This window comes from Saccostrea cucullata, unplaced genomic scaffold (genome assembly GCF_032062105.1).
Source record: "Saccostrea cucullata isolate Sc308-1 unplaced genomic scaffold, CSIRO_AGI_Scuc_v1 ctg2470, whole genome shotgun sequence".
In the NCBI taxonomy this organism is placed as follows: Eukaryota; Metazoa; Mollusca; class Bivalvia; order Ostreida; family Ostreidae; genus Saccostrea; species Saccostrea cuccullata.
Window position 1 is genome coordinate 12,208 of NW_026919936.1, and position 144,179 is coordinate 156,386.

General features: G+C 33.2%; 7 protein-coding genes and 1 long non-coding RNA gene across 11 annotated transcripts; 7 read left to right on the forward strand and 1 right to left on the reverse strand.

Moving 5' to 3' along the window:
- The first annotated feature begins 5,176 nt into the window (after nucleotides 1-5,176).
- LOC134240474 (helicase with zinc finger domain 2-like) lies at nucleotides 5,177-22,856 on the forward strand. The gene is made up of 10 exons (XM_062722561.1): nucleotides 5,177-5,225; nucleotides 5,436-9,063; nucleotides 9,148-9,233; nucleotides 11,066-11,203; nucleotides 12,858-12,998; nucleotides 13,100-13,707; nucleotides 13,814-14,035; nucleotides 15,744-15,891; nucleotides 16,348-16,515; nucleotides 22,189-22,856. Exons 1-10 carry the CDS (start codon nucleotides 5,177-5,179, stop codon nucleotides 22,311-22,313), a joined length of 5,313 nt encoding a protein of 1,770 aa, XP_062578545.1. The 3' UTR covers nucleotides 22,314-22,856.
- Nucleotides 22,857-26,839: 3,983 nt separating this feature from the next.
- On the forward strand, nucleotides 26,840-47,522 carry LOC134240492 (helicase with zinc finger domain 2-like). Its single transcript, XM_062722584.1, has 24 exons — nucleotides 26,840-26,920; nucleotides 29,741-30,345; nucleotides 31,252-31,497; nucleotides 31,608-31,925; nucleotides 32,022-32,147; nucleotides 33,211-33,588; nucleotides 34,115-34,273; nucleotides 34,415-34,632; nucleotides 34,726-34,765; nucleotides 35,004-35,101; nucleotides 35,937-36,149; nucleotides 36,773-36,812; nucleotides 36,919-37,031; nucleotides 38,180-38,317; nucleotides 38,406-38,469; nucleotides 38,553-42,189; nucleotides 42,303-42,388; nucleotides 42,652-42,789; nucleotides 43,530-43,670; nucleotides 43,776-44,380; nucleotides 44,517-44,738; nucleotides 45,518-45,668; nucleotides 45,824-45,991; nucleotides 46,486-47,522. Exons 2-24 carry the CDS (start codon nucleotides 29,820-29,822, stop codon nucleotides 46,614-46,616), a joined length of 7,956 nt encoding a protein of 2,651 aa, XP_062578568.1. The 5' UTR covers nucleotides 26,840-26,920; nucleotides 29,741-29,819; the 3' UTR covers nucleotides 46,617-47,522.
- A 4,677-nt stretch (nucleotides 47,523-52,199) lies between these two features.
- LOC134240501 (helicase with zinc finger domain 2-like) lies at nucleotides 52,200-108,468 on the forward strand. Of its 3 annotated transcripts, none has more exons than XM_062722613.1 (15): nucleotides 52,200-53,676; nucleotides 54,600-54,782; nucleotides 54,868-55,188; nucleotides 55,932-56,081; nucleotides 57,201-57,578; nucleotides 58,826-58,984; nucleotides 59,322-62,874; nucleotides 63,069-63,154; nucleotides 63,856-63,993; nucleotides 64,868-65,005; nucleotides 65,820-66,433; nucleotides 67,295-67,516; nucleotides 68,893-69,049; nucleotides 107,377-107,544; nucleotides 107,732-108,468. In XM_062722613.1, exons 1-15 carry the CDS (start codon nucleotides 53,151-53,153, stop codon nucleotides 107,863-107,865), a joined length of 6,927 nt encoding a protein of 2,308 aa, XP_062578597.1. In that variant the 5' UTR covers nucleotides 52,200-53,150; the 3' UTR covers nucleotides 107,866-108,468. The 3 variants fall into 3 exon arrangements, with proteins under 3 accessions (XP_062578597.1, XP_062578588.1, XP_062578580.1); XM_062722604.1 differs by lacking the exon at nucleotides 68,893-69,049 and adding an exon at nucleotides 106,557-106,713 and having other exon boundaries at nucleotides 107,732-108,467; XM_062722596.1 differs by lacking the exons at nucleotides 107,377-107,544; nucleotides 107,732-108,468 and adding exons at nucleotides 70,346-70,513; nucleotides 70,659-72,656.
- On the forward strand, nucleotides 78,184-89,912 carry LOC134240519 (dehydrogenase/reductase SDR family member 1-like). Of its 2 annotated transcripts, XM_062722622.1 has the most exons (9): nucleotides 78,214-78,564; nucleotides 78,955-79,019; nucleotides 79,503-79,646; nucleotides 79,725-79,804; nucleotides 80,169-80,301; nucleotides 80,664-80,786; nucleotides 87,817-87,892; nucleotides 89,177-89,257; nucleotides 89,462-89,912. In XM_062722622.1, exons 1-9 carry the CDS (start codon nucleotides 78,459-78,461, stop codon nucleotides 89,596-89,598), a joined length of 945 nt encoding a protein of 314 aa, XP_062578606.1. In that variant the 5' UTR covers nucleotides 78,214-78,458; the 3' UTR covers nucleotides 89,599-89,912. The 2 variants fall into 2 exon arrangements, with proteins under 2 accessions (XP_062578611.1, XP_062578606.1); XM_062722627.1 differs by lacking the exon at nucleotides 80,664-80,786 and having other exon boundaries at nucleotides 78,184-78,564.
- A 4,956-nt stretch (nucleotides 108,469-113,424) lies between the features above and the next one.
- LOC134240536 (dehydrogenase/reductase SDR family member 1-like) lies at nucleotides 113,425-122,008 on the forward strand. The gene is made up of 9 exons (XM_062722634.1): nucleotides 113,425-113,629; nucleotides 114,048-114,112; nucleotides 118,897-119,040; nucleotides 119,119-119,198; nucleotides 119,291-119,423; nucleotides 120,814-120,936; nucleotides 121,303-121,378; nucleotides 121,456-121,536; nucleotides 121,727-122,008. The coding sequence occupies exons 1-9, from the start codon at nucleotides 113,524-113,526 to the stop codon at nucleotides 121,861-121,863; spliced, it is 945 nt and encodes a 314-aa protein (XP_062578618.1). The 5' UTR covers nucleotides 113,425-113,523; the 3' UTR covers nucleotides 121,864-122,008.
- A 2,001-nt stretch (nucleotides 122,009-124,009) lies between these two features.
- On the reverse strand, nucleotides 124,010-128,555 carry LOC134240451 (transmembrane protein 42-like). The gene is made up of 4 exons (XM_062722540.1): nucleotides 128,327-128,555; nucleotides 126,907-127,137; nucleotides 126,426-126,572; nucleotides 124,010-124,428 (listed from the first exon to the last, which is right to left on the reverse strand). Exons 2-4 carry the CDS (start codon nucleotides 127,057-127,059, stop codon nucleotides 124,291-124,293), a joined length of 438 nt encoding a protein of 145 aa, XP_062578524.1. The 5' UTR covers nucleotides 127,060-127,137; nucleotides 128,327-128,555; the 3' UTR covers nucleotides 124,010-124,290.
- A 349-nt stretch (nucleotides 128,556-128,904) lies between these two features.
- Nucleotides 128,905-133,728, forward strand: LOC134240548 (ER membrane protein complex subunit 8-like). Its single transcript, XM_062722643.1, has 5 exons — nucleotides 128,905-129,140; nucleotides 129,910-129,986; nucleotides 130,430-130,499; nucleotides 130,814-130,902; nucleotides 131,414-133,728. Exons 1-5 carry the CDS (start codon nucleotides 128,937-128,939, stop codon nucleotides 131,574-131,576), a joined length of 603 nt encoding a protein of 200 aa, XP_062578627.1. The 5' UTR covers nucleotides 128,905-128,936; the 3' UTR covers nucleotides 131,577-133,728.
- A 5,857-nt stretch (nucleotides 133,729-139,585) lies between these two features.
- Nucleotides 139,586-140,733, forward strand: LOC134240461 (uncharacterized). Its single transcript, XR_009986454.1, has 3 exons — nucleotides 139,586-139,817; nucleotides 140,194-140,472; nucleotides 140,519-140,733. It is a non-coding gene; the product is annotated as an uncharacterized LOC134240461 (long non-coding RNA).
- The last annotated feature ends 3,446 nt before the right edge of the window (nucleotides 140,734-144,179 follow it).

The window sequence follows — 144,179 nt, forward strand, 5'->3', positions numbered from 1 at the left end:
TATATTTAGGACCTTTTAAAATATGCTATTATTATTTTACTGTCACTCAAAGTACACATCATTTGCAGGCCCGTGAAAAGCAATTTCAGCTATGGGGTAGATCCATACATTTTCTGGCCATGTATTGTAGAATTTATTAGCGATGGGTAACCTGCGTCATCTTTCAGAGTCTGTTGTGGATGCTTTGTCGAAGATGCTTTGTCGGCGACTGTAAAAAGTTATGAGATTCCTATGCAAAGGAAAGCGGGACATCTCTGTATAGAAACTGTTGCCGCTGCGGAGCTTCATTCATTGTTCATTCGCCATAAAATAGAATCCGATATTTAAGACTTAATATTTTTGAATATACAGACGTTTTAAAGATAAGCTTCATTTTTGTTACTAGAAATATTTTTTATCTACAAAAATAATATATTTTTGTGTTTTTAAACTGAGTAAATCGATGACCTAGCATCGTTTTAGATAACTCAAGCCCCTCTAGGGCTTGAGTGAAAATGTCTATGTACACTCTTAATGCACTTTGAATTTTTTTTTTCGAAGTGCGTTGACTGTGTCCCAAATTTAACGCACTTTGAAATGATTTAGCTCTACTGGTCAAAGACCAGAAGAGCTTATGCGATAGTAATGCGTCCGACGTCCGTCCGTCTGTCTGTAAACAGTTTTTCAAAATGCTACTCCCCCTACAGTTTTATTCTGATTTCGATATAACTTGATACAGAAGTAGACTACATTTAGATACATAATTCTTTGTATCGGTTTTTGATTTCGATGAATGGTGTTGCCGTGGTTACTAAAAATAGAAATTTCTGAGAAAAATGCTACTACTCCTACAGTTTTGGTCTGATTTCAATATAACTTGGCACACAAGTAGACTACATTAAGATACATAATTCTGTCTACTGTAAAATCACATATTTCCGTGGGGTCAAATTTTCGTGGTTTGAAGAAAAAATGTTGGTTCGTGGGGATTTGATTTCGTGGATGAAGAACTTTTAAGTAGTTGTGCATATGAAAATTTACATTTCGTGGTAGACATAAATTCGTTTACGCACTTTGAAATGATTTAGCTCTACTGGTCAAAGACCAGAAGAGCTTATGCGATAGTAATGCGTCCGTCGTCCGTCCGTCTGTCTGTAAACAGTTTTTCAAAATGCTACTCCCCCTACAGTTTTATTCTGATTTCAATATAACTTGATACACAAGTAGACTACATTTAGATACATAATTCTTTGTATCGGTTTTTGATTTCGATGAATGGTGTTGCCGTGGTTACTAAAAATAGAAATTTCTGAGAAAAATGCTACTACTCCTACAGTTTTGGTCTGATTTCAATATAACTTGGCACACAAGTAGACTACATTAAGATACATAATTCTGTCTACTAGTATTGGTTTTTGATTTCGATGAACCTAAAATCCTACACTTCATACAGTTTTAGTCTGATTTCAATATAACGTGGCACACAAGTAGAGTACACAAAGATACATAATTCTGTATATTGGTTTTTGATTTCGATGAACGGTGTTACCGTGGATACTAAAAAAAGATATTTCAGTGAAATACTTTAAAAATGCTACTACTCATACAGTTTTTATCTAATTTCAATATAACTAAGTACACAAGTATGCTACACTAAGATACATAATTCTGTTTATCGGTTTTTCATTTCGATGAACGGTGTTGCATGTCGTGGTTACTAAAAATAGGAATTTCTGTGAAATTCTTTTAAAATGCTACTCCACCTACAGTTTTGATCTGATATCAATATAATTTCACACACAGGTAGACTACACTAAGGTACATAATTCTTTTTATCGGTTTTTAGCTCACCTCAACGAAGTTGGGGGGAGCTTATGTGATACCCTCGGCGTCGGTGTCGGTGTCGGCGTCCCAGGTTAAGGTTAAGTTTTTTGGGGCAGTTTTCGTTTTAAGTACTTCTATGTCCTATATTGATTAGACATGCATAGAAGATGCTTCTAGTGTCTTTCATTGTACCAGTCCAAGATTCAGATGCTGCAGCTTAAACAAAGAAATTACCAGATTAATGTTTTTTGCAATCTAATTAAAATTAGACCTTTCATCTCGCTCTTCGTTTTTGATATGTCGCTTCGTGAAAGGAAGCGACATATCAAAAACGAAGAGCGAGATGAAAGGTCTAATTTTAATTATTGAAATATTTTTTTCAAATTGCTTAATTTTTTCAAAGTGCGTTGCCACACAGCTCCCAAATGGTTTTTAGCTCACCTAAGCCGAAGACTTAAGTGAGCTTTTGTGATTAAATTTTGTCCGGCATCCATCTGTCTGTATGACCGTCTAGCTGTCTGTCTGTAAACTTTTCACATTTTCGACTTATTTCAAGAACCGCTAGGTTAATTTCAATTAAACTTGCCCCACAAAGCATCCTTGGGCGAAGGGGATTCAAGTTTCTTCAAATGAAGGCCCACGCTCACATTCAAGGGGAGATAATTGAGAATTAATGAAAATTTGGTGACATTTAAAAAAAAATTCTTCTTTTCAATAACCATTGTGCCAGGAAAGGTGAAACTTATGGGGAAACATCCTCAGTTAGTGTAGATCTACTTTTGTTCAAATCATGACCCACTGGGAATAGGGCGGGGCCACAATGGCCGACCAGGGTTTTACAAAGAAATATATGGGAAAATTCTTTAAAATCTTATTCTCAAGAATAACAAAGCCATAATTGATCATATTTATGTGGAAGCATCCTCAGGTAGTGTAGATTCAAGTTTTACAAATCATGACCCCCGGGGGTAGAGCGGGGCCACAATAGCTAAATAGTGTTCCTACAACGAGGGTGTGAAAGGTAGTTAATTGACTAATACTGGAAAGTGGAGAAATTCTCCCAAAAAGAGCGCAAAAAATATTTAAGCTCTGAATTCATATTTTGGATGTCTTCGGTCCTATAACACACCTGGCCGTGCCGACAAATTAAATACCGCGCGTTAGCGAAATCAAAAAATCATACCCAGAATTATGCATCTCATGTGTTATAGGACCGAAGACATTCCAAAATATGAATTCAATACTTATATTTACATTCTTTAATGTTTCCTCTTCATAATTGTTTATTTCGGTAATCTTTGAGGTGAATTTAGCGCCCTTCAAAACTGGTGTGCTCTATAGACGTAAGAGCCGTTTGTGACGTCGTAAAGTTAAATAACGCAAGCGAACATTGCGAGGAAAAAAAGTGACAAATTAATTTTAAATGCACATTTGTTGTATTTTTACATTAATTCAACAGGGTTAATTTTTTAAAATTAAATTGTGTCAAACAATGTACATTTTGGTGTTCATAAAGTATTGAAAATGCATATAGTTCCTACTGTGTATTCTAACGCGCGGTGACAAGGTTTAAATAGAGAAAGTAAAATTGTTTATTCTTGTATACCGTATAACGCGGTCTTTGCATTAGACCATGCCCAACACATGTATTTATTATCTCCGCACCTCGGTTATGTCATAGTTTGTCAATCAGGATTGGATGAAACATTAATCCCATATTTACAAAATTTTAATTTTATGATTATTGTGCGTATTTTGTCAAACATTTAAACATTTTCTATCATATGAATGTTCATATTTTTATTTAAACTGTTTTCTGCAGAAACGCACGACGACTTCAAACTTTCATATCAAATAACCGACCGCCTCCTGGCGGGGATAAATTTTAATTGTGAAAATTTGCGCAAAAAACAACCAATGATTGTATGACATTAATATCAGAAAAAGAAAAGACGGTTTAATTACTCTCATAACTGACCCAAATTTACATGTATTTACAATTTTGTAACAGTTGTTTAATTAAATAAATAATTTTTTTTCTAAATAGATGAATCACGTCAGATCTTAGTTTGAATCTGCAAAACTAAACAATTGCCATCTCCATTTAAAACAGTAAGAGGTAGACAATTAGGCCATTACAAGTTTTTTCTATGTTTAGCATCCACGTGCGCCTTGGTTTTTGACACCCCATATGAGAAAAAAAACACACAACAACAGCAGTACTGAAATTGATAAATTTAGTCGAAATTTTTGAATTTTGTAAATTTCTCCAAATAATTCTGTACAGTAAGTTACATTGGGTGTACTGTAAGCATTTAATCCGTTGTTTTTGCTAAAGAATGGATATTTCTTCTATTAAAGCAGTTTAGTTAGATCAAATCATTTGAAGGACGTTTAAGCTTGTGTTTTATGCTTTGGCTTGTGTGTTTTTTGCGAATAGGTAGGTAGGTTTTTGAAAAATGAGTGGACGCTAAACCGAGAAAAAAACTTGGAATGGCCTTATTAACAAACATGTTTGATTTTCTTTCCCAATCTGTCATTTTTTGAGGAGAACTTACTTTAGGAAAGTTTCAATTGAAGACTGTGTATATGTTTGACCGCATGATTCGGCATATGATAATCATGTTTGATGTTACACTGCAGAATTCAAAATTGCTTTTATGAAACACATTTTTAACGAATAACCGACAAAAGAAATTTTAGTCGATAGTCGGTATGATCGAACGATAGTCGAGTACTCGAATATTCCTTGACATCCCTAAATTTCCTACATAAATAAAAGACGACAGAAAAGTTGAAGTCATCAAGGGATGAGGGCGTGGGAAGCATTCGAAACACGAAAGTTAAAGAGCGATAAATTACACATGGGGAAAGATCGGTTAATATGTTGCATTGTTTTATACATTAAATATATCATTATTTTTGCTTAAAATGCACAAAATAATGTTTTGTGCTTTTTGTAGGACGCTACAGAAACAGAAAGTGCCTTTGATGAATTGATTGATCTGAGAGATACCTTATATTTGGAATTAGTTCCGAAAACCAAGAGTGACTTAGACGAAGAGTGGTTGACAGGAACTAATGTCAGTATTCCACAACAGGTATATATCTTTCCCTTTACTATCATTCAGAAAAAAAAGATGAAAACTACTGTTGGTTAATTTTAAGTGATGAACAATTTGGAACAGTTTTATTATGAAGAGTTTCATTTTATTTATGTAGCTGAAAGAAAAGGCTATAAGAGTTCGGGATAGTTTTCACAAGAAAAAAGAAGTAAAAGGTAAGTATCCCATGAAATTGGCAGCTGCTGAGTATAAGACGTTGTATTTACACCAGTGGGAGCATGTGAAAATTATTCTCCTATATATTGGCTATGAGGAGGACAATAGCAAGTGAATTGTTCCCCAAGACAGCAACTACATGTATTTTTTAGGCACAGCCTCAACTTACGTGATATCAATAATTTGGATAACATGAGTTAAGCATTGAAAATATAAACTCTCTAGTCTGGGGTAAAACTTCCTATGAGGCAATGCATTGCATATGAACTACATATATTTATATCTCTATCCAATGTTAATTTAATATATACCTCCATTTAGTTTATTTCCTAAATTTTCTTTTAAAACCAGATGCTGAGGACAGAGAAGAAATCCAAACATCCCCTATAGAGAAATTTGAAATTTATAAATTCGATGTGCAGTATGAAGAAACAACAAATTACAGAACATGGAAAGATGTTCCTTTATCCCCAGAATCTAAAGAAAGAAAGAAAAAACGCAGCCATCCAAGCAAGAAAAACCGAGAAACTGTAGTCGAATATAATGCAGAATATGGGGAACAAGAGAGTGAGACAGATTCTGGAAAGGATTCGTATGAGTCTAGTAGCGAGTTTGAAAAACCAGCGAAAAAACCGTTTGACTATGAGGCACCTGAATACCAAAATTCTCAGATTGACATAACAAGCGATAGTGGCTTTGAAACGTTTGATGTTGAATCTAATTTTGAGCATGCACTTTCTGTGACTGACAGGAGACTAAGCAATAGTGATTTAGTGATTTTTGGTATTACCCTTAAAGATAGATTTAAAACTAGTTCTCAGAAATACAAAAAAATTGCATCATTCCAATATCAGAAAGAAAGAACCAAGGAAGAGCTTCTTCTCTTATTAAATCGGGATAAGAATAAATACAAACGTTGCATTATTGAATTAGAATCAGCTCATAAAGCGACTTGCAAAAATTTAGATTTGACAGATGAAATAAAGGAAATACTTATTTCAGGAAGATCTAAATGTGGGCGAAGTTTCACCGACGACGAGGTCGTGGTTGAGATTCTCGGAGAATCCAAAGCACAGACTACTTATACTCCCAGGCTGAAAAGAGATCAGGCAAAAGAAAGGATAGACAATAACATTTATGGAAAAGTGATAGGAAGGCTACAAAGAAACAGATATGGAGATTTAGAACATCCAGTTTTGATTTGTACTAAAGATGAATTTGCAAATCACTTGATGGAACCATTATGTAAAACTGTCCCAAAAATTAATGTCTCGCACGAATTTTGCCAAAACAAATATCAAGTAGATTTGTTTTCGTATGATGCAAAAAGAAATGTTGTGGAATATCGAGAGACGCTTGACATTAATCATGCTTACAAAAAGTCATATTGCTATCTTGTAGCAATAATATCTTGGGATAATATGTATCCATTTGGAATAACATTGAAGGTAATCAACACAAGAGGCGATATCAAATCAGGTATTGAAATTCTTCGACTTCAATACCGTGTTCCTTCTACGTATTTTACTGTAAAGACAGAAGGTATTGCAAGGATTCTACAATCAAAAGGTAACAAACCCTTAGAAAATGAGAAAGTGATAACGGTTTTCACAATACACGACGGACAGGGTCCGATAGAGACTGCTTATAGTATTACAACGTTGAAATCTGGATTGTACCGCATTGGTATTCACATTGTTGATCCTTCTTTAACAATTGAAAAAGGAGATATTCTTGACACAGAAGCGCAAAGACGAGGAGCAGATTTTTATGTTAACAAAGATGTTGAACCCGTATACATGATACCAGCAAGTCTGAGTCGTGAACTTTTCAGTATTGAGCTTGGCAAGGAAAGGCAAACTTTGACAGTTTTCTTTACTGCCTCAGTTGTTGATGATCTTCCATCGTACCACAACTTCGAATTTCCAAGAAATGTGGAAAAGTCATGGGTGAAATCTGAGAAACAATACAGTATACAAGATGTTCAAACACTACTGAAGACAAAATGTTTGGATGATGACATCCGTAAGCTCTACCTTGTGTCAGAGCAGTTAAGAAAACAAAGGATCGGGAATGCCTCATTTTTCACTGATATTAACAAAATGTTTCCCTATGAGAAACACAATTTCATTGAGTGTATGGATGCTTTTTTATTAGTACAAGAGATGAAAATTTTTGCAAACCAAACGGTTGCAAGCTTTTTGTTTGAAAAGTATCCCGATTGCTTACCATGCAAATGTCATGATCCTCCCTCACAAAGCGTTATTATGAAGTGGAAAAAAGCTCATGGTGATCATATGGAGAAGATTTTATTCAGTCTTCAGGATTGTGAAATGTCAGTTAATGCCCGGTGCACAATTTTTGACAGAAGTTTGGATCGATTGAGGTATAGAAACGTTATACCGGTACAAAAGAATGTATGTGAAATACTGCAAGAATCATATACATCAAATCAATTTGACAAGTTTCAGCTTGTTCTTGGAGCGGACGAAATACATCCAATGCAAGCTCTAGCATTAGAGGAATGGCTTGAAATTCAAAAAAATGTTGAATACAGATGTCCAGTGAAGAAAAATGAAGCTAATCATTTTGGATTACGTGTCCCTATCTACACGTCGTTTACTGCGCCTCTTAGTCGTTATATTGATCTCGTAGTGCACAGATTGGTGCATGCAGCTTTGGCAAATGTCAGACAGCCACCGTACTCTAAACCTGAAATCCGGTCGATTTGTACAGAAATGAACAGCGTATATCGGAGAAGAAAACAATTTAGGAATGAATGTCTCAAATTATTATTTAGTAATTTACTCAATACTGTTCCCTGTACATTTAATGGCTTTGTTCATAATGTTTCTGACAAGGACATTGAATTGATAATTCCTACTTTGAGAAAATTACCGAGAACCAGTAAGTTGTTACCAATTAACTTGTTACATTCGAAGCAAAAACCAGAATTTACGAAAGATTTCCTAAGTGATCGTTATATGTTAACAGTTAAATGGCAAAATCGCATATATTCACGGAAAAGAAAAATAAGGAATTTACCACACAAAATGGAATACTTCAAAATCAATCCTCATCAAAACGTAAAATTTCATATTTTGAAAAACTGGGTAAATATAATAAGAGCGCTTTTGAATAAAGAAACTCATTCATTAATGATGACTGAAGAACAATTTATTTCAAACCAACAAATACCTGAATCGTGGAATACTGTCAATGACGTGAGCTCAGAGATATGTAGTGGAAACTTTGCACAACAGAATTGCAATTATAGTCTTTCTTTCAATTATGGACAAATATTAGTCATCCAGATGTACGCAGAGTCTAGAAAGGGAATTATGACACCTCTGCCTCAGCTAGTTGACATTACACCAAACGTTAAAATATGTTTACAACACCTGCGAAATCCCCTTGGTGTTTTGTCTTTGGTGGCCACAAAATCTGCAAAAGAAAAGTACTCTTCCTGCAAAGAGTATATAGACATCTGGATGTCAATTTTTTCCATGGAAGTTGCTAAACAAACTGTTGACGACGATTCATTTACAATAAATGATTTGCCACTTACATTTCGAAAAAGAAGTGGAGCCTTTTCTCTCCATTGTTCCTTCTTGGAAAAACGTGATATTGAGTTCGCGACTTATTCCGTCGACCTTTTGAATGTAGAGCAGGATGTAAACAACAGCAATGAAAATGAACGTTTCTACTTGTATGGATCTGATTATCTGTGCATTAGGTGTCCCTTGGAAACACCGACTGATGTTGTTACAAGTTTTGCTAATGGGGCTATTTCTCCACGGTACAGGTATTGGATCTCTCATGCTCAAGTACAAGATGTCCAGTTAAAAACAGAAAAAAACGAAAAAGTGGTTAGTGTGAAGTTTCTTTATCACAGCAAAAGTCCTCCGATACCACAAGAAGTGCTGAACAAAAAGAAAGAGTGTAGTGTAGAAATATTACCAAAATCTAATATCAACAGGTCGGGGTTTTTTCTCTCTGCTATTTATTTTCAGTTTTGTTGTTAATATCATTTAATTTAAAATGTATCATGATTGAATTTAAGGACAACCGAGTTGTATGTGAAATGGCTGGGAGATGCATCGGAGCTTGCTAAAGCTATTGCATTAAGAAGACGTCCCCCTGTTCTCGGTAACCATTGCCTGATCAATAAGTATAAAAAGAATCGTATGCAGCATTGTTTAGGCTTCTATGAAGAAATTAAGGGAATAAAGACCTGCAACAAACGGGAACTTTTTAAACTGAATTGATTTCTGAAAAGCTGGTTTATTATCATGTGACTTAAATACCTTAGTACACTTAACTAGGCATTGAATTCAAAAACAAGGTACAGATTCAATACAAATTAAGGACATACACAAGGTACCTTTCCTACTGATCATTTTTCAAGATATTCTAAATTAAAAATTATAGCACTATTACGTGTTCTTAGACAAAAAAATCAGCTTACGTTACCAAGGGTTTTGAACAGATATCAAATTATGAAAATTTCTCAAGAAAAATATGCAAAAATTACAAAACTTAAATTCAAGATTTCTTTCTCCATTAAAATGTGTTTTAAAAGAGGTGTATAAATCCATATATATAGTCATTAAAAGTATTGCACGCAGGTCCTTTATTTAGTGGAGCTCTTCAACTCCAGGGAAGAACTCCATAAAGTTCAAACTATGTTGCGTATGACCTTAAGCCCAGTATTGTTTTTAAAAAATGAAAGTGATATAAGGTATTAAAATTCAATTCTTCTTATTCATGGGTTCCCGTGGGGATCCGGGTTAGAATAGGTCTTCAGTACCCCCTTGCTTGTCGTAAAAGGCGACTAAATGGGGCGGTCCTTCGGATGAGACCGTATAAACCGAGGCCCCGTCTCACAGCAGGTGTGGCACGATAAAGATCCCTCCCTACTCAATGGCCCTGAGTGTCGAGCATAGGCCTAAATTTGCAGCCCTTCACCTGCAATGGTGACGTCTCCATATCAGTGAAATATTCTGGAGAGGGACGTTAAACAGTATACAATCAATCAATCAATCTTATTCATGGGAATTCCATGCACTAAGAATACACAAATTGTTTTTCTCATATGACCTCCTAAATGCTTATTGTGACGTCATTAACTTGTGCATTTTCCTGTTCTTTCTTACAAAGTTGCAGAAGACATCAATTTTCAGTGTAATTTTCTTTTAGAAAACATACTCTGCTAGCGTCGCCCAGACAGATTTTGAGATAAATGATGTTTCAAAGCATTTTACATACTTATAGTAATATATCCAAAAATTGAAGTGGACGATGGTGGCAGACACTATTTTCTACAGGAAAATAAGCACAGAAATAGTCATTCTGAGGCTTTTCTGCATTAAACTTAGAAATATACCAAATTAATGACGTGATATTTCCAGAAAGGTCCTCCTTCATGCCATAACATTTAATAATTTTTCATATTCATCTACTCGACTCTTGTTAAAGCCAATTTCATGATTTTTAAGTATATGCAATTTTTAGGGCACAAAAAACCTAAACTGTACCTTTTTCTTCGATCCCATCACTGGGCAGTCACATGATAAATGCTACGTATGAATACTGTATGGAATTCATAAATCGCACAATATCGCAAGAGCACACCCTAGATCAAATTCAAAATTAAAGTTAAAAAGTTAAATATGAATTGTTTCTGCATGTTTTGCAGACATTTACTAAGTATTTTCAAGCACGTCGATTTAGAGAAAGCAGCAGCACCTTAATGATTATTCCCTTTATTATATTTATCAAAACGTGAAAATCTAGCAAGTGTATGCTCTTGCAAAAAGGCGATTTAATTGGGTACCATCCCTGTAGCCTTAAATGTGGTTCGTATTAAACTAAAGTAATGATTTTCTTGCCAAGTTAACAACTATGTTTATGAACAAGTTTTGGTGTTTAATAATTTCAAAGATCATAATTAATCTACTTCTTCTGCTTACACGTTTTAGACAAAATACACAAAGATATGGGGGAGATAGCGCCAAGTCTACAAGTTCCAGAACTCCTAATTGTCTACAATAATAATCAAAGAAGAGCAATGAAAAGAGCACTTTCTTCCAGCTTTTCCTTAATTCAAGGCCCTCCAGGTAACCAATAATAAAAACTTGGGAAGCTCAATGCTTCTTTCTTTATCCTTTTTTAGGAACAAACTCATGTTTAAAGTACTGTAATAAAGATTAATTTTTAATTAGGGCCCCGCAAAGATTTGCGGGTGCCCTATAGTAATTACTCTGTCTGTCCGTCCGTCTGTCTGTCTGTCTGTCCGTCTGTCACTCTTCCGTCCACAAATTTTCTGTTTTTTTCTAATAACTTTTTTATGGTTGCCCAAACAAGTACAAATTTGGTATGGTAGTTTAATAGGCAGAAATACATATTTTGATGCTAAGTTTGGTTCTCTATGTCTTCTGGTTTGGAGCTGGGGTGGTGGGGTAGATTCCTTAACTATGCAAAAGAATGTATTGGTAGAGATAACTGCTGAAGATGTTCACATTGTAAACTGAATGCTGCTATGAGTCCGTTGGGATTAATTAGCTTTCCTCCTGAAGAAAATCCAAAGAATTATCTTTATCTGTCATATTGAGATGAATTACCACCTCTGTTTGCAAATGAAGTTTGTTTTGAAGTTACCTGTAAGTCAATTTGGAATGCCATGAACACTCTGAAATGTGGATTTAAATATAAATTTTTATAATTTATTTTTGTTTAATAGTTATGATTCATTGAATTCTAAAAACAAGAAATAGATTAAAGAAGATTTTTGATTTACTTTTTTCACTTGATGTTAATTCAAGAATATTATTAATATTTAAGATAGTTGTATAAAATACGGTAAATAATGCGAAACATTATTCGTAGACTCGAATAAGATTTGTTTTATTACAAAATATAGTATATTACAGTAAAGTATTATTAATTACAGTACCTGAAAATTCAAAATTGCAAAGTTCATATGAGATTAAAAAAAATCATTCTTAACTGTGAAATTCCAATGGTTATATGTATATTCCTTCTAATTTTTATAAAGGAAAGTAGAATAGTTCTTATTTGACTTACTAGTTCCATAATTAGATCTAGATCCATAATATTGCTTAATTAAAAAAAAACGATTCAAATTCAATCAAATGAAAAGTTTCAAAATATCATATTAAATTCTGTTTAAAATTTGATTTCAATTGAATGTATGTCCTATAGATAAACATTGTAAGCTATAGTGAATTTCAAAGAGAAATTACTAAATTTTGTTTCTGTGCTTTCATCAAAAATATAAGATAATATAATGTTTGTTCCCATCGAGAAAATCCGATTCATAATGAGCTGTAAAGATGTTTTATTGTCATCATATTCAGGGTGTTTCAGAAAAAATGTAAACATTTAACTTTCCTCAGGTATTTGATATGCAAATGGGAACTTATGATAGTTTGAAATAAAGGTACAGTAAAAAGCTTAAAATTTTATTAAAAAGTAAAATTTTGGGAGAAAGTAATCATTGTAAGTAATTATGACGTCATTTTTGTTATCATTGGAAAAAAATTGTTATCTATTTGCCAAATGAAATTTATTTTTATAAGAATAATTTTTGAAATATCAGTAAGATGTAGTAAATCAAATTGGTTTGCCTGATTTCTGAAATACCTTGTACTGCGACCTAGCTTTGATTCTAAACTTCTTAAATTTTTAATTTCAGTTGACTAACATATAACAACAAAAACACTGTTTAAATTGCCTCCTTTGTTTCACAAGGTGCAGGGAAAACATTCACAGGAGTTGCATTGGTTCGTCTTTTCTGTTCCATCAATCAAAAGTATTTTGAAATGAAAGGTGGAAACAAACATTTAGTGGTATTTTGTGGATCATCCAACAAATCTGTTGATTTAGTAACAGGTATCCAATTAGAAATTTAAAATGATTTACAATTTTTTTAACACCTCAATTTCGCGAAGTTAGCCACATATTCTATACCTATAAATTTTATGAATTTCTAGCTTCTTTAAAGGAAGTGTTTCAGCACCAGTTGAAAATTCTTCGAATGTATGACAGAGCAGTAGAATGTAAAGAATTTCCAATACCAGGCAAAACATTTTCAATGAAACAAACTGAATGTGCACCTGATGAATCTCTTCGTGACCTCACACTTCATCACATCATTCGGAAACCTGGAAATGAATACGCTGAAAAGATAAGGGATTTTGATAGGAAATTCAAACTTGGGAAAACAGTAGATTATCAAGACGTAAAGCAGTACAATATACACATCGCTAGAGCTATGAAGGAGGAAATACCAAAATATGACGTCATTTTATGCACAACAGCCGTTGCTAGAAGTTTGCGACTATTGACTGCTACAGGTAGATCCATTTATCAGCTTCTGATTGACGACGCTGGTATGTTTACAGAACCAGAATGTGTATCAACAATTGTTGCTACCCAAGCAAAACAGGTCGTTTTGCTAGGAGATCATAAACAGCTTCAACCAGTTGTCTTATGTGAGGAAGCTAGAGAGCTGGGACTTCAGAAATCCTTGTTTGAGCGCTATGCTGAATCTCAAAAGTCAGATAAAGTCCTTACTCTTCTAACTAATCAATACAGAATGGTAAATATATCTTGGTGATTGAGATATTTAAACAACCAGATATTCCTTAAAATTACTTTATGGTTTGATAAAACGTCAATATTTTAGTAAAAAATAACTTTTTCAGCATCCCAGCCTATGTCGCTTCCCATCCAAGGCATTTTACGACATGAAAGTGATAACCCAGAAGTCTCCAAAATGGGAAATGTTACAGCCACTTGGCATGTGGCACAATCCTAAAAATCCTTTAATCTTTTGTCACATAGAAGGGGAAGAGGAGTACCTCGCAAATGCAACCGAAGAAGGCAATGAGATGCCCAGATTTAACAAGGCTGAGATTGATCAAGTGGTAATTTTTTATTTCAGAAATGGTTAATATCCAGATACTTAGGGAATAATACATACCTCTTTCCATATCACATTCTGTATTAGCCCAAGACATTGATACAGGATGTGATGTGGAAAAGGGTATGTTTATTATGCTTATTACATACTTAGTAATAAATTATAATACACATTAAGTTGAGAAGGAAATAAGTAATTAACCAAGCACAGACTTCTTAATTACATGTATAAGGTCTATTTTTTTCTCAGGCGGTTTGGTTTTGTTTCTACTTCTAATACAAATGTGCCCGTCCATGATTTGAAAATTATCTTTCTTTTTGTCAATGAGATTATCCTTACATTCAAAAAGTTAAAATAAAGAGAATATGCAACCCCCCCCCCCAAGTACATGAATGTTTATGATCACAACTACTGATTTTAGCTCAAGTGAGCTTTTTCAGCTTTTCAGATCAGATCACATTTTGTCCGGCGTCTGTCTGTCTGTAAATTTTTCACGTGTTCGAAATCGTCTCTAAAACCACTGGGCCAATTTCAACCAAACTTAGCACAAAGTATCCTTGGGTGAAGGTAATTCAAGTTTGTTCAAAAAAGGGTCAAATCATTTTTCAATGTAGTGGAAATTCAATTTTGTTCAAATCATAATCTCCAGGGGAAGGGTAGGGACACAATGAAGATGAAAATTTTACATTGAAATATATAGAGAAAATATTCTCAAGAATAGCAAAGCCATGATTAGTCATATTTATGTGGAAGCATCCTCAGGTAGTGTACATTGAAGTTTGTTCAAAACATGATCCCTGGGGATAGGACAGGGCCACAACAGGGAATCCAAGTTTTACCTAGAAATATGTAGAGTTATTCTTTAAAATCTTCTAAAGAATAGCAAAGCCATGATTTGTCATATTTATATGGAAGCATCCTCAGGTAGTGTACATTGAAGTTTGTTCAAATCATGACTCCTGGGGGGTACGACAGGGCCACAACAGGGCATCCAAGTTTTACCTAGAATTAATGTAGAAATATTCTTTAAAATCTTCTTTTCAAGAATGACAAAGCCATGATTAGTCATATTCATATGGAAGCCTTCTCAGGAAGTGTAGATTCAAGTTTGTTCAAATCATGACCTCTGTGGGTAGGGCGGGGTCACAAAAGGGAATCTAAGTTTTGCATAGAAATATATTGAAAAATTCTGTAAAAGTCTTCTTCTCAGACATGATTAGTCATATGTATATGGAAGCATTCTCAGGTAGTTTAGCTTCAAGTTTGTTCAAGTCATAACCCCTTGGGTGTAGGGCGGGGCCACAATGTAAGTTCAAATGTAAAGGCAATAAAGCCCAAGGTTGTCAAAGAAATATGCAAGCATCCTTAGTTAGTGTAGATTCAAGTTTGTTCAAATCATACCCTCTCCCCTTTAAGGATTGGTTGAGACCACTTCTGGGTTTAAACTTTTCAATAGTAAACTGATTTCTGTTTTTTTCCTAGCCACTTTGCTCAGATGTGCGATGTGTCTATGGTCCTCTTGTTTGAGGTTTTATTTACTTGGGGTTTGATATTGATCCATATCAGCCCAGGAATTCCATATCAACCCTGCATGACTGATACGGCTTTTGTGACGTCGGGCATATCGCATATGCAAAAATCCTGTATTTATTATTAAGTACGTAATAAATAATCAAATTTTTATAATTATTTTTATTTATAAAATCTTTAAGGAAAAAGTGTTCCATCATTTGGTAAAAAAAGAAGGAATATGTTCTGCAGACATCAACATCATGTCCCAGTACAACGCCCAGTGCAGTAAAATCCGAGAGAGACTTAAAAAACATGTCCAGCATGTCAACACGGTTGTGGCAAGTCAAGGTGTGTTTCACTCAGGACACGTGTTATGCTCGTATAAGAAGTCAATTTTACGATTCTTGAAACCTCAAATAATTTTAGATGATTGAAGTGTACCTCCGTAAAACCAGGATGTCTGTTTGAAAAAATAAATCATTTAAGCGAAATTGTAAATGTACCAGTCTTAATATGATTTGCAGGTGAATATCATAACGATAATGCATGTTCAGTTTGTTCTGCATGAATAATGTGTATCGAAAGTTCCAAATTATGAAATAAAAAATGTATTTTGCTGAATTTATAGCTAAATGCTAGGAAGAATATACCAGTATTTAGTCGTTGTAAGAACATATATGTTTAGATCATTTCTATGTGATCTAAACTTATAATACAAATAAGTAAGCATGTGAACGCATGAATGTCATCCTGCTGATTTTCGGGTTTCTACCATCTGATACAAAACTCTTTTTTTTACCATAGGTGGAGAATGGGACTATGTTATATTTAGTCTGGTAAGGTCCTTACCAGAGTACAGAATCGAACCCCATCCAACAATGGGATGGTGTAAGGAAAACCTGGGCTTCATCACAGATTACCATCAGATAAATGTGGCACTTACTCGAGCAAGAAAAGGACTTGTCATTATTGGTAAGGATATACGGTATAGAGTGTCTGATAATCATCTTACATCAGAACCCCCAATCCTGGGGCCATAAAATTCACAATTCTGGAAGAGGCATTCTTGCTCATCATAACTATGTACTTAATTAGTTTATTTAATGCCCAGGAGCAGAGAAGAAGATTTCCAAAGAAATAATGCATTTTCAAAGGGACACCACACACTTATTGATTTCATTTATATAATTTGCATAGAAAGATGCAAATCAAGGTACTTATACCTAATTTGACTGACTGAAGTACTTGTTTATTAAAGTGTACAGAATTCTAGTCTTAGTCTATAAAATAATGTATTAATTATCATATTTTGGGTTTGTATTTGTAGGCTTTCATCTTCTGACATCAAACTAATTTCTTTACATAATTTTAGTATCTAATTTTATCCATCATAAAAGTGCATTAAAGAAATTTTTGCAAGAAAAATTCATCGACAAAGGATGTATTCTTAATTTTTAAATATACTCTTCAAAAAAAGAAACGCATAGTAGGAACAATGCCCTGAAAATTTGCGATAGTCTTGTCATACCTTTTATTTTTGTATGGATACGATGTATTCGAGTGAAATGAATGATTTTTTAATGCAATTGTTAACTTTACAGCTATTCTACAAGTCTCACTGACAAAAAGACCTGATTTTGCAAAATTTCCCCCAAAATTTTAATCTCCATTTTCATTTGTTGAATTCCGATGCAATGCCTTTAGGTACAAAGGGGTTTTCAAAAGCGGGGGTTCTCGATATTTTGAATCTGGATTTGTCTGAAAAATGACGTTTCCTAAAATTGCTGCATCTGAATGTTGCGTGGCACAAAAATGAAAATGGGCGACTGGAAGCAGGGGTACCGCAATCTACTATTGCAAGAGGTTTTAATGTTACACACAGATCATATCTAACCAATAAAATATAAACCATTAACATCGAACCCCCAATGTTCGCAAAAAATATGGTAGACTACGTGTGACATCAGCAGCACAGCATCACTTCTGAGAATTACGCAAATTGCATGAATGTATGCAAGAACGTCATCTAAAGCATTAGCTATCCCTGAACTGCACAGATCATCTAACAAGACCGTTTTCAGTTGACAACGAATTATTGCAAGAGGATTATTCATGCCATTGTTCCGACCCCACAACACCCCAAATATCGACTTCAAAGATCTCAGATGAATAGAGTATGACCACAGCATCACTGCTGAACATTTTGGTTAATCTACTAGTCTAGAATCTTTACCTGAATGCCTCCTATAAGTTTAAGAGTGCTAATGCTTTTTAATGAAGGTTAGATAGATAACTGACTCCAGGACGTTAAAAAAGTTGGTGGTAGTAGTGTAATGATATGGAAAATGGTATTATAAGAAATTAAGATTGATTTCGTTCGAATTCAATGGACTTTGATGGAATCGCATCCCCAGACTCTGCAACAGCTGACTAAAATTCTACATTTGGAGTGGTAGAGTATTCCTATACAGTTTTTATTACACACATTTGCTTCCATTAGATACCGTTTGTGGCTATTATTTGTGTATGCGGGGGGCATACCAAATATTGATCTTTAATGGTCTTAAACTGACTATAATTTTAAAATTGTTGAGTAATTATGACATTTAGATAGCATTCCTGTTGCTTACCACATTTCTGTTTTATCAATGCATCATTTTTCTAAATAATCTTTATGTTCAATGTGTCACTAAAATTCTACGATGCGTTTCTTTTTTTGAAGAGTATATTTACCATTTTAGAGAGAACAATTACTTGGAAAAGGTTATATCTAAGAAGCAATATCCTTTAATTATTTTCTACCGTATATTTGTCTAAATTTTGTATTTTAAACCTAATATTTTTTTATTGACAACTTTGAAATTAACATCCAAAAATGATCAAAACAGTATTTTGTTCGTTTAAGCACTAATTTTTGCTTTAATTTTGACGTATGTTTTTCAGGGCAGGATTGGCGCTAATTTAAATTACGAAAATTGGATATATTTTGATCTAAGGAATAATTTAAAACAAGATTTTTTAAGGGCACTGCTGCCTCTTGGAAAAACTACAAAAAAGAAAACAAACCTATTTCTATCATAATATACTGTTTTAACATTTATGGCTAATGTCTTTAAAGTCGGCATAGCTAAGAGAGTTAGACCAAAAACTCTCATCATGAATATTTTGTCTCCAAAGTTTCGAATTCACCTATTTTCACACTTTTTTTCCTCAAACTTTTCACATATTTCAACACGAATTTAATATTTTTATACAGGCTTTTGCGTTTTACTCATATTTTCTTCCTCAAATGCATGTTGATATGAAAGACAATTATGGAAATGCAGATAAGTTCTTTTTCACTAAACGCAATCAACCAGAACTATACCTCAGTGTAGGTACGCTTGTTCGAGAACACGAATCATTCACTTTGTGTTACTTGATCGATACTGCAGGTGTCACCAAAACAAGTATGCCTCAAAAATAGCTGCGTTTGTCTTTCAAAATCATCACTGGGTAATATTGGGTAGTAGTGTTGTGTCAGTGGGAGAGATAGTGCATGAAGCAGAGTAATTGTAATTCATTCCCCAGGGAAAAATGAATGCATTGGGTTACCTAGGCATACAGTATAGACCATCATATAAAAGATGTATCTGTAAATAACGCGGTATTATTGTATTATTAAGGTAGGATTCTTCTCACATTTCTTGTATTTAAAAGTTATTGAAATTTTCACAGAATCAAGAGGACAATATCATTAAGTGATGGTATCAGTGAAATCAAATTTGACCATTTAATATTAGAGGCAAGGTCAGGTCAAGGTCATTACCTTTTTCCTGGACATTAAGAATAAAAAATTACTTGTAATTCAAAATGAATGAATGTTTTTTTTCTTTTTGCATAAAAAGATACTACCATATAGGGCCTATAAAATGATATTACTAAATTGACATGGATAATTTAAATAAAATGGATATCTGCTAATCCGAATTTCCTCTACTTTTTAAAATTTTTTTAGGATTTGTTGGTTATTTTTCTATGCTTCCTATATTTAACTTTTTCTAATTTTCACATATAGTAAAGTTGTCACTTAGAGGTACAAGATGATACAAAAACTAAAAGTTTTGTTGGTTTACTAAGAGATAAATAACCTTTTTACAGATTCTTGGCTCAAATCTGTACTTAAATTTGAAGCATTCAAAAGCCAACATAGTTCTAGTATGTGTGAAAAATCTTATTTATTCTATATATTATGAAACTTTAGTACCTTACTATTGATTTAACTTACATTTTAAAATTTTGTCTAGTCTTTGATTGCGTAAAAATTATAACTAAATTCAATGTTCTATAATAATTTTGAGAGACAGAAAAGAAGATATCTTCATACGCCACCATACCGCCAAAAATATAGTCCCTGCTAGTTTTCAAATGCAGATTACCATTTCTATTTAGAGTTGTATAATTGTGACGAGGAAAGAAAAAAAAATGTCTTTAAATCTCTTACATCTAAATATATAAGACATATCAACAGATGTACTTTGAATATTTCATCTAGTCAGAAACCAGAGAAGAATCCTACCTTAAGGTCAAGATCTAGTAAATGAAAGGTGCCTACAGATTTATCAAATTTGAGAAATAAATTCTTTTATTGATGCTTTACAACTTTAGCCTGGTCAAATAAGGTGTTTCGGGGCATAATTTGTAGGTAAACAAGATGAAAAACTGTATTTTAAACTGTCATTTTCAATGAAAAATTAAGAAAACCAGTCATGAATATGGGAGTTTTTTTCGTATTCGGCAAAGAAAATGTATCCAAATTGCCTACAGTCTCTCAGAAAACGGTAATTAGTATGTTCATGGCCTGTTCTTTAAATCAATATCAAATTTAATATAGGTATCCGGCTTACTTTTCATATGATTCCAAATTGAATGACACGAAAATACCCCATTTTCTACATTATTCTGCTAAAGCCGTAAAGTACGGGAAAAAGAAAGTTGAAATTGATTATGACGTCATAATGGATCTAGCACCAAAAAATTAGTGTCAAGTTATTTACTAGATCTTGACCTTAACACACAGTTGATTAGAACCAAAGCGATACATGAGAAACAAGAAACTACAAGCATGTGGTCTAAAGTTAGTGATCGGAACGGATGTCGCTAAGCCCTATCTAAAGATAGAAACCAACATCGGTCCAATAGGTCAACGCATATATTTTTACCTAGAAAAGTTCCTTTTCCGTTGACAAGTTTTGTCAGTTTGAAACCTGAAGCTTTGTTGGGAATATTTTCATTAAGTGACCATTGCACATATTTTTCTTCAGAATCAAAAATTAAAGTTTTATTGTTTAAGTACGAGGGTTGTTCGAAAAGTTCGTGGACAACTGTCATATCTTTTTTATTTGACGTCATATGTTATCCAAATTTGGTAGAAATATTTTAACAATAAATCCAAATGATATTTATTAATTTTTACAAAATATAACGATTGATTAAAAACTTATCCAGATTTTAAAAATGCAAAAATCGAATCGCGGAGCAAGTTAAATTTAGTCAGTTACAGACAATATAATAAAGAATGTCTATAGTCATATTCTCTGTAAAATGGAGAGAAAACGAAAAACTACCTAGAAATTCTAATTAAGAATTGTTACTTCGATACGTGTACCAAATTATAGTTTTATATTTTGCTTTGTTGAAAAGAAATCAACTTGAGAAGATAAGTAGTCCTTATTGAAAACGACAAAAACGATGACGTTTTAGAACGTCACGGAGCAGCAGATACCGAAGCAATTTTGTGTTTTTCTCAGGAAAAATCCTGAATAAACTCTCAAAATATTGAAGGAATCAAGAAAATATGTCACAAGCAAGTTGTTCATGTGTGTACAAATAGTACAGGGTATATTTGAGTGACAAAGACTCTGTATCGTATGAGGATGACCTGTGAAGAAACAGTTTTACTGTAAACGTCTGAACAAAAATTAAAAATTTGAGACGTTAATAAAAGACAAAGGCGCTTCAGAGTTGCTTATCCTGTGAAAGCAGAGTTAAGTACTAAAAGAAATTAAAACCTTAACAAAGGAAATTATACAATGAGATATATTCTTAAAAAATAAATGTCAAGTATTAGAAAAAGAATTTAATAAATGGGCAATGGAATATTCTGTGTGAAATGTATAGGTATAGTATCTATTATAAATTCTCGATGCTATGTGTTGACGTTACATTGCCTTTTTGTGTGCTCCGCGGGTACAAAACATGTCGAGTTTAAAATGAAGTAAGTTTATTTGTGTTCAATCGAATGGAATGAAACTTCACACATCAACAAAACAAATATTTTTACATATTATAATGTGCTTGTTTTAAATTTCCAGTGAGTAATATAACGAAGATGGACATCGTCCACGAACTTTTCGAACAACCCTCGTATTTAAAGAACATTCATCAACAACTGTATATTATAACCCAGGTCAAATTATTTCTTCTTATGTTGATATAAACTAAACCAACGTACGTACTTCTGACGACAGTACCAAATTGTTAAGCAATAATAAATGGTAAAATATTAATAAGAATATTTCAATTCAAAAGCATAATCTTTTCATAAAATTTATTTTTTGAAAAGTTTCTAATCTGAAGGTTGTAAATCTTTCCCTTTCCAAACAGGTAACGAAAGGCTTGTACAATGTGATGGTATTTTCAAGATGCTGTTGAGTGAATATGCACGGCATGGGTGTATACTGGATGCTGAAAATTTTCCACCAAAGAAAAAGGTTCAAAAAAGGGCTTGAATTCCTCAAAATTGCGTTATGAAAACACGAAAGATCTATTCACTTAACATGCATATCATGCATGAATGTATAGACGATGCTGAAAATTTACCACCAAGAAAAGTGATCAAGGAAGGACTTGAACTTGTTGATATTTTTTTTACCAGAGAAAACACTGATATTTTTTTTTTCAAAATTAATCTACATTTACTGAACTTACAATAAACATTTATATCATGAATTATGAGACATAAACTATATAATTTTATCACATGCATCTACTTTCATCAAATGAATATTAATTACGACCTTACTTATACCTGCCTTTTTGTCAAATGTACCAAGTCAAAATATTCCTGTGCATTTTTGGAATATTTTGATAAAGGAAGGTCATAATTGTAGAGATCATAGAAAAATGTTTTTACTTGATGAATGAGAGAAATTTATTGTCCCTTGAATCTCTTCTAGGATGAAAATTCTCGCATTTTTATCCTTCTTGAAACATTACCATATTAATGTTCTTCATTGTGTACAACTTATTGTTATTTGATAAACTTTGTATTGCTTCAATAACAAGCTCAAAATTATTTGAATAATGAAATATGAAGATGTAAATTTAAAGGTTTTAATAATTGTTATTTTCGCATGTTTCCCACTAAGTACAATGATATTTTATGAATTGATAATTAAAACTAGAGTAAAGCTTTATTGGTTTCTAATTGATGTTTTAATGGATGTTTACATACCAATTTATTTATTTTGAGAATATTTATCATTAAATTTCATCAGACTTCTTTTATATTTTTTAAATGCTACAATGTGCTTAGAGAATATTTACATTGATTTTACAAATCTGTCAAAATGTATGTACATGTACACCTGAAGATGGAGTAAAATAAAGAGAACACTAGTTAGTGGAATGAAATTTGGAAACTGTCCAATTTCTTTTTCTAAAACGATGATGTTCTGTTGTCCAGTGAAAGCAAGCTTTCTTCATTCTTCCTTCATTAAGCAATTTGATATGAATGAAAGATCGCCAACTTATCCCTTAAATCGTTTACTTTAGACTTTAAACATATGGGATATGATAAAACAGCGGCACCCGTACTTTATCCACATTGAAACAAGTTGTGTTTGTAAAACACTGATGTCCCCGTATAGCAACATAGCGAAGGTTAAGCTTTATTTTAAATGCAGATCAAATATGCAGGTACCTCAAGTAAGGCCCTTCACAAGGAATACAAATGTGAAATATAGAATCCTAGCACCACCTGTTCAAAGGTTATGACCAAGGTAAACGTTTTAATGGTAGGACAAACTCCGGGCTCAATGTCAAGGGGTCAAGGTTGTTGATTTTTAAAGAAAGGCCTTGTCTCAAAGCTTACATGTGGGAAGTATTAAAGTGCTGGCCCTTACCGTTCAAACGTTATGGCAAAAGTTAACGTTTGTAAAAAGTAGGTCAAACTCCAAGGTCAAGGTCAAAGGGTCACGATTCTTGATATCAAATGAAAGGTCTTGTCACAAGGATTAAAGATGAGAAGTATGAAAGCCCTAGTCTTAAGCCTTCAAAAATTATTACCAAGGTTGTCTTTTAAGAGTAGGTCAAACTCCAAGGTCTAGGTCAAAGCGTAAAAATTTTTGGTATCCAACAAAAGGTCTTTTCACAAGGATTACATATGTGATGTATGAAAGCCATAGCCCTTACCGTCCAAAAGTTATGGCCAAGGTTAAAGTTTTTTCATGGGTACGGAGATCTCCAAGGTCAAAAGGTCAACGTCTTTGGGTACTCATTGAAAGGTCTTGGCACAAATAATATTTACATGAATTATAAAATTCCTGGCATTAACTGTTTCAAAGATATGGCCAAAGTAAAAGTTCAAAATTTTTGTGTTAAAGTGGGTCAAACTCCAAAGTCAAGGTCAAAAAGTCAAATTTGGTGGTACCCAAAGAAAGGTTTTGTCACAAGGAATATACATGTGAAATATAAATATCATATCTCCACTAAATCAAAAGTTATAGGCAATGTTAAAGTTTTTGCGGACAAACAGACAGACAGAGAGAGAGACAGACAGACAGACGGACGGACACGACAAAAATTGAATACCCCGGAACTTCGTTTACGGGGGCATAACAATATACGCCCTGGATCTATTGATCCGGGCGCATAAAAAACATCAAGCTTCTAAGGAGCATGTCACCTGACCGCCTAGATCACGTGATTCGCGCATAGGCAAAACAGTTGCAGATATGCTTTAAAATCAGAGAGGAGGACTACTTTATTCAATTAGTTTGCGAACTTTTTTATCACCCCTTGCATACTGAAACCGATATACACATGTACATCGTTCATCGAAATGTAAAACCGATAATAAATAGAATTATGTATCTTAGTGAAGTCTACATTTGTGCCAAGTTATCTTGAAATCAGACTAAAACTGTAGGAATAATAGGATTTTAAAATTATTTGACAAAAAAGTTCTGTTTCTAGTAACCAATGCAACACTGTTCCTCGAAATCAAAATCCAATATACAGAATTATGTATCTAAGTTTAGTCTACTGGACTGCCAGGTTATATTGAAATCAGACCAAAGCTGTAGGAGGAATAACATTTTGAAAAATTGTTTGCAGACAGACAGACACACGGACGAACGACGGACGCTTTACCATCACATAAGCTCTTCTGGTCTCTGACCAATGAGTAAAGCTAAAAATGATAAAAAAAGAATGAAAAATGAAAAAGGACTTTCCAAGAAAATAATCCTTTATTAATGAGATCAACAACTTACTTTTTTAATTTCCCAGTCTTCGGAAACATTAAACTGACTTTATTTGCACATCTTCCTTGGTCATACGAGGGCTGTTCAATAAATAATGTCCTCGGTGCTCGGAAAGAAGCAAAAGACGCTTTTCAATGATTTTGTCTTCATTATTTTACTTATTAATCTCTTTTAATTACAACACATGTCCCTAACCTTTTTTATCCAATTTCTGATAGATTTTAGAACTCATTTTTGGGTATGACCCTTGGTATACTGGAAAATGGCAGATCCAATGATTTCCTGGACTTGTTTCTTCCTTATCAAAGGTGTTTTCTCAAGTTTGGAAATAGAAATAAGTCAAAAGGTCAAAGATCTGGCGAATATTGTTAATGTGAAAAAATATTAACTATCTGTGTATCCCGAAAACCCCCTTACTCTTCAGGGCGTGCGGTTTAGGACGCTGTCATGAAGAAATTTAATGTGGTGGATTCCTGATTCTGAGTCCTTCCTCTGATAAACCTTTATATTTTTTTTGCAAAAAAAAAATTGTTTTCTAGCCTCATCCAGAAATTAAACTGTCTCCCAAAATACGAATTTGAACAACAATACCACTAATATTTAAGAACATTGCATATAAATCTGTCTTTGTGCTTTTGCAATTCTTTGCTCTTGTCAGATCTTTCCTGTTTTTGTCAAGTACATCTTATAGTAAATTTTGTTTTGAGGGTTTTAAGCAATAGATTCAATTTCCATTATCTGTTTGAATATAAAAAAAAAAAGTGGATAACTCCAATTACTGATTTTTAAAAAAATGGTAAGACATTTGTACACGATGTCGTTTTCACTCATTTTTCAAAATATAGGGTAACCTTTGAGTACGAAGGTTTTTTACCGGCAAACGTTTCTAAAAAACAGTGTAAACTACCCCCGATGTGATGTCTATCAAATTTGCTATTTGTCTTAAAGTCAATCCAACATCATCAAGTTTTTTTGTTGAAATTTGGCAAACAGTACATAAGTGTTATTATTTTTTGTTGGCAAGGACGGTACCCATTTTTGATGCCCATTATATAATTTGTTATCATTGAAATCCACCTGCTCATTTGTTTATAAAACAGGTATTGGTTGCTGTAAATGTGACATATTTCAGTGAATATTTCTTTGGGATTTTTAACAAGTTTTACAGCAGCTTTGTTTAAGCTTTTATTTTCACTCTAGTTTACCGATTCTTTACCATTCATTTATAATGCAGTGTCTCGAAAAGCCCTTGTTTCCCAGCTTCCCACAATGAAACTATATGATGAAAAGTGGTCACATGAACTGTTATAAATTCATTAAAGATTCAATTATGAGAGAAAGCCAATTTTAATGTCATATGATATCTGTATTGTATGTCATACAGTTCAGGACATTACTTATTGAACAACCCTCGTAATATAAGAAAATATTTGACATTGTCCAAGTTATGATAATTCTTCCTTTTTCCGGATTTATTTATCAATCTATGAAAACATTTATTAAATGATCACGCGTAAGAAAAGAAAATGTAACATCTAGTATAATGTTTTTCTAAGTATATACGTTGGTGCAAATGTTTGTCTTTTATTACTCTAGGAAAAAAACTGGAGTAGTTATAAAAAAAACAAAACGTGTGAGTCATGGCGATTCATAAGCAAGGTTTATAATAGTTAACACATGACTGTAATCATTCAGTATGCACCTTTAGATGCAGACATGCGCATTTAAATCCCATGTATGTTTCAAAACATGGCGGAGTTACTACAAATGGTCGACTTCCGAGAAGTATGTTTCTCTCCAGTAAACATTACATACGTTCATTCTTAGGATTTGGTATATAAACAAAAAATGTAAGTATATAATCAAGAATAATCCATCTTTTTTCAGTTACGTTTTTCATTTGAGTGTTTGTCACTTTCATTTTGAAAATTAATGTCTTTTTTATAGATTATGAAGAACTTAATGAAGGATTAATTCTTGAATATTTTACTGAACATGTCTATATGTTAAAGTCTGGATGAGGATAAAGTACATTTTAATTCATTTTCTTTTAGTTATAAGCTTGCATTGTAGATAAATAACACTATTCATTTAAATAGTGCGTGGGTAATACACAAAATGCGTCCTTTGATTCTTATCTACTTGTAGGGCTTTTTGTAAATTTTAGCACTGATCTGAAAATAAGGAGCGAGTGTTCATCGTTGTATGTTTGAAATGTACTTGATATATATTTATTTGTGACCTTTCGATTATTTTTGTCCGTCGTCATGGGTTATTAGATCACATATCTGTGACTGCTGAACCGATTTCGGCAAAGAGTATGTGTTACGTTATGTTTAATAATACTCTCGTGTCAAAGATTGACTTCAAATTGACCTCTTTCAATATTAAGTCTATGTGCTGATGCAAAAAGCAAGATTTTATTTTAGTGCAGTAAAATGAATTGTAATGAAATGAAAAAAAAACAGGAATACTTGTATTGTCATTCATACGTCAGGTTCATGTTAGTAAACACACAGTGCACATTTCAAAATATGAAGGATCTTTTGCTGCACTTGTGATATTCAAAAACACTTGTAGTCATTCATACGTCAGGTTCATGTTAGTAAACACACACCAGTGCACATTTCAAAATATGAAGGATCTTTTGCTGCACTTGTGATATTCAAAAACACTTGTAATCTTTTAAGTTCTAGCAAAGAAACAGAAAAGAAAAAAGGGGTTTCATAGTTAAGTGGAAAATAATTTTTTATGCATCTTTAAACTTACGATCGGATTATACTAATGTATTAAAATAAATATTATATTAAATACTATTTTAGACAACTTCGGTGAAAAATCTCAATTTCATTGATTTGATTTGAACATATTTTATTATGTAAGAAATACATGTACATAAACGGATTGGGCAGCAGGCATAGCCTATATAAGCCCTCTCCACAAATCAATTTAATCAATTTCATTCACGATAAGCACATGCAATTTCATAAGTATACTGAAAGGAAAAAGAAACGCAGGGTAGCATAATGTTCGAAAAAATTTGACCACATGACCGAAAATTACGAAAATTGGTCAGAAGATAAATTTAGTTACTGTGCACCAAAATCAGTATTCAGAATTACTCAACCGTAAAATTTATGACGTCACGTAGGGAAAATGCTAAAAAGCCCAAAACACGCGCAATTTGATAACGACGACTTTGTCAACAAATCTTATTGCATTATTTGATGCATATGAGGTATGTAAATCGTTTTGCAATATTAAGAGACATTATGAATTTCTTGCAATCTTGGCACAGTTTACGGAAGTTCAATGGGATCTTGTTTTCAAATTGCCTAATAAATGAAAAAGGCAACAACGGTTTACTAAGCAGTGTCTTGTATATTTCCCCCATAAAACTTCTTACCCGTTGTTAGAGAGGGTCTGGAATGGTTTTCAATCAACCGTGAAGATGACGTTAACGCGGAACAGAGCCATGTTAAGAGCGGGTTATCAAATCGAAACCTTACTACCACAAAAACAGTTATTTATACAGTGGACGATTATAATCATTACATTCAAACGGAATTTGAAAGAAAACAATTCCGCAATTTGGTTTTTTGAGCCAGTCAACTTACTGTTGTATTCCTCTCACTGACGCATGCGCGCGCCGTTTGACTTATTTTTTTGCGTGGTTACCTATGCCAAATATAGCCAGGGTTTGAAAGATTAACACTCTAATGAAATTCCATGCAAAAGAGAAATAAGGCTCATGACAGATGCACCGGAGAGACATTGAAGATAATGAGAGGTTTCGATTTTCACCTTTGGGGGTATGGTCATTTTAGCTTCAATAACTCATGAATTATTAGAAAAAACAGATGGGGATTTGGTTATATCTTTTTGAAAGATCATTTTAAAAGTTAGATAGGAAAACTAAAACATGTTTCAAGAAAAACAAGTTAATTCACCTCAAAAGTTTACCATGCGTTTCTTTTTCCTTTCAGTATATATTGTGTGGAAGTTTTCAAAAACAACAAATGCTTTTGAAAAATTATCTTTTTAGGTCACTTATGTGAACTATTCCTGTCTGTTTTTGTCCGTCTTCGTTTGTCGTGGACACCCATTTTGACATTTAAACATTTCAAGCTTATCCTCTGAAACCACTATCCCTATTTCAAAATATTTTGCATATACAGTATTAACAGAAATTTTACAGTATATCGTTATCTTTCTATGCACCCTGAAATCGCTAAAATTACTTCTTGCTAAAAAAAAAAAGTTTCATGCAACAATCTCACTTAAACAGTAGTTTCTATGGGATGAGGGGAACATAATCAGAGAAAATTATTACCCCTGCCTTTTCCTAGATCCTGGGGGACATTGCAGGTGCAAAAAAACATTCAAATCACTGCAACTTATGGACATGAAGAGGTCTAACTGTTGATGTGATGAACATACATGAAGCTTCAACCAAAATTCTGAATCTATGTCCCCATGTTCTAAAGCGAAGCCCTGCATGAATAAATCTTCATTTTTACCCTCACTATCGTGCAATAAATATATAGTGTAGCATATCTGGAATTAGTATATGCATGGTGTTTTCATCACAACACTATTTAATGTAATACTTTTTATTCGAGTATACTTTTCCAAAAATTACGTATTCTTATTATGTTTTTTTTACATAGGTCTATCAAACCTGCGCTTAATAACGGCGAAATTTGACAATGACCATGTAACTGGAATATTAATGCGGAAAGGAACATCATGAGTTCGGAATCTGACGATGACGAATCAAACTTTTATGAATTGGACAGTTTTTTTGGTGTCGATTGCACCAGACTTTTGAGAAAACTATTGGAGCATTGTTTTCCAGTTTATAAAATGCTTTTAGAAGAACTTACTCGTTGGATGTCGCTGAATCCGAATGGCATCATTTCCAAAGAAGACCAGTCATTAATACAAATGGAGAGTAGTGTTTCCAGAAAATTTAAATTTGCTTTACTTTGTAACATATTCCGCACCGGAGTATGCGACAGTCAATTTCCTCCACCTTCCAATGGCTGGTTTTCTGAAGAAACTCCACCGATAGAAAATTGCACCATTGGTGATAATATTTTAACATTGTGGCAAATTTTTACCCGTTATATATCAAGAAATAAAGACAAAGAAATATCAGACACAGAGTGTGAAACTATCTGGAATACCATACAAAGTGTAGGAGAAAGTATAGCTGAAAAATTCTCTACACTTGGAAAACATTTTCTAAAGAAATTACATAAGAAATTATCTGGTAAGTAGAATAATTTTTTTTCTAAGAAAATTCAAGCATTTTTCATAAAATTAATACATTTTACTTTTCAAGGCAGAAATTACTTGAAATATTAAAGATAATAGAATTTTTTTTTATATATGAAATACATATACGTAATTTCCTTATGACACAACAAATGAAACGTGTTTATACATATTATATATATTGAAAAGGCCAAAATTATAACATATAATCAGCAAGTATTTAATTTCTAGAAAATTAAAAGAATAACTAAGCAGTTTATAAAATGTACAAAATTGATCCTATTAGCTCAGAACTAGGAAAGATAGAAGTAAGAACACTTCTAACTCGCCCTTGTTCATGTTCATTCTCAAGGATCTGATAATTGGAATTTACGTTTCTAATTGATTCGCTACGAAAAAGCATGCTCTACTTGCAAACAATTTCTAAAATGAGGCAAGCTATGGACAAATAAGTTGACAATGCGAAATATCAACAATCCTCTTTAAAGTCAGCATTTCAAATTCAGTCATTTAATCCGATAATGAATGACGTTTTTCCTGAAAATTTTAAAAGCCATTTTTCACACTGAATTGTCTCCGGAATTTTTCCATTTGATCTTGACAAGGAGCGCTTGGCAATTGTGACAGGAGATAAGAGAACTTCTAAATGACACCCTAACCCACCTTTGATTCTGATGTTTTAGAGGTCCTTATTTGCTCTTCTTTAAATATGTATTATTCCAATCAACGTTGACATTGATTCCTGTTCTCCATTGATTTCTTCATTAAGTTTGAGCATTTTGAATGTAGATTTCGAGATAAAAATTGATAGATGGCAACATAGATAATGTTTTAAACATTTAACAAACAAGCAGTCTCATTAAAGCAAATACTAACACATTTCGTATTCATTGAATTTTAGGGCCTGAGCTACAGTCAACTAATAATTCTCAGTTTGGTGAAAACAACAGACTCGAGCATAATGCTCTGGAATATTCAACCGAAACTATCATTTGTAATCAATATGGAATTAAAAATAAAATATCGTCTCGAAGTGAAGGTGAAAGGAGTGTGAAAACAATTATATGTAATCAGTTTGGAGAAAGAAACAAAGTCGCAATATCATTGGCTGATCACACGAAAAGAAAAGTAGATATTGAAGGAAAAGGTATGAATATTGAAGTAAAGTGTTTTTTTTTTAAGTTTGTTGTATTTCCGACCGGTCCTTCTACATGTATAGCAGGAAATAAATATATGAAACATGTTTCTGCTTTCCAGACCTGCGGATAACAATGCACAGTGATGACAAAAAATGCTGGCCAGAACTTGTTAATGAAATGAGTAGTTTATCAATAACTGACTTAAATGAAGACCAATGTATGAAAGAAAATTCAACGAAAGTATTGGCTATCCAACGCAAGTGTCTTATTGTGGATGTGAGAATTGAAGGCTCAGAAATGGAGAACTCGATAGAAAAATTGCTGAAATGCCTCATGGAGAAAATCAACGCATGTCAAATTCTACAAGACAAAAATATGACTGAGCTTAGAGTCTTTGGATATTATTATTACCCATGCAGCTATATAGATCAAACGGGTACTGTAATATCACATTGAGTGAAGAATTATTGTTTTCATCGGTAAGTTTTATTTGAGCAAATATATGGAATATTAACAATGTCTGTTTTTTTAGATTTGGACATGGATTTCATTCTTTACAATCATGCGACATTTAAATTAATGGAGACAGTCAGTGATGTGGACATCTTTGTATCAAATTCCTTGAATATGCTGATTCAAAACAGTTTCAAAGCAGACGGTTAGTTTTCTTCAGGTTTCTTTTTGAAGTAATGAAATCATAAAGTAGCCTCTTAGTATTTCGTTTGTGAATGCCATGATTTTTGCCCCGTGGGGATCCGGGTTAGATTAGGTCCTCAGTACCCCCTTACTTGTTGTAAAAGGCGACTAAATGGGGCGGTCCTTCGGATGAGACCGTATAAACCGCGGCCTCGTGTCACAGCAGGTGTGGCACGATAAAGATCCCTCCCTGCTCAAAGGCCGTAAGTGCCGAGCATAGGCCTAAATTTGCAGCCCTTCACCGGCAATCGTGACGTCTCCATATCAGTGAAAAATTCTGGAGAGGGACGTTAAACAGTATACAATCAATCAATCAATCCTTTTCTTTTCTTTAAAACATCATGGAAAAGTAAAATACTATCGAATTAAAGAGACTTATAAAAAAGAGAGATTATTTCAGAAAAATTGAAATGATATGCATATGATTTATGAATCATCATGTAAAGAGTAAAGTTTGTTTTAAAAAACTCTCTAATTTTTAATTCATGCAACGTTTTCTGCATTTGAAAATGTAAGGTTACCATATATAGTAAACTAATTTTTCCCTTTAAAAACGTTTGTAAGGAAAACCTTTTTATCCTGCAACTACTCCTTGCATTGACCCAATAAAGGTAACCTAATAAACCAAAGCTTTATCCGGTCACTGCCCTAATAAAGCCTCGTGCATGTATTCCGACGTTCCAAAAGCATTATGACGTCACGTATACTGCAATGTTTACGCCATGGCGTCATAGTTTCAACTGCAGAGATGTGCCTAAATCTGTCGGATTTAGCTTGTTTTGGACGCTCAAATGTAAATTTTTTTGCAGGATAAACAAAATACATGATAACTGTCTTGAAATATAAGCGATATTTGGGCTCGGGTCGAAAACGTAAGAGGGCTCGGCAAGCCTCGCCCTCTATCACGTTTTCTTACCCTCGCCCAAATATCGCTTATATTTCAAGACAGTAACCATGTATTTTATATTTAAATGCTACTGACTCAAGTGACTGATATTACATTATTTGATTATTTTTGTCAATAGTTGATGAAAGCATACGAGTGCAGATAAAAGGAGATGTCGTAGAACCAAAGAATCTGAGGTTTTCAGAGATACAGAGGGCATTCATCGAACATGCAGAAAAGCAGTTGCCATCAATAAGCAATTCGTTAGCAGCAGAATGTCATTTACATATTATGAATATATTAAAACAAAACTCCACGACACATGTCATTCTGAAAACAGAGTCCTGTATTACATACGGATGCCTCGTAGATACTAATGGACCAGTTGTGACGTTGCTGAAGAAGATATTTCAAATAGAAGGCGTGCAAGAAAAGTTATCAGATGTCTCTTTAATAAAAATTGGTGTATTGGTTAATACTTCAATGGATGAAGAATTTCAAGAAGAGTCGGGAAAAGGTTTGTCGAAATCACCAGAATAATGAGATAACAAATAAAGTTTCTAACTCAAATGAATTGGAAGCTGAGAGAGCTTCTAAGAGAGCTTTTATGATTAAAGTTTGCCCGTCATCTATTACGCTTTTCAAATCCATCAGCTTTGTTTTTTTAAAACCACTTACTATGCACAATTCATCACCGGGTAAGTTAAAATGCTCAAATCAAGGGACAAGTTTTTTTCACATTAAAGTTACAGAAAATAAAAAGGTAAGTTTATTTAATGATACATGGAGACAATGACCAGTAATCAAGCAAACATCTCCATGGAAAGTAGATTTTTATATTTATTTTTTTTAAATATCTGGTTATGTGTCATTAAAATCGGAATATATCGTTAAAAATGAATTAGTGAAAATTCAATCATTCTTATGTAGTTTTTCTTTAGATAAAAATATATACTATATGTACAAATTCAGTGGTTAGCAAGAAAGATTCAGATGGTTGTGACCCTTGATACTCTTGTAAAAAATGTTATTCATTCTTTTAGGGATTGTTTTCTACCTCAGCCCAGAATCCAAGATTGTCGAATCCATAGAGAAAAACAAATTTCCAGAGGTACTTCAAGCTATGCTAGGTCAAAAGGCCAGTAAAATATTGAAAGGCACAGAAAATCTCAAAATTAGAGCTGTTCTTGACTATGGAAATGGTAAATTTCTTTTGACCAGAAACATTTATATATATATATTTAAACTGTCGTTCTGGTGAACGAGAAAAGATTTTTTTAAAGATATAATTCCTGTAAACAAAGCTGTTATTTTATATACATGATCAAATTGACATTCTATAGGTCAAAATGGTGATGACAGTGATCAGGCAATAGACATCACGGAAACGTATGAAGAAGAATCCACAGAAGAAACAATTAAACGTTCTTTACAACAAGCAGAGAGTGCCCTTCAGTCAGGGAATATACTACAAGCAAAAGAACTTGCACGAAATGTTTTCAAAAAACTGTCAGATAAAGATATCGATATTTTCGACGAGCTAAAAAAAATATTCCAAGAGGTAAGGCTTCTTTCAAATATATCCAATTTTCATTAAAAAAAAATTATTTATAACTTCTAAATTGTTATAATTGCTATGTTTTTATTATTCCAGTGTGCTGATAATTGTTACGCCCTTAAGTGTTTTTGCAAAGGTAGGACACGTTTCATATTGATAAACATCCCAGAATGCTAAGTATGGCAAAATCTGAGGAAACGAAAAAAATTCTATTCAGATGAAAAAAAAAATTATGAAAAGAATGCTCCAGAAATAAAAGAAGTGTAAAGTTTATTGACGAGCACGTTAAATCGTTTATATCTTTGATGATCCAATGCACAGATATAAAAAAAAAATGAAGGGAAATATAGATTTTTTTTATTTTTACATATTAGTCCGTTTGCTTGGGAATGAATTCTGGAATCCGGCAGTTTCATTGATGGAATCAAGAAATTATTGGATCAGTGTCATCAGAGGACCATACACGTTAGAGGTACACAATTTTCTTTTCTTCGGAATCAAACTTAAGCAGAATAGTTCGTCAAAGAACTGCGAACGATAGTATTGTTCTCCCGCCTACCTCCAAGTCAATTTTCAAAAGTTAACATAATCGATGAATTTTTAATACTTTTTATAGATAATTATATGGATTTTCTTAAAACATTACTTATTTTGGAAAACAAAGAGAGACAACTCTAAAATTTTGGTAAAACTTGTGTTTTTCACTATAGAAATCAACGGAAAACGGAAAATATTTTTAAAACATCTCCCCCCCCCCCCCCCCCCCCGTGTCACAAAAATTCCTTTTTACAGGTAATATGGAATGTTATTTAACAAATTCATACCAAAGCTTTTTGTGTGACACGGGGAGGAACATATGTTTAATGACAAAAAAAGATAAAAATGCTTATTTTCCATCAATTTCAAAGCGATATACAACTGAAACATTATATTTTATTAAAATATTTATGTTTTAATTATTTGTCTAAAACATAAGAACAGATATAAGGAACACTTAATCATATCCAAGACTGTTTCAAAATATGGTGATGCTTGAAACTCCGATTTCGATGGAAAATATCGTTTAACCCTCCCCCCCCCCCTCTTTTTCAAGAGCTGGAATTATGGATAATTTACTGTTTAGCGCTGGTATTAAGACGATTTATCAATTACCATTGAACTGTTCTTTGTATTAAACATAGATTTTATGGCCAAATTGGTATTTATTTTGAATTAAATGGTTCCAAAATGTAGGCGGGAATCGAGAGTTATAGCGTGCGTATTTCTTTTGCTAAATTTATAATTCTTTTTTCTTTCTTCATTGACAGGAGATCTTGATTCTGTTCAAGGAAATCGAAAAATTGACCTTTGAGTATCTTCTGCTTGATGCCTACAGTTTGATAGCTGTAGGAATATGTTGTGAGCTACAAATGTCCTACGGAGAACTCATTCACGCATTCCATTTGGATCGTGACAACTCCTTTATTAAAGAAAGAAGAAAAGCTGTTGCCTTTCATGTTTGTAAGATGTATCATAGACAAGTAAGACATTTTCTTAAAATAAATATTAATTGATAATTTCGAATGCGAATACTATAAAAAAAATTTAGATGCATTATTTTTTCAAGGATGAATGTCATTGCGTAGATAGCAAAATTTAATACAAATCATCCGTATACACCATTACATTTACATAGTAACGAAGGCTTCTAAATACATTTTGAGACTTAAAGATGCATTTTACCGCGTGTATGTGCTAGTTTAAATTCTTAAAACAGATATTAGACTTTTTAAATGAAAAGACAAATTGTAAATTTGAGGTATACTTCTTTAAATTTTCTATTGCATCTTGATGAGGCTTGAATTCCTAAATGCTTTTCTTTATCTAGTTACATCGTGTTGACAAAATGTTAATTTTTTTAAAATCTAGTCATGGTATATTTTATCTCATTAGTAAAGAAATAAGGTATCATTTTAAAACATCTATCGGGTTATGTTGACATATTTTTACTTGTGTTTATAAAATGGAAACAATTGAGAGAGAGAGAGAGAGAGAGAGAGAGAGAGAGAGAGAGAGAGAGAGAGAGAGAGAGAGAGAGAATTTTAACGATTCAACGTAGAATCCTTCAAAAAATAAATATTATTTTACTTTTTTATTTACAAAGGGACAACACAACTTAATTTGTGCAATCTACAAGCAGAAAGGTACTCACATGACGTAAAGAAATTTGATTTTTGAATTATCAATTATTTTAAGCATCTTAGAAAGAAGAAATTTATTTACAAAAAGGACCTTTAACTTTATTTAAAGATCGTGATTCGGATACACTTGATGCAGATGATCTATTTCTGTGGGCAAGCGCACTGAAAGATCTTGGAAAGTTGGATGTCGCATTAAAGAAAACAGAGGAAGCAATTCAAATAGTATGCATGCATGTGACGTATTGAAAATATATTGAGAAGCACTGAGTTTTACAGTCGACGCCCTACTTTTACACTTGGACAATATATAGAGGCTCTCTTGCAACAAATTATTTGTTTTCAACATTCAATTAAATAAAAATTACGGCCTGAAATAAAGCACATATAAGTTGCATAAAGAATTCACAACTACTACTTTCAAATATCACCCTTCACATGCTAGTCCCCTCCCCCAAAAAACCTTACCTATGACTAGTTTGACTACTCGACAGGTTTACTTATCTAATAACAATTCTGTACCTCCGTACATGACACATCTTTAAGAATCCAATAGTAACCGAGTTCCTGAAAGTGTTATGATTAAGGTTTCACCAAAGGTCAACATGTCCAAAAAATAATTTTTACAATACCTTCAAATCTATGTGGTTTATAAAGTTTAAACTTTTACAGTTTATAAATATATCATTGATGAACAGATAGAAAGTAGCACTTGATAACAAATACTGAATAAAATATTTATCGAGGAAAATTCTTTTTAAAAAATGCCTACGTTTTTTAAAAAAAATACGCCTATTTAATTCCGTACTTTAAGTGAAAGCCATTATTGGAGAAAAATATATGTTTATCAATGAAGGTCAGGTGGGACTTCGATAGCCTCTGGAAAGTTGTTTTCCCTGTTTATTCTGTCCAAATAATAAGATTTGAAACCGAAAGTACATTGCAAATGGTGGATTTATAGGGGTCTTATTTTTATACATGCCATGCTTACAATGAGTCTTTCAAAGACCATTCACGTCCAACTTGCCCTTCACTGATAAACATATAATATTTCTGCATTAATGGTTTTCACTAAAAGTAGAGAATTAAGCAGGTACATTTTTTTTAAAAATGCAAATTTCTAAATATATTTTTTTCGATAAATATATTTTTAAATATTTGTTTTCAAGTGATACTTTCTATCTGTTATACAATTATATATTTATAAACTGTAAAAGATTAAACTTTATAAACCACATAGTTTTGGAGCTACTGTAAAAAATGAATATTTGGACATGTTGACCTATGGTGAAACCTTAACGCGTTATTAATGTAATTCGTTGTTCAAAAAGATGGAAAGGAAATTCTAAAATATTTGTTTTTATTATTTGTAGAAAAGTACAGAACAGACTAGAAATGCTCTCAGAGACCTAAGAGAATCACTTATTCTGGAATTAAACCAAGTACCAAAAACGCAAAGTAACTTAGATGTTGAATGGTTGGCAGGGACTAATATAAGTCTACCGCAGCAGGTAGGTTTTTAAAATTAAAGGACAAATTTAATTTTAAAAAATTACCAAAGCAATTGGAAGACTATGTTAACTCTTATTGATAATTCAGATGAAGGAAAAGGCCTTGCAAGTTAAGAAAAAGCATGTCAAGAGGGCTGGATCGCACTACAGGCGTGAGTATATCTAAGATTTCATTTCTAGCCTCTGTGTAGAATTTGATGTCTAAATCCTAGAAAAAATTTGCTTTCCGCTACAGCTAAAAGACCAGAAAGAGAAAGACTTTCTTCATCGACTTTTGAAGAAACTGGTCCACAAGGAATGCCTTACGAAGACACATCAAAATATAAAACATGGAAAGACGTCCCTCCCTCTGTTCCAGAACCTTCTGCCACTTATAAAAAGAAAAATCACAAAGGCAAAAAGAAAACGGAAATAAATGAAGATTATAATGTTGAAGTGGTTGAAAAGAAATTGAGTGAATCAGATTCTGGACAGGAATCATTCAGTGAGAATGAAAACCCGAAACCAATATCTTATATTGCACCAGAATATACCAAAACTGAAACCGATACACAGAGTGACAGTGGCATAGACACCGTGGATGATGAATCTCAGATTGATTATGAACATTCCGCTGGTACTAACAAAATACTTAGAAGCAGTGATCTAGTTATTTTTGGTATAACGCTGAAAGATAGGTGTAAAACAAGTTTTCAGAAAAACAAAACGTCAAAATCATTTCAATACCAAGACGAATTGTCCTTACAAGAAATAAAATCTTGTCTTCAGCGAAATAAAGAGAAGTATAAACGGTGTGTCATAGAAATAGAATCAGCTCATAAAGCAATTTGCAGAAATTTAGATCTTGGGGATGATGTGAAAGAAATTCTTATTTCGGGAAGGTCAAAGTGTGGAAAGGCATTTACAGACGATGAGGTAGTTGTAGAGATCCTTGGAGAATCTAAGGCGCAGAGTAGCTATATACCTAGGTTGAAAATAGATTTGGCTAAAGAAAGAAAAGATAACAATATTTATGGAAAAGTTATTGGAAGATTGAAAAGAAATAGATATGGAGATTTAGATCACCCGGTATTAATCTGCTCAAAAGATGAATTTGCAGATCACATGATGAAACCATTATGTAGAACTGTACCAAAAATCAACGTTTCTCATGAACACTGTAAACACAAATATCAGGTGGACTTGTTTTCTTATGACTCAGAAAGAAATGTCGCTGATTATCATGAAACATTAGATATTAATCTTGCTCACCAGAAAGCATACTGTTTTCTAGTTGCAATTATAAATTGGGATGATATGTATCCATTTGGAATTGTATTGAAGGTCATAAATACCAAGGGCGACATAAACTCAGGCATTGGAATTCTTCGTCTCCAACATCGTGTACCTTCTGCTTATAGTCAAGAAACAAGGGAGATGACAGCATCAATTCTTCAGAGAAAAGAAAGAATGGGCGTTGGAGGTAGAAAAGTTGTCAAGGCTTTTGTAATAAATGATGGAAAACAATGTGCTATGGAAGCTGCATATAGCGTGAATCTATTGAATTCGGGATTGTATCGAGTTGGAATACACATCGTAGATCCAACCTACATCATTAAAAAGGGTGATGCAATTGATTTGGAGGCCAGAAGGCGCGGTACAGATTTTTATGTAAACAAAGATATACAACCAGTGTACATGATACCAGAAGATCTAAGTTATGAATTATTCAACTTGGGAACAGGCAAAGAAAGAGAAACATTGACGGTATACTTTGACGTTTCTATAGACGACAATTTTGATCCACTGAATGAAAATGTCGACATTGAAGGAAGAGTAGAAAGAGTGGTGATTAAGACCGTTGAAAGTCATAAAATATCAGATGTTCAAACACGTTTGAAAACAAAAACCCTTAAAAGTGATATTCACATTCTACATAAAATTTCACAAAGACTCCGTGAACAGCGACTGGGAAAAGCGTCATTATTTACTGACGTTAATGAAATGTTTCCGTACGAGAATAACAATTTTATAGAATGCATGGATGCAGATATATTACGAGAAGAACTTCATATATTTGCAAATCAGACTGTCGCAAAGTTACTTTTCGAAAAGTACCCTAAGTGTATACCCTTAAAGTGTCATGATCGCCCGTCTGAAAATGCCCTCTTAAGATGGAAAAAAGCTCACAATGAATATATGGATAAAATCTTATTTTGCTTGCAGGATTGTGAAATAGCTGATAGAGCAGTGTGTTCTATTTTTGATTGTAACCCAGAAAAGATAAGATACAGACATTTGATATCAGTTCAAAGCAATGTATGGCAGGTTTTACGAGAGGCGGCAGAAAGAAAACAATTTGACAAACTACAGCTTGTTCTTGGTGCAGATGAAATCCATCCATTACAAGCACTAGCTGTTGAAGAATGGGTAGAAATACAAGACAGTGCAGAATACAAATGCGCGATTCGTAAACAGGAAGCAATGCACTTTAATCTACGTGTCCCTCTTTACACATCATTCACGTCTCCGCTCAGTCGATTCACGGATCTCGTTGTTCATAGATTGGTTCATGCTGCATTAGACAATGTAAAGGAACCTCCATATAACGAAATTGAAATCCAGAGTATCTGTGAGGAGATGAATAATGTAAATCGTTCCAGAAAACAGTTTCAGAAGAGTTGTCTTATTTTATTATTTGCTCACTCTCTTAATAGCCAACCTCAAGTGTTCAATGGCTTCATTCAAAATGTCACAAACAATGACGTTGAACTGATCATTCCCACGTTGCGAAAACTGAGCAGATCGAGCAAGCTACTGCCCATAAACTTATTACACTCACGGCAAAAACCAGAATTCGAAAAAGAAGTGGGATCAGATCGGTATTTCATGACTATCAAATGGCAAAATCGTATTTATTCACTGAAAAGGATAACTAAGAATCCACCAAAAGAGAACGACTACCTTAGAATAGATCCACATCAAAAAGTCCAATTTCGTCATCTCAAAAAGTGGGTAAATACCATTCAGGCACTTCTAAGTAAAAAGACAAGGAATATTTATTCTCTCATGTTAGGTGAGGATCCAATTTCAAACCAACAAATTCCAGCCTCTTGGAATACTGTAAACGATGTGAGTTCAGAGGTACGTGGTGGTCACTTTGCACAGCAAGTATGCAACTATAGCTTGTCCTTCAATTATGGCCAAATGGTTTCCATTCAAATGTGCGCAGAGTCTGAGCGGGGGATTTTGACGCCTTTGCCTCAGTTGTTTGACATTACACCTAACGTAAAAATATGTTTGCAGCATGCCCGAGATCCTCTTGGGGTTCTGTCAAAAATGGCGACAAAACCAACCAAAGAAAAGTACTCTACTTGCAAAGATTACATAGATATTTGGATGCCAATTTTCTCCATGGAGGTTGCTATTCAAACGGCTGACGATGATTCATTTACAATTAATGATTTGCCTGTCACCTTTCGTAAACAAGGAGGAGCTTTTTCTCTTAAACATTCCTTTTTAGAGAAACGTGACATTGAATTCACTGCTCATTCAGTAGACCTTTTAAGTAATGAGGATCGAAAAACAGAAGAAACTCAAGAAGAGACTGAAAGATTTTATATGTCAGGATCTGATTTTCTTTGCATTAGATGTCCTTTAGAACCAAAGAGTAATGCAATTTCTAATTTTGGAAACGGCGCTATTTGTTCACAAGATAGGTATTGGGTTGGACATGCACAAGTGAGTGATGTCCGATTTAAATCAAAAAAGGGCGAAAAAGTTGATTGTGTGACATTTGTGTGTCACAATAGGAGCCCCCCAATTCCACAAGAAATGTTGAACAAGAAAAAAGAATGTAACGTGGAAATTTTGCCAAAATCAGACGTGAGCAGGTGGGTAAAGATTTCAATAAAAGTTCGTAGGTTGATGTTACTATTTTGAACAAATCATTATTTATCAAAATATACATAATAAGAGTTTTTGTTTTTCCTTCTTCCATTTTTAGAAGAACGGAATTATATGTTAAATGGTTGGAAAGTGCTTCTGACCTAGCGAAAGCAATTGCGTTGAGAAAACGGATTCCAGAGCTGGGTAATCTTAAATTAAACACATTTGTATATCTATGTCTCTATACCGAGTATTTGTCACTACTTAATAATACAGAAAAAAACAATTTTGATATATGCAATAAATCTACGACAAAAATGACAATGTAAAGAACTTTACCATTTTCTATTTGTACAAGTTTGTCTTGTTCTTATTAATTACTGCAACTTCATGTATGTTGGGGTCTGAATACCTAAACTGCAATGAACAGAATGTTTCTTTGATATGTTTTATTCTCTTTACACCAGATAAAATACACAAAGATTTGGGAGATCGTGTGAGAGACCTTGATGTCCCAGAGCTTGGAATTGCATACAACAGTAATCAAAGGAAAGCAGTGAAACAAGCGCTTACTTCGAGTTTTTCTTTGATCCAAGGACCTCCGGGTAATGAAAATGAGCAGACTATACATTTTGGGGTTATTTTAGACACCGAAGTATTTTATAAATGAATGGATTATTAATTTATCCTATACCTGAGGGACAAGAAGAGAGTGACCCGCTGCATGCTCAGAATTAAGATCTATGTATAATTTGATCGCTTAATCTTTGCCTTAACAAAAATATAAAGAAAATCCGAAAGCAGACGTCTGCTTGCAACAACAAACAATATTGTCGGAGACAATGATTTCGGTATAGTAAAATTTCATCTTATTCATAAATGAATTTAAAATTTGTGCGTAAGATTTAGACAAAGTGCACATTTTACAAAAACTCAAGCCTGTACTCTAAAAGACATCAAAATTTATGAAAATTGAACGATTTATTGAAATATTTTATTCCTCATTTAAGAGTGAACCTTCTTTGCCATGAATCAAATTGAACATATAATTAAAGTACACAATTAAACTGCATTTTTATTGTTCAAAACACAAATTAAGGAACCCATTCCTTCCTCTTTTAGCCACTTCAATTTTCCAAAGTAATTATTATATCTTATCAAGTCAAGAAAAGCCATTTCTAGTTATTGGAAGATGAAGTTACAATATTTTTATAATTATGTAATATTTGACATTTTAATCCAGCAATAATTGCCGATTAGAATCAGAGTTTGAACGATTATTCCACACTATTGCTTTATAAATGGAATGATAATAAGGTAAGAAAAATTTGATTTACATTTTTAGGTACTGGGAAAACGTTTACTGGAGTCGCACTTATAAATCTCTTCTGCTCCATCAATCAAAAATATTCAGAACTGAAAGGTGGAAACAAACATTTTGTTGTATTTTGTGGTCCGTCCAACAAATCCGTGGATTTAGTCACAGGTAACCAATTCTTCAAATTACAAATGTTTTAATTATTATTATTTATTACATGTAGTTTTTACTATTGTTTATATTTTAAAATTTTATTTGTTGTGCTTTTTCAAGATTACTTGAAGAAATGTTTTAAAAACCTGAAAATCCTTCGAATGTATGGTGGAGCTCTCGAATGTAAAGAATTCCCTATACCAGGCAAAGTTATTTCGATGAAGAAGTCTGAGAGCGCACCAGATGAAAATCTTCGAGAGGTAACTTTACATCACATCATCCGAAGACCTGGGAATGAGCATGCAGAAAAAATAAGGGATTTTGACAGAAAATTCAAAAATGAGAAGAGCATTGATTACCGAGACATCAAGCAGTATAAAAAATATATTGCAAGAGCTATTAAGGAAGAAATACCTAAATATGACGTTATTTTATGTACAACTGCCGTCGCCACAAGCTCTCGATTATTGAATTCAACAGGCAGATCAATTTATCAGCTTTTGATCGATGAGGCTGGCATGTGTACAGAACCAGAATGTGTAGCAACAATTGTAGCTACACATGCAAAGCAGGTTGTGTTGATTGGTGACCACAAACAGCTCAGACCAGTTATCTTGTGTGAGGAAGCAGCAGAACTGGGTCTACAAAAATCCTTGTTTGAGCGCTATGCAGAATCTGAGAAGTCAGATAAAGTACTCACATTTCTTACCAACCAATACAGAATGGTAAATGAATTAGAAAATTACTGATAAAAATTTGAAAAAATACTATATCTTTTAATTTTGTGCTATTTTTAAATATAATAAATATCTGTATAATTAAGAATGTCGTCATCTGTACTGTCCAACTTTTTTTTTATAGCATCCTAGTCTATGTCGCTTCCCTTCCAACACATTTTACTACAATAGATTGATAACTCAAAAGTCTCCGAAATGGGAGGTGTTACAACCACTTAACATGTGGCGTAATCCTAAAAACCCATTGGTATTCTGTCACATAGAGGGTGAAGAGGAGTATCTTGCAAATACGACTGAAGAGGGCAATGAGATGTCAAAATTCAATACGGCAGAGATCGATCACGTGGTAAAATAAGTTTACATTAAAGACATCTTCTGTGTTTATACCAAACGATAAAGAATATAAAATAATTTATAAGACATCTTAGTTATACCTGCATAAGCATATTGTTGAACCCTATATTATTTAGTCTCGGTGTTTATTCCTCCATTATCGAAAGTTCTGGAGTAAATACTTTTCGCTCTGTCCGCCCTTCTGTCTGTATTTTTGTTTGTTTGCAAACATTAAAAATTATCTTAATTTTAACTTTTAATCGCGTTGAGCTAACGCTTACATACTACACATGTGTATCCCATGTGACTGGACCTGCCTTTGGGCATTAACGTATTTCATCTATCGGTATTTAGTTTTGTTTGCAAATTAGCAAACATTTTATTCATTGTAATTGAGACATGGAACTGAAATCTAGCTAGTTGTAGTTAGTTTTCTTAGAGTCACTCTCTAGTTTGTTGAGTATGTTTTGACATGAACGATAGCTGGAAACCATAGCCTTTCAAATAAATAGTGGGTAAAGATCTTGAGATATATGTTTTGTAAAACGAGGACTCTTAAGTGATGCTTTGGAAACAGTAACTATTTTTTGAAGTCTCAGTACCGTTTTGATAAACCCTTGCGTTTCTCCTGGGCTTTGCACTGAATCTATTCCTAATAAATCTTCTAGAGTTAAAAATTCTTACTTTTTTTCATAGACCAACAACTTCAGCATAAACAGTTAATGTTTCAAACATTCAATGAGATATCCTAATTGGTTTCTTAAGGAAAAATATGCATGAATTTCTTTTAAGGAAAAGGTGTATCTACATTTGGTAAAAAGGGAAGGAGTAGCACCTGAAAACATCAACATCATGTCCCAATACAACGCCCAGTGCAGTAAAATCCGAGAGAGACTTAAAAAACACCATGTCCAGCATGTCAACACAGTTGTGGCAAGTCAAGGTGAATTTTTAAAGTTGGGATCATTTAATATTCTTTAATTGATATCGACATTATATTTCATGCGTCATTATCTATTAGATATTGTATAGCTGTTTTGACCCCTTTTATAAATTCAGATAATTATGTATTAAGTAGTATTATGTTGTCTACAATAGGTGGAGAATGGGACTACGTCATATTTAGTCTCGTACGGTCAATACCAGATTACAGAATCGAACCACACCCAACGATAGGTTGGTGTAAGGAAAATCTCGGGTTCATCACAGATAAAAATCAAATAAATGTAGCACTAACACGAGCAAGAAAAGGACTCGTCATTATTGGTAAGTGTTTTAAGCTTATATATTAAAATAAAATGTACATTATTATCATTTAAATTTGAAAACTACTGATGATCTATTTCTAATGTGATAAAACAACTTGTTAATATACTTTTTACCCGTTTTATTTACCATAACTAGTAATACAGAATCTCTTATTGAAGTTTATTCAGTTATTATGAATCCCTGTTCCATTTACATAATTTATTTTTTATAAAACTTCAAAGAGTTCACATCAAATATCTTGTGTCCATTTGTTATCTAGATTATTTCGACCATTTATTTGGTTTCAACAAAAAATATTTAAGATACCGAGTCCAAGCGAACAATATATGAAAAAAAAAATAAATGCTTATGTATATTTGTTCCTTCTTTCAACAGTGCAGTGAAACGTTTCGGCAGATTCAAGAGACAGACCATTTTCTGTTATTTGAACGAATGCATGTTGTTTTTTTCTCTAAATCTTCATTGTAATTTTATTTCGTTTATTTCAACAGGCAATAAAAGGCTAATGAATTGCAACGAAACTTTTAAATCACTGTTGAAAGAATATGCACGGCATGGATGCGTAGAGGATGCTGAAAATTTCCCTTTGGTACTGAAGGGAAAGGATCACAGGAAGGCATGATGTTGATGTAGGTAAACCAAAAGAGACTCAACTAAAAAGCATTTGTGTGAAAGATACTAATGAAAGACAACTTTTTGTCAGTCAGTATGCAATTACAAGTGTTTCAATTACAAAAGTTTATGAGGTTAAGACCTGATCAGAATCGTGAACAAGTCTTAGTTCAGCCTTTTTGAGGTTTGAAAACTGTTTGTCAAGTAATTTTATAGTTTTCTCATATTTTTGGATTAAGGTTGTAGTAGTAACATAAATAGGTTCTATTACATGGGGCATTTATAATGATTTCTTTGAACACGCGTAACTGCCCATAGATTAATTTATATGTAAGTGCCCAAGCAGTGAAGATGTGCCAAATTAGTTTGTCAACCCTGTGTTTGATTGTCTGCTTAATATAATGTCCCGTTAGCTATGTAGGAATGTCTTTGAAAATATATAATATCCAATACAGATTTATTGTTCTTATCAAAAATAAAGTATATACTTTTTTTTTGCTGCAGTTACACAAATAATTATCTTTGATTCACTTTTCTCTTGACCAGTTTTTCAGCTGAAAAGTAATGAAAGAATTTCTTAAAGTTAACTTAGATGACATATGTGTGTTTAAACATCCATACAGAGAGATAACATTTACTCTTCAGTTGAAATCTGGATATTTTTTAACCCGTTTTTGAGAAAGAAAACATTTGATTTTGTGTATTTTCGACTGTGATATTTACTTAATGAATTATTACTGTACATGCACCTCCTTGGTGTCACATGGTTTATACAGAAACATTGTTATTTTGTTTTAAAATATATTTAAATGATTTATTTTCATCATTTTTATTTATGTACATAATGATTTAAACATTTCAACCATAGTTTTGTCCAAGCCTACTTTGGGAATAAACATTTGCAAATCATTATATTTTATTTTGTTCTCTCTATTCATAAGTGAAAACCACCAACTTAGCAAGCAATTGTAATCTGGTTGTTTTTGTTCAATACTTACAGTTTCTGCATTTTTTAAATAAAAGGTTTCAAACTTTAGAAACGATATTATTAAAAAAAACCTATTCTGTTGGTTAGTATAACCAAAACCCTATGAAAGAAAGGGAAGTAAAGATTAAATTGGACATCACTTGTGCTTAAATGAGGGTCCCGCTACAGAGGGTCATCCCAGCATATATACGATGCTGTTTTTTTAACTGCACATTTTTTTCCCTTTGAAATGGTTGTTTAGGTTCAAGCCATTCATCCCGTCTTTATATCGGCATGCAGTTGACTAGAAATATAAAAGATCCTTTCAAAATGCACGTGCCAGGTCGGAGATCGAACCTTAGAACCCAACATCAAATAGCTGCATACATGTAGCTCCTAGATAGTTTTTATGCCCCCGTAATTGAAGTTCCGGGAGTATATAGTTTTTGTCGTGTCCGTCCGTCTATCTGTTTGTCTGTTACATGTAGCTCCTAGATAGTTTTTATGCCCCCGTAATTGAAGTTCCGGGAGTATATAGTTTTTGTCGTGTCCGTCCGTCTATCTGTTTGTCCGCAAAAACTTTATCCTTGCCCATGATAGGGTTCTCCATGAGATGTTATACTGTGTTGGTCCCGTCACAGTAAAATTTTCTCCGACACAGTAACAATTCAAATTCTATGGGTGCAACACAGTAAAAAATTTGTCGACACAATTAAATCTGTGATAATCAAAAAATCCAAACATATAATTTCTCTCTAACTGAAATTTTAATCACTTACATCTTTCAATTCTAAAATGTAGAGCACTTAATTGGGGCTTTACTTTGCATAATCAATTATCTCCTAGACACTCCCCGGACTTAACGCATGAAGGAGCAAAGACAAATAATTTGTTTTTCACACTTCTATGTAACGGTTCATTGGTAAACACATAGTAATATTTTTTTAGAAAAAAAAGAAAAATATATTTCAATATGTCTTTTCCACAGAGTTACGGCTCTAGAATTGGTTTGGCACTATAAGTCAAACATTACATCCTTAACCGAAATCATTTAATTGATGTAAAGTGAAAAGCAGAAAACACTTGCTGTGGCCTTCAACTCGACCTTCAGATATATCGACGACGTATTGTCAATTAACAATGGTAATTTCCATTCCTACGTCGATACGATATATCCAGGAGAGCTTGAGATAGAATAGGAGACAGATTACTCTGTGGAGAGAAAATGTCTTATTTATCAATTTTTATAAAGTCTAGACAAGTTTTAATTGTTGCATATTAAAGATAAACGTTTGCTTTTGCAGTTTTAACTGTCGGAATCCCTACACAAGTCGTAGATTGTGCAAATCATACATATTTTTACCACTCGACCAACATAAATATGAAATCTGTCGAAAGGTTTCGAAGTGTTTGAGAAAACTAGACGTATATGCGATTTACAGTCAACTCGTACACAAACCGAGTCGTATACAAAAAGTCAACTCGTACATAAAAATCAGAAGTCAACTCGTACACAAACTATTGTCATTCGTACATAGGTTTTCCTACGTGATATAAGGTAAAGTTTTCCTCAGTATATAAAATATTGAGGAGTCAACTCGTACACAAAGGTTTTTCTTGTGCATTTTAATCAACTTTATGCCTCTGATTTTTCCTTTTCCATATGCGCAGATTGTTTTTGTTTTGTTTTGTTTTTTAATAAGATTTTCCCGGCATAATTAAATCTGAGGCGTCAGCTCCTACACACTTTTGTTATTTAAATATATATTTATTTAATTAATACATTACATTTATTTAATACATAACTAGGGACCTATATATACATGTACTATATAAAGGTCTCTGATATAACTGAGAAGTCCGGTTTTGGTTTTTTTTTATTCTGTAGATTTAATTGTAAATATATTTTATATCTTAGACAACTGAATTTGATTTTTAATTGTTAAACATCATCGTAACAAGATAATCGTATGTTTAATTTTACATTGTTACATTTTTAAATTATACTTTTTTTTTTTTATAAATGCAAGTATTATTTTTGGAGATAAATATAGCGTGATATACTTTAGATAGGAAAGTTAGAATTTTTGTGGCAGCATAACGAATATCGTTATATACATAATTTTGTCTAGATTGTAAATGCGATCAATATACCGGTACATCGTAAGATTTTAACTGTTTATCGTATCATTGCAAACAATTTCCAAAAAAACTTATCAAATTTAATTTTTTTCTAATTAAAAAGACAGTTATACGGCAGGATAAACACGTCTCTCGTAATCTCGTGAGAAATGCAGAACTTAGGACCAAATTAGGAGTATTTCGTAATTAGCGTTTGCCGCAGATCCAACAGATTCAAGAAACCACCGCACTTGTGTTGGTTTAACAATAATTGCTTGAATTCCTAATAAGAGAAGCCAATGTTGAATCGGGTTGATTTTAAAAAATGTCAAGCCACTAACGTATTTCAGAAAAAAAATCTAAAAAAAAAATTAAATAAATAATAATAATAACACTTTTCTTTGTTCTTATTTTATTTTTTTCTGGATTATACATTATTCACATAGAAATACATGTAATTCCTAATGATTGTAAATAAAACCCAGAGAAGTTGAATTAATTTAGTATTTATGGAAAAACTTAAAGAAAAGTAATACTTCTCTTCGTTTTTATTTATTTTTTTTATTGCTTAAACACTATTCGTGTAAGATTAATTCATAACAATTGTATATATATGTTGTGTACGAGTTGACTTCTGGTTTGTGTACGAGTTGACCTTTTTTTGTGTACGAGTTGACTTTTTGTGTACGACTTGGTTTGTGTACGACTCGGTTTGTGTACGACTTGACTGGACACCGTATATGCTAGCCGGACAAATGACCAAGACAAAGCTTAACTATTGCTACCTTCCGTGGGCTATATGTTTTGTGTAAATACATCTTATAAATACCGAAAAAAGACGTGACCCACATCTCGTCTGACTCCGAAGCGGTGAAAATCTACTCCCCCATACGTTGAAAACGACTCCCCAATACTTTTTAGCGACTCCCCCGCGTTACCCGTTGTATACGATGAAACCCATTCCCTAGTAAAAGCCCGTTCTGAATGTTGTGTACATAGTTCAACAATTTGAACACACCCCTGAAACGTACACAATTTTTGTAAACAGGGTTGTAAATGTTAACATTTCACCGAATGTGATCAATTGTTTGAACAACTCTGCACACACCATTGATCACGGATTGACAAAACTGATGAGTTGGTTTTGTTTTTGCACATATCTACTATGAATTTTCTGGATTATAGTTTTAATATTTTCATTAATACACAGTAAAATTGCTACTGTTTTAAAGTATGAAAAATAAGGTTAAAATTTGTGAAAGTGCAAGGAAGTGTCAATCAAACGCATCTAGAAATTCGAAGTTTCAATAACTTCCACGAAAAATAAGATTTTTAAATTTTCGTTTGAAATGCTATAGCAACATATAAATAATGACATAATATAGAAAATTAAAAAAAAAATTACTAACATCAAACCTGTGTCTAAGCACCTTTAATATTTTACAAAAAAAATTTCTGTCGTAATTGCAATTGTTCATATATTAATTATTCACAAAATTTGCATAATTTATCATTGTATAAAAATATTCTGGCTCTAAATCTCAGAAAAACATCTTGAGAAAAGTTTACTTGTAATTAAATCAAAGATTCAAAGGACTAGTATTTGCTATGAAATCCAATTAGTAAATTAGTGTTAGGAGTTTCATCATAATGAATGAAACATTCTTCAAAAGACTTTAAATATTATCCATAAGTCTGAATACATAATTCTAAAAAAGATAGTAAAGCCAATATCAACATTAAAACTGAAAAACTAGGCGTTTTTTTCACGATAAACAAATAATTCAGAGAGGTACAAAATGCACGCCTTCGATTTTTTGTAAAATGCACATTGAGAACCCATTTACTTCCTCCTCTTAATTTGGCTGTGTTTAATAAAACAAAAAGAAGAAAAGGAAAGTCCATTTCAAAAATACTAGAATCATAAAGATCTGAAATATGTGAGTCTGTCCTGAATCGTTTGCCTACCAATATACCGAACTCAGAATGGCCTTCGCCTTACTTGCTCGATTTTTGCAGACATGTTAATTTATGCGGAAGTTATGACGTGATTCATCCGATTTCAATAGAGCTGCAGTATTGGCATTGCATAATCGGGATAATGGATACGGGAACCGTAAACTCCATTTTTCTCTTCCATTGGAGGTAAGTTGGAGTGTATTTTTTTCCCTTCAATTCAATGCAAGATTGAAATTTAAATGAAAAAATATATACCTTTGGAGGATAAAGTAAAAGAGTTGAGTATTGGACGTTCGTTCTCCTTTGTTTTTAGATGGAATTTATTGTAAAAAAAAATCCTTTGCAATATGACCACTTTGAATCAAATTGACGAGCTTATTTGAGGAAATAAACCTGGTTGTAAAATCACTGTTCGGTTCTTCAGACATTGACACTGCGTATTGTTTATTCTTTTTTTGAACCTTTGACTTAAACAAGATAACACTTTCATGTGCAACATAAAACTGCATTCAAGCATTTGACATTGGGGAAGTCCTTGCTATTAAACAGAAGGGGTAACTATTATGTTGGCAATATTCCAGATAATGTACCTTCCTTTAAAACGAAGGTATTCCAACATGTCCAGTGCTGAACATTTTTAATCACATGATCTACAAGATGTCCGATTGGTTAAAGAACCCTTTTTTTCAAAATATATGTTTGGGTATGTAAATTTAATTAGAATATATTAGGCCTACCGATATACAACGTCATTAATATTTTTATTTATAATGGTTTCAGAAATGCAAGTAGATAATTTAAAAACATTCACTGATTGTGTTCTTTGAAAACCATGACAGATACATGTACCAAAGCATACATTGCAATTCTATTTTTACACTTATGAATTTTTTAAATGTGAAATATGCTAAAAATCATAAGGAAGAAGAAAGCAGAGGCTAGTAGAGGGAAATATAGGAGAGAGACCAAGGTAGGAAAAGGGAGTCATACCTAAAATAGTACAAGTACGTAAACCTTTTTAAAAAGAATTAGATAATGTAAGGTTTTCTTCCTAAAGTTTATGATTGTCTGTATTTTCTGTTATGATACTTTATTGATTTACCATGAACAAATATACCAGAACTTTGGAATCTAATGGATGACAAGTCTGTGTTGAGTTCATCAAAGATCTCTCTCTCTCTGAGTGTAAGAGGGTGGGTATGTATATATGTTTCTGAGGGTGAGTGCATGTGTGTTGTGTTTGTATCACCGCTTTTTCTGGGGGTTTTTTCTCTCAAAGAATTGATGACTAATATTTGATTTAAAAACACCCGTTGGTTTGGTTTGCTTTATGTCATTTTTGTGCAGGTTTCTCTTTGTTGTTTTAGATCGACTAAATTGAGGGATCACTTATGGTTGTAGTATGGTTCTTGATATAATGGAAAGTTACGATTCATTTAAGATACGGAATACTTCTCCTCAAAAGGAGATCTGAAAAGGAATTACCATACAGAAAAAATGAGTTCTAGTACTGATGAGTCTGATGGAGAAGGGGATAACTATAATTCACTAAGAGAGTGCTTCGAAAAACCTTGCACAACACTTCTACGGAAAATTTTGAAGCTGAATTTCAGTCGATTTGAGGAACTAAAAGAGGTCATTCCTTTAGAAAATTTATCAATTGAATCAAAATCTGCTTTAGAAAAGCTGAACCGAATAAATCAATTACGTTTTCCGATTCTTTGTGAAATATTTCGTTTAGGTGTTTGTGAACGATTTTTTGATGCACCCGCAATAGGTTGGAATTCGACGGAGATAATTCCAGAGGAGTGTAATGGGGTATCAGACGATATTCAACGATTATGGAAGATATGGAAGGAGAATATAGATAACAATTTGAATTTAACAGTTTCAGATAACGACAGCAACAAAGCATTTACTATATTAAAGGACATAGGAAGAAGAATGAGATATTGTGAGGATTTCAAAGAATTTGGTAAAAGTTTCTACAGAGAAATTTGTTTGGCAAGAAAAGGCAGCTTAGGTAAATAAATTTTGTAATATTTTCAAGTCATCAACAATTATATTACTTGTAAACATTTCACACATATACGTTTAATTTGATGTACATTTTCATATTGTGCTATGGTGTCTAATAAGAAGTTATCTTATATTGAACATCTTTTAAATTTCATGCAGCATTTGCATATTCATTCATACTTGTACGTAGATATAGCATAATGTCGGATTCAACAGAAAGAAACGAAAAAGGCCCACAATGTTGCGATGCAACATTAGACGCAACCTTGCTTTGTGTTTCTCCTGATGATTTAAAATGTATTTAAGATATCAATGTCTATTTTGTTGACTTCGCTCGTTATGTATAAATTATCCCACGTTTCCAACTATCGTTTATGTCCCTGGAATACCAAAAAGACTAAACATTGATTCCTTAAACATTATATTTATGCTAAATACAATTGTAAATATAAAAAAAATTATTGAAATGTTGTCTTATAGATTTTTAAAAAAATTAAAAAGGCACGAGGCCCCCATGTTACCAATTTAGTTAATTCAATGGTACCTGTCCACTGACGTCAGACACAAAAGCAGCTGCACGAGGTTGACATGCATATTTGGCTTCTGACTTTTTACATCGCGAAATGAACGATGCAATTGCAGTTATCAAGAAATCAAGTCACCTACCTTTCAAAGAATTATTACAGAGAAACAATTAGAAGTGTTACACAGTGCATGTATATACATGTATAAATGGAATTTTAACATAAAAACAAAAATAGATAGGGTACTAGAATCGGGAGCTTGGTCCTAAGACCCAGATCATTTGATGACCTGACATCGAACTATTGGTCAGTTAAATCAATTCATAGGTCAGATCCTGTGTCTTTATTTTCACCAGATAGACCTTACAAAGGTTAATTTATTATGCATGTTTCTGCTTTACAGAGGGACTGCATGTCAATGCTATTCAAGCGGGTGATGGGAATAATTTTAAAGTGAATGTTGATTCATCGCAAGAAGGGAAGGTTAACGTTAACCTCGTCCAAGGCGGAAACAACAACTCATTAATACTTTACTTTTTGAAAGACAATCGACAAATCGGGTTAGAGTACACATCAACTGGTTATGGTAAATATAATGTAAGAATTTCAAAACATAGTATAGTTTAACAAAATAAGCCATGTTTTATCGTTTGTTTTCATTCACATTTCAGCCCAAGCTACAATAGTTCTTCAATCTGATGAACCAGCATTCCAAGAGTTAATAGAAAATGCAAGTGGCTTGAACATTGAGGAAATAAACGAACTTCCTGCTTTAAAAGACAACGACGTTTCTATCAATAACATAAAAAAAGGGAGTCTAGTGATATCATTTGTGTACAAAAACCAGGATACATTGAAGAAAACTCTTGAAATGATATTCAAGTGCATTTTCACAAAAGAAAAGATAGAAGAAGTATTTAGGAAGCATCAAATCCAGCATGCAACAGTAACGGGATATATTTATGATCATCAGGAATACTACCTCGATTATGGTTAGTAGAATAGCAGGATTTATCATTTAGTTATTGCGTTTACTTTTTTAATAACAGTAATTTCAAGAAAAATTAATCCTACAGTTAAAATTTCTATTTTTTTAGCATAATATGCTGCGAAATTCCCTTAACTAAAAACCAGATATGAAATGGGTGACAGCGTCTCATATAATTGTAATACATTCATAAACTTCTGGAATTTTTAGTCTCTTTAAAGTTGCAACAGGAAACAAGTTAGGGTATCTTATTGGTAAAATCTTTTGCATTATTAACATTGATTCTAGGACATTTAGCAACCAAACTATGGTAACGGTAAGCAATGGTTTTCCCCTGTAAAACCATCTGTTTCCTCCAGTTTTTGACTTCATATTTAGGCTAACTTTTTTGCATATGAAAAAGTCATCATAGTTTTTAAATAGTTGTCATCCCAAACTGTTTTCTTTGTCTTAATGAATAATTATTCATTAAGCATTAAATATTTTTATGTCCTTTAAATTGATTTTAATTATTCTGCCATTATTTATGTTTTTGGATAATTACTCTTTCGTTATTTTCATTTTTATTGAAAAAGTCAACTTTGAGAACAGGTTTAATGTATCTCATCTAGCAGGGAAAGAAGAATATCTTCATGAAAGAGAAAACTATTTTAATATCATATTTCAAGCAGTAGATACTATATGAAATTTAAAGCAATCGTGTAACCTGAAACCATCAAAGTTATTTTATTTTTCCTTTTCTCTAAGCTCCCATAGAACCTACCAAATTAGCTGCTGTAGCGAAGTTTCACTGGTATTCACATCTGACATGGCAACTTGGCGAGTGTACATGTGATGTTGACATTGTACTGGGTGATTTGCTGCATAATCTCTTACTCCACGATTTCACAACAGAAGGTATATACTAGTCCATGCAAAACAGATTGCAATTGTAAATTACTAAGTTTTGTAAGTAATTAAATCTTTTAATACGAAAAGTTAAAAAAGTAAATCACCATTTTTTCATAAGTCAGTAAGTCAGTTACAACCTTTGGACGTTTTATACAACCATTAATTCTTTATAAATTAAAACCCTAAAGACATTTTTTTTTATATCAAAGACAAATTCTTCAATAAGAATGGAAGTACAAAAGTTTAATAATTTTGTTAAGTCATCAAAATATTACTTTATTTAAAATCATTCTGATTATAGATATAAGTACTCTAAGGTTGATATCAAAGGATCCAAAAGTTCTTCATGGACAACATTCATGTGGGTTTTTTTTAGACCAAATCTGCCAACAAAATGTTGGAAAACCGATTGACACTAATTATGCTCCTTTATTATCCGACCAGTTTGCATATTTCTATGAAACAGAATTCATTCAAAACCAATGAGAAGAAGAAACAATTTATGTGGCCTTCAACCTGGCATTCAGATATATCAACAATGATTTGATCAAACAATCGTAATTTCGATTCATATATCAACTTAATAAATTCTAGTGAATTTGATATGAAATAATTCACAGAGTCTACCTCTTTTGTTTTCTATTTGGATGTTAAACTGACTATAGAAGATAAGGTTCAACTAACGATTTATTTTTTCCCATTTACATGTATGTAGAAATGTTCCTCTTTTGCTTATAGTCTCCTTATTTATTCGATACTAAAGAGCATAGTCTGAGTGAAATTAATTTTTAAACCAATGCATGTTTCTGACAAATAAGTTGATGTTACATATTTTTTAACAACCTCATTAAAAGTAAACATTTTGTAAATTCTATGGTCTACATAATGACCTTGTCAGCACATATAACCTATCTTGGATCTCATTTGAACTGACTTGTATCATATCAACGGTTAGACATTTAATTAGAAACTAAGAATTTTCCGCCTGATACCACCTCTGGAATTTACAGGATTCCATATTTTATGCTAATTCCACAAATTTATATTGTTTGATTTTTTAGACGAATCACTGTACGTTATCTTTACCTTTTTATTATACAAATTACGTTGGGGTATTTTTTGTAGCAAATGACAACATTTGGATCATGATAAAAGGTCATATTATCAGTCCAGATGACGTAGACTTTTCATTGATTGAGCGTTTGCTGGTTGTAAATGCGGATTCCAAAATCAAAATGCTCAACAGCGAATTAGGAAAACTAGGACAATACGAAATTAAATACATTACTCAAGTGAAGAAAAGAACACATGTGATTTTAAAAGTAAGAGATAATATCAGCTATTCCAGTCTATTAGCAGAGGAAGGAATTCTCCTCCCCATCCTAAGAGCAATACTATGGTCTGAGGAGACTCAAGATGTCATTTCAAATGTTGAGCTCATGAGGATCGGCTTGATTATGGATACAAAGTTGACACAGGGTCAATCAGATCATAAAAATCACTGTAAGTACAGGCACTAAGTAAGTTTTTATTATAGAAGCAAGTCATCCTTGATCATAGGGTATACATGACTAAGATTTGAATGAAGACATAGACATTCGTTTGGTTGAGGGGAAAAAGATTTTCAAAAAGGTGAACACTACTCTAAGTAATTGTGATTCCTATTAGTTAGTATCTTATACTCGTATGTATTGTAAAATACATCTAACAATTTTCGCTTGTATACAAATAAAATTATAAATTATTGCCGAAATAATACAGGTTCTGTTTTTAGAGAAAGTTTGTACAAAAAATATCAATGAGAATATATTAACAAAATGACAACTACAGACCAATTTAAAAATTGATAAATTTTAATTAAAATACAACATTTACCAAATCCTGCTCAGAGAGCTGTATTGTTATACTTAATTTTATACCGGAGGTCCAGCAACATTCTTTTAGAAGCCTTTTGTGATGAAGGGAAAAATAGGGTTAACTTTTGATATTAAAGGTTAGCTGTTTATTTTACAATATTGTTTCCTAACATTCATCTTTAATCTACAAGTGACCAAAATTTAATTTAGATTTTACTCATATTATTGACTTGTGATATATTGAACAGAGGAGAGGACGAATAGTTTTGTTTAGTTTATAATGCGTTGTTAAGCGCCACTGTCTCCCTCACTGTAAGTTAAAAACCTTTTAGTTTCTTCTTGAAAACAGGTACAAAAAATCACCAAAGCTCTAGTGCTGTCCTTACATATAGGCAATGCAATAGTCAGACCCATGTCACTTTCATCAGCTGTACCATGTATGCAAGAATTTTCAAATTGACTGTAAATAGCAAAAACATATGTACACCCCAGATTGATTTATACTGTTAACGTCCATCTCGAGAATTTTTCACTCGTATGGCAGCCACTAGACGGTGCATGGAGAGCTGCATATTTTGTCCTATAATCGGCACTTGCAGCCATTGAGCAGTGAGCAGGCTTTTTCATGGCAGCACCTGCTGCGACATAGATCCCTCTGACCAGTTTATCTACCATGCATGCAGTCAAAAAATTATGATGTCGCACATATGATTCTCTTTTCTTAGTATACGAATTGTGTTTAAGATTGATTCTCAATATTGTTTAAAAGTTTTTCATTAAGTTTTATTTGACTTTTTTCTTAATTCATTGAATAAAGGAAGTAAAAAAATATATGAAGTGAATTACTCTTGAAAACAAAATACGTATTTAAAGATTTCTTTTTTATCATATTAGCATTAATCATTGAGTTTTGTCCAGAATCGGACATAACAAAGGCCCTCAACAGCGGCGTTTTCCCCGACATTCTCACAGCTGTGTTAGAGAAAAGTAAACGCCCGGATGTTGAAATGCCAAAACGAATGAAAATAAATGTAGATATCAATGGAGTGAGAGGTAAAAAATAAAATAATTTTACTTGCTTGAACATTTCTTAAACCAAATTTCTGTTTAAGGTAGAATTTTTTCATATTTTATATTTTCAAAAATTTCATAACATCGAAAATCAAGTACAACAGTACAAAAATAAAAGGTTAATTCGTAAAACTAGAATAAAAAAAAATCCAATTTTTTTCCGTTTGTTTATTATGAATATACATGTACATATTTTTTTCTAAATATCCTGATATAGTTGTACGTGTGTTATCCAAATAAACACAACAAACATGGACCTTATCTCTAATATGTGATTTATTTTTTAAGATATCAAATTCGGAACCACTTTCGATTTCAGGGCCAAGTCATGATGATGAAACGTCTGAAAAAGACTTTCAGCAAAGAAAAAAAGGTGCAGAAGTGCAAAAACGAGGTAGAAAAATACAGTCCAAAAAAATTGTAAAGGACGATCTAGAGGAAGCTACTTCTTCCAAATATGATGATTCTAAAGATGATTCGGCTATTGAATCAGAAGAGGAATATACAGAAAGACCTCACAAATTGATTTCTTATCGAGATCCAGAATATGATGGGTTTCACTCGGAATCTACGGACAGTGGTCTTGACCTCATACAAGATCGATCTTTTTCAAAACACTATACAAGAACAGATAGCAGTGTGTTCTCCGATGTTAATACCGATCTTGTCATCAATGGACTTGAATTGACAGAAAAATGTGAAGAAAATTTTCAAAACAAAAGAAAGAATAGAAAACTTAAGTTTCATTATGAAAAAGCAGTACAGGAGAAAACTCTTCAACATTTATTGACTGATAATCCGAATAGGTACAAACTTTGCAGTCTATACATAGAATCTGCACATAAAGCGGTGTGTACAAATTTAAACTTTGCAGATGAAATCAAAGAAATTCATATATCTGGAAGATCAAAATGTAGTAAAGCTTATGCTGATGACGAGGTGGTTGTAGAAATTCTTGGAGAATCAAAGATTCGAAAATATGAGAGAAAACGGAGAAATATAGAGTCCCAGTCTAAAGATACGAACATTTACGGCAAAATATTAGGGACACTTAAACGAAATCGGTATAAAAATATGAAACATCCTGTTTTGGTATGTGCGTTTGATGATTTTGGAGACCACATGCTTAAACCGCTATGCAAAACAGTACCAAAAATCAAAGCCTCACACAAGCATGGCAAAGGTAAAACTCAATTTGACTTGTTTACGTATGATAAAGAAAACAAAACCATAAATTACAAAGATGTTTTAACAATAAACCACGCTAATAGAAAATCCTACTGTTTTCTTGTTGCCATTATGCAATGGGAGGACATGTATCCATTTGGAGTTGTCTTGAGCAGAACATACACTAGAAATGATCCGCAGTCGGGTATTGATATCCTGAGACTGCAGTATCAAATCCCAGATAAATTTACCAATATGGTAAATAGTATAGCATCCAATCTCCAAAAAAAGGAAGAAAACATACGGTCAAAATCAAGATCAAAAGAGGTGGTTCCAAGTTTTACAATTTCCGGCGAAGACAGCATAAATGAAATTGCATATAGTGTTGAGAAAATATCCGAACGTCTGCATAGAATAGGAATTCATATTGTTGACCCTGCAAGATTAATCAAAAAAGGTGATGGTTTGGATAAAGAAATAAGGAGACGTGGCGCGAAATTCGATATCGATAAGAATTATCAATCCATGATGATTCCAGAACAGTTATGCGATATCATCGAATTTAAATTAAATAAAGAAAGACACGCAATATCATTATCGTTCACTGCAAACGCAAAGTTTGTTGTGGACACTGAGAGTTTTAGTCTAAGGAAATCGATTGTTATGTGTCAGAAAATTTATGACATTGAAACTATCAATGATGTACTAGAAGGTGATCAAGATTTCAGGGTAAAAACTTTGTTAAATATTGCTAAAAATATACGAAAAGAACGACTTGGTGAGGGTACTCATTTTCTGGAATTAGAAACAAGACTTAAGGATGATGGAACATTTATGAGATACAGACATGTTAGGGATCTACTTCAGGAGTTAATGATATATACTAATATGAAAATCTCAGAACGTGTTCGCAGAAGATATCAGGAAATTATGCCTTATCGTTGTCATTCGGCCCCGTCAATTGAAATTGTAAACTTGTGGAATGAGAGCCATGCTGAAATGGGTGATATATTATGTCGTCTTCAAAATCTTGAGGCGGTGCCGGGCACTGGCTGTATATGTTCAATTTTTAATTTGGAAAGGGAATACAGTTACAGGCATGTTTTACCGTTTCAGAGATGTGTTTGGGAGACACTGAAAGAGCGTATAGACAAGAATCAGTGGAATGAAGTTGGATATATTTTGGGAATGGATGAAATCCATCCATGGCAATCGCTTGCCTTCGAAGACTGGATAAATGTGCAGTCATTAGCCGAATATAGATGTTTAAACCAAAAACATGATCCTCTTGTGCACTATGCATTACGTAGAGATCATTATATGACATTCACAAGTCCGATGAGACAATACATTGATTTGGTTGCTCATAGATTATTAGAAGATCTGTTGTCCGACAAAAAAGAATGTTCTTACAATATTCAAGAAATGGAACATATCTGTAATGAAATGAACGATATTTTGCTTCGCAAAAAGAAATTTTATAACGGATGTCAGGTTCTTCTTTGTGGACATGAACTTCACACTCGACCCCAGATTTTCAATGGATTTGTTCACGACGTCTCAAATATTGATATTTCCTTGTGTTATCCAAGCCTTCGAAAATTCCCGGAGATAAGTAAAAGAATACCACTCAATATCTTACAAACTAAAGAGAGACCGAGTTTTCAAGAAAATAGAATTCATAAGCGTGATATTTTGACAATGAAATGGCAAAGCAGAATATATGCTATAAATCGGAAACTGGAATATAAGAAAAATGATGATGGATACCTCCGTCTAAATCCTCATCCAAACATGGTATTTCAACAGAAACAACAGTGGATAGATTTGATGAAATCATTTTTCAAGGGAATGACAAAAAATTTAAAAAAAGAAATAAATCATGAAGATAAAATAAACCTCATACGTACAATAGAAGAAACTCATGAAACTGTGGAAGATGTTAGTTCCGAAGATAAAATTGGGGTGAATTCAAACCAAACTTGTAAGTTTAGCTTATCTTTTAACTATGGCCAGATTGTGGTTGTACAAATGACCGGTGAACCAGAGCATGGAATGATGATGCCGATGCCACAGCTCCTGGACATAACAAACAATGTAAAAATATGCCTGCAGCATATCAGAGATCCTGTAAATATGCTTGCGGAATTCGCAATGAAAACAACGAGAACAACTTATGCTTCTTGCAAAGAGTATGTGAATATATGGATTCCAATCTTATCAATGGAGATAGCAACATTGTCGGTAGAAGATGAAACTTTCAATATTACTGATTTGCTCATTACCTTTACTTCAAAAAGAAGGGGTTCTTTTTTCCTTAAAAACTCCTTCTGTGAACAAAGGGACATAAGTTTCACTGTACATTCAACAGATGTGTTGGGGTGTTCTGACTTTGAAAATGACGAAGTTGATTCAGATGTAAAGCCATTTTACATATCAGGGTCAGACTACCTTTGTATAAGATGTGAGACAAAAGTGGACATGGGATCAAGATCTAAATTTCTAAATGGGGCTGTATCTCCACAAAAGCGGTTTTGGGTTGCGCATGCAAAGATCGATGACGTTCAAGGAATAGAAATCAAAGGAGCCAAAGGAAAAAAAGTCAGTTTTATTTGTCATAAAAAATCTCCTGCCATCCCTCCAGATTTACGTGAACAAGAACAGATTTGCCATGTTGAAATAATACCTAAAATTGAAGTACATAGGTATACAATAACACCTTATTAAAAAGTGTTTTACTACACCAAGAATATAACTTTTAGACGTATTTATAAATTCTTTTTCATAGCTATGAGTGATGCTTTGATTCCTATGATTTTTAAAAAAAAATTTGAATGTTATATTTCGTCAGGATTGCTACAAATTTTACATTTATCAAGTCAACACGTTATATTTTTAGGCGAACAGACATGTACATAAAAAATCTAGAAAGAGCATCAAATCTTGCTCAGGCAATTGCAGTCAGAAAAGGCATTCCAAAGCTTGGTAACAATTTTGAGCATATTGCTATAAAATTCATACAATTTTTTGTGTTATTACATAAGAAGTCAAGTTTGTTAAATGATCAAGTTAAGTTTTTTAAATGTTTCAAACCCAATATAATTTTTGGGGAAAAGTCTCTCTTCATTTTTAAGGTATTTGATATATACCAATGAATACTTCTTTGTTAAGTTCCTCGCGAGAATATTCAATTTATTACGAGAACATAATGAACACTTTAGAATCATTTTAACTAATTAAATGTCTATTGCTAGATAACTATAAAAAGTGAAATGAAGGTATCATATAAGAAGACAGTCGTTTTGCTCTACATGCATTTTTGAAGAACTATGTTCTTAATAAAAAGAAATTGTCAAATTATCTGTGGTGATTTATTCATTTTATGACATATATTTATTACAGAGATAATTTATGAATATATTCAAAAATATATATGCCTTCAGTTCAAATTGCTTTTGCAATATCTGAACGACACATGTATAGGTCAGAAACATAAATGTGAATATTTGGATAATTATCAAATTTGTAAATTCCTTTGTTGAAGTTTTTTTTACTTAAAAATGCTTCTCTGATGAAAGAAATCGGACTTTCATTTATTAGGTACAAAATATTATCTTTATACATTGAATACTTTAAATATGTATACTGTGTAGTGTATGTGATTGTTTGTTATATGTATTTGATAGATGAGGGACATATCACTGCCGGGAAAACTCTCTGCAGAAATGCTGATCATCATCTCGGCCTCAGATTAAATGATAACCAAAGAGAGGCTGTTAAGAAAGCAGTCACTTCTTCGTTCAGCTTAATTCAAGGACCACCAGGTATTTTAAAATAATGCTTGTACAATTATCATGGCAAAGACCAAAAATAAATGCTAATTACAGGGACTTGGACATAGACTTAACAAAGTATTTTTCCAGAATGATACTGTCAAGGACAACCTCTTTGTAATAACTTGTCAGTGAACATGTGTAGTTATCACCCATTGTGCGAAAATTGACGCCATCCTAATATGTATTATGGAAAACATGCATCAGACAATTTTTATGTACTGTATACTAGCATGATATTATTAATAAGTTAGTCTATTTTGTTGTAGTAAAGATCTTAATTTAAAAAAATCTAATTTATTTTGAACCCTTGTGTGTGTGTTGTCAATTATAATTATGTGTGTCCGTGTGTCTCTGTGTCACAGTTTTCTAAAATCAATGAAAAATTGTATACAATCTTTTTCTAGGAACATTTTTGGAAAAACGTCAACTTCCTGTTTGTTTGGGGTTGCCATACATAAAAATGTTTTGTTCTATCAACCAACACAATCTTGCTGGCAAGCATATGAGGATACATTTTTGTTTAAATCCAATATCAACTTCCTGTTTGTCTGTGTGTCTGTCCATTTCATACATGACAAATTTTTGTAGCAGTTTTCTCATTAGCTATTCATAGCAGATGCTTGAAATTTTATACACTTTGTTATACATATCTGGGATTAATTTTAAAGATGTCAAAATCTGCATGTAATTGAACTTGTGTAAACAGTATATTAACATGAGAGTGCTTATTTACATCAGAGCGGGGGTATTACTAGTGAGCATTGGCTCACAGGTTTCTTGTTTATTTGGAATTGTCAATTATAATCATTGGATAGTTGAAGTCCTGAAATCAATGAAAAATTATATATTATCTTTTTTCTAGGAACAGGAAAAACGTACACTGGGGTTGCCCTAATAAAAATGTTTTGTTCTATCAACCAACAAATGCTGGCAAGCGGAGGAAAGAGGAAAATTGTTCTGTTTTGTGGCCCTTCAAATAAATCAGTGGATCTTGTCGCAAGTAAGGAAATACGTGTATAACTCTTCAGTTTTAAAGGGTTAAAAAGGTTGAATGTAGAACAGAGCAACATTTGGGGATTACTCATCCTATTTAGCAATGAACTATTTTTTCATAAAACAACTATTAGCGTGTCCGTCCATTTGACTGTTGACCTTCTTTTCAAAAAAAGTATAACGGTATGTCTTTTGAATTTTGAGACGCAGGTTTCGAAACATACACAGATAATAAAACTCCGTGAGACTTTACTTTAAAACTTCATTATATGACGTTACCATATAAACTGAGATTAAAAAATATATATATATAAAGATACGTCGGTATTCAGAAATGAACTCAACAGTTTATCACATCAAAAAGACACTCGACTAAAATCTTTAAAAAATGGTAAACATTTTCTTTTCTAATTTCAAAGACTTTTTACTCTGGTTGTCAAATAATTTTATCGCAGTCTTATCCTATCTTTGGATGGGTAGTAATATGCTAGTAGCAAACAAGATTCGAAGCAGACGACACATGTTTTCTTTAAAGTACATACTTGAAATTAAAGAATGTTTAAGACTTTAGTTTTAACCATCAAACTGTATGATGAAATTAATTTTAAAAATTATAATAGTTATCATTGAAAAAACTCTTAAACTAATATATATATATAAAAGCTGATTTTGTTTACTCATCCGAGAATTTAAAAAAAAGGAAGCTAATCATCATAGAAATAATACAACCTTACAATAATGTTCAATTCTGTACAGAATGGTAATAATTTAAACAGTTTGATGAAAAGAATATTTTAATTCAGTTGCTGTCAAATTTTCAGGATACTTGAAAGAAATTGATTTCTCGAGCCAGTTTAAGGTTCTTCGAATGTATGGAAAAGCATTAGAATGTGCCGAATTTCCGATTCCTGGCAAGGTGTTCTCAAAGAGACGAGTCAATAAAGAAAGTTATCCCGATGAAAATTTAAGAAACGAAACCTTGCATCATATCATCCGAAAAGAAGGCAAAACATATGCAGCGGAAATAAAACAATATGATGAAAAGTTCAAAACTAATGCCAAGAAGATAAATTTCCAAGAAATCAAGGAGTATAAAAGGTTAATCGCTCAAGCAGTAAAGGAAGAACTCCCGAAATATGATGTAATTCTTTGTACAACGTCTGTAGCAACAAGTGCCTCACTGCTAGCTCCTGCAAAAGGGTCTATCTTTCAAGTCCTTATAGACGAAGCTGGAATGTGCACAGAACCGGAATGTATGGCAGTAATAGTAGCAACCAAAGCCAAACAAGTGGTCTTAATCGGGGATCATAAACAGTTACAACCTGTTGTTATATGTGAGGAAGCAGCGGAACTAGGATTAAGGAAATCGTTGTTTGAAAGATATGCCGAGATGAAGAGTTCCCACCTTACATTCTTGAGTCTTCAATACAGAATGGTAAACCTTAAACCTAGAGTTAACTAAAGAATAATGTATAAATGGGTTTTCTCGCTTCCGGAGCAGACTGATTGAATTGTGTTTTTTTAAAATGTTTATACACAATCACGTTAATTGTGTTGAGTGTTACAAACACATTTTATTTTCAAAAATGGGCGTCCCCTTAAGAAAAAATCTTCATCAGAAATCCAATACACATTCATACATATTCTTACGTAGTTCTTTGAAATTTTCACAACCTGTATTTCTTTTTATCACAAAATAGAGGACATACGTAATACAAGGAACTGTATTTTAAATGTGTATATATATCTGTATATGAATTATATTGCATTCTTGATATATACTGCTTTGGAAGATGACAATACCGAAAAAAGCATTGAACAAGAATTAATCAACATTTCCTAAAATATGCTTTTTTAAAGAATTTTTTTTTCTCTGAATAATACTAAAACCAGGCATCCTCAGGAAATTAAGAAAGTGGGATTTTCCAAGTGCTCAATAATTTACTCTCAATCTCAATCAATCTAAATGACCAAAAATAAAGTAATTATGAAAACTTCTTTGGCTTCTAGAATATTGTTAATTTGAAGAAAAGTAGGTTGAGTATTTATATTTCATTAAAAAATGGAATGAGTTCACATTTGGAAAAACAGTTTTACAAGCTCAAATTTAAAAAAAAAACCCAAAGATATTAAAGTGTAAATCTAAAAAGATTAGCACCGTAATCTTTCTCATGGATATTGATGTAAATCAGTAAGAATAAAAACTAACTTCCTATCTATTTAAAATAATATTACAGTGTATTTCTCAATTTATCATTGTGACTTTGTTTGTATTATTTTAATGTATCAATTACAGAATCCAAGTCTATGCGAATTTCCATCTACAACCTTTTACGACGGCAAACTGGAGACAAAAGAATCGGAAAAGTGGATGACAAGGACGCCATTAGGATTGTGGAAAAATCCTAAATACCCGTATGTATTCTGTCACACAGAAGGCGAAGAAGAGTACTTGACGTACACCACAGAGGAGGGAAATGAAATGTCGAGATATAACTCGGAAGAAATAGGCCATGTGGTAAGCTATATCACAGAACTTAAAACTTAAAAAGATCTTTTAATTCAACTGAAAAAAAAGTTAGGAGAAGGAGGTGGTAAAATACATGTACATATTTATTCCTAGTTTTTAATCGCACAAAAGAAATGTAAAAGTCTGTAGGCTAAATTTTTACTAGTGTTATTGTTTTATAGTTAAGTGAACCAAGAATAAAAAAACGGCTGCTAATTTTAACGATATAAAAAATATACAGGTCTATTGAAAGAAGTTGTAGTGTTATTTTTAAGGTATTCTGATCCTCTGAATCTAAAAACCAGGCATTTACTATTTGAAATGCTCACAAAAATGTCTCTGAATTCTCAAAGTATTTTAATTTGTTTTTACCAACCATAATTCTTCAAAATTCAGTTCTTAAGTTAAGTATACATGTATCATATACTTAAAATTTCTAATAATAATTCAGGAAAAACGAAAAAAAACACCTACTATGCATTTTCCAATTAAAAGTTGATCAACAAAGACATTTTGGAAATAAAAATAATAGGTATCCAGGCTTTGGAAGAAATTGCACAAATTTAATACAAATGAGCACTATAATTTTTTCTAGTAACTTTAATCATATAGTCCAATCCACACTTTTCAAAAGTTATGTCTCTTGGCCGCCATCTTTGGGGATAAACCCATACAATCCTCACAGTAGCCTTTGTAGTTTTCAGGTTTGTAACTTCGTCATTTGACTTTTAAAAAGCTCTGCCTTTTGTGCACTGATCATACCCACACAAATTAAACACAATGTTATCACAGCAGCCCAAATATTTGGTAGCATAAAGAGGAGAAAACGTTTCTTTCCCTTTTGACCTTTTGGTTGACCCCGCAAATGGAAACAACTTTTGCAAAGTGTGGATTGGACTATACAATATATAGTTTATAAAGATTTTCCCATCATTGCAAAACACCATAAATCACACCTGATCCCACCTCTGAGGTCCATGTTTGCCCTGCTCCTAATTTGTATCGTTTTATGGACTTTGAATCTTTTAATATTGAATACTGTTCGTTATCTCCATATGTTTCATTTTAATATCATATCATATTAATAAACATAGTATCTATGGAATGATTAAAATGAACCTCTATTTCTTTAAATATGTAATATTAAAATACTTTTATGGGATAAAAATTTATACTCTTTATAAAACCTTTCTGAAAACTTCAAAGAACCTTGAAGCACATTAAGAGGTATAACATGAAAATTGTTGCACAAAATGTTTTAATTTCAAGCTTCATTTTGAGACTTTTTGAATTTAATTATAACTTTAGAGAGTTATCCCACCCAGCTGAGGATCGTAGTACCTTAAATATGTAGAATGATTTTTTTTTTGCTTTTTTCTCTACAGGTAGCTATATTTTCTTACCTGGTTAAAACGGAGAAAATTAACTGGGAGAGTATAAATATAATGTCACAGTACAATGCACAGTGTCAACAAATACGACTGGCATTAAGAAAGAGAAAGATTGATTTCTGCAATGTCAATACAGTTGTAGCAAGTCAAGGTAATGGCACTTTTCACAGAAAAGGGCAACTGTGAAATCACTTATTTTCGTGAGAGTTTAATTTTCGTTGTTTTCGAGGTATGGAGAGACCCTCGAAATCATGACCACCACGAAATGTAAAATTTGATATGCATTATTACTCAACACTTCTCCAACCTCGAAATGAAACCCCCGCATATAAAAAAAAATTTTTTTTTTGCAAACCTTGAAAGTCTGCACCCATGAAAATAGTGATTATACAGTATATTGGTTGGGAAATCAATAATAACATTCTAAGCCAGGGAGATATACATACTTCAAAACATTTAATTACATATTTTTCTTCAGCCATGACGTTTAATTTAGTTATTACGTCAAAAAGATGACAATTCCTCCCACCATATATTCAATGATTTCGATGGTGTATCCTATTTTTAGGTCACATGAGTAAACTCAGGTGACCTATTGCTATCTGTTTTCGTCCGTCGTCGTACGTCGTCCGTCGTACGTCGTTCGTAAACTTTTGAACATTTTTAGCTTCTCTGGAACCACTAAACCAATTTCAACCAAATTTGGTATACAGCATCTATGGGTGAAGAGGAACATAAATTGTGAATTTCATGGTCCCTGCCCCCCTGGGGCCTGAGGGGTGGGGCCAAAACCACGAAAATTAGTGCAATCTTTAAAAATCTTCTTCTTTACACCTGGACATCAAGCAGTCAAACTGTTGGTATGATTGTAATCATCATTGAGTCCTCTACCAAAATTGTGAAATTCATGGCCCCAGGGTCAGGGGTTCTGGTGTTGGGGCGGGGGGCTATATAGATTGTATAGTAAAAGTTCATTATTTCTTTGAAAATCTCCTCTGCTCCTGGGTATAAAACAAACTAACCAAGGACATAGTTATAATGACCAAGAGTGCCTCTTCGAAAATTGTGAATTTCATGGCCCCAGGGTCAGGGGTTCTGGTGTTAGGATGGGGCTCTATTGATTATATAGTGAAAATGCATTTATTCTTAAAAAATCTTCTTCTTTGCTTTTGGGTGTTAAATAAACCAACTAAATAAATAGTTATGATGAGCAAGAGTGCGTCTTCCAAAATTGTGAATTTTATGATTTTATATGTACAATTATATGAAATATGTCGATATTCTTCTAAGTCAAGCTTGTTTTTTTATGTTTTTTTTTATTGTTTTTATTATATAAAATTCTTTCAGATCTATCAAAATGATTAATAAACTATTTTTTAACCTTTTTATCCAAAAAAGTCACCACTTTGAATTTTGTCTTATAAATAATATAAAATCGCTTTTTAAGGCGGTGAGTGGGATTACGTCATATTCAGTTTGGTTAGGTCTATTCCGGAGTACAGAATTGAACCTCAACCAACGGATGGATGGTGTAAAGAAAATCTTGGATTCATCACTGATGCTCACCAGATTAATGTTGCTTTAACAAGAGCACGTAAAGGACTTATTTTAATAGGTAGGCTTCAAAATACTCTTTTTCATCAAAAATGTGTTTTAAATGAATTTTTTTCAATTCGAATATTCGTGGAATTTTTTTGAAAAAACCCTTTATTTTTATAGTTTATATATTTTTTCATTTTATATAATATGTCAAATTTCAGGAAATAAGAATCTAATGTCATGTGAACAAACTGTTTTGGAACCGATGCTGACTCACTTCAGAAAAAATAACTGTATTGTTGATGCAACGGATTTTGTTCCAAAACATGATGCTAAACCTAAGACGAGGGTGTAATGGGTATCAAAACGTAACCTAAGGGATAAAACAGCTCTTAATTCTACCTAGGTATTAAACATTTTATAACAGCGCTAATGCTACCTAGGTGTGCTGTGAGCAATACCTACTATTCGTGAGGGGTTGAAAGCATGTGATCGACGTTGTTATTTGAAATTGTGACATTTTGAAATTGAGCTTGTGAATCACAAATATTGTAAATGTTAAAGGTTTCACCTTTTAAACCTGATTTTTTAAAACTAACTAATTAGTTAAATGATATAAACACTATTCTTATTCTTTCAATTGCCTCTCGTGGCTATTGGCACTATAGGAATGTTGTTTTTATCTTATGTTAATTTTATGTAAATTTTCATATTATTAGAAGTTCAAATGTTTAGGTAAATTGTACTGATCGATCGGGTGCCCGGAGTCTGTTGTATATATATATCGTTTGTGATATTTTACATTTTCTTACTTCTTCTCAACCACAAATATGCCAGTTTCAATCAAACTTGCATCCTCGTGTGAAAGGAATTCAAATTTGTTTAAATGGAAGAACAAGACTTCTTTCATGGGGATAAAAAGAAATTTGAGGAAATTTAATGACACCCGTAAACATTTTCTTTTTTGGAAGCACTGTGCCAGATCAAATGAAACTTCCGTGAAAGCTTCGTTACATATTATATTGTTCAAATCGGTAACCCAAAGGAGTAGGTTGTACAACAAGGAATCAGAGTTTTAACTTATATATAAGATATATAAAAACTATCTTTTTTAAAAATTTGCTTTTCAAGAACAGCAAAGTCAAGAACAGTAATTCTATAAATATAGTAGCATCCTCAGATATTATTGATTCAAATTTGTTCAAAATTAGGTGGGAATTAAGTCGGTCAGGGCTGATAATTAAAGTCATACAGGAATATTTACAATTGAATTTCAAAGCAATGTAATTATATCGATTCATTTTTATATAAAAGCATTTTCGAATATTTCATATCATGACCTCCGGGGTAGGATGGGGCCACAACATGGATCAAAGAAAGTTGTACATACATATAAGAATATTTAGAGAATGACTTTCAAAATCTTCTTATCAATACTAAATAAACGAAACCTAAGATTAGTCATTTTAATACAGAAGCATTCTCAGCGAGGAAAATTCATGTTTTTTTTCCTCCAAATATGACCCCCGATGTAGGGTGGAGCCAAAACAGTAGATCAATAAATTTACTTTTCCAATTTTTTCAAAAGGAAAAGTAAGGAAATATCTTTGAAAATATTCTTGAAAACAGCAAGATTAGCTATATTAATACAAAAGTATATTCAGGTAGTGTAAATTTAGGTCTGTTCGACAAACTTGACACAAGGTAGGGACTTATACTACAGAGAGTAAATTTATATATAGAAATGTTTCAGGAATGTAAGTTTTGTGAGAGATATTGGTCTGTAAATCACACAAAATTGTCACGTACAAGCATATTTCATGAAGCGTTATGCTTCTCTAGCTACAGTCAAAATGCTCAGGTGAAGGGTGTGGCATATTGGCCTTTTGTATTACAAGTTGAAATATTCTCCCCAAAATGATAGTCGTGCCATTAATGAATTTGGCATCGACTTTAAGTATAGCACACTAGTATCATATACTACCATGTCTTTCCATGACTATTTTTAGTCACGAATAATTATAAATTATCCATTACATATGTATTTACGAATGTGTTCAGAATTAAAATGTGATACAATGTACATTATTTCTGATTTTTAAAAAACATCTTGATATATACATATCCTGCAATACCATGTCAAATATTATAAATGGAAAAAGTACCTCAAATACTTATGCCTACCATTTGGGTAGGTAGATGGGTGTTTGTGTGTGGTGTGTGGCAACGCACTTTGAAAAAATTACGCACTTTGAAAAAATTTTTCAAAGTGCGTTAAATTTTGGGACCAGGTTAACGCACTTTGAAAAAATAAAATTTTTTTTCAAAGTGCGTTAATATCGACCATATTAACGCACTTTGAAAAAAAAAATTCTGCATGGCTTAGTCAATATTCCTACAAATCTTTGGTATGATAAATTATCATTTGAACCTGATTTGATACTTTTTGTCCCCCGCTTGAAAAGTGGGAGATATTAATTTGGGTATCTGTCAGTCCGTCCGTCTAGCTGTCCGTCCATCCGTCTTTCTGTAACGCTTTCGTTTCCACACGATATCTCGCCAACCCTTTGAACATTTGCAATGAAATTTAACATAACAGAATCCCTGTGGCCTTAGGAAGACCCCTTTTGAATTTGGGGTCAAAAGGTCAACATTCAATGTCGTAAAGAACTACGAACGATAGTATTGTTCTTCCGCCTATCTCTTAGTCACTTCTCAAAAGTTAACATATTGAAATGATTCTAAAAATAATTATAGATATTTATATGAATTTTCATGAACCTTACTTATTTGGGATACCAAAGAGAAATAACTCTATAATTTTGGCAAAACTTGTGTTTTTAAATACCTGGAGTTTAACAGAGAGATTATCAGATATGGTATCAAATTAACATCGAAAAGCAGACAGGTACTGTAGATTCCTTAATATAATGCCCTGTTCACACGGAGAGTTTAATTCGCAGTAAATTAATGCGAAGTAAACTAATGCGAATCAAACTAATGCGAATTAAATTGCGTTCACACGACAACTAATGCGAAGTAAACTAATGCGAATTAAAATTTTACTTCGACTGTCAGGCGTGAGGAAGGCTATTATGACGTCATTTGCAAATCACGTCACCTTATGCAGAAGTAGATGCATTTGACATAATGTCACAGTGTCTGGAGACATATTTTAGTGATTAACACATTTTTTCTTAGTTTTTCACTCAAAAATAGCACAAATACTTAAAGCAGACCACCGACATGACGCATTTGACTTAATTTTGCCATTACGCATGCTCCAATATTTAATTCGAATTAGCTTCGCTTAGCGTTCACACGGAGCTAATGCGAAGTAATTTAATGCGCAGTAAACTAATGCGAAGTAAACTAATTCGCATTAAATTCTCCGTGTGAACGCTAAGCGAAGCTAATTCGCAGTAAACTTACGTTTAATTCGAATTAAACTCTCCGTGTGAACAGGGCATAAGCGAGGAATTAATTTCTGCGTAATTTCGCGAGAAGTATCACTCGCGAAAAAAATTACTCGATTTTATTTTTCTGGTGCTTAAATCTATGTAAAATCTGTTCATCAACCGTTCATTAGCGAATTATAATTCTAGCGATTTGACGTTTGAGAACCAGTTTGCGATAAAAACACTCGCGAAAAATAAGGAATTTACAGCTAGTAATTGATATTCTGATTTTCCTGAAAATGAACATAAATAGACTTTGAGATTTAAAAGAACAAAATTTCGGTTTACTACAGACTTCCTTGTACAGTGCTTATACTGTATTTAGAATGCTCTTTTTTTCAAATATTATTGACACTTAAGGTTACGAGTTATAGAAATAGATATATCTGGGTGGGAATGATAAAGAGTTGAGCTGATAGACCTTAATTCAGCCAGTCTTTTCTTCGTTTTCCGTTTCTTGGTTTTCTTCAATTCATCAGTTTTTAGAAAGAAATACATCAAAGTAAGGGCACCGCAAAGCGGAGCATTCCTTCCCAAAAAAGCATGTTCAGTAAATCATTTGACATCGATCCCGATAAAAATTACGTCAATTCCACACAGAAAAAACTAACATACACATAAAGTAATAACACACATAATCGCATCACAATATCCCATCATACGTTGCGAGGGGATAATACTGATGTCTATTTCTAAAATATAAGTCTAATTCCTTTTGTTTCATGAAATTTTTTTCAAAGTGCGTTAAATGTTTACATGGTGTAAAATTATGATGTACAGTTTTAACGCACTTTGAAAAATTTTTTCAAAGTGCGTTGATTTGGTCCCAAATTCAACGCACTTTGAAAAAAATTTTCAAAGTGCGTTAACCTGGTCCCAAAACTTAACGCACTTTGAAAATTTTTTTCAAAGTGCGTAATTTTTCAAAGTGCGTTGTAACAGCGGTGAAATAAAAAAAAAAACAGAAGTCTTGTCTTTTATTTGGCTTTCGTTAATATTTGAGTGGTACCGTAAGAACATAATACCGGTATAATGATTTCTAAACATACGAACGTATTTAATAATTTTTTTGCTTTGACAATGACCCTAGGTTTTTATTTTGGAGATAAGGAACAGTATTCGAGCTCAAAAGTCATTTAAACATTACAAAATAGGAGCGGATCAGACACGGACCTCCAAAACATCAGAGGTGGGATCAAGTGCAATTGAGTAATGGGCATCCCCAGTCGACCTGTCACACCCACCCTGTGCTCCTTGTCATGTTCGGGAAAATCCATCGACAACTAAGTGCGTAAATAATATATGGCCTAGCAATCAGTATGAAAAGTCAGTCAACATTTGACTTAATGATAGATTGTATTTGCTGACAAGGTCATTGTATCGACCATAGAACTTACAAAGTGATGACTTTAAACGAGACTGTTAATATCCTTGCTTCATTTACCGTTGATATATCTAAATGTCGAGATGAAGGTCACAGGAAGGGTTTTCTTCTTTTTACGTAAAAGATTTCGATCAAAATCTGCTTCATATGAATACAAAAATAGGTCTACTGATAATGGGCCGAAATTAGTACCCATGGTAATTCCAGTTGATTGTTAGAAGACCTACTCTCAAAACCACATTGATATTGTCAATCAGAAACTTGAGCATCTTTTAAATATAAACTTCAGAGTACTTATGTGTACAATCAGATTGCCTTTTAACAAAGTAATTTTGCAAACGACCAATGACAAGGTAAGAAAATTAACGAGTTCCAATATAAAGCTGAAAAGTAGTAAGATTTTAAGTTGTTGCTTTTGGTAAAATTTTGTGGGTGTTTTAGTATCTACATCTGATTTACACCACTTCCTGAATATATTATTGCACAGTACTCTTAAAATTTCTCCACTATTTTTAATTTTTTAATATCCCGGTGAAGAGTAATAAAAGAGGCTTTGTAGAACATTTTGTGAGACCTTTGTGTGTGTGAGGATTTTATAAAGTTTTGGAATCTAATATAGACATGGTACTACAAATGCATTCTGGTTGTTTGGAGTATCAAAAAAATAAAAATATTTAAAACTGACATGATTTTGAAGAATTTCCTCCTAGAAAGGGAGCTATGAGTACAAGTTAATAACCACTTGTAGAATTTAATCCAAGTTCCTTTAAAATACATATTCTATAACGAGTCTAAAAAAACTCATCCTGCTTAAGGAAAGATGATACAAACAAACTTTTATCAAAGATTTTCATAATAGAAAAAGTTAAACCGAATAAATTTTAATTTTTAAATTTTTACAACAATGGGATTTAAAATGACAAAAAGTTGCATATAATATTAAGAATGGCTGCAGAAAGGATGAATTTTGAACATTGCAGAAAGTTAATGCTTAAGAAAATTATTATTCGTATCATTTACAACCAAAAATTTACCAAATATGTGTAACGATTCAGGCGTCCAAATTTTTTGGTATCATCTATCCTTAAGCTTATTTTGTTAAAGTCGCCAAAGGTGGAGGGGGTCGAATTCATTTTCTTAATTCAAACGCGAACCACTTACTTTTTTTTTGGTTGCAATTCACATTCACAGAAATGCTATTGCAAAGAAAAACTAGAGGTACTGTAAGCAATGAGCTCACTAAATGATACCACCGCCTCCAATATGAATAAAATAGCAGTGTCCATGTTTTGCTCTGGAAAATCCAAAATAGATGTCAGATCCAAAAGTAAAATAGGAGGTGCACAATGGCAATATGTAATAAAGATTCTGTGAAAGTTTCATTAAATTTCCTTCAGTGGTATGAGAGGAGTTGCGGATAAAAGATGGGTACCCCAAAGCGTAACAGACGGACGGACGGACGAACGTACAGACGGACGGACGGACGGAATTACCGATTACTATATACCCTCCCGCTTTTCAAGCGGGGGGTATAATAAAAGTAATTTAAGTGCTTTTACATCGGAAATTTGAAAGGCTTAACCATCTTTAGTATGCTCAAACACGAATGCATTTTTGACATCAACTAGAGTTTGTGAGGTGAATGCTACAAACAGTGAGTAGATCGAAGTGTTTCAGTGTTTTAGATTGTTAAGCCATGCAGACAAACTTCTGATGTACAGCACCTTAGATTACTTATAACTTTGCAATATGACAATTGTGTAAATGTGAGATATATATGCAATAGAAAGCCGTGATCAGTACCTTTCGACTGAGTTAGAGGCGAAGGATTTCCGAGAAAGCGATTTTCCCATTCTCTATATATTTTCATATCCCAACAGAGTAAAGGTTAAAACGATGATACTGAGTGAAAAAGCAGAAGATCTGACTTGTCACTGTTTGTGCTCAGGACCAATTCATAGTTTATTCCTACAAACAATCCTTACATGTAAAATCCTTGCTTTCAATACTGCTGACATTATAACTTTATTGTTGAAACTGTAATAATAAAACTCACAATACAAAAACACAGACAATTCTCTTTGTCAATTTTTTATGGCGTCGGGCTTGCCCGATCGTCATCTAGCGATCAGTCAGGTTTACGCGACCGCACGTGTCAGTGGATGCATCCGCAATAGAAAATAACAACAGCTGCAAACTAATTTCTTTTAAAACGTTTACAATGAATAATAGCTTGAATATAAAATTAAATCAATTGTATCTTCAATTAATTCTACTACAAAACAACGATATTATGTTGAATTTTTACGCAAGAAAAACGTTATGGTTGTTGCGGATGAATTTCTACGGAGAGGGTGCGTCGAATGACATGAATCACATTTTGGGACCGATTACTGTATATACAAACAATCTTAAATACGGTAAAATAATTACAAAATAAACACGAATACAACAAGACTATAAAGATTGAATTATTTAATCTTAGCTTTACTTTTACGATCTTCAATCCAATTTTATCCGAACAACCGACGATATTGACCAGTCTGGTCAATTCGAACCCTGACTCATTCGGACCAGGACACAAGGCTATCAGGCCCTATACTTTATTTGTGTTGACTATTTTTTTAAAAATTTTATTATTATGTTACCGGAGTCACTTACTTGACCTATCTGCAGATCTTTTGAAATTGTTTTTCTTGTTCGACGCCATTGAAGCCTTTCAGGCTTTTGATTTGAGAATTAAATTGAATAACCAGTACATGTTGTAAATTAAACTATAAGAGAAATGCATTAACCTTGTTTCGGAAAACAGGTACAAGTGCAATAAGATTGGTTACAAATATTTTAGTATAACCATTTAACGTCATTAAAATCAATGTAGGAAATAATATTCATTTTTTAAAAGCAGCAAAACAACAATTATTCAAAGCTCACAATAATAACATAACCATTAACAACATAAAAATTCAAGGTAGGAACAAATATTTCTTTTTAAAAAGCATCAAAAACAACAATTTTTCATAGCTCACAATATTTTCAATTCTTGATTTAAATATCCATCCATAGATGACTAATCTTCACGCCTCCATATACGGGAAAGATAAACTCTCGACAAACGTCCGGGCACGCTGTTACATTGAAGGGAGGAAGTTTACACTTCCAGTAAAAACAACATAGATATGTCGCTTTCGGGAAAAATCTGCATCGTGACCGGTGCCTCCCGGGGGATAGGGAGAGGGATAGCCTTACAGCTGGGGGAGGCGGGGGCCACTGTGTATATTACAGGTAAGTTTTTAAAAATCTATCAGTTGTGAATCTTTAAAGTAAACAAATATCTGTACAAAACAGGACTTTATAAAAACGGTCACCAATATATGCATATTTGGTGTAAAAACAAATTTAAACCAAATGTATGATTAAAAATATGCCTTTGTAAAAAATTTTCCTTTGAAAATGATATTTCCTGTTGGATTGCAAACGACACGAACACTGAACTTTTCTCAATTATATGTACATGTATATCATTCTCTTAATCTTCTCAATAATGCACACGGCTTGTTTGCTAAAAATATCCGAAATCGTTGATTTCTCTTTCTGTAAAAGGAATTTTATTACATAGATACATTTTAGGGCGAATTCAGTCCATGAGTCCTTAGACAATATATGTTTTTTTAGGAAGAACTCTAGTAGCACGCCCGGGGGACCCTCTAGGCGGATCCCTGACAGAAACTGCAAGCGAGGTAAGGATCAGATGTTTCTCCATCAATCAGTGATACTGTCTTCTTGCTATCAATTTTAACGTATGGGTCTTGGTTAAAGATGAACAAATGGCCAGCTTATACCTTTACACGACTCATTAATTCATAACTTTTGGACTATCACGGGGGGATTTCTAACATAATAATAAAAACACTTTTCAAGCACCAAAGTGACATTTCAGATTTATCATAAACTTTCATATTCTAAATTCAAACCATGGCTTCTTACAAACTTCTTTTAAAGATGCTCTTTTAGAAATATTATTTGTTGGGTGTGTTTGTTTGCAGTATATGCATTTCTGATAATTATACTATGGTTAACTATTTTTAACTATAAAATCTGTTGGATTTCCATGGGTCCTAATTGTGCCCCGTTGAAAGCTGTCCTGTCGTTGTATCCATATGAAGCAGACTTCGGGATATTTCTTTCATAATTTCAAAGAAAGATTTCTGTCTTCTTTCTAGATTGAATCAAGAGGCGGAAAATGTATTCCTGTACAATGCGATCACTCAAAAGACGAGGAAATTGCCGCATTCTTTGAGAGAGTGAAATCTGAACAAAATGGCCGACTTGACGTTCTTGTTAACAATGCTTATGCCGCTGTAAATGTGAGTTTGCACAATATCAAGTTTTACGCCGCATTGATAAAACGTATAGTAAAAAAAGCGTTTTTATGTTTGTTGCAGGCAATTACTGAAATTAGGGAAAAACCTTTCTGGGAGCAACCTTTGTCAATATGGGATACGGTTAACAATGTGGGCCTAAGGTACATATATTTAAACTTGTGAAGAAAATCTGAACCATTATCTTTAAATACTCGTATATTCTGAATGTAAAAAAAGGGTTAAGAACTAGAATATACAACACAATTTTTTGAATATTGGGGAAAAAATAATTCCAAAATGATACACACATTATAGTCAAAATTTAATAGTGTATTGAGAACAGATAAAAATACTTACGTTTGAAATTGCTCATTTGCTAATTTGCAGAAATAGTTCAAGAAAAATTGGTTCATATACTATATCAGAACAAAAAAAAAATGTCTTTTCCTGTTTTGAAAACAGCAAAAACGCACAAGAATATATCTTATTGAAAAAATACAATATATTTATTTTTTATAAATATAGAAACCACTACATATGCACAGTATATGCTGCAAAAATGATGGTTCCAAGAAAACAAGGACTGATAGTCAACATATCTTCTGCTGGGGGTCTGGCATACATTTTTAATGTGGCATATGGCATAGGAAAGGAAGCAGTGAGTTTTTCTTTAATATTTGGCATACATTTGAGTATGCTTTTTGGTATATAGGTCAACATGGTCTACTTGATGGGTATACAAAAGTGGTGATTACCTTCTTTCGAAAACTTGACTTTGAAACTTGTTAAAGATGCCATTTATAGCTAAACTGAATAACAATATGAAAGGATGTAATAAAATTTATAACATACACGTACAAAACATAAAATATTACCAGGCAGTATATATAATTCGAGGGGGGGGGAGAGAATTATTTGCAATAAAAAAAAATGAAGAGAAGACATCAAAAATTGTGAAGTAATTTACATAAAATCTAAAATATTAAATAATAAGTTTGTATAAAAGCACATATCTTGTAGCTGGACAGAATGGCGGCGGATTGTGGAGTAGAACTGAGGAAACACAACGTGGCCGTGGTCAGTCTATGGCCTGGACCTGTCATGACAGAATACGTGGTCCAAATGCTTCAAACCAGCAAAAGTGTAAGAATCTTACGTGCATCGAATCACTGTTGACCGTGTGTTACAACGCACTTTGAAAAATTACGCACTTTGAAAAAAAAATTCAAAGTGCGTTAAATTTGGGACCAAATCAACGCACTTTGAAAAAATAAAATTTCTTTTCAAAGTGCGTTAATATCGACCATATTAACACACTTTGAAAAAATGTGTATGAATTGGTCAATATTCTTTCAAATCTTAGGTATGATAAATAATTGAATCTTTTTGATAACTCTTCTGTGATGAGGTCACTTTAGGATGTGAAAGTGAGCGATTTTGATTTTTCCATACTTTGCTTAAATGCTTTACTGTACTTAATTTTTTCCAGTTTGGATGCATTTTATGTAAACTTAAATTTATTGAAAGTTTTCAACGTCATACTAGTTATAGTACCGGGAAGGGTGAGGGGAAGGGTTACATGTAGACACACAAATGTTTTGCAAAGATATACATAATATGTATATGTATGCATTAAAAATTGGGGCTTACCTGGAGGGGGTGGGGTGTTCAACTTTCAATTTGCTACCGACGGCTATGTACAATGTTTTAAAAAAAAGATTTGGGATGAGAGATCTTCGACTCGTCTTCTCTTTGTTCTCAATGAGGTTAAATGAGTACAAGTAAACTAATAAAGTTTTTCGAAAAATATAATTATTACAAATTGATTCTCTCTATTACTAAAATTTAAGTCTAGAATTTTTTTGTTTCATACAATTTTTTTTTTCAAAGTGCGTTGAATGCCTCCATGGTAATTTTTTTTATTTACACTCTTAATGCACTTTGAAAATTTTTTTCAAAGTGCGTTGATTTTGTCCCAATTTTAAAGAGGCTGGGGGGTGGCAGCCATTTTCAGACTATTTCGATCTCTTTTGAAAGAAGAGCTCCATATAAAGATATACAAAAATGATCAAATTTTGAAACTAAAATGTATGAAATTTTTCTTTGCCAAATGATACTTGACAGCTTCAGATACCGTATCTAAAAAAATAAGTTAAATCTAGTGGTTAATTTGTGGTTAATTTGTGGTTAATTTGTTGACCCCTCAGCCTCCTTAACGCACTTTGAAAAAAAAATTTCAAAGTGCGTAATTTTTAAGCGGTTAGCGTCGCTAACCGCTTTATGGCATGTGTCCAACGATATTACGCAATTTTTATCGACACCGGAAACTTCCATAAGGCGCTATCTATCGACTACGGAAACTTCGACAAAGCCTCTACCTATGATTTGTTTCTAACACATGTAACATATGTTAAACAAGAAAATATTGATGTAACCATCAATTGTCGCCCGGGAAATATTTAAAGTAAACAATGAAAATGAGCCTTGATGAAAATGAGTCTTGATCAGCAAACTGCTTCGATATGTGTAAAAAGGCACATTGATGGAGACGATAGTCGCAAATATTTTTAAAAACTTGTATTCGAATAAAATTCAATCAAAAACGATACCATTTTAAACTTAATCAATTCCTCAAGTAAATGTTGGCTGCATAAAATATAAATTGAAGTTAGACACACGCATCATTTATATTTAAAATGTATTAATTTTCAATTTTAGAATATAAAACACGAACTGTGCAGAGTACGTTTTTATCCGAGAAGTAAAATTCGATGTTCTAAAAAAAGGGACCTGTCGTTGTTTCGATAGTAAATGATAAGTAACTTTATATATTAAATATGAAAAACAAATACATTTTTACAGATAAACTTTATGGAAGTAAATATATTATGTATCTCGTAATTTATAAACGGAAAGAACATTCTGATTAACAATCTTTTCAATGTTTAGAAAACCTTTAATTCTACTTAACTACTCCCACACCAATCCCCATACACCAACACTTAAACTTATATGTATAGAGCAGCCCGGTCCTCCGGGCTGCAATAAAATCAAGACTATCAAAACAACATAATCTTTCGGTTTTTATTTTTTTTCTGATTTTGTTTATCAATGAAATAAATTTATAATTGTTGTATTAAAAAAGTTTATGCATAGGAGCATTTGGTGTCGAGATTAAATTTCCGTGACGTCAGCTGATGGCGATCGGGCCCTGTGACGAAATTCGAAGTCAGCATGAAGTTTAGCTGATAACATTATCAACGCGTTGGATTTAAACTTTAGGAAGAAAGATATGGAGATAACGAACAGTATTCAATCTCAAAGTCCATTAAACAATATACAAAATTAGAGCAGAGCAAACGCGGACCTCCGAAACATCAGAGGTGGGATCAGGTGCCATGGAGGAGTGAGCATCCCCTGCCGACCGGTCACACCCGCCGTGTGCTCGTTGTCATGATCAGGAAATAACGGAAAAAATCCGTCGTCAATTCATTGTATAAATAATGGACTAAAACTTGGTATGAAAAACGTCAGTCAGCATTTGACTCAATGATAAATTGTATTTGCTGACAAGGTCATTGTATCGACCATAGAACTTACGAAATGATGACTTTAAACGAGACTGCTGATATTCTTGTTTCATCAACTTGCTTGTCAATAATTTACCTCGTTTAAGAAATTGTTCATACGTAGAGCATGCTCTTGCGTATCGAATCAACTGAGATATATATACTCCGTATGCAGGTGATGAAGGTATATTGCTGCATATTATTAAGTAAGGGAAGTTGACGATAGAAAAGTTAAAGTCATCACGTTTATCATATAGCTTGGTTGTTAGATTACCATTAGTGTTTTTTTCAAGTAAAATATCCAAATATGAAGCAGAAGTGTCGGACTCTGTGGTATCTTTTATCTCAAGCTCACCAGGATATATCGTATCCATTGGCGTCGGAAGCAAATTGAAAGGGGGGGCTAAGTGTAAAAAAAAAATTTGTACCTCCAAAAAAACCTGACAAGCAAAAAAAAAAAAAAAAAAAAAAAAAGGAAATGTCTATTTCCCAAACACGAAAATTCTATTTCGTGGGGGGTTCGAACTCCAGTACCAAAATTTTTCTTCCAAACACCACCACTTTTCCCATGTTCCCCATTTTTTAGCTATACTAAGACGTATCTGTGGAAAGTGGGGGGGGGGGCTAAACTTACGTAAATATGTTCAATGTCTATACTAAGTATATATTTGGAAAAAAGTGGGGGGCTAAGCCCCCCCCCCCCCCCCCCCGGTTCCTACGCCTATGGTATCGACGTAGGATTGGAAATTGTCATTATTAATTGACAATACGTCGTCGATATATCTAAATGTCGAGTTGAAGGCCACATCAAGTGTTTTCTTCTTTTCACGCATAAGATTTTGCATAAATTCTGCTTCATATGAATATAAAGATAAGTCTGCTAATAACGGAGCGCAATTTGTACCCATGGGAATTCCAATAGATTGTTGGAATTCCTGGTCTCCAAAAACCACATAGATATTGTCAATCAGAAACTCAAGCATCTTCTTGATGTCAACTTCAGAGTACTTATGTGTGCAATCAGAATCTGTTTGAACGAGGCTGGGGGGTGGCAGCCATTTTCAGACGATCTCCTTTAAAAGAAGAACTCCATATAAAGATATAAAAAATGATAAAATTTTAAAACTAAAATGTAGGATTTTTTTCTTTGCCAAATAATAGATGACAGCTTAATATACCATATCTAAAAAAATAAGTTAATTCTGGTAGTTAATTTTTGGTTTATTTGTTGACCCCCCAGCCTCCTTAACAAAATAATTTTGCAAATGACCAATGACGAGGTAAGTAAAGAGGGTGTTGCAGTTCTTTTGTTATTTTCCCTAAATGTGTAGCAGATGTAAAGAAGAATTTTTATGCTGCAGAAACTCATATCAATTTTTTTCAAATGCATCAATATATAAAGCACAACGAGAAACAATATTTGGAAGCTGCGTATTGACTTCTAATTTGCCATAAAATGATGTGAAAATTAGTCTCATGGCAAAATGAATCAGATTTTCCGTTTTTTGAATAGGGAATCCCCATTGTTCTGAAAAAGTGCCTCCTTGAAACAAAATAATTTTGATATATACACAAAGAGGCGGGAATTTTCTTCAAAACTGCCATTTCCGATTTTTGTTTCAAAGAGGCACATTTTTTAAAAAACATAAAAATTGAATAAAAATTATTCTACAAAAAACATAAAAATTGAATAGCAAAAAATGCAAAGTATGTACATTAAATAAGACTGAAAGCATCGTGTCCTAAATGGTCTAGTGGATATGATGGTTGGTTACCAATTCGTCCATTTACAAGAGAATGGGTTCGGGTCCTGTTTGGATCATTTTGGCATATACAGTGTATATTTTTTTCTATTTTTTTCCATATGTAATGGTATAGCAATGAAATTATATATTTTTTGAAAGAGTGAGAATGTCAAGAAGTAAATTGAGCAATAATGCAGGATAAAATTGTTTTCCTTGATATGCTGTGATTAAAACTGATACTTTATTTAGTTTTGTCTTGGAAAACAAAGTTACTGTATTGTTTAAATAATTTTTTTTACATACTGTAGTTATTGCAATTTTGAATAATGCTGGGACTCTTAGTAACCAAAATTTGATTTGAAACAAATGAAATGTCTTGGATGTAGCACCAACAGTATGATTATGGGACGCAGTTTTATTTCACGAAAATATTTTCGCACGATGTCTACAGTTCATTTTTCAAAATGCTGCTTTAGCTATTGTGCTTTTTGTTGTTCCAACCTTTTTCGTGCAAAATGGCGAAAGTGTTTTGCTGTATCAAGCAGGAAATACCCGCCGTAAACATAGTCCTCTACGTAGCTGTATCTATATTTAGACATAACGAGGGTATTTAAATGACCTTCTCGATATATAGGGAATAATCGCGAGTTTCTGCAACACCCTCTTTACGAGTTCCATTTTTATTGAAGAAGCAGCTGTCAATGATATCAAAAAGCCTGGATTTTAATTTGTCGTGGGGAATTGTTGTGTATAAAGTTGAAAGTTGAAAAGTCTTAAGTTTTTAAGCTGTTGATTTTTGTAAAGTCTGGTGATTTCAAATTGTCCAAAAATTCTTTAGAATTTTTAAGTATCCACATCTGATTCACAACACTTCTTGAATATATAGTTGCACAGTACTTTTGAAGTTTTTCCTTCACCACTGTTCTGGAAGAAATATATAGCGAGAAATATCATATTTGAACCCAATGCTACACGAAAATCAGTAGGTATATCCGATTTATGTGTTAAATTGAAGCCTGAATCGAACAGGGGGTCAAAATGGCGTTGCACACCTTGTGTATTTATATATAGAGGGGGTAGAATGTTTCGATATTTGGCTAATTTAGAGACTTACTGATAAAAATTCAGGTGCCTGTGATTAATTATAAGGCACCTCTCATGAACAATAAATATTTGACCGAATAATGCTACTGGGCACAGGGAGGACGGGTTAATTACTGGCTAAAGGGGTGATTTCCATAATGAAACGTTTGTTTTCTTCTCCTTTTTTTCTCAATTGAAATTATTTAAAAGATGATAAAAGCTTTGTTTCCAGGGATAAATTCTGTACTCAGTCTAATTATTACAGACGATTATAAACGATCACATTTTTATTTAAAAAAAAAATAATGGGACCCTGAAGAAAATAGTACATGTAAAATTAATTTTTAAAAAATTGGAAAAAAAATTTAATCGGCATTCGATCCTCTTCTAAAAATCAGCCGATATAAAATATGCACAGAAAAAAGAGGCATGAAAAATCTTGACAATTAGCACAAATTGAAAATTATATCTAATAAATGATTTTTTTTTTGAAAGTTTGCTAAATTAAATGCAACAAAGGTATAAGTTGTAAAAATACTTTTTAAATTTGAATTTGTCCAATTTGTTAATTATGATTTTGAGCCTTTGAGAAGAAATAAAAATTAAGATACAGATGCTTACAGGCATATTGATAGAAATTCGCATACTTGTTTTTAGTAAAAAAAAAACCCAATGTATTGCTTATGCGACATATTGAAGAAAGTGACAATGATACCAAGGTAATTCTTGCAATGGACAATTAAATTGTTTGTTATACACTGACTTTTAGTGAACCTTTGAATTTTTAAAATACTAGTATTGATGAATTAAACAACAACTTTCCTTTTCACACGTTTTTTTATATCAATATTGCATGAAAAATATTTGCCAAATACTCAGTATATGTTCGTTTATACATATCGTGCAAGACTCTTTTTTAAATAATTGTCATATACCATTTACTTATTTGAACATTTAATTGCATGAAAAGTCAATAATGTACATTTCATAAAACTTTATTATCTTGTTTATTTGTCTTTCTTCCTGTGAGAGAAATAGTTCATAATATTAATACAGAATGAACAGTGATCGGTCTCAAAAGAAAAACGGATCCTTGAAAGTTCCGGTGCCTAGGAGGAGTAAGCCTCCCCAATGACAGGTCACACCTGCTGACCCGCAGTGAGCCTACGAAACTGAAGCTCTCTGAAATTAATTAATTTACAAATGCTCTGCTCGTCCATCCGTTTTTCTCAGACTAGCCAGCAAAAGATCTATGTACAGTACTCCAAATCAATTAATCTAAAGAATTTGAATTATCATTTTATTTTATTTTTGAGTTGTACAGTGACCTAATTTCAGAATCAATAGAGCATGAAAGACAATTAAATTTGCAACATCAACATAATTTTTTTTTTCGTTCTGAGCACTTTTGGACGCCACCAATGGAGACAATTAGGGAGAAATTTTTGAAATTGAACTTCCTGTCTTTCAAACTGAAAATCTCAGGTTGATATTTTGAAACATACATTTGTGACATCAGTCTGGGATGTTATTGGTTTTACCATTTAGTTAAGTACTACAAAATTCAGTGTGTCTGCTTCTTCACTGATGACATTGGACAAAGATATGCATGCTTACTTTAATATCATCATTCAATGCATTTTTTGTTATTGTACACTGTGCATATTCGATGAAAGCATGCTAACTGCTTTTCAGTACTTTCAGTACTTTGATTTCAAAGTGCGTTGCCACAACCGTGTAACAACATTGCCAATATAATTTTCTTGTGTTTTTAAGGCACAACAAAAGAAGATGTTCGAACGCGCTGAAACTGTTGAATACGCCGGGAAGTGCATAGTAGCTCTTGCAAACGGTAATACATGTTGCATGAAATGTTCAGGGGCGTAGCAACAGGGGGGGGGGGGGGGGTGCTGGCCCCCTTTTTCCCCCAACCTTACTTATACTATAGGAAAAGTTAATTGAAAGCCTGGTTGCCCCCCTCCCCCCAACGAAATAGGATTTTCAACTTTGGGCAACTTTTTAGCTCACCTGAGCCAAAGGCTCAAGTGAGCTTTTCTGATCAAAATTTGTCCGTTGTCTGTTGTCGTCGTTGTCGTTGTTAACTTTTCACATTTTCATCTTCTTCTCAAGAACCACTGGGCCAATTTCAACCAAACTTGGCACAAAGTATCCTTGGGTGAAGGGGATTCAAGTTTGTTCAAATGAAGGGCCACGCCCTTTTCCAAGGGGAGATAATCATGATTTAGAGAATAATTATTGGCATTTTTAAAAAATCTTCTCCTCAAGAACCACTGGGCCAGGAAAGATAAAACTCATGTGGAATCATCCTCAGGTAGAGTAGATTCAAGTTTGTTCAAGTCATGACCCCCGGGGGTAGGGCGGGGCCAAAATGGCCGATCAAAGTTTTACATAGGAATATATAGGAAAAATCTTAAAAAATCTTCTTCTCAAGAACCATTGAAACAGGAAAAATGAAACTCATTTGAAATTATCCTCAGGAAGTGTAGATTCAAGTTTGTTCAAGTCATGACCCCCGGGAGTAGGGCGGGGCCAAAATGGCCGATCAAAGTTTTACATAGGAATATATAGGAAAAATCTTTAAAAATCTTCTTCTCAAGAACCATTGAAACAGGAAAGATGAAACTCATGTGAAATTATCCTCAGGTAGTGTAGATTCAAGTTTGATCAAGTCATGACCCCGGGGTAAGGGTGTGGCCAAAATGGCCGACCAAAGTTTTACATAGAAATATATAGGGAAACCTTTTTAAATCTTCTTTTCAAGTACTTCAAAGCCATGATTAGTTATATTTGTATGGAATCATCCTCAGGTAATATAGATTCTAGTTCGTTCAAATTGTGATCCCCTTGGGGGTTAAAAATCACCCCCCCCCCAACTTAAATTAAATTTCAGTTCTGATCTGATATGTGATTTTTCCTAGCTGATGTGCTCAGGTGAGCGCTGTGGCCCCTGGGCCTCTTGTTCTTTTCCCTTTTTTTATGCTTGTCAACTTTTTCAGGTAAGTAAAAAAAAATTTTTTCTCTGGCTGCCCCCCACCCCCACTTTCAAAAACGATGCTACGCCACTGATGTTCACAGTTTGATTGTCCCTGAATGATATGAAGAATTTTACTTCTAGACCCAAACGTGATGAGCAAATCTGGAAAGGTGCTGATGACTCCTGAGCTAGGACAAGAGTACAATTTACGGGACATTGATGGTAAGCAACCTCATAAATTGACTAAAGTAGACTAATTGTTCACAGAGCTTCTTATTACAAAATTTACTTTAAATTCATCAACCTCATTTATTTCCTCTATTATGAATATAGTATGAGGATTTCATCTGCAAATTTTCAACAAATAATCGAAGTTGTGGAGTTTTATTACCTTTATCCAGCACTTATTTTCTTTCCTATTAATAGGTCGTGTTATTGACAGTATGAGACGATTTAATTGGTTGGTGGCGCGCAATCCGAACACTGCCTGGATGCAAAGATGGCTTCCAAACTTCTTGAGAATGCCTTACTGGATGTTCGCTTTGAGAGGAAGCAAATTTTGATATGAAAGGGGTTCTGTGTCTTCTCACTTCTTGTGGTGCCAAAGAACAAAACGTGAACGATAACTTATTATAGCAGAAAAATACACAGGTTTTATACAAAATGCAGAAACGGGTATATAAATTCCCATGACATTAAGTTTTCTGTTGATTTTAATTTTCTGCATACATTGAGCAACGATCGATTTACACGCTTCTTTCCAGAGATACGTATTTGTGAATATATATATATATAGTTTGTATTACTTGTTTCAAAGTCAATTCAATGGTTCGCGTTATTTGTTGTGAAGTCGATTAAAAAGAAACACAACTTAAAATATTTTATTTTCCTTATACTGTAGAATACAAGTACATTGTATTAAAAAATCATCAGTGTTGAGATACTGAGCGCACTGAGCTTACATTAAAATACACATACATGTACCCCTCTCCCCTAGGAATATAATTGCAAAGTCCATTTTTTTTTCCTATTCGAAACTCCAAAAAACAATTTGCATACGACGAGGGGGGCTATAACTACTACGGGTAATAATTAAGGAGGCTGGTGGGTCAACAAATTAATCCTGAATTAACCACCAGATTTAACTTATTTTTTAGATACGGTATGTTACAACGCACTTTGAAAAATTACGCACTTTGAAAAAAATTTTCAAAGTGCGTAAAAATTTGGGACCAAGCTAACGCACTTTGAAAAAAATCATCGACCATATTAACGCACTTTGAAAAATATGTTAAGATTGATCAATATTCCTTCAAATAATCGGTATGATAAATAACAGATCCTGGTTTGATAACTTTTTTTATGATAAAGTCACTGTAGGACCTGAGATATTGACGTTTTAAATATTTAAGGTTTTGATAAAATAAAAGGGGAAATTAAAGGGTCTTGAGAAAAAGAGTGACGATTGTTTAAGTTCATTAATTCGTTCCCCCCCTTTTTTTTTAATTCTACTAGTCTTTGATAAGTAGATGTAAAGGTGTAATGGGGGCACTAACAGAGGACAGCTTCAAGCAACTTCGCATTTATCATAATAAAAAGGGGCCAATTTGATTGTTCAAAACTATGAGAATTCTTTCTCTCTCATACTTTTTACTAAACTTTAAAATTTCTAGTTTTCATCTGTTTTATTTAACTCATTTATTATAATTGAAAGTTTTCAACGTCATACCAGTTAGGTAAATACATAATTATATGAATGCTTTGAGTATAGCATAGACATCGAGACTGGGCGAAGGCCCAGGGGAGGGGATGGGGGGGCTAACCCCCCCCCCCCCCCCACCACTTATTTTGGAAAGATATATACATCGTATAAGCATTGAAAATGCAGCGTACCCTTTTTAGGTTTATTGCTCCCCTCCCCCGTTTGTTACCGACACCTATGTATTGGAAAGATAAAGATTTGGACTGAGGGATCTTATACCCGTCTTCTCCTCTTTTCGACGGGAGTAAATCAATTCATTTTTGAGGTTAAGGTTAGGCTTAGTTTTTTGAAAGATAAATAACAAATAAAATCTTTCCATGACTAAATTATAATATTTTTTTTCAAAGTGCGTTAAGTGTCTCCATGGTAAAATTTATTGATGTAGACTCTTAACACACTTTGAAAATTTTTTTCAAAGTGCGTTGAGTTGGTCCCAAATTTAACGCACTTTGAAAAAAATTTCAAAGTGCGTTGATTTTGTCCGAATTTTAACGCACTTTGAAACATTTTTTCAAAGTGCGTAATTTTTTCAAAGTGCGTTGCCACAACGGTATCTTTAGCTGTCAACTATCATTTGACAAAGAAAAAATTTATACATTTTAGTTTTAAAATTTGATCATTTTTGTATATCTTTATATGGAGCTCTCCTTTTAAAGGAGATTGAAATAGTCTAAAAATGGCTGCCACCCCCAGCCTCTTTAAGTGCATATAAGGGCGAGTACCGACTTGTGAGCATGTGGCAAATCTTGTATAAGCAGCTTCAACATTTCTACATCGTCAAACTATATCTACTATGAAAATTATTTCAGATTATGAATTGTATATGCCTCTCCTCCCTGGTTCTCACTTTCATGCAAAGCGAATGAGAAAATCAAAGGCCTGAAGGGCCACAATGGCGTTGCGCTTTAGATATGGCAGTGATACTGTGAAATTTTTGGATTTTCAAGTATGTTTAAAAGTATGCATATGTCTACAGAATCATATGAGTTTAGTTGTATATCAAGAATACCCTGTTTTAAGCATTTATGAAATAAAAGCATTAAAAATGGATACATCCGTTACATGACCCCAATAAGGAAGTGCAAGGAATCATTGGATAATACTATTTAAGCCCAAGTACCGGTAACTGGAAATTCCTGAAACCCCCAATTTTTGGAGAATACCCTTAGAGGAGGGGTGAAACCCCAATAAAGTGGTGGAAACCCCATAAAATTGAATGTAATGGGGTACAATAAGGCCAAATGAGAAAAGCGATCCTGGACTCCATGATATTGTTAATGCTGTACAGGTTCACAGTAAGACACACACAAAGTCATGCAAGAAGAACTCAACGACATGTCGATTTAATTTCCCTAGGCCTCCAATACGCAAAACGTTTCTTGTAAAAGTCACAGAGGAAGACAATGAAAACAAGGAGAGAGAAAAAAATCAAACCACTAACATGCCAACACTTCAGGAAATTGAACACCTATGTAAATCTGGTGCCGAGAGATCTCCAAAACAAATTGTTAAAGATGTATGGAGAATAATCAACTCAACAGAATCTAACTTAACATTTGATGACATTCTACTTGCTTGTAATATTACTTACGCCAAATTCAAGGAAAGTCTGTCTGCAAATACGAAGAAAAACACGATATATTACAAAAGAAACGTAGAAGATGGTTGGGTTAACAATTACAATCCAACTTTACTGCGTGCATGGAATGCAAACATGGACATTCAATATGTTATGGACCCTTACACATGTGTAGCTTATATACTATCATATATCAGCAAAGCAGAAGCCGAAGTCGGCGAACTTATAGGAAATGCACAAAAAGAACAAGGATGCGGCTACTGCAATGAAACACATTGCTCAGGTTTACGTCCAAAACAGAGAAGTGTCTGCACAGGAAGCTGTTTTCAGAGTTTGCAGCATGCATTTGAAAGAATGCTCAAGAGAAGTTGTATTCATTCCCACAGGAAGCAATGCAATTAAGATGAGTCTTCCTTTGAACATACTGAAATCACGAAAAGGAAACCATGAAAATATATGGATGTCCTCCATCATTGACAAATATTACGCTCGACCAATTGGACAACCATTTAATGAACAATGTTTGGCAGAGTTCTGCTCATATTACAGCCTCTAGACCTCCAACTTCTTCCAAAAAAGGTGCACAGCTATTGCACTATGAACTGAATAATGAACTAGGGTACATAAAAGAAAGAAAGAAAGAAAGGAAAACAAGCTGTCATCCGCTACCCCCGATTCAATCGCTTGACGCAGGAAAATGATTACTTCCTGACATTGCTTCAACTGTACCTACCACACAGAACTGTAATAATCAAACCTGAAGAAGTCTTCAATTTTGAACATTACATTTTCAATGGAAAAATCGGAAAAAGATCCGTATTGAACATCATTAATGAGAACAGAGCTCGCTTTGAGAGGGATGCAGATAATTTAAAGAAAGCATGGGATGATGTACAGGAGGGCGGCATCGGAGAAGACGCATGGGCAGCAGTAGCCCCTGAATGTGAAGCAGAAAGACTCACACTGCAGGAGAAAAATACAAGCAAAGTTAATAACGAGGACGAAGACATATCTCCAGATATCGAACTTCTGGCGATTTCTAAAAAATCGTCTACATCTACCCAAGCTGGAATCATACAATATCAGAAGCCTAAAATTTCTCCTACCAAAATACAAGATTCATTAAGAAAAATGAATTTGATTCAACAACAAGTATTCTACAAAGTAAGAGAATGGGTATTTGAAGTAGCATGGAAAAAGTCTCCTGATCCCTTTCATCTGTTTCTAACCGGAGGAACAGGAACAGGAAAATCGCATCTCATAAAATGCATATATCACGAAACAAACAGAATTCTATCCAAAACACTTGAAACACCTGATGCTTTATCGGTGCTTATAACAGCACCAACTGGAACAGCTGCATTCAACATAGGCGGTATGACTTTGCATTCAGCATTTGGGATTAGCAAAAATATTAAACTCCCATACACGCCTTTCGGGGAAAACATCCTAAACTCGCTAAGAGCAAAATATGAGCATTTAGAGCTCCTTATCATTGACGAAATTTCGATGGTAGACCACAAACTTCTAACATACATCCATGGCAGGCTGACCCAAATTAAACAATCTAAGAAGGTGTTTGGAAATGTTGCAATTTTAGCTGTTGGTGATTTCTACCAGCTTCCTCCAGTGAAGGCATCTCCTCTGTACAAGCTAAAGGATTCTATAATTTTAGATCTCTGGAATCCATTATTCCAAATTGCCAGCCTGTCTGAGATCATGCGTCAAAAGGAAGATGTAAAGTTTGCCGAAATGTTAAACCGTCTAAGAGTCCGATTGCGGGGAGAACCATTGCAACAAACAGACTTACAACTCCTTCAGTCTGTTTCTAAAGAGTCAATTCCGATAGAGTCAAAGAATGCTTTGCATATATTTTCAACCAACAACGAAGTGGATGCACACAATGAACAGATGGTAGAAACAGTCTGCAGTCCATGTCTGTACTCAACAGCCAAAGATTACACAAAAAGTACCTCAGGTACGCTGCTCTTGCGAAAGCTACCCTATTCCTCCTCATCGCCAGAAAACCTACCAGACATAATCAAACTTGGAATCAATGCACGGGTTATGCTAACAAGAAACATTGATACAGAAGATGGTCTTGTTAATGGCGCATTTGGTACAATATCTGCTATAGAGGTCAGGGGAAATGACATCGATGCGGTATATATACAATTTGATAACGAAAACATTGGCAGAAAAGCCATCTCCACCACAGTTTCAAATGTACAAGGATCAGAAAAAGCTGTCCGTATAACGCCATATGAAGATGTTCTTGTAGGACGAAATGCACTCAGAAAACAATTGCCACTTAAGCTGGGTTGGGCAGCAACCATTCACAAAGTGCAAGGGATGACAACAACACAAGGAGTAGTTTCACTTCAAAATATATTTCAACCAGGAATGGCATATGTAGCATTAAGTAGAACAACTACATTACAAGGACTCAACATCTTGCATTCTTTGACACAGATTGTATTTTTGCGTCAGCAGAAATTAAGGAATCACTTTCTAGCATGCCAAACTACCTCCTCTAAACTGGTGTTGATGACAAATGTTATTGTCTAAAACTATTGTTGCATAATACAGAAGGTCTCCTCTCACATAGGAAAGACATTGAAAACGCTGGTTTTGTGAATGACTCCCAAGTTATATGTTTCACAGAAACATGGCTTACCAAGAAAAACTACGTACCTCCGAGCTTAATTCCAAACTCAGATGTTCACGCAGTCTATCGATAGGATGCATACACATCCTCTGATCCCATATTTCGACAACTAAAATCACAGGCTAAGGGTGGGGTCGCAATATTTACAAAAGATGTCAAACATACAAGGTACACGACCAAAGTAAAGGACTTGAGTGTGTGTCAATACAAATATTAGAACCAACAGCGGTAGCGGTGTTCGTGATATACAGACCTCCAATATATCCAATGGATAAGTTTAAAGCCAAAATCAGCTCTCTATTATCCCAAATCAATCAAGAAATATCCTCCCCAGTGTTGATTCTGGGCGATTTCAATGACAACTACTTTGGAAAACCATCTCTAAAAACGTTGTTTACAAGCTATGGCTACCAACAACTTGTGAACAAGCCAACGACAGAGAGTGGCTCTTGTCTCGACTTGGTGCTCGCAAAAGACTTCCCAGAAGATCCAAATGTGACAATTGAACATTTGTATTATAGTTTCCATGATGCGATTTCTATTAAATTGTAAAATTTGTAAAGCAATGTAACAACTGTTCGATAGATGCACAATGAGAATGCAAAATGTACATACAGATTCTATATAACTCATGTCTATTGTAATATAACAATTGTGTTTATTGTACATTTATTGTCATACATGTTAATTGGATAAGAGAGAAAATGCACGATGTAACTTATTAATTTAAATGTTCTACAGATGCGCGATAATAATGATTAAAGCTATATACAGATTTTATTCAATTCATGTCCATTTTAATATAGAGCATATGTTTATTGTACATTTATTGTCATACATGTTAACTGATTATGAGAAAAAAACGTTTAAAAAAAACAACAACGAAAAACAAACAAACAAACAAAAACCACTGTCGTCGTCTGCTAGGCGGCCTGATGAGCCCTTACAGGGCGAAACGGTGTTCAATACATTTTGGACATAAAGCATTTGTTATGTGTTGTTTGTTATGTGGCATACTTAGACCTTACAGGTTTAATTAGTGGAGAAATAGTCAGACAGTCATTTTCATATACTAACCGCCTCTCACATGGTCCGCCGTATGAGGGGTATTTTTTTTTCTTATATACGCTAGAGGAATATTTTTCTTCTTGGCATGGAGAGCTCTGAAAGGAGGAATCAGTGTCGTGCATCATGACATTGCGACGTCTTGATGAACCCTTGCATTGCACGGCGAAAAAGTAAAATATACGGAATGACATTGTCGTCGTCTCCTAGGCTGTCTGATGACCCTTCGGAAGACTAAAAAGTGTAATGTTGAAAAAAAGAAAGACAAAGTTCTTTTCTTAAAAATGTTTCCGAAAAATTACAAAATCTTATATGTCTTGAATTGCAATCTGTGTCTTTATATGCCTTGCGAGGGATTCTCATGGGATGACAACATGTTTCTTGTATACACATTAAGACACTATTATAGTAATGCAGGCTGTCTGATGCAGGGCTTGTTTTTAATCAACTATAGGTTATTTTGTGTCAAAGTTAACAAATAGTAAAGGCCCTTTCACAATTGGCGCACGAGCAATTTACAACACTTTGCGATGGGAAAATTTTAGCTTTGCACGAGCTATCGCATACGTTGCACGATGTCTTGCATTCATTGCATGTGTTTTAGTGGTCGCATCAGGTCTCCTCAAAATAGTCAACATGCACACTATTCAGACGCGACCAAATGCGATCCAAATTATCGCAATTCAACGCACGAATATTAGTACGAACGTTTTACAACGTTTTATGTACTCATAAGACTGATGCACGACTTTTAAAGATCGTAAGATTAATCGCAGCTGTCTTTGCGTGTGTTTTGCAACCGTGAGACTGTTGCTCAAAATGTCTCATGTAATCTTGCAACGTTTTACTACCATTGCTTGATTTATCACCTTCAATTGCCATGCTTTGCAACAGGTATATATTATACCGTGTATAATTATAAGCATCTTAACTATGTCAACTGAAGAACGTCGGAACCGGGTGGTATATATACCCGACCCTCAGACTCGCACGAACATTCGTACTATGGAATGCATGAGCGTACGAGCAGTCGTAGTGTCGCACGTTCAATCGTCCGATGACCTGATCAGTAGTGCAGTCCATTGCATTATCTTACAACACTCGCTTTCATTCTACAACAGTCGCATATAGACGCAAGATTTAATGCACAACAGTCGCTTTAGATCGTGCAAATTTCGTACAAACACTTTTTTCCTATGCGATTATTTTGGCAACAGTTTACGATCATAAACAAAATATTCGGTCGCACGAATATTTTGTCGCTTCTGCTCGTGCGCCAATTGTGAAAGGGCCTTAAGGGGACAGTGATGTCTTAACATTGCCATTCACATGGTCCGCCATGTGAGTGGTGTTTTTTTTATTAAAAGGAAAACAATCTTTTCTGAATACATATATATAGTTTACTTGTGTCAAAGTTAGCAGTGATGTCTGAACATTGCCATTCACATGGTCCGCCGAGTGAGTGGGTTTTTTTATTTAAAAAAAATCTTTGTGAATTAATAATCTCCCATATACGAACCCTCTAAATACAACCATTCACATGATACGCCGGGTGTCTTTTGTTTACAGAGAAGAGGGTCTTTTCTAAATATTGCGACTCGCATGGTACTGAGTCTGCGTGTTTTTTTTTTTATTTCTTGTTGAAATAGGAAAACTGCCTTTTCTAAATATTTCTATTCACATGGAACGCCCTTGTTTGCCATTAAAATACTTCTTAAAATATTTAAATTGTTTTAAATATAAAAAAAGTGTTACACATCTTTAGTGAAGTTTGTAGAGAAAGGTATCAAAACGGAAGATAGGGAGCGTTTGGGGAACATCTGTAACGGTCCCCGTTACAATTAGCACTAGTTTTAGTTCACTTTTCGACCAGTACAGACTGAGATTTTTTCACAGTTAAAATTCAATCAAAAATTCTGTTATTTTTCTTTTTCTTTTCTTTTTTTTTTCTTTTATTTCATATTTGTTGTAATTTAAAGACAATTCAAAATGTAAAAAACTGATGTAAAATATTTAAAACATCTGATTTTTTTTCTAAGAAAAGAACATAAAAAGGTTACTTTGGAATAAAATATCTAAATATTTGAAAATTGATATATTATTTTGAATTACTATTTCTTTTCAGGTTTCAGTATTTTCATATTTTGACATTGATTTAATTATTTTTTGTTCTCTTTGTAACATATAAGTAATTATTATTTTTATTTTTAATTATTATTATTGCTTTGAACCTTTGAATTTCATATTTTTACATCTCTAAATTCAGAATTTGTCTAAAATCTCAAAAATAAATTCAGTATTTTCAATTTTTGAAATTTATTTATTTTTTGTTCTCTTTGTAACAAATGAGTAATTATTAATGAATTATCATTCCTATTTTTATTGTTATTGTTGCTTTGAAGCTTTCAAGTTTTGAAGTGCTAAGATACGAAATTTTGTTTTGCCTTCTACATAATTCCATACAAAATTTTGCACAATTCTTCAACCTTACGACAAATTCTTATACAATTCTCCCACTCTACTTGGTAAACATTATTCAGGTTACCAATTTAAATGTAAATCTATGAGAAATAATACTGATTTATGAAAAAAGTTTGTTTGTGTTATTTATCCTTAAGGGTAATCTTTAAAATGGCCTATAACACAATTTTTGGTGTACTTATATTTAAAAATTAAAATAAAAAACATTATTAAAACAATGTTGAAATCAAAAGAGAATGACAAATAAGAGGAAATTTTGATATAATAACAAGAGATACAAAACATATATTTGAGGAACGTGTCGTCTGACCTTAATATCATATATTTGACAAACAGCTCGCTTCGAATTTAGATCGGGCGTGGTGTACGGTAAACTAGTAATAGCGCCCGGTTTCCGTCGATTCTGAGGTGGTAAAATTGGCTATAAAAATTTACGGATATCAATATCATTCAATTAAACATCACCTTAGGCCTTATTGTACCCCATTACATTCAACTTTATGGGGTTTCCACCACTTTATTGGGGTTTCACCCCTCCTCTAAGGGTATTCTCCAAAAATTGGGGGTTTCAGGAATTTCCAGTCACCCACAAATACTACAAGTAAATCATAACAAGTATTGGCTTTCTTAAAAAGCTTGTCTGACGTGAGCAAACTTTACTATTATATGTAGAACTTTTTAAAAAAAGTTGAATTCAGTGTGATCAACATAATTCTGTGTCCAGAAATAAATTATTCTGCTAATAATAATAATAAAAACTAGAAACTCTTGTTGCTACAGCAACAAAGAAGGTCTTCCGTTCTCCTCTATTTATCACATGAATGAGCTTTTATCTATGTTCAAAAAGGCATATGATACTTTAAATGATTTCAGGAAAACAAACAGCCGGAGGTGTAACTTACCAGGATTCTTTACTTTAGACAATTATAGTCTTAATAACATGTACAAAAATCATTTTCAATTTTTGTATCACTTCTAGTGACGACCGGAAGTGACGGCGGACGCATTTTACCCTATATTTGTTGCCCAATCTTCATGTTTTTTTATTCATAGAAGTTTAGTGTCTTGATATGTAACAGTTTAAGAGATCTCGTAATATTATCTTCTCATTTTGAGGACAAGAAATCACGTGACCGGAAGTTAATTTTTGAAAAGATATTTGAGGTTACTCTAGACACATCAGTCTGAATAACATGTCCTAAAATCATTTCAAATGCTATTTTTATCAAAAATATTTATGGGATAGTATGATACTAAATTTGTGCAGTTTTTCTTTCATAACCGGAAGTTATCGATTTTGTTTCCTGTAAGACTGACGTATTTCAAAACTACAAAAAAGATGCTATAATGTATTACTAAGAAAGATTCCATAAGAAAAGTTTTTATTTATTTGTTCACTTCCAGTGACAACCGGAAGTGACGGTGGACAATCTTATCCTTACTGGTTTGCCTACTCATCAAGATCTACCACTTGTAAAAGTTTGGTGTCTTAATCTCTTACCCTTTACGAGATCTAGTAATGATTACTTCTCATTTTGAGGACAGGAAATAACGCAACTGGAAGTGAATTTAACGTAGATATTTGGCGTTATTGTAGGCAGTTGTAGTCTAAATAACATATCCAAAAATCATTACAAATACTTCATATATAAAAAATATTTACAGGAAAGAAAAATACTCAAATTATGTAGTTTTTCTCTTATAACCGGAAGTTGTTGTTCTTTGTTTCCGGCGTTACTGACATATTTCAAAACTACAAATAAGATGCCATTATGTGATGCAAAACAGGTTCCATAAAGAAAAGTTGAATTTTTGGATTTCTTTGATTACTTCCTGTGACAACCGGAAGTGACTGCAGACGATCTTATCCCCCATGGATTTGCCTACTCATCAAGATATACCACTTGTAAAAATTTGGTGTCTTAATCTCTTACCGTTTACGAGATCTAGCTATGATAACTTCTCATTTTGAGGACAGGAATTCACACGCAACCGGAAGTAAATTTTACATAGACAGTTGATGTTACTGTAGACATTTGCAGTCTGAATTACATATCCAAAAATCATTTCAAATACTTTATCTATAAAAAAATATTTATGGGAAAGAAAAATACTCAAATTATGTACTTTTTCTCTTATAACCGGAAGTTACCGTTTTTGTTTCCAGTGGGACTGACATATTTCAAGTCTACAAGTAAGATGCTATAATCTGATGCAAAATAAGTTTCAAAAAAGAAAAGTTGAAATTTTCGATATTTAGAAACACTTCCTGTGACGACCGGAAGTGACGACGGACAATCTTAACCCAAATGGATTTGCCTACTTATCAAGATCTATCATCCCTGTAAGTTTGGTGCCTTAATCTCTTAACGTTTCTGAGATCTCACTCGGATTAAATATTTTTTAAAAAGCAGAAATCGGACATATCTGACGACCGGAAGTGAATTTTGAAAAAATGAAAAAAACACCTCGGGGTATTATTATTCTCTATCATCCCTGAAAATTTCAGGAAAATCCGTCTAGCCATCTCTGAGAAATCCTGCCGACAAGATTTGGGGAAAAAAATAAGAAGAAGAAGAATAACTAGATACTCTTGTTGCTACAGCAACAAATAAGGTCTTCCGTTCTTCTCTATTTATCTGTAAGAAGGATATTTTTCTATTTAAAAAAAATAAATAAAGGACAAAATGCAAAAGAAAAGAAAAAAAAGAAGAATCCTCGATCTAGGCTCGATCCCAAAACCATTAGAATGAAAGTCGGACACGCTAACCACTGAACCATCGAGTTCGACAACAAAAAAGGTTTTTTGTAAACTTATCATTTTAAGGTTGAAGGAAGTAGTTTCGTAGTACTCATTCTTTAAAATATATTTATGGGATAGTATGATACTCAATTAATGAAGTGTTTCTCTCATAACTGGAAGTTGCTGTTTTTGTTTCTTTTGGGACGTACATATATCGGAACAACAATTAAGATGCAATTGTGTAATGCCAAGAAGTATTCCTAAAAGAAAAGTTAAAATTTATGATTTCTTTGATCACTTCCTGTAACGACCGGAAGTGACAGCGGACAATCTTATTTTTATTGTTTTTTCCAACTCATCAAGATTAACCACTTTATTAAGTTTGGTGTCTTAATCTCTCAACGTTTACGAGATCTAGCTATGATAACTTCTCATTTTGAGGACAGGAAATCACGCGACCGGAAGTGAGTTTTGCAAGAATTTCTTGACGTAATGTAGACAGTTGCAGTCTAAATAGCATATCCAAAAATCATTACAAATACTTCATAAATAAATGATATTTATTGGAAAGAAAAATACTGAAATTATGTAGTTTCCCTCTTTTAACCGGAAGTTGTCTCTTTTTGTTTCCAGTGGTACTGAAATAATTGAAAACAACAAATAAGATGCTCTAATGTGAGGCTAAAACAGATTCATAAAAGAAAAGTTGAAAATTTCGATTTTTTTGATCACTTCCTGAGACGACCGGAAGTGACGGCGGACGATCTTATCACAACTGATTTTGCCTACTAATCAAGATCTATCACTCTAGATAAGTTTGGTGTCTTTATCTTTTACTGTTTACGAGATCTAGCTATGATAACTTCTCATTTTGAGGACCGGAAATCACGTGACCGGAAGTGAATTTTACAAAGATATTTGACGTTACTGTAGATATTTGCAATCTGAATAACATGTCCAAAAACCATTTCAAATACATTACGCATAAAAAATATTTATGGGAGAGAAAAATACTGAAAATATGCAGTTTTTCTCTTGTAACCGGAAGTTGTCGTTTTTGTTTCCGGTGGGACTGATATATTTCGAAACTACAAATAAGATGCTATAATGTGATGCAAAAAAAGTTTCATTAAAGAAAAGTTGAAATTTTCGATTTTTTGGATCACTTCCTGTGACGACCGAAAGTGACGGCGGACGATCTTAACCCAATTGGTTTTGCCTACTTATCAAGATCTATTACCCATATAAGTTTGGTGTCTTAATCTTTTACCGTTTCTGAGATATGACTCGGACAAAGCTTTTTTTAAAAAAGCGGAAATCGGACATATTTGACGACCGGAAGTGAATTTTGAAAAATTGAAAACTGCATTTGAAAGATATTTTAATTCTCTATTATTCCTGAAAAATTCATGAGAATCTGTCCAGTCATCTCTGAGAATTCATAAATAAAAGAAATCTCAAAAGGGGAAAAAAAATAATAAAAAGAAACAGTAGAATCACTATAAGGTCTTCCGTCTGAAACGGAAGACCTTAATAAGAAACTAGAAACTCTTGTTGCTAAAGCAACAAAAACGGTCTTCCGTTCTCCTCTATTTATCTGTATGAATGAGCTTTTATCTATGTTAATAAGGTATATGATATTTAAAAGGATAACAGGAAAACAAACGGCGTGTAGCTTACCAAGATTCTCGACATTACTTTAGACAATTATAGTCTTAATAGCATTTACAAAAATCATTTTAATTTTTTTTTATCATTTCCTGTGACGACCGGAATTGACGGCCGACGTATTTAACCCTGTATTTATTGCCCAATCTTTATGATTTATTATTCATATAAGTTAACTGTCTTGAACTTTTACAGTTTAAGAGATCTTGTAATGATAACTTCTAATTTTGAGGACCAGAAATCCCGTTACCGGAAGTAATTTTTTAAAAAGATATTTAAGGTTACTCTACAGTCTGAATAACATGTCCTAAAATAATTTAAATACTCTTGTCATGAAAGATAATTATGGTATAGTATTATACTCAATTTATGTATAGTTTTTCTTTCATAACCGGAAGTTGTCGTTTTTGTTTGCAGTGGGACTGACATATTTCAAAACAGCAAATAAGATGCTATAGTGTATTACTAGGAAAGAATTCATAAAGAAAAGTTGAAATTTTCGATTTCTTTGATCACTTCCTGTAACGACGAAATGACGGCAGACAATCTTATCCCAAATTGGTTCGTTTACTTATCAAGATCTATCACTCCTATAAGTTTGGTTTCCTTATCTCTTACCGTTTACGAGATCTAGCAATGATAACTTCTCATTTTGAGGACAGAAAATCACGCGACCGGAAGTGCATTTTCAAAAGATATTTGACTTTACTGTAGAAATATGGAGTCTGAATAACATATCAAAAAATCAGTACAAACACTGTATCTATAAAAAGTATTTATGGGAAAGAAAAATACTCAAATTATGTAGTTTTCCTCTTATAACCGGAAGTTGCCGTTTTTGTTTCCGGTGCGACTGAAATATTTCACACTGCAAGTAAGATGCTATAAAGTGATGCAAAAAAAGTTTCAGAAAAGAAAAGTTGAAATTTTCGATATTTATGGTCACTTCCTGTGACGACCGGAAGTGACGGCGGACGATCTTAACCCAAATGGATTTGCCTACTTATCAAGATCTATCAACCCTGTAAGTTTGGTGCCTTAATCTCGTACCGTTTCTGAGATCTCACTCGGATTAGATATTTTTCAAAAATGCGAAAATCGGACAAATCTGACGACCGGAAGTGAATTTTGAAAAAATGAAAAAAAAAACGTCTCGGGGTATTTTTATTCTCTATCATCCCTGAAAATTTCAGGAAAATCCGTCCAGCCATCTCTGAGAAATCCTGCCGACAAGATTTGGGGAAAAAAATAAGAAGAAGAAGAAAAACAGTAGAATCACTATAAGGTCTTCCGTCTGAAACGGAAGACCTTAAAAACAGTAGAATCACTATAAGGTCTTCCGTCTGAAACGGAAGACCTTAAAAATTAAATCCAGTTGTACCAACATGAAATAAAGCTTGGAGATGAATTTATTCTACGTAGACTTATACTTTATTACTTGTTATTTTTCTTTTTTTTTATTTTTTCATTTTCATGACGAGAGAACCACCCATTTTTGCCGATATATAATTATACTTTATATGCTATAGAAAACATAGCTACTTTATGTCTGTGTCCCAGATGTCATGTTTTATATTGACTTATTTGCTTGATAAAAAAAATTCCTAGTTAGTGCCCCCCCCCCCCCCCTGAAATTTTTGGTTGTGCACCTCTACCCCGTGAAATTTCTTCTTATTTGCCTTTTCCCAGATACTAGATAAAACCAGTGCTTATTCAATTTTGAAAGAAAAGGTTACATCACACATTTTACAAATCTAAACATTATTTGGTGAACAGTTTTGAGAATTATGATACATGTATTTCTTTTTAAAATACATTGTAATATATATACTTGTTAAATGAGATAACATCTTTCTAATAAACACAGAAAAAGTTAATCAACTATCATCATTTTTCTCTTGAAATTTTTAAACTGTGACTAAATCAAACGTCTGCAAAGTTAGGAATACGTGTAATTCTAAAGGCAGAAAGACTGTATGCAGTGAAAATAAACATCTATTAGTACTAGTTAATCTGATAACGTTGACCTGAAAAGCTTTACTGGATGTAGATGAATGATATTGATGCTTGTCGCATATCTGCGGTGATTTTCTTTGATCTTTCTGTGGTGATATATCCCATATCACATATGCGATAATACTTTCCACGCCCCTTCATATATCACTGCAGGAGGCAGAATCAGGTCATGAGAAAAAAACTGATTTTATTTCACAAGTTCATAACCACAGAAAAATGAACATGTATAGCTATTTCTTAACCGTTAACTAAATTAAAATACATGTATTTAACTCGGTTGAAAGTTCCCAGTCGTTCAAAAGATTAATCCATTTTGAAAATTTGAAAGTTACGGTAAAATCTCCAAACTTTATATCGTTAAACTCCTTGCTATTTGTTTCTGTGATTTCATATATGTCGAGTGCCTGGCTCAAAAATAAATCGTCAAAATCTTCAAACTCAGTTAAAAACTCAAAGTCAAATTTACTAAGAACGTCCGACATGTTTGAGAGCTAGCTTGAAATGAATCTTTTTTTTTTTTATTATTATTGAATTTTGACACTCTCAATGAAATTTACGTCATCAGACATGCGACAAGTTGCTTACATCATAGACGCCTCGTACTATTGGTTATATCGTTTTCATGGGGCGTGGAAATCTCGGGCGCTCCGCGCCCTCGATTTCCACGCCCCATGAAAACGATATAATCAATACTACTCGGCTTCTATGATGTAACCTATACATAACAGAATGGTCAAATGTTATGTAACGTGTAATGTATAATGAGATAATAATTAGGTCCAATGCTTTGGTTTTTTGGGTGTTTAGCATGGTACTATCAATCCCCATGGTTGAGATAGAATAATATGAATTAAGTTTCCAAGATGAGTTATCACAATAGTTCTACTGAAAGACTTGACCCACAAGCCTTGGCTAAATCTAGAACTGTCTGACGCCAGACAAACAAGTTATGAAATAATGAAATAAATGACTAACATATTCAGAATGTGCTTTTAAATAGAATAAATGCAAAAAATTGGCTTATATTTTCCTACGCCAGAAACATGAAGGCCTTGGTTCAAGGACCATATTATCTGGCGCATTTAGAAAGTTTAACGATATAAAAATTATACAGATTTATTGAAAGAAGTTGTAGTGTTATTTTTAAGGTACTCTGATCCTCTGAATCTGAAAACCAGGCATTGACTATTTCAAAAATGCTCACAAAAATGTCTCTGAATTCTCAAAGTAATTTTTTCCCCACTAATAATTCTACAAGCTTCATCTCTAAAGTTAAGCATATTATGTAGGGAAAATTAGTAAATTCTAATGATAATTCAGGAAATACGAATAAAAACACCTACTATGCATTTTCCAATTCAAAGTTGATCAACAAACACATTTTAGAAATAAAAATAGTAGGTATCCAGGCTTTGCAAGAAATTGCACAACTTTTATACATACGAGGTACCATAATTTCTTCTAGTTACTTTGATCATATACAATGCATATTGTATTCAGATTTTCATATTTATAATCATTCTGCTTTCTTTTCTACAGGTATCCATATTCTCTTACCTGGTTAAAACGGAGAAAATTAACTGGGAGAGTATAAACATAATGTCACAGTACAATGCACAGTGTCAACAAATACGACTTGCATTAAGAAAGAGAAAAATTGATTTCTGCAATGTCAATACAGTTGTAGAAAGTCAAGGTAATGGCACATTTCACAGAAAAGGGTACTGTGAAATCACTTATTTTCGTGAGGGTTTAATTTTCGCTGTTTTCTAGGTAAGGAGAGACCCTCGAAATCATGACCACCACGAAATGTAAAATTTAATATGCATTATTACTCAACACTTCTCCAACCTCGAAATGAAATTCCCACATATCAATAATTTTTTTTGCAAACCTTGAAAGTCTTCACTCAAGAAAATAGTGATTTTACAGTATATTGGTTGGGAAATCAATAATAATGTTCTAAGCCAGGGAGGTATACATACTTCAAAACATTTATTTACATATTTTTCTTCAGCCATCACGCTTAAATTAGTTATTACGTCAAAAAGATGATAATTCCCCCCACCCAAAATTCAATGATCTCGATAGAGAAAAAGTGTACGCTATTTTGATTAAAAGTAATCGAGCGCAAATCTGCCAGTCTCGATCATTTGATATTATATGTACAATTATATGAAACATGTCGCTATTGTTCTAAGTCAAGCTTGTTTTTATGTTTTTTATTGTTTTTATTGTATAAAATTCTTTAAGATCTATCATTTTGATTTAGATCTATATACTATTTTTTAACTTTATTATCCAAAAAAGTTACCATTTTGAATTTTGTCTTATAAATAATACAAATTCGCTTTTTAAGGTGGTGAGTGGGATTACGTCATATTCAGTTTGGTTAGGTCCATTCCGGAGTACAGAATTGAACCTCAGCCAACGGATGGGTGGTGTAAAGAAAATCTGGGATTCATCACTGATGCTCACCAGATTAATGTTGCTTTAACAAGAGCACGTAAAGGACTTATTTTAATAGGTGGGCTTCAAAAAATCCCTTTCTCTTTAAAAATGTGTTTATTAAATGAATTGCTTCAATTTGAATATTTTTGTAATTTAAACTAATTTTTTTTCAAAAAAAATAAACTTCATATATAATACATATCAAATCATTTATATATATTTTACATATCATGTTATTTTATATATAATATGTCACATTTCAGGGAATAAGAATCTGATGTCATGTGAACAAACTGTTTTGGAGCCTATGTTGACTCACTTCAGAAAAAATAACTGTATTGATGATGCGACGGATTTTTTTCCAAAACACGATGCTAAACTGAAGACGAGGGTGTAATCGATATCAGAAACGTAATATAAAGGATTTAAAACAAAACAATCCTAATGCTACATGGGTACGCTGTGAGCAGTACCTACTATTCTAGAGAGGCTGAAAGCGAATATGTGATCGACTTGGTTTGAAATTGTAGCTTGTGAGTGACAAATATTGTAAATGTTAAAGGTTTCAACTTTTAAACCTGGTTTCTTTTCTAACTGATTAATTAGCTGATATAAACACTGTTCTTATTATGCCTCTCCACTATTGGCACTATAGGGATGTTATTTTAAATCTTATGTTACTTTTACTAAAAATTTCATTTTTTTAGTAGTTGAAAAGCTTAGTTGATTTTTTTCTGATCGATCGGGTGCCCGGAGTGTGTTGTATATTGAGTTTATTGTTTGTGAATATTTGATATTTTCTGACTTCTTCTCAACCACAAAAATGCCAATTTCAATCAAACTTGCATCCTTGTGTGAAAGGAATTCAAATTTGTTCAAATGCAAGGACAAGACTTCTTTGAAGGGGATAAAAAATATTTGTAAAAATTTAATGACACCTTTAATATTTAACATTTTCTTTTCAATACTACTGAGCAAGGTAAGGAGGAACTTGCGTGAAAGCTTCATAACAGTTTATATTAATGAAGCGCTATGCTTTTCTAGCTCCAGCCAAAATGCTCAGGTGAAGAATGTGACTTATATTGGCCAATATTTGTATCACATGTTGAAATGTTTTCCCCAAAATGATAGCCGTGTCAATAATGAATTTAGAGACTTTAAGTATAGCACACTAGTATCATATACTACCATGTCTTTCCATGACTATTTCTAGTCACGAATAATTATTAATTATCCTTTACATATGTATTTACGAATGTGTTCAGAATCAAAATGTAATACAATGTATATTAGTATTTCTGATTTTTTAAAAAAAAATTAGATATATACATATCCTGCAATTCCATGTCAAATATTTTAAATGGAAAAGCACCTCAAGTACTTCTGCCTACTATGTGGGTAGGGAATGGGTGTTTGTGTGTGGTGAAATAAAAATATACAAAAATCTTGTCTTTTGTTTGGCTTTCGTTAATATTTATTTGTAAAACATAATACCGGCATAATGATTTCTAGACATACGAATGTATTTAATAATTTTTTGCTTTGACAATGACCATAGGTTTTTACTTTCCTATGAAGGATCTTTAAAATGAAATATTTGGAGATAACGAACAGTATTCGAGCTCAAAAGTCATTTATGAATTACAAAATAGGAGCGGAGCAGACCACTCTCTATCATCGGCTCATACATTCACCTCTGCCGTTGGCTCGCGTATATCACAGTGATAAACACGAGAATGTAGTGTTTTAATTCATTATAATTCAATTTATATGTTTATGTCTGACTTTTCAAATAGATATTTACTAAACTAATCCAGAACTTTTAATTTAATTTGAAACAATCCTGCAAATATTACTTTGTATACGTTATGTCAAAAATCTTGACCTGAGCCCATTGCAGAGGTGTCTGAGAGAGGAACGAAAGACACTCTGCATAGGAGATTGTGAGCAGACACGGACCTCCAAAACATCAGAGGTGGGATCAGGTGAGTAATGGGAACTCCCAATAACCTGTCACATTACCATGTGCTCCTTGTCATGTTCGGGAAAATCCATCGACAACCCAGTGTGTAAATGATGGCCTAGCAATCAGTGTGAAAAGTCAGTCAACATTTGACTTAATCACCCCTACTAATGTGTTCGGAACCTTTTATTTTTTTTCTAAAAAAAGAGATATATAGCTCTGGCAGTGGCTCTGGCGAAGTTCCAGACTTCAGCGAGATATTTATTCACGGAAATGTGGCTAGGAAGTGACTAGCACGTGGAGACATGGTAAACAGAAAAGTTATGTTGCGTTTCACTTTTTACCACCCTAGAATCAGCTGATAATGTCTGTAGAAATGTACTTCAATCAATCGATCTGTCTTACATTCATTCAAACTTAAATAAGTATTCTCTATAATACAATTTTCTGCAGTCATGAATTAAAATTTCTTTTTGGAAAAATATTTTTGCATGGGAACTGGGACTATATTTTTTACATTAGCAAATAGGCACCAGCATGATTTTAACTGACCAATCAGCTGAATGAGTATTGCATTATGGGTTACTACGAATACTACAGGAATTTTACGCTTGAAAAAAAGGAAAATTTTATTGTAAATAAAAAAGCATTTTTAAAAATATTATGGTCATACTCATAATGACAAACAATTCATTTGTTCAATAAACGGTGGAAGTCTAGGTTTCTGAAAGTCATACTGCAAAAGCGATTTGCGTCTGTATTAATTCCTTTATTATACTATCGGTGAATACAATTGCCAGGTGAATTCCCTGGCCGAACACGTGATCACGAACGTAAACAAAGTTTTGTCCATTTAAATGCATAACAGATGCTGCTCGTTTTCCTTACCCTTGAAGCGCTGGTGTTCTGAACTAGACACAAACTACATATTATTAAACATTTTTTCCAGTAAACAATAAATTAAAAACGCCCGTAACATCTTTAATAGTTTCTTATCTTTGTATTTTGTTCTTAAGAACATTTTATTTTATTATTTTGTATTTCATTGACATGATCATAGATTGACCTGAACCACGTGTTCGAAGTAAAATGTAAACATGTATTTGGCGTAAACGTTGCTATTCATTCCAACGATTGGTCAGTTGCTCGTGGTAAGATCGTCTGTGCGCATTTATAACAATAGCCAGATAAGGCAAACAAAGGTTTATCAGTGTACATGTAGATGATAAAACACATTTTTTACCAGCGAATCGGTCACTAATGAGCTGTAATTTTTGCAGTTAAGTATAAGATATATTGTTATTTTAACACACCCTCCTTTAGCCACCCCCTTTCTGTTGAAAATCATGAAAGTCTTTCAGAAAGGTCTGGAAAGATTTATTAAAGGACATGTTTTCAAAAGAAACAGGCTATAGCAATATCCTGCTTACTGCCAATTTTATTTATAAAACCGGTTCTACCCTATAACCTTTGAATAGATCAACCTAAACCACGTGTCTTGAATTTAAATCACAATAACATTAGTAGGGGTGTTAATGACAGATTGTATTTGCTGACAAGGTCATTGTATCGACCATAGAACTTACAAAGTGATGACTTTAAACGAGACTGCTGATATCCTTGCTTCATTTGCCGTTGATATATCTAAATGTCGAGATGAAGGCCACAGCAAGTGTTTTCTTCTTTTTACGTAAAAGATTCAGATCAAATTCTGCTTCGTATGAATACAAAAATAGGTCTGCTGATAATGGGGGGAAATTGGTACCCATGGTAATTCCAGTTGATTGTTAGAAGACCTAGTCTCCCAAAACCACATAGATATTGTCAATCAGAAACTCGAGCATCTTTTTAATATAAACTTCAGAGTACTTATGTGTACAATCATGCAGATAGTCTTTTAACAAAGTAAATTTGCAAACGACCAATGACAAGGTAAGAAAAGAGTTCCAATTTTTTTTAAAAAGCAGCTGTCATTGATGTCAGAAAGACTGGACTTTAAATTATCTTGGGTATAAGTTGTATATATAAAGTTGAAAAGTCGTAAAATTTTAAGTTATTGATTTTGGTAAAAATTTGTGGGTGTTGATTTTTTAGTATCTACATCTGATTTGCACCACTTCCTGAATATATTGTTACAAAGTACTCTTAAGGTTTCTCCTTCACTATTTTTAATATCTCAGTGAAGAGTAATAAAAGAGGCTTTTGTAGAACACTTTATGGAATATTTGTGTGTAAGGATTTTATGAAGTTTCGGAATCTAACATAGACATGGTGCTACAAATGCATTTTGGTTGTTTGGCGTATCAAAAAATAAAAATATTAAAAACTGACATGATTTTGAAGAATTTCCTCCATAGAGAGGGAGCTATGAGTACAAGTTGAATAACCACTTGTAGAATTTAATCCAAGTTCCTTTAAAATACATATTATATAACGAGACTTACAAGCAAAATTAACTCATCCTGCTTACGGAAAGATGATACAAACTTTTATCAAATGTTTTCAAAATAGAAAAAGTTTAACCGAATAAATTTTAATTTTTCACTCAAATTTTAACAACAATGGGATTTAAAGTGACAAAAAGTTGCATATAATAATAAGAATGGCTACAGAAAGGTTGAATTTTGAACATTGCAGAAAGTTTTTTAATAATTAAGAAATTTATTATTCGCATCATTTACAACAAAAAATTGACCAAATATATGTACCAATTCAGGCGTTCAAATTTTTTGGTATCATCTGTCCTTAAGCTTATTTTGTTGAATTCGCCAAAGGTGGAGAGGGTCGAATTCATTAACTTAATTCAGACGTGAACCACTTACATTTTTTTTTTTGCAATTCACTTTCACACAAATGCTATTGCAAAGAAAAATAAAAGTAATCTAAGTGCTTTTACATCGGAAATTTGAAAGGCTTAACCATCTATAGTATGCTCAAACACGAATGCATTTTTGACATCAACTAGAGTTTGTGAGGTGAATGCTACAAATAGTGAGTAAATCGAAGTGTTTCAGTGTTTTAGATTGTTAAGCCATGCAGACAAACTTCTGATGTACAGCACCTTAGATTACTTATAACTTTGCAAAATGACAAAGGTGTAAATGTGACATACAAATGCAATAGAAAGCCATGATCAGTACCTTTCGACTAAGTTAGAGGCGAAGGATTTCCGAGAAAGCAATTCTCCCATTCTCTATATATTAATTTTCATATCCCGGCAAAGTAACGGTTAAAACGATGATACTGAGTGAAAAAGCAGAAGATCTGACTTGTCATTGTTTGTGCTCAGGACCTATTCATAGTTTATTCCCACAAACAATCCTTACATGTAAAATCCTTGCGTTCAATACTGCTGACATTATAACTTTATTGTTGAAACTGTAATAATAAAACTCACAATAAAAAAATACAGACAATTCTCTTTGTCAGTCCTTTTTGAGAAATTTCAGATTAAATTGAAAAATCAATACATGCTGTAAACTACATGTATAAGAGAAATAAGTTCACTTTGTTTTGGAAAACGGGTACAAGTGCAAGAAAATTGGTTACAAATATAGTAAAACTCGGTTATAACGAGGTCACTGGGACTTTTGATATAACTTCGTTATATCCGTAATTCGTTATATCCATGTGAGGAATTCGTTAAATTAATATAGCTGGGGATCCAAAATAAATTGGCTATATCCGTGAGTTCGCTATATCTGTGTTCGTAAGTATACTAAACGAGTTTTGCTGTAGTAGGATAACCATTTTACATCAGTTCAATTCAATTCAAGATAAGAAAGCAACAAAACAACAATTATTAATGGCTCACAATTATAAGATAACCATTAACAACATAAAAATTCAAGATAGGAACTAATATTTCTTTTTTAAAAGCAGCAAAACAAAAAACAAAAAACAAAAAAAACACACAAAAAAAACAAATATTCATAGCTCACAATATATTTCAATTTTTGATTTAAATATCCATCCATAAATGACTAATCTCCACGCCTCCATATACGGGAAAGATAAACTCTCGACAAACGTCCGGGCACGCTGTTATATTGAAGGGAGGAAGTTTACACTTCCAGTAAAAACAACATAGATATGTCGCTCTCGGGAAGAATCTGCATAGTGACCGGTGCCTCCCGGGGGATAGGGAAAGGGATAGCCCTACAGCTGGGGGAGGCGGGGGCCACTGTATATATTACAGGTAAGTTTTAAAAATCTATCAGTTGTGAATCTTTAAAGTAAACAAATATAAAAATAGGTCAGTTGAAAAGATATATCTTGTGGCAAAGGACTTTATAAACACGGTCACCAAAATATGCATGTTTGGTGTAAAAACAAATTTCAACCAAATGTATTTCTAAAATATGACTGTTAAAGGAGTTTCCTTGAAAAATGAAATTTCCTGTTGGATTGCAAACTTTACAAACACATAACTTTTCTCAGTTATTGCTACATCTATTTCATTCTCTTAATCTTCTCTATAATACATACGGCTTGTTTGCCAAAAATATCCAAAATGATTGCCTTCTCTTTCTGTAAAAGGAATTTTAATACATGGATACATTTTAGGGCGAATCATACATTCAGTCCGACAGTCCTTAGACAATATATTTTTTTAGGAAGAACTCTAGCAGCACGCCCGGGGGACCCTCTAGGCGGATCCCTGACAGAAACTGCAAGCGAGGTAAGAATCACATGTTTTACCGTCAATCAGTTATACTGTCTCCTTGCTATCTGATAATGTTAACGTATTCTTCTCGGTTAAGGGGGATGTACAAGCCATATTGGATCTAGTCTGGTGTAAAATAAGAAATACCAAGAATGCGCTTAATACTCTACTGAACTAGCCCAAAGTTACTCAAAGTGCTAATGCACTAATTACCTACTATTAGAGACCAAAATCAGTTAATCATTAAGTTTATTTTGTTTTAATTAGGAGGAAATTAATCATGTTAGAACTGCGCAGCTACAGCATTCACGAGATGAAAAATGCATTGAATATAATGTTAGTTTGATTCATTGATAATATGGCTACAACCATTTGTTTCGCGTTTTTCTTGTCATTATCCATAATTCTTGAAAATTTGATTTTTCATATGGGTGTCTTCCTGAGGCCATGTGTTTATTTCGTCCGCCATTCCTGTGTCACACAGAGTTCGAATAGCATTGGTTTTAGAATAAATGCGACCATAATAACATCAAGACAAGAAATTACTAAGTAATAATCATTAGGTTATATTACTTACTACTTTTATTTGTTGCATTGCATCGTCTGATTAATGAAAAAAAGCGATTTTAACCCCACTCCAGCAAATCGGGAAAAACTGTTCTGTTTACAGCTCGAGTTTCCTCGATAATATCATTCCACTGAGCACGTGGTTGGCATGTGCATATATCTGCTGTGGATAGATGAGTTTATTACCATGATTATATTTAATTTTTCATGGAACAAGTCTTGATGATTTGTTGGTTTCATTAAAACTCAAGAAAAAAGATAAAACATGTCCTAAACATATGTGATTACGGCGGGTCTTTTTTCTGTGGCGATAGAAGTTATTTTCAAATGGGGCACTGCAAGGAGGATCCTTAGCATTTAATTTGAAAATGTTAAACAATATGCGGTGCATGAAAAACAAATTGTAATTACATGTCTTACATTCGAAAAGTTGGTACATGTGTCTATTTTGTTTAGCACTTAGATAGAAAAAATAGGCAGTTATAGGATTTCCTTCAGGCACCTCACATAAATAGCTAGATTGTTTGCAATGAACCACACATTGTATGGAGTAATGTTTGGACATAAAAACGCATCATGTCTCATTATGTTGACAACATTGTAAGCTCTCGCTCATTGAACATACGAAGCTTGATAAAATATATTGAGTTGTTTCTTTGAAATTTAGAAGCAAGCACAATGTTTGCGAAGAAAAGTCCATTGCATATGCTATGTCTATCACGCAAAAAAAAAGAGAGGCTACCCCCCCCCCCCAAAAAAATCCTATGTTTGTTTTTCAAAATAGTGCCAAAGATTAAAAAATTTTGCATTACTAAGTATGTGATGGAACATGTACTAGCCTTATAAGACAATTTGTTATAAAAATGTTTGGTTGCCCTCTCTCCCGATCTACTGCCTAGAAATGGCCCGACTCATTTTTTTTTTACATCCCATTACATGTTTTTTTTTTCTTCCGTCAACGAATATGTTTAAAATTTTAGGATTTTTTTTCTCACCTATAAATACGGACCCAATAATTTTTCCCTGAGTTGGGAGGACCACCAAACGTCATTTTCAAGATGGTATAAAATATTTATTAATGTTGATTTTTTTCTTTACTCTGTAAAATTGTAATTTTGACAAAAAGGGCAAATAGAAAAAGTTTTTTTATTCATTAAATCTCCTAACCCACTCTGAATGATTTCATTCCTTTTCAAATGTTGCTCCGCTAAAATCAAAATTGTAAATGTTTATTTGACAGAGTATACGAGGGTAGATCAAAAAGTAAACGATATATCTTAGGTATTTGATAGTTATATTATTATTGAAATATTCAAGTATTTTTCAAAGTGTAAATTGGAGGTCTTTGATAGCATATTGCTTAATTAAAAACACATCCCTTTTCAAACTTGCTAATATATCACTGGGCAATATAACAAGTATCATATTTAACCATCTGCCTTCCTTCACTAAAACGATCTATCCAATCATTGATTGAATTTGTAGGAAGTCATTTGTCTTAATAAACTATGAACAAATTCTTATATGCTACTTCAAAGGCATTTTTAAGATATACCATAAATATTTTAGTCGTTTGTTAAGCGAGTTCCACTGAGGCAACCATTTTTCGTCACAAGTACCTCCATAATGACGTCATTATGAGCAAAACTTTATTCAGCATATGCTATTTTATAGAACTTGTGTTTGGCTATGTGTGCACCAAATTTGTTTCTAATCTGAATTGTGGTTTTGTAGATATAGAGATAGTTCGCGAACTTTTTGATCACCCCTCGTACAAGTAGGTACTAAATCAAGGTCATTCATATCGATTTTATGTGTTTAATTTCTTTGTGTTTCATTGGTGATAATTAAAATTTTGATATATATTATATGTTATCTGTGGCAAACTTACAAACTCTTAATTCTTATCTTTGATGGTGCTCATTTTCCTTACCTGGAATCAAAGAGTTTAAGATTTTTTTCTTTGATATCAATAAGTACATTATTTAACAACTGTTCGATAATAATACTAAATAAATTACTTCAAGCCATACTATAACATATTTCCTCTTTTAAAAGTGTTCATACTATTTGAAATATTTTGCAACTGTAATTCTCTTCTACATTTAAAGATTGTTATGTCCCTCCATATTAAGAAGAGGTCTGGAAAACAAAATTCTGTGCTAAAAATAGACCACGTGCTGCTATGCATGAACTACTTTCATGGTTCTTTAAACTCTTTTTGAAGACAAAGATACCTTGTTTTGAACTTGAAATTATCATTTAAAAGTGCAAAATTTAGAAATTTTCTCAACAAATGGTTGTAGAGAGAACATTGATGCACAGTTTGCATATTTTTTTTTGGATTTTTTAAGGCTCTGCTGAATTCTGTAGCTGCGCAGTTCTAAGGAGCATATCAAAAGCATTTTTCTGCAAAAGTATAGATTATATATGCACAACATGCATTCAGTTATGCATATTTATTGTATCTTTATCATAAGGACTTAAAATTTGATCAAAATATGATGTATTTTAGCCATTTGAAGAAATGTTTACATTTTGTTCTCACAGCACTAAAGGTGGCCGTACATCCCCCTTAAAAATGCCCAGCTTATATCTGTGCACAGCTCAGAAATGCACAAATCTTGTACTATAGCAGGGGATTTCCTAACATAACATTTAAATGCTAATTAAAAAAAAACACTTTTCAGGCACAGTCTAAGTGACATTTTATATTCATCATAAACTTCATGTTTAAATTTAAACCATGGCTTTTTACAATTTTCCTAGATGCACTTTCAGAAAAAAATTATTTGAATGTACCTGTTTTTGAAACTTTTCGCAGTGTATGCATTTCTGAAAGTTAAATTATGGTTAATTATTTTTTTAAACTATAAAATCTGTTGGAATCCCAATGGGTTCTAATTGTGCACTGTTTAAAGCAGTCCTGTTATTATATTCATTTAAAGCAGAATTTCTTTTAAATTCATACATACATTTGAAAAGTTCTTACTGTGGCCTTCGATTCAACATCAAGGTATAATGACGACGTTTTATCAATTAACAAAAGAGGGTGTTGCAGAAACTCACGATTATTCCCTATATATCGAGAAGGACATTTAAATACCCTCTTTATGTCTAAATATAGATACAGCTACGTAGAGGACTATATATGTTTACGGCGGGTATTTCCTGATTGATACAGCAAAACACTCATCATTTTGCACGAAAAAGGTTGGAACAACAAAAAGCACAATAGCTAAAGCAGCATTTTGAAAAATGAACTGTAGACATCGTGCGAAAATATTTTCGTGAAATAAAACTGCGTCCCATAATCATACTGTTGGTGCTACATCCAAGACATTTCATTTGTTTCAAATCAAATTTTGGTTACTAAGAGTCCCAGCATTATTCAAAATTGCAATAACTACAGTATGTAAAAAAAATTATTTAAACAATACAGTAACTTTGTTTTCCAAGACAAAACTAAATAAAGTATCAGTTTTAATCACAGCATATCAAGGAAAACAATTTTATCCTGCATTATTGCTCAATTTACTTCTTGACATTCTCACTCTTTCAAAAAATATATAATTTCATTGCTATACCATTACATATGGAAAAAAATAGAAAAAAATATATATATGCCAAAATGATCCAAACAGGACCCGAACCCATTCTCTTGTAAATGGACGAATTGGTAACCAACCATCATATCCACTAGACCATTTAGGACACGATGCTTTCAGTCTTATTTAATGTACATACTTTGCATTTTTTGCTATTCAATTTTTATGTTTTTTGTAGAATAATTTTTATTCAATTTTTATGTTTTTTAAAAAATGTGCCTCTTTGAAACAAAAATCGGAAATGGCAGTTTTGAAGAAAATTCCCGCCTCTTTGTGTATATATCAAAATTATTTTGTTTCAAGGAGGCACTTTTTCAGAACAATGGGGATTCCCTATTCAAAAAACGGAAAATCTGATTCATTTTGCCATAAGACTAATTTTCACATCATTTTATGGCAAATTAGAAGTCAATACGCAGCTTCCAAATATTGTTTCTCGTTGTGCTTTATATATTGATGCATTTGAAAAAAATTGATATGAGTTTCTGCAGCATAAAAATTCTTCTTTACATCTGCTACACATTTAGGGAAAATAACAAAAGAACTGCAACACCCTCTTTATTTTCATTCCTACATTGCTTTGATAATTCACTCAACATTTTTAAAAAATTGTCTTCTTTCTAGATTGAATCAAGGGGCGGGAAATGCATCCCAGTACAATGCGATCACTCAAAAGACGAGGACATTGCTGCATTCTTTGAGAGAGTGAAATCTGAACAAAATGGCCGACTTGACGTTCTCGTTAACAATGCTTATGCCGCTGTAAATGTGAGTTTGCACAAAATCAAGTTTTTCGCCGCATTTGATAAAACTTATAGTAAAAAAGCTTTTATATGTTTGTTGCAGGCAATTTCTGAAAATATGGGAAAACCTTTCTGGGAGCAACCTTTGTCAATATGGGATACGGTTAACAATGTGGGCTTAAGGTACATATATGATTTTTAAATATATTCATAAAAAGTGCACACGAATATCTTATTGAAAAAATTTGCATTGGATTTATATTTTACAAATGAAGAAACCACTACATATGCACAGTGCTTGCTGCAAAAATGATGGTTCCAAGAAAACAGGGACTTATAGTCAACATATCTTCTGCAGGGGGTCTGGCATACCTTTTTAACGTGGCATATGGCATAGGAAAAGAAGCAGTGAGTTCTTTTTATACCCCCGCTTGAAAAGTGGGAGGATATATAGTAATTGGGATGTCCGTCAGTCCGTCTGTTGCACTTTGGGGTACCCATCTCTTATCTGCAAACCCTGTTATACCACTGAGTGAAATTTAATGAAACTTTCACGAATCTTTATTAAATATTGCCAGCGTGCACCTCCTATTTCACTTTTTGATCCGACACATTTGGTTTCGCATTGCAAAAGGTGGACACTGCCGTTATATTCATATAGGAGGCGGAGTGTATTATTTAGTGAGCTCATTGCTCACAGTACCTCTAGTTTTATATATTAAATTTTGCATACATTTGATTGTGCTTTTTGGTATATAGGTCAACATGATGGGTATAAAAAAGTGGATAATTACCTTCTTGTAAAATTTTGACTTTGAAACTTGTTAAAGATGCTATTGATAGCTTAACTGAATCACAATATAAAAGGATACAATAAAGATCTTTAAAATACACTACGTAAAACACTACGAGGCAGTATCTAAACTCATAAATCTATAAAAAATTTTAAACGTCAACTTTTAATACATGTACATATATATTTGTTAAATTAAATAAATATATTATATTTTTGGATATAAATTCGAGATAAAAAAGAAAAGAAAATTATTTGCAATTAAAAAAAAATATGTAGAGAATACACCAAAAACTGTGATAGAAGTAAAGTACATGTAATCTAAAATATACAAATGTATTATGATATTATTTTTATCATTTATTCCAAGTTCTCTGATTGGCTCAAACTTGATCACATGATTAAGAATATCAGCATAAAGACTTGAGTTACTATTTACTAATAGTATAGGATCTGAAATGCATATCCACTTGATGTTTCTTAAAATGGAAATTATTCTCTGTAAAACAAAAATAGTAATGATTTCACAATTACAGCTAATACAGTGTATATATCTTGATTTAAAAAAAAAATACTTCAACTTGTATTAATATTTTTCTAATGTTCTGTAATTGATGAGACGTAACAAACTAATTAAATGCCATGAATTGGATCTACTTTATATTAAAAATTCTTGAATATGTTTGTCAAAAATAAATGTAGTATTTTGAATAAGTAAATCTTAAATTACATCAATATAAAGGAAACACAAATACATTAAAGAGCTTAATTAATTTAGTTTGATCTTTAGTCTCTACGTGTTAAAGAGAGAAAACTTGTGCCTTGTTCCCATTATTTTCAAATTTAGCTTTGTCAATCTATGTAAAAATAATAAAACAATCCCTTTAATTCGGTCATAATTCGGTATAATAAGTTTGTATAAAAACACGTTTCTTGTGATTTGATTTGAACATATTTTATTGACAATATGTCAAAGGGATCGGGCACGTTTCTTGTACTCTGTAGCTGGACAGAATGGCGGCGGATTGTGGAGTAGAACTTAGGAAACATAACGTGGCCGTGGTCAGTCTATGGCCGGGACCAGTCATGACAGAACACGTGGACCAAATGCTTCAAACCAGCACGAGTGTAAGAATCTTTAAAACATCATCTCATTGCATGTCGACGTTGTAGTAACATTGTCAATATTCTTTTTTATCCCGTGGGGATCCGGGTTAGAATAGGTCCTCAGTACCCCCTTGATTGTCGTAAAAGGCGACTAAATGGGGCGGTCCTTCGAATGAGACCGTATAAACCGAGGCCCCGTGTCACAGCAGGTGTGGCACGATAAAGATCCCTCCCTGCTCAATGGCCCTGAGTGCCGAGCATAGGCCCAAATTTGCAGCCCTTCACCGGCAATGGTGACGTCTCCATATCAGTGAAATATTCTGGAGAGGGACGTTAAACAGTATACAATCAATCAATCAATCAGTATTCTTTTCTTGCGTTTTTAAGGCACGACAAAAGAAGATGTTCGAAGGCGCTGAATCTGTTGAATACGCCGGGAAGTGCATAGTAGCTCTTGCAAACGGTAATGCATGTTGCATGAAATGTTCACAGTTTGATTGTCCTTGAACGATATTTATCAAGAAGAAATTTTACTTCTAGACCCAAACGTGATGAGCAAATCTGGAAAAGTGCTGATGACTCCTGAGCTAGGACAAGAGTACAATTTACGGGACATTGATGGTAAGTAACCTCATCAATTGATTACTAGAACTGATTATAAATTGAATTTCTTTAATTACAAAGTTTATTAACCTCATTTATTTGTTTGAAGATTTCATTTGCAAAATTTCGACAAATAATCGAAGTTGTGGAGTTTAATGACCTTTAACCAGCATTTATTTAAAAGGCTTGTTTTCTTTCCTATAAATAGGTCGTGTTATAGACAGTATGAGACAAATTAACTGGTTGATGGCACGCAATCCGAACACTGCCTGGATGCAAAGATGGCTTCCAAACTTCTTGAGAATGCCTTACTGGATGTTCGCTTTGAAAGGAAGCAAATTTTGATATGAAAGGGGTGCTGTGTCTTCTGACTACTTGTGGTGCCAAAGTACAAATTGTGAATAATAAAAATTTAGCCGAAAAATACACAGGATTTTTACAAAATACAGAAACGGGTATATAAGTTCACCGATCGATTTACACGCTTCTTTCCAGATATACGTATTTGTGAATATATACTTTGTATTAATTACTTTTTACAAAGTCAATTCAATGGTTCGTGTTATTTGTTGTGAAGTCGATTAAAAAGAAACGCAACTTGAAATGTGTTATTTTCCTTATACTGTAGAATACAAGTATTAAACATCATCAGTGTTGAGATACTGAGAGCACTGAGCCAACAAAAAAGATACACGTACCCCTCTCCCCTACAAATATAATTGCAAAGTCCATTTTTTTCCTATTCGAAACTCCAAAAAAATTTGCAGACCAGGAGGGGGCTATAACTATATATGAGTTATAAGTGCATATAAGAGTGAGTACCGACTTGTGAGCATGTGGCAAATCTTGTATAAGCAGCTTCAACACTTCTACATCGTCTAACTATATCTACTATGAAAATTATATCAGATTATGAATTGTATATGCCTCTCCTCTCTGGTCCTCACTTTCGTGCTAAGCGAATGAGAAAAAAAATGGACAAAGTAAACGAGAAGAAAAAAATTTCAAAGAGAATGGTGAGCAAAAATCCAAAACAATAAACAAAGCAAATAAGGAGAAAAGATTTAACAAAAAAGATGAGGAAAAAAATTGGTCAAACTGAATGAGGAGCAAGATTCAGAAACTGTGATAGAAAAAACTGGACAAGGAAAAATCTAGTCAAAAAAATCTGACGTTTTCCAGGCTCTTTTCGCGATTTTGATACGATATTATGCACGTAAAATATCGTAAAAAAGCCTGGACAACGTAAGATTTTTCGGACTAGCAAAAATTAAAATCTTAGAAAACTTAAAGAAAATTAGACAAAGTGCATGAGGAGCAAAATTCAAAAACTGTGAAAAAGAAGAAAGATACAGTAAAGGAGCAAAAGAAAGAAACTTTGGGAGGAGGATGCAGACATGATGAAGGAGGAAGAGAAAGCAGAAACGTTTATGGTGGGAGGAAAATCAGAAACGAGGGACAACAATTAAACGAACACTGTATAAACAGGATAAAAGACCTCGAATACACAAGTTTCTCTGTGGAGAAACCTGTCCACCTTCCTGTGACTAATCACTTCTACTGATGAAAAACTTTTTTTTAACAAGAAGTATGTATTTACATTGATTTTCTCTACAAGGCTTTAGATGTATTTAATTTCTTTTTATGAATGTATTTTTAGGAGAGAAAAAGGGGGAAAAAAAAGGCCAGGATTTTTTGAAAGAATACAGAAGTTTTTTTTAAGAAATAACTTTCATAGAAATACTAGCGACGAATTTCACCTGTTTAAAATTTTTTTCTCAATTTTTATTTTTGTACAAGTCTGTTAAGAGATTTATTTAATTTTACAAAATATTTCCTTCAACCTTCTTTGATTTATCATATGTAACCATTTTATCCAGGAGCTTCAAATTATACCAAACAGGTGTAAATAATGGCAGAATTGTGCATATTAGTAATATGTATGATTCATGTTTTTTTTTCATTGGCAAACATCTTCTTTAATTAAGACATACTGTTAATAAAATGAAAATGAAAAAAGATAATGCATATGGATTCTTATTTACTTTTATTTCATAAGAAATTATGCTTGTTTAATAAATCAATAAATAAATAGTATAAATATGAAAGATCTGGATTCCTATAATCCAATAAATACTGGTAGTATATGTACATCAGATAACATTTTAGTTCTCATGCATTCATTTTAATATTATGAATAATTCTAGTAAGTTTGCAAAAGCAATGCATTCATCCCTATAAAGTGAAATATTGGCACAGCAGAAATGCAGCACCTTATTTTCATCTTCAAATAAAATTAAAAACTTTTGCAGTTCATGTATGCACAAAATTTATAAAAGAAATACTTCTGACATTTTCTACATTTTTAGAGATATCATTTTGCATACAATTGTGTCATATTCAGTAAGTAGAAACTCAGATGTTAATTTTGTGCTTTCCCTTTGTCTTGTCTCTGGTGATTAGCATGGTGTAAGTGTATGTAACATGCAGTTTCAATTCTTTCACTCTTTCATCCACTCAACTTATAAATATAAAAAAGTTTTTTTTGAAAGAAATTGATAGTATTAAAAGTTCATTTCAATGTTGTTGTTGCCAGTTATATAAAAAAAAAAAACACCCCCCCCCCCCAAAAAAAAAAACAACATTACAATAACAATTTAAAACTATCATCTCTTTCTTGTAAACAAAAAATCTCACTATATCCTTGATGGTTGAAGTGTATTTACACAAATACAAAATATTTTGGGGGGGAAAAGTCATGACATCTGGAAATCAGTCTGTTTTATTTTTCTCTTCACTTTCTTTTCTATTTGCCCTGTGAATCAGCAGAAGTCCTGTAACAATCAAACTGGCTCCAATCCACCATCGCAGGGAGAGGGTCTCATTGAACAGAGCTACTCCCATCAAGGCCTAGAAAACAATACCAAAAATGAATCCAGAATATTATTTTTCAAGAATTAAGATTTTTTCTGTATTCCATTGTAAAACTATGATCCTCCACTGAAGCCCCACCCTACCCCTAAAAGTCAAGTTTTAAACAAACTTAATTTTTTTAACTACCTAAGTTAATAATGACTAATCATGACTTTACTTCTTGAGAAGATTTTTTTCCTTTTCCCATTTTTATTACCCATTTGAGCCCCACCCTACCACCCGGGGTCATGATTTGAACAAATATGAATCTACTCTACCTTGGGATGGATTCATGTAAGTTTCTCATATTCTTACTCAGTGGTTCTTGTGAAGATGATTTTTAAAAGATGAATGCACTTGAAACTTGAATTCACTTTACCCAAGGAGACTTTGTGGCAAGTTTGGATAAAATTGATGCTGTGGTTGTTGAGAAAAGTGAAAAGTTTAGAGACACACATTGACATACAGATGGATCTGCACAAAATGTAATCAGAAAAGCCTTCAGATCAGGTAAGATAAAAAAATAGATAAATAAAGTGCCACGCCACAGCATGATACGCCTGTCAAAAAATTACAGTTACACTGTATCTTAAACAGTTAAAAGTGCAGGAAAATCATGTCAACCTTGGTTTTAAGATTTCAATGATTTTTACACACCTTAAAATATTTGTTTATCCATCTCCTGTGGTGTAGGCATTAATTATAACAAATATTGCATCATTCATAGATTTCTATACTGGTTGTGTTAGACCATGCCAAATGCCTATCATATTAAACAATATCAAATTAGTCTTCACAAGTTAATCTATACCTAATTAATTTTGAAAATAAAAGGCTGGCCATCAAATATAAACTGACCAGCAGTTCTTCTGTCTAATTCCCGAAGAAGACAGATAAGACCATGCGCTGAAGAAATGAAAGAGACATGCAGCTAGCCTTCCTACATTGAACACATTAATTAATCTTTAACTGGATGCTTGTCTACTCATTACTCCCTAAAGATTATTGGATCTGCACTATCTACCATAAAACATATAAAACATTAATGATTTTTTTTTTTTAGATTTAATGTCAGTCAGTTTTAAAAATGCAATTCATATGGACATGCTGATTCCATCCCACCCCCATAAAATTAGTTTTTAAGTTCATAATATTATGTAATATCAAAATAGTTTAATAATATGCAATATCAGATTAGTTTTGATTACTTCTCATCAAATTCATTCTAAAACTTAGACTAGCCAACAAGAGCTATTTTTTTAATCCAACAGACTTACCCATTTGGCCCAATACTCAAGAGATATAGATAGCACCGATGCTCTTACAGCTACTCCTCACACTAAACTCATTAATTTCTCTCTCTAATTTGACATGCAATTTTCTGTTATCAAAATTCTTCTTGACCAGTGCTTGATAATTACACTCATGGGAGTGGTGGAATTTCTCTAACATATATTATATTTGTTATAGATTGCTGTCAAGTACATGTATATGCTAAAAAAATTAAGTATTTTCTTGATTTAACATTTTTCTAATAAGGATAGTGCAAAAGTTTTAGATTTTTTGAATGTGTAAATGAATAGAAAAAAAGACATTTTTTTTTTTTAATTTCACTTAAATTAAAGGTCACAGTGACCTTGATATATGTCGCGACTCACCTTCTACCTAAGATGCATAAACTGGCCAAGTTTGATGATTCTAAGTCTAATAGTTTTCTAGTTCTGGACCGGACAGGATTTTTCCATATTTGGCTATAACTTTTTAATTATAGGTCAGAGCGACCTACTTTTTGTGCGCGACACACCTTCTACCTAAGATGTATCAGCTGACAAAGTTTGATAACTCTAGGCCTTATAGTATTAAAGTTATGAGCCGGACACGAGAAAAGCTAACAGACGGACGGACAGACGGACACGAAGCCTATAACATTATACGTCTTAAGACGGCCTATAAAAAAATATTTAAGCAAGCAATTAAATAGAGTCAAAACTTACACTGATAAGGAAGTTGGAGGCTGTGTTTGTAACTGTTGCTTCAGCTGTTGACGAACAGAACTGGAGGGACTTGGTAAAGAGAGTCCACATCATGCCATTACAAACAAATATCAGAGCAAAAAACAAAATCCTCATCACAAGACTCAGCTGAAATGGAAAGAAAATTATGATTTTACAATGTGATTTATATCAGCAAGCTAGACAATACATGTATACAAAATAAAATAATCCAATCAACATGTGCAATATTTTTTAGTTTGAGGACCCTCTATTTTCATTCTCCTGACAGCTAGAGAATTTTTATTCAAAATAAGCAATTTGTCAATTCAGGGTCAACTTAATCAAAATACTTTAAAGAAATTGATTTCTTTTTTCCATTCTAGTTCCATGAACATAATTATATATAAATATATATGAAGAGAAAATAAAGAGGCAATTAAGTATTGGATTACAGTAAAACTATAATATTACAGTACTGTACCTGGTGGCAAATGCCACTCCTGATGATGATTTGACAGATGTCCATAATGATGTGGTCACTAGTGGCCAGTTTGGCTGAGACAGAACCGAGGGCTGCCATGACACCTGCACTGACCGCCAGCATCAGTCCTCGGCCATGATTCACTCCTGCCATTACTTCAGATTTAGACCTTTAGTTCGGAGTCCATGTTATAAGTAACTCCCAGATTTACCAATTGACTTGATATTCAGTCTAGAGGGGGGAAAAAGAAACTGTTACAAGTTTTTAAAATGTACCAATCAGGTAGTTTAACAGCTGAAGTATACTATTTAAAGCTTCAGATAATATATCATTACATGATTTCTGATTTCAGTATATTAATTCCAAGTGTACTTCATTCAGGATCAAAAAGAAAAAATGCCTAGATAAAGGTAAACTTTGGAATCTTGAACAACTAATAACTATGTCTCTAATACCACCAATAATGATGAACATTATACATATTTGGAAACCTAAACCACTGTATTTAAGTATGTGTATTGTGTATACAACATGTGTGGTCAATATGACCTAGTTAGTATAAATATTTATTGGTTTTTTTTTTCACAGTTTCTGAAATAGAATATCAGAATAAACATATATTTCTTGTAATTTTTATGCTCCCCGGTTGAAAAATCCCAAAATATATTGTTTTGTCCTGTCTGTCTGTTTGTCTGTTTATCTGTTTGTCTCTCTGTCTGTCTTTTGTCAACTTTAACCTAGTCCATAACTACTGAGTGAGTATAGGGCTGTGGCTTCCATATTTCAGTAGTGTATTCCTTGTGACAAGACCTTTCTTTGAATACAACCAAATTTGACCTCTTGACCTTGGAGTTTGACTTACTTTTACAAAAAAATAACACATATTTACCTTGGCCATAAATTTTGAACATTTGGAGCTAGGGCTTTCATACTTCAAAAGTGTATGCATTGTGACAAGACCTTTTGTTGGTATAAATATTTTTGACCTTTTGACCTTGACGTTAGAGTTTGATCCACTTTTTAAAACTTGAACCTTGGTCATGACATTTGAACAGACAGAACTAGGGCTTTCATATTTCAGGTATATTCCTTGTAACAAGACAGTGACTTTCCTTTGGGTACCAATACTTTTGACCTTGACCTTTGTCATGTATATGAGAGAATAACAATTCAACTCTCGCCATATATGCTGCCATACAGGGACGTCAGTGTTTCACTAACAACATCTTGTTTTAAATGTGAAAGAGACAAGGATAAAGAAAAATTGAGAGATTTACATGAACGGATACCTGTTTATCTAACGTAAACTAAGCTAGCTATCTTGAATGCAGTCCAGGCAAGTCTTCTTGTTTGCATACCTGACCAGATATAATAATAATATCAATATCTGATTATCATATAAATATTATGTTATCATTACCATAACGGTACATGTATTAATTTAGATGGCAATTTTATTGTCCTCAGTGGTCACCCTTTCAAGTCAAGTTCTCGGAGAGTATCAAGAGAGACAACGGTTAAAAAGACACCCATATGCCTTATTAGGAATTAAAATAACTATAAACCATAGTTACACTGGGTGACAATCAGCATGATATATAAAAAAGTTGTATTTCCAAGGAAGCAATCTTTGATTTCATGTAGGCTGACATGTTTGAGGTCCGCAGTAAATTAAAAAAAAATAGTGTATTAAAAAAGAAAATAATATAATCTGTTATCATGCTTTTTAAATAATCTGATAATAATGACTGAACATGTGTTTTGTTTTATTTGTGAGATAAACTTTATTTTTCATGTATAAATAAAGAAAGGGTGGACTAATCACCAGATACATTAAACTCCTATAATTAAATACTTGATAATATTGAGATAAACACACAGACAAGTTTTAATTATAATGAATGTAAATGAGATTAATTTTTTTTATTGTCGATACAATGATTTATCCTAAGTTTTAATGTGTATTAGCCTTAATTAATAAAACTACGAATATTTTTCGTCAATTAGCGCTCTCAAAATTAAAAGCAAGGATGGCGGAGATCATCGTCAGCATTCAGGCGTATTGTAAAATACTTCTCCATGCTGTCAAACATCCACATTGTTCTGTGAATGGTGTATTACTGGCAGAAGATAGTAAATCAAAGGACCGCAAAGTTTTGAAATTTGTCGACTGTATCCCTTTATTTCATTTAACCCTCAGTCTTGCTCCCATGCTTGAAGCTGCTTTGCTGCAGGTAAATGTGAGATTTTTCGGATAAGATTCTGCTCCAGATGTGTATTATTATCATTGTTCTAAATTCTTAAAGTAATATATAGTTATTTTGACTTCGATTCATGTGTAATTCTTCCTCTAATATTGTTAAACATCAAATGTGACAGAGGAAATTCGAGTTGAGTAATACCGGTGTGCTTTCATTGGCATTTAAATGTTAATTCCATTCAAGTCAGTTTTAATAAGAAAATGTCAAAATATACAAGTGGAATAATGCATTAGTATAATTTAACTTTTGTATGTTTATGAGTGTAAATATTTTTCTTAATCATTCTAAACTTCTGTACAATTTATGTTTTTGGCCATTTCCATCTTTGAAGTGAACCTAGGTTCACTGGATCTTACTATCAATTTCAGATATCAAAAAGCTTCAGTTAAAAAAAACAAATCAATCAAACAATCAAAGGTGAAGTTGGGTCTTATCAAGTCTGGTACAATCACTAGATTTAGCTAAGTAGCTTGATCTACCTACTTACTATATTTACCTACCTGAGGTAGCTTTATTTAGCTACCAAATCAATTTATTTCTACAAAAAAAAAGCATTTTTCTCAGGGGGTGCAGAAAATCTAATTTTGATGCAATGATCATTTTCAACTTTTTTGAAAACAATTTATGAAAAAATCACTCTTTTGATAAATTTAAAATTCCCGGATAAGGGTACAGAACCCTGGACCAAAAAGGGGTCACTTAAGCCTGTGAAGAATATACATAATGTTGTTTTATATTTCAGATTGATGCATATTGTAAAAGCAGGGGTTATGTCATCGCTGGTTACTATCAAGCCAATGAAAATCTTAGGGACAAAGAGTAAGTTTGATTTTTCCTGCACTCTCTAAGTAGAAACTCTTATGTTGGTTTTTGACCAAGTAACCAGAGAAACATGTATATTTTCTTCTTTGATAATTTCCTACTTCTATTGTAATATACTAAATATAAAGTTGCTTGATTACAAATTGTCTGTGTCATTGCAACAAAATGGTTAGTTAGATTTTGACCTTTGACCAAAATAACGTCAAGATCAAGATGTCTTCCTCCTCCGTTTTCAAGCTTTGTGGTATGAATGAATATGTGTTAGAAAAAAATACAATTATTGAAAAGATGATTAAAATAAGACACCTCGAGCATGTAGAGACCATGCATGGCCTTAAAGGTTGTTGTAAGAAAGAAATATTTATTGTTTCATTGGTATTATTAATAGAAATATTTAGGAAAGATATATTCTTATTTCTACCTATGTTGTTTTTGATCAGATTGAATAATGTGGCCAAAACTATAGGAAGAAGAATTCAAGAAAATTGTCCAGATTCACATATATTTATGGTAATAAAATGTTATTTGAAATATTGCATGTGTAAATATTTGTGTTCCTTATAACTCAGTTCTTTTAATTAAATCAACTTTCTAAAAGAAGAAATTCAAGACAATTACATAATTATTTATAAATATTAAAAAAAGATAACTTCAAAATTTCGAGAAATCTTTGAAAAAGCTTCATAAAGCAACACAGTTACATACTCCATTTATTTAACTTTAGAATGATTATGATGATAATGAAAAAATAAAAAGATCAGAATATAATGTTCTTTGTTATTTCATAAATTTAACCTTAAAGGAAGTCTGTTGTATACATGCAGGTTGATAATGAAAGACTACATCCAGAATCTGTCTCAGAGTTGTACAGAATTTATTCACCAAAGGAAAATTCATGGAAACAAGAAGAAAAGTAAGACACATACTGATTTTGATCCATACATGAAATACTTGTCCCATATTTTATGTTTAAGTTGACTCATTTACTTTAGCTGAATTGATTTTGGCTAAATCGACAACATTGCTTATATTTAAATCCTCCTTCTTTTAAACTAATTTAATAAAAATTAATCTTTGAACCAGATTGGTTTCAATTATAATTAAAGGCAAATTAAGAATTTTAAATTTTGATCAGCCAGTTTCCAGTTCATTTCCAAATTCAGAACTCTTGTCAATTTTACATAGAGTATTAGGGCTCAATAAGTATATGACATTAAGAATAATTATTGATGATTCATGTTTTGATAATGAACAGTTTTTATGTTGTTTTTTTCTGGAATATATTTTTGATTTAAAACAAAAAAAGAAAGAAAATCATCAAAATTTTTCTTTATTCAATTCCTTGCATTATGTGATCTAAGTATATCCCAATAGCATAAATATAGGGTGAAATGAAAACTAATTATAAGATTTTTTTTTCCTAGTAAAGAGACAGTGACGGAGGAAACATTACGGACGGCAGCCATGTTGTTGTCATCTCAATCGTTTAGGGAAGTTGATGTGGTGGACTTTGATAATCATTTCAACGACATCACTCAGGACTGGCGGAACCTCCAGATAAACCAAATGTTAGAGAAGTGTACTTGATGACTGTGGCAATTAGCCTTTCTGTTACAGAACACAAGAAATGATACCAAATGTGGACCTGCTCATAGCTATGATGGTGCAAGACTCCGTGCCAGGTTTCGGTGGAAAATGGAGAAACTTGGTGAATTTGATTACGGATTAAAATTAACGATTATATTATGTGTTTTTTAATTAATAAGTAAAAGTGTTGTGGTGTGATAACCATCAAAATTGACCTTTATGTAGAATTTTTTTTTACAACTATAAGTGGTTGTAAAAAGAAACCCCCTTCTCTGTATATCTGTATCCTTGTCAGATGATGAAATGAACAAATGCAGACCAAAGTTGCCATTCAATCATGTAAAGTACATCTTTAGTTTATTATATGCAGGGCATTTTAGAACTTCAGGTGCTGAAATCATGATTTTGTGTATATTCAAATGAAAGTGTAACTGTAAGCATTTTCCCTATGGTTAGTATTAAAGAAAAGTGAAAAAAAAAAAACTCATAATCTTGAAAAATCCATTTCAGCTTTCTAGCGGTGCTTTCACTGAATTAGATTCCTTCACCCACCTATGAGGAGTATTGTGTTATATTGTTGAATAGCGTTTAAATCAAATACACATTGATTGTGAAAAATCAATCCCCAATCCCCAAAACAGTGAAAATCTCTGATCCGCCTACAAGATTTATTTTCTTTGTATAATTAAATCATAACCACTTGCAACTTGACATAAGTAATAGATTTGTTGAATGTGAACAATTTCTCATATCCAAAGCATCACTTGTAAAAATGTTTCATGATGTATTGTAGGTAAATTTAGAACTAAGAATTGCCTGAGTGTGTTTGTAAGAGCAAATATTTTGCTCCATTTCATAAAAATGGTGTTATTTTTTCTTAATACATTTTCCATACCTCTGTACACAGGGCTTTTGTAATTTTAGTTCATGTACAAGTACTTATGTATTAGAATTTTGACCTGATTTAATATTTATTTTACCAATTTTCACGCCCCAACTACCTAAAGATTTGCCACTCAAAACACTGAATTTTATTCAGCCCTGCATATTTTATACATCTTAAAGATATAATATTTAGAATACCTATCTTTTCCACTTCTTTGGATCCACAAATTGTACATACATGTACAATATTGAAGTCTATCAAGTCTTCATCTGATTTATCACAAAACATTACCTAATCATGTTGCTGACTGTTTTCACAGTGTTTTGTCCATCATCTCTTGTTAATCCTCATCTCTCACATAATGTGTATATGCAGCTTGTGAGAATAAATTGAACAAGTTAATAGAAAAAGCATGAATCAAGTAATAAAATAGATAATTCAATGTCCAGTTAATAAATGTTGGCATTAAAAAAATCTGTTCAGAGTGAAAGGTTGATAATTATGGTAGCCTAAATTTTGATGGATGGTATTGTGTTTTTACCTCATTGCTTTTGTGAATCATGTCAATGCTTTATAGGGTCTGATTTATATTATATGTACCACTGCCCTGTTATAAAGAACCTAGTCAGTATCTCTTTGCTCTTATTTCCCAGTTAGAAGAAATAAATGTTTGTAACTCAGGAGGCATGTGTAAATCTGTCTTTTTTTCATATTTTAAAAATATTTTGATGTTTAAGTACTTATTAGTTTAAAAATGTTACGATAATTTTGAAATATATGTATACATTATATGTTCTCTGCATAGTGACCGTATTGTATGCCCCTTGTATGGCCAGAGTGAAAAAGGTGCATTGCAGTAGTCAATACACCCAAATGACCTAATGTATGAACATTTATTACTATTATGAACATGTGCGACTGCGAATAGAATATATGTAGCTACAAATTATTTATTTACAACACTAAGCATGTCCAACATTCCTAGTTATAAAAATAATGTAGTACGAAGCAATTACATGTATGTATTATATTCTTTGTCACTGTCTTTAAATACACTGTAGATTTTCATTTTTGTATGTGAACTAGTATGTCCTAAATTTAAGGTTTGCATAGGGAAAGGGGGGATATATGAGTAAGAAATATTCTTGAATATACATGTACATTTCAAGATCTATGAAAATGTATGTTTATTAAAATTTGAGAATGAAAAAAGTACTTTGAACACATTAACTATGATTATGCAGAGAAATTAAATAATTAAAATATATACACTATAAGCTTTCGGTTGTATCTTGCATTTCAAGGAGGAAATGAATTTTCAAATTCTAGTTTGCTGAGGATGTATGTATGTATGTATGTATATAGCATACAAGCTGCAATAATGTAGCCCTCTCCCTTTTTAGCTCACCTGAGCTGAAAGTACAAGTGAGCTTTTCTGATCACAAGTTCTGGACCAATTTAAACCAAACTTGGTACAAAGCATCTTTGGGTGAAGGGGGGAGGGGGTTGTATTGTTAAAAATGGGGCCAAGTAGTGTAGATTCTAAATTGTTCAAAACATAGGGGGCTACAATAGGGAATCCAATTTTTACATTGAAATATATGTAGATTCCAATTTGTTCAAGTCAGGACCCCATGAGGGTAGTGCGGGTCACTAAGTATTAAAAAGGGGGAAATCTGTCAAAGAACTATTCAGGTGAGCGATGTGGCCCATGAACCTCTTTTAATGGGGGTGGAGAAAACATCTGATTAAAAAAAATGAGAGAGAGAGAGAGAGAGCTACATTTTTGTAAATAGAATACCATCATAGGCACTCAACGATGGATTTTTACAAAATATACAAAAATATAACCCTGTACCTGTGAATCATTAGTATTATTTAACAAGAAAACGTAAAATGTCAGGTGCCTTTGTTCGATACAAATAATTAAGAAAATTTGGTCACTATTTTTCGCAATCAGATCTTTAATTATTAATAACCCGTAATTATACTACTGTATGTGCTAAATGTTAGTTGTATTTATAACATATAGCTGCAGAACTGTAGCTCTCCGAAAAAAAGATATTGACAGACCGGAGAGCTACAGTGCCACCAATTGAAAGAACTGTTCTTGTGCACAGAAAGTTGCGCTTGATTCTGGATTATAATTCTTTCTTTTTACCTCAATTGCAAAAAAGCTAGGTTTCAAAAATAATTCCCTACTCTTTTAATCAAATACTCTCGTAGTTAAAATCTCCACGAGGCACGGTGGACTAAATTATCTTGCAAACCAAAATGGCGGTAGAAATAGACGAAATTTTCGATGATCTCAATTTCAGGGCCAGGACTGGGGGGCTATTAACAACAATTATAAGGAATTTTTTTGTTGAGGAAACAGTGAAAGAATATGCTAGGAACAAACGGTTAGTAATACCGGTATTTTGAGATGACAGTTTTAAGTATATGGAGAAATGAACTGAGAAACAGCACACTTTTTTTTGCTCAATAAACTTCATACAAGTTTTTTTTAGTGGGTGATACTGTAGCTCTCCGGTATGTAAAATTATATTTTTTCGGAGAGCTGCAGTTCTTCGGCTATTTATAACTCAACTGAAAGCTCAAGTGAGATTTTTGTTCACCAGATGGCCAATGTCTGTTCATCTACTCTCCATCCATTCTCTAAAGATTTATATTTTCATTTTTTCCCCTCAAGAACCTCTAGACCATTTTAAACCAAATTCAGTACAAAGCGTCCTTAATCAATAAGAAACAAAATTAGGGTAGAGTCATTAGAAAAAAAAATATTAGAGCCACTGGGCCAGAAAATATGAAACTTAGGTTGATTTTAAGCTTCCTGAGGTAGTGTATAGCAAAACTCATTTAGTACGAATACAGATATCAGGAATTCACAGAGATTTTTTAAATCCCCGGCGAAATTCTTTACAAAGTCTAGGAAAATATAGTACGATTCTAACGAACACTGATATAACGAATGTACAGATATAGGGAACTGATTTTCTGTCCTGTAGAGGTTAAAAGTAACGAAAATTACATCTTTTATAACGAATTTTCAATATCTTAAACTCCAGAATATTGAATTGACATATATTTTTCATAAGTATTTAGATATGAAATTCCATTTATCAGAAATATTTAGTACCCAAAGTAAAATTTTGTATTTAATACTCCCCTTTAACGAATTCGTTTTTTATTCACATGTCCCCAGGGCTTTGCAATATAACCGATTTTTTTGGGGGGGGGGGTTATTATCAAACTGTAGCGGGAGGCTTCTCTTTTAAAAAAAAAAATCACCGATTCAAAACCAAAACAGATGAAATTTATGTGGAACCTTCCTTATGTAGATTATGAATGGAGATGAAGTGCGGCCAAACTAGTTAATCAAATTTTTACATTAAGTATAAGTAGTATACTTACTGAGGGATAGGCATCAAGTTGTTTGTGGAGGACCAATGTTCATGAATGTTGTGGGTCATCTTTACCCATGAATATACATTCCCAGGAACCTTTATTTTGTAAACTTATCGATTCGTTGAATCTACTTTTTAAATGATCTCTTGCAAAATGATGTCCCCACTAATAAGTAAAATTTTGCTTATCCAGGAACGTTGACGTTTTTGCTTGTCAAAAAATTCAATAGGTTATGCACATCCTCGTCAAATTACTGCTCATACAACGATATTTATCTAAGATCTTTTTCACAGAAGTAAATTCTATGTAAGAGTCCAACTTGCGTACTTTAGGCCTATCAATAAAAAAAATCAAACAAAGGGACATAACTCGTCTATGAAGGAGGCATTCGGAAATACTCGGAAATATTGAGTCATTTGCTTTAGAAAATGACAGAGTTTTTCCGAATGAGAATTGGTTACCAAGGAAGTAGATCCTTTTATCAACAAAGAGTTACGGAGCGCGAAAGTGTGCGGACGGTGTAAAGGAGCAGAGATAGAAAAAGCAAAATACACCAGGAAGAAAACATCCAGACAGGTTTGGTCCATACAAACATGTTTAGTGTTGGGACAAACTTCATTTATAAATGTATTTTATCTTCCGAAATCATAATACAAACCCTTATAAACATTGTTATAATATTCATTAGAGAGCTATGAATCATTCAACAACACCCAGGCTTTAGAGAGATGCATGGATACATGAGAGTAATGAATGATTATTTTTCTCGCATTATTTTATGCTGACGTCGCCATGATGGGGCATACAAAATTTTCCACTAATTAAAAATCTGGAGAGATAAGTAGTGTAAACTGATAAAATAATTTTCAGTCCGTGTAAATTAATCAGAAAGATAAAAAACTTATGTATCAGAATCATTCCGCGATCTAAATAGTGCCATTAAAAAAGTGAAAATACGACAATACATGAAAATAAGTATGTGACAAAGTTTAATTATGTGTTATAACATTGTTACAGTTTCTTTATATAAACAACATGTAATACACAGTGTAAGACAGAAAAATCTCACACTGCTGTCTCACACCGGACAAGTCAATCTTACACTAGTGATTATGCATGATACATGAGAAGTAAAGCTAAGCTGGGCGGACATACACAATTTTCACGCACAAAAAGGAAGATTAGTTTAAGCAAACATGCAAATTTACTATGTATCAGGTTCGACAAAACTATTTGTTCATTGAACAACATGTTGAACTTGGCCTATAAGTTCCTGCTGCTCTATCAACCTCTGAACCTGCTAGCATTTTACAAGGTATTGAATATTTATCAGTTGCTTGTATATATTTACTAGGCCTAGTAATTGATTATTTTTTGATATTTGACGTTTAGTTGATGTTTGAGACGTGACCTAAAATATCTCTTAAAATTCCGGTTTTTTACACAGTATCCGATCCGAACGTTACTTGTGGAAATAACCCGGATACTGTTACCATGACTTCACTCGAGTTGTAGGCCGCGATGGATATGGATGCACGGAAAGAAGAAGAGGTTAAAAAATAGAAATATAAAAAAGAACAACAGGTTTGGGGATCTTAATGTGTTTTATGTCAATGTTTGCATCTCACGTTTATGATTTTAACACAAAACAAAAATGGAAATAATCAAAATATCATTATTTATGCATTGTCATGAAATAAGCACAATTACCCGGACTTCTTCACCTCAAGCAGAAGAAAAACATACCACGTTACAATACTCTCTAGAATGATTATATGATCTCTGTTTCGTTTATAACACACATACTACTATTAGCTGAATTTTTATTTTTTATTAAGAGAAATAATCAATGATATTTTTGGGCTTATATATCACTGCAAGGCCTAGAATGACATTTCAAAATGTTCAGATGGTCCAAAGTGCAAGTTTAAAAAGATATTTCCCGTTACAAGCATAACAAAAACAAAAAAGGTACCAGCTACTCAATTACGTAGTTTTGCCCATAATTGCAGTACACACAATTCACCAATAGACCCTTTTTCTATGACCTATTTTGACTACAAGTTATTCCCCTTAGTCGCCACATTGTAGGACAATATTCCCAGATCCCTTCATTATTCAACCGAGTTCAATTTGTTATACTGGTTACTGAGGTAAAGATAACACTATTTTTCTTATGAATATAATACATGTACATTTGTTAAAGCCATGTTCATGTCCATGTTCATTAGACTTAAATATTTCCACCCAAATATTTCATGCATGCATGTTTAAAATTGGTTGCTGAAATATTTGCCCTACAAGATGACAGCTAAATGAAATAACTCCTAAGCAAAATATGTCAAAGGAAAAGGGTTTATTGCAAGATAGTAAGTTTATTTTATTGTCTGATTGTTAGCGATCTTATATTTACAGTTGAATATAAAGCGCATGGTCCAAGTCACAAGTGCTAGTAGATTGTACGTGGTACAAGTTGCTAATATCCCTGAATTAGTTTATGCTATAGAGTATAGAAAAACCCAGTGGATTAAATAACTGATTTGAGCCACTCACTCATCAAACTTCAGACTGTGACTTGTACTCAATCTTGGCTGTGATAGAAGCCAAGAAACAACACAGATAGAAGTAAGCCTGCAAGCAATACATGACTGGATGATGGTAAGTTTATTTTGTTGTCTTATTGTTTGTAATCTTCTATTTTCAGTTGAAGATGTGCGTGGCCCACCAAGAGAGGTGTGTGCATTGTTGATGCACTCAAGTCACAGTCTGCAATAGGTAGTGCTTGTATGTGGTATACCAGTTGCTAATGTCCCTGGTTTTGTCTATGCTATAGACAAACCCAGTGGATTAAAGAACTGATTTGAGCCACTCACTCATAAAACTTTCGACTGTGACTTGTACTCAATCTTGGCTGTGATAGAAGCCAAGAAACAACACAGATAGAAGTAAGCCTGCCAGCAATACATGACTGGATGATGGTAAGTTTATTTTGTTGTCTTATTGTTTGTAATCTTCTATTTTCAGTTGAATATGTGCATGGCCCACCAAGAGAGGTGTGAGCATTGTTGATGCACTCAAGTCACAGTCTGCAATAGGTAGTGCTTGTATGTGGTATACCAGTTGCTAATGTCCCTGGTTTTGTCTATGCTATAGACAAACCCAGTGGATTAAAGAACTGATTTGAGCCACTCACTCATAAAACTTCAGACTGTGACTTGTACTCAATCTTGGCTGTGATAGAAGCCAAGAAACAACACAGATAGAAGTAAGACTTACCTGCCAGCAATACATGACTGGAAGATGGTAAGTTTATTTTATTGTCTTATTGTTTGCAATCTTGTATTTTCAGTTGAAGATGATGAGCAGGGCCCACCAAGAGAGGTTTGAGCATTGTTGATGCACTCAAGTCACAGTCTGCAATAGGTAGTGCTTGTATGTGGTATACCAGTTGCTAATGTCCCTGGTTTTGTCTATGCTATAGACAAACCCAGTGGATTAAAGAACTGATTTGAGCCACTCACTCATAAAACTTCAGACTGTGACTTGTACTCAATCTTGGCTGTGATAGAAGCCAAGAAACAACACAGATTGAAAGTAAGCCTGCCAGCAATACATGACTGAAGATGGTAAGTTTATTTTTTGTCTTATTTTTTGTAATCTTGTATTTTCAGTTGAAATGATGTGCATGGCCCACCAAGAGAGGTGTGTGCATTGTTGATGCACTCAAGTCACAGTCTGCAATAGGTAGTGCTTGTATGTGGTATACCAGTTGCTAATGTCCCTGGTTTTGTCTATGCTATAGACAAACCCAGTGGATTAAAGAACTGATTTGAGCCACTCACTCATAAAACTTCAGACTGTGACTTGTACTCAATCTTGGCTGTGATAGAAGCCAAGAAACAACACCAATTAAAGTATACTAGCCAGCACTACATGACGTGAAGATGGTAAGTTTATTTTTTGTCTATTTGTTTGTAATCTTGTATTTTCAGTTGAATGATGAGCATGGCCCACCAAGAGAGGTGTGTGCATTGTTGATGCACTCAAGTCACAGTCTGCAATAGGGAGTGCTTGTACGTGGTATACCAGTTGCTAATGTCCCTGGTTTTGTCTCTGCTATAGACAAACCCAGTGGATTAAAAAGAACTGATTTGAGCCACTCACTCATAAAACTTCAGACTGTGACTTGTACTCAATCTTGGCTGTGATAGAAGCTAAGAAACAACACCAATTGAAGTATACTTGACTTACTTGCTAGCAGTACAGGACATGAAGATGGTAAGTTTATTTTTTGTCTATTTAGTAGTGCTCTTGTATTTTCAGTTGAATATGATGAGCATGGCCCACCAAGAGAGGTGTGTGCATTGTTGATGCACTCAAGTCACAGTCTGCAATAGGGAGTGCTTGTACGTGGTATACCAGTTGCTAATGTCCCTGGTTTTGTCTATGCTATAGACAATCCCAGTGGATTAAAAAGAACTGATTTGAGCCACTCACTCATAAAACTTCAGACTGTGACTTGTACTCAATCTTGGCTGTGATAGAAGCCAAGAAACAACACCAATTGAAGTATACTTGACAGCACTACAGGACGTGAAGATAGTAAGTTTATTTTATTGCCTGATTGTTAGTGCTCTTGTATTTTCAGTTGAATATGATGAGCATGGCCCACCAAGAGAGGTGTGTGCATTGTTGATGCACTCAAGTCACAGTCTGCAATAGGGAGTGCTTGTACGTGGTATACCAGTTGCTAATGTCCCTGGTTTTGTCTCTGCTATAGACAAACCCAGTGGATTAAAAAGAACTGATTTGAGCCACTCACTCATAAAACTTCAGACTGTGACTTGTACTCAATCTTGGCTGTGATAGAAGCTAAGAAACAACACCAATTGAAGTATACTTGACTTACTTGCTAGCAGTACAGGACATGAAGATGGTAAGTTTATTTTTTGTCTATTTAGTAGTGCTCTTGTATTTTCAGTTGAATATGATGAGCATGGCCCACCAAGAGAGGTGTGTGCATTGTTGATGCACTCAAGTCACAGTCTGCAATAGGGAGTGCTTGTACGTGGTATACCAGTTGCTAATGTCCCTGGTTTTGTCTCTGCTATAGACAAACCCAGTGGATTAAAAAGAACTGATTTGAGCCACTCACTCATAAAACTTCAGACTGTGACTTGTACTCAATCTTGGCTGTGATAGAAGCCAAGAAACAACACCAATTGAAGTATACTTGCCAGCGGTACAGGACGTGAAGATGGTAAGTTTATTTTTTTATTGTTTATTGTTAGTAATCTTGTATTTTCAGTTGAATATGATGAGCATGGCCCAGCAAGAGAGGTGTGTGCATTGTTGATGCACTCAAGTCACAGTCTGCAATAGGTAGTGCTTGTATGTGGTATACCAGTTGCTAATGTCCCTGGTTTTGTCTATGCTATAGACAAACCCAGTGGATTAAAGAACTGATTTGAGCCACTCACTCATAAAACTTCAGACTGTGACTTGTACTCAATCTTGGCTGTGATAGAAGCCAAGAAACAACACCAATTGAAGTATACTTGACTTACTTGCTAGCAGTACAGGACATGAAGATGGTAAGTTTATTTTTTGTCTATTTAGTAGTTCTCTTGTATTTTCAGTTGAATATGATGAGCATGGCCCACCAAGAGAGGTGTGTGCATTGTTGATGCACTCAAGTCACAGTCTGCAATAGGTAGTGCTTGTATGTGGTATACCAGTTGCTAATGTCCCTGGTTTTGTCTATGCTATAGACAAACCCAGTGGATTAAAGAACTGATTTGAGCCACTCACTCATAAAACTTCAGACTGTGACTTGTACTCAATCTTGGCTGTTATAGAAGGCAAGAAACAACACCAATTAAAGTGCTTTAATTACTAGCCAGCAGTACAGGACGTCAAGATGGTAAGTTTATTTTTTGTCTATTTAGTAGTGCTCTTGTATTTTCAGTTGAATATGATGAGCATGGCCCACCAAGAGAGGTGTGTGCATTGTTGATGCACTCAAGTCACAGTCTGCAATAGGTAGTGCTTGTACGTGGTATACCAGTTGCTAATGTCCCTGGTTTTGTCTCTGCTATAGACAAACCCAGTGGATTAAAAAGAACTGATTTGAGCCACTCACTCATAAAACTTCAGACTGTGACTTGTACTCAATCTTGGCTGTGATAGAAGCCAAGAAACAAACACAGATACTTGAAGTATACCTGCCAGCAATACAGGACTTGAAGATGGTAAGTTTATTTTATTATCTGATTGTTAGTGCTCTTGTATTTTCAGTTGAATATGATGAGCATGGCCCACCAAGAGAGGTGTGTGCATTGTTGATGCACTCAAGTCACAGTCTGCAATAGGTAGTGCTTGTATGTGGTATACCAGTTGCTAATGTCCCTGGTTTTGTCTATGCTATAGACAAACCCAGTGGATTAAAGAACTGATTTGAGCCACTCACTCATAAAACTTCAGACTGTGACTTGTACTCAATCTTGGCTGTGATAGAAGCCAAGAAACAACACAGATAGAAGTATACCTGCCAGCAATACAGGACTGGAAGATGGTAAGTTTATTTTATTGTCTTATTGTTTGTAATCTTCTATTTTCAGTTGAATATGATGTGCCTGGCCCACCAAGAGAGGTGTGTGCATTGTTGATGCACTCAAGTCACAGTCTGCAATAGGTAGTGCTTGTATGTGGTATACCAGTTGCTAATGTCCCTGGTTTTGTCTATGCTATAGACAAACCCAGTGGATTAAAGAACTGATTTGAGCCACTCACTCATAAAACTTCAGACTGTGACTTGTACTCAATCTTGGCTGTGATAGAAGCCAAGAAACAACACCAGATTGAAGTATAGCCTGCCAGCAATACACGACTGGAAGATGGTAAGTTTATTTTTTGTCTTATTGTTTGTAATCTTCTATTTTCAGTTGAAGATGTGCGTGGCCCACCAAGAGAGGTGTGTGCATTTTTGATGCACTCAAGTCACAGTCTACAATAGGTAGTGCTTGTACGTGGTATACCAGTTGCTAATGTCCCTGGTTTTGTCTCTGCTATAGACAAACCCAGTGGATTAAAAAGAACTGATTTGAGCCACTCACTCATAAAACTTCAGACTGTGACTTGTACTCAATCTTGGCTGTGATAGAAGCCTAGAAACAACACAGATAAAAGTAAGCCTGCCAGCAATACAGGATTTCTTGAAGATGGTAAGTTTATTTTATTGTCTTATTGTTTGTAATCTTGTATTTTCAGTTGAATATGATGTGCATGGCCCACCAAGTGATGTGTGTGCATTGATGATGCACTCAAGTCACAGTCTGCAATAGGTAGTGCTTGTATGTGGTATACCAGTTGCTAATGTCCCTGGTTTTGTTCTATGCTATAGACAAACCCAGTGGATTAAAGAACTGATTTGAGCCACTCACTCATAAAACTTCAGACTGTGACTTGTACTCAATCTTGGCTGTGATAGAAGCCAAGAAACAACACTATTGAAGTATAGCTTACTTGCCAGCAATACAGGACTGGAAGATGGTAAGTTTATTTTTTTGTCTGATTGTTAGAGTGGCCCACCAAGAGAGGTGTGTGCATTGTTGATGCACTCAAGTCACAGTCTGCAATAGGTAGTGCTTGTATGTGGTATACCAGTTGCTAATGTCCCTGGTTTTGTCTATGCTATAGACAAACCCAGTGGATTAAAGAACTGATTTGAGCCACTCACTCATAAAACTTCAGACTGTGACTTGTACTCAATCTTGGCTGTGATAGAAGCCAAGAAACAACACCAATTAAAGTATACTTGACTTACTTGCTAGCAGTACAGGACATGAAGATGGTAAGTTTATTTTTTGGCTACTTAGTAGTGCTCTTGTATTTTCAGTTTAATATGATGAGCATGGCCCACCAAGAGAGGTGTGTGCATTGTTGATGCACTCAAGTCACAGTCTGCAATAGGTAGTGCTTGTATGTGGTATACCAGTTGCTAATGTCCCTGGTTTTGTCTATGCTATAGACAAACCCAGTGGATTAAAAAGAACTGATTTGAGCCACTCACTCATAAAACTTCAGACTGTGACTTGTACTCAATCTTGGCCGTGATAGAAGACAAAAAACAACACAAATTAAAGTGTACTAGCCAACAGTAGAAGACTTGAAGATGGTAAGTTTATTTTATTATCTGATTGTTAGTGCTCTTGTATTTTCAGTTGAATATGATGAGCATGGCCCACCAAGAGAGGTGTGTGCATTGTTGATGCACTCAAGTCACAGTCTGCAATAGGTAGTGCTTGTAT

What these genes read in the sequence shown, in the direction of transcription:
- LOC134240519 (XM_062722622.1), top strand. Translation starts at nt 78,459, where the DNA reads ATGTCGCTTTCGGGAAAAATCTGCATCGTGACCGGTGCCTCCCGGGGG. An exon ending in TGCTTCAAACCAGCAAAAGT is followed by an intron (nt 80,787 to 87,816) that starts GTAAGAATCTTA and finishes TGTGTTTTTAAG; the next exon opens with GCACAACAAAAGAAGATGTT. An exon ending in CATAGTAGCTCTTGCAAACG is followed by an intron (nt 87,893 to 89,176) that starts GTAATACATGTT and finishes TTTTACTTCTAG; the next exon opens with ACCCAAACGTGATGAGCAAA.
- LOC134240501 (XM_062722613.1), top strand. Translation starts at nt 53,151, where the DNA reads ATGAGTTCTAGTACTGATGAGTCTGATGGAGAAGGGGATAACTATAAT. An exon ending in ATCAGATCATAAAAATCACT is followed by an intron (nt 57,579 to 58,825) that starts GTAAGTACAGGC and finishes TTATCATATTAG; the next exon opens with CATTAATCATTGAGTTTTGT. An exon ending in AGATATCAATGGAGTGAGAG is followed by an intron (nt 58,985 to 59,321) that starts GTAAAAAATAAA and finishes TTTCGATTTCAG; the next exon opens with GGCCAAGTCATGATGATGAA.
- LOC134240492 (XM_062722584.1), top strand. Translation starts at nt 29,820, where the DNA reads ATGAGTTCGGAATCTGACGATGACGAATCAAACTTTTATGAATTGGAC. An exon ending in ATCCGTGGATTTAGTCACAG is followed by an intron (nt 43,671 to 43,775) that starts GTAACCAATTCT and finishes TGCTTTTTCAAG; the next exon opens with ATTACTTGAAGAAATGTTTT. An exon ending in CGGCAGAGATCGATCACGTG is followed by an intron (nt 44,739 to 45,517) that starts GTAAAATAAGTT and finishes ATTTCTTTTAAG; the next exon opens with GAAAAGGTGTATCTACATTT.
- LOC134240548 (XM_062722643.1), top strand. Translation starts at nt 128,937, where the DNA reads ATGGCGGAGATCATCGTCAGCATTCAGGCGTATTGTAAAATACTTCTC. An exon ending in CAGATTCACATATATTTATG is followed by an intron (nt 130,500 to 130,813) that starts GTAATAAAATGT and finishes GTATACATGCAG; the next exon opens with GTTGATAATGAAAGACTACA. An exon ending in TCATGGAAACAAGAAGAAAA is followed by an intron (nt 130,903 to 131,413) that starts GTAAGACACATA and finishes TTTTTTTCCTAG; the next exon opens with TAAAGAGACAGTGACGGAGG.
- LOC134240536 (XM_062722634.1), top strand. Translation starts at nt 113,524, where the DNA reads ATGTCGCTCTCGGGAAGAATCTGCATAGTGACCGGTGCCTCCCGGGGG. An exon ending in TGACAGAAACTGCAAGCGAG is followed by an intron (nt 114,113 to 118,896) that starts GTAAGAATCACA and finishes TCTTCTTTCTAG; the next exon opens with ATTGAATCAAGGGGCGGGAA. An exon ending in CAATTTACGGGACATTGATG is followed by an intron (nt 121,537 to 121,726) that starts GTAAGTAACCTC and finishes TCCTATAAATAG; the next exon opens with GTCGTGTTATAGACAGTATG.
- LOC134240474 (XM_062722561.1), top strand. Translation starts at nt 5,177, where the DNA reads ATGAGGAGGACAATAGCAAGTGAATTGTTCCCCAAGACAGCAACTACA. An exon ending in CCAAAATCTAATATCAACAG is followed by an intron (nt 9,064 to 9,147) that starts GTCGGGGTTTTT and finishes ATTGAATTTAAG; the next exon opens with GACAACCGAGTTGTATGTGA. An exon ending in ATCTGTTGATTTAGTAACAG is followed by an intron (nt 12,999 to 13,099) that starts GTATCCAATTAG and finishes ATGAATTTCTAG; the next exon opens with CTTCTTTAAAGGAAGTGTTT.
- LOC134240451 (XM_062722540.1), bottom strand. Translation starts at nt 127,059, where the DNA reads ATGGCAGGAGTGAATCATGGCCGAGGACTGATGCTGGCGGTCAGTGCA. An exon ending in GGAGTGGCATTTGCCACCAG is followed by an intron (nt 126,573 to 126,906) that starts GTACAGTACTGT and finishes TTTCCATTTCAG; the next exon opens with CTGAGTCTTGTGATGAGGAT. An exon ending in CCTCCAACTTCCTTATCAGT is followed by an intron (nt 124,429 to 126,425) that starts GTAAGTTTTGAC and finishes ATTGTTTTCTAG; the next exon opens with GCCTTGATGGGAGTAGCTCT.